The sequence below is a fragment of the Hirundo rustica genome, chromosome 18 (assembly GCF_015227805.2).
Source record: "Hirundo rustica isolate bHirRus1 chromosome 18, bHirRus1.pri.v3, whole genome shotgun sequence".
Lineage (NCBI taxonomy): Eukaryota > Metazoa > Chordata > Aves > Passeriformes > Hirundinidae > Hirundo > Hirundo rustica.
Genome location: NC_053467.1, coordinates 4946004 through 5082641, shown reverse-complemented (window position 1 = coordinate 5082641; position 136638 = coordinate 4946004). Strand labels below are relative to the sequence as shown.

The window sequence follows — 136638 nt, the reverse complement described above, 5'->3', positions numbered from 1 at the left end:
CGTGGATATCCAATACCTGGGGGGCTGATCAGAGAGCCCCCATGCCAGCTGGGAAGCAGCCAGTGCAGCACCCTGGGGGACCTGCCAGACACCTCCGAGTTCCCAGCAGAGATGTCCTATGCCCTGCCTTGGCCTGGGCTGTCACCTCAGGGTCACAGCCTTAGACAGATGTTTGGCTGCAAGGCTTTTGTTATCTTGTATTTTGAGTCAGCCTCTTCCCGAGATTAAGCAGCCCTGAAATTCGTCCCTGAGGCTTAGTAACAGCTATTTTCTAACGCATTTCAGAGACAACACAGTTCGGTTTAATGATGGGGTTAAGCTGCTGTATCTCTGGAGGGTGCCAGCAGCCCTGTTCTGTGTTCACGTCTCATTCCCCAACAGACCTGACCACACAGAGCACTGAAATTTGCAGACACAAGATAAAGCATCACCCATGTGTCTTAATTCTGCTGGGGAAGGAGGAGGAAGGAGAGCGAGTCCCACACATTCACTTTTAACACGCAGTTAATGTAATTCCTGCTGGTGACAACAGCTTTGAGCAAGGCAGATTCCTGCTGATTATTTGATTCTAGAAAAATCACTTGAGATGAACTCACAGCAACCAACAAGTCCTGAATGGACGGCCCAGGGGCAGGCAGCAATGAAGGCAGCAGTACCTACCCCAACCAGAGGCCCAGGAGGACTCTGTGGGCTCTGGGCTGCCCCAAGAAGCCCCCCAACAACACGGCCCTGGCTGAAGCAGGGCCAGGAGCCTACTAAACCGCCCCAGAAGCTGCTGAGAGCCAGGCGGCGCAGAGATGGCGCCCTCGGTGGGCAGGTCCCTGCCCTCCCCCGCGGCCAGATCCCACCCCGGTACCTTGAGGATGTGCTGAGCCGTGTAGAAGCCGGCGGGGCCGCTGCCCACCACGCAGACCCGAGGCGCCAGGGCAGGCGAGGACAGCCACCGCCGCAGACCTGCAGGGGAGAACGACAGGCAGGGCGTGAAGCCAGACGAGCTGCCACCTGCCAGCGGCGGCACGGCCCCTCCCTGGAGCCCGGCACCCACCCAGCGGGGCTCGTCCCCCCGCGCCGGCCATCGCCGCAGCGGAGCAGAGCGGGGCCGGGGTTTATGTACCGCACCCGGGGAGGCGGGAACGCCTCGAGGTCAGGGACAGCGGCCTTGGCGCTTACGGCCGGGCCGAGGCCGGCGGGGCGTCAACTGCTCCAGAGTGCCAGAACCGAGACCCCCAACGACCCCGCGCACGGGGGTCCCGGGGGCCCCGCGCCTCTCACAGCCCCAGGGGCGGAGCACGGGCCTGCGGGGCGCGGCTTTCGCAGCCCGTCGGGCCCGCAGCCCCGGCTTCCCCGGTTATCCCGGTCCTGTCCCGGTGCCCCCCGGACACGTGTGCCCCCCGGGGCCGGGTTCCACTGCCGCCGCCGGGCCCCGCCCCTCACCGGCCCGGCCCCGCCCCTCCTCCTCGCGGGCCAATCGCGAGGCGGGACAGCGCCTTGCTTAGCATAACTCCGCCCACCGCCGCCGCCTGGCCCCGCCCCGCCAGCCAATGGCAGCTCGCCGTTTGCCCCGCGGCTGACCGGAAGCGAGGTGATACCATAGAGAGGAGAGGAAGGAAGAGCCGCCTGGCGGCCCCTTCCCACCGCCGCTCTCTATGGTGAGGCGGCCGTGGTGCCCGGCGCGCTCTCGCTGCATCATCATCGCCGATGCTGCTGATTGCCTGCGCCCCTTCATCGCCCAAAAAGCGACCGGCTGCCGAGGTCTACCCAGGAAAGCGAAGCTCAGGCTGATTTTAACCATGCGCTGCACAGCTACCCTATTCTTGCCCGGAGAAACCCCCAGCATCCTTCAATAAAGGGTAACACATTAACGCCAGAGAGACTGGATAAATGATGCTGACAGAATTGCCCCAGCGTCCCCATGGTCTCTGCTTTATTTCTTCCTTCATCTCCATCACTCAGCACATTTCAAATGCTGGTGCTCACACCTCCCAATGCAGGAGCATCACATCTTCATCTTGGTTCAGCCCCTGCACAACACACTGGCCAGAAAAATCATCTCATAGGGCCTAGCAGACATTTAAAAGTTGGCCTGATGCCAGAGCACGCAGGCGAGTGCTTGACGGGGCTTTTAAAATGCAATTAAGACCATGAGCGGTTTACAGCCAGGAGCCGGTTATAATATGGATCATAAAACCAACACACTTTCTCTCCTGGTCTTGGAAATGAGCTGATGGCTTTCTGCAAAGGCACGCTGAGAATGGCAGCTGGCTCTGTGCCTCCTTCTGCACCCGCTTCTTCCAAGGGTTGTGGCGAGTACCAGGAATTCTGATGGCTCCAAATCCTCATCCTCAGGTCAGCACAGCAATCACCGATTTGATTGATGCAAGGCTGGAGGCTCCAAATATCACCATAGAGGTCATCCATAAAAGCAGTTGGTTTAAATTTGGAAGGTTCCAAGCATAGGTGTCAGAATCCTCCTTTTGTCCCAGAATTCTCCCTTTCCCCCATTAACTTCTGTACCCACCAGTTCTGGCAGAGAATAATCCACCTGTTTCCCAAATCATAGGCCGTCTCCCAGAGGCTGAGCGACCTGCAAACATTTGCTTTCAGATGGCATTGCTTTAAACAACAGCCGTAAAATCCAGCTGGGAAAAGGACTATTGCTCCGACCAATGCTTGGGAACATTTTGAGGCTGATCTCTTTGCAGCAGGAGAGGGCAAAAGAGCATTTTGTGCCCACAGATGGGAACATGTGAGGTTATGATTACCCTGCCTGAACCAAAAGCACCTCTAATGCTCCCTCACCCCTTTGCTGGAGCTAGGAATGCCAATAATTTGTCACATTTATTTTAATTTATCTCTGACGCTCAACTGAGAGATGAATTGGGGTGGGGGGCAGTACCAGGGAGGGTCTTCGACCCCACAGAGCATTTGCTCTGGCCATGCCCCTCCAGCTGCTCCCCTGCCTACAGAGCCAGCCTAACCCCTGCTCAAAGGATGGGAATTTGTCCTTTGGGTGTTTCATAATGTCCTGGATGAATGACCCACATGGGCCTGGATAGAGGTGGCAATGCCACCAGATCAGTGTGTCAGCAGCCCCTGGGCCCCAGCCCAGGATAAATCAATAATTCAACATTTCTGATGCCAAAGGGGTCACACTGGATGGATCCAGGGCCACTCTTCCATGTCCTGAGTCTGGATCAACTGCACAGGGATGCCATGGCCATCCCAGCTCCATCCTCACATCACAGGGACTCTTCTCCAGTGCATCTGAGGATGCTCCTGGACTCAGTGGAGGAGAAGCACCATGGATTTCCTGCTGCAACAGTCATCCTGCCACAGGCCAGGACCAAGGCAGAGCATCCCTGTGCCTTCGGACACAGTGGCCTGTGAAGCCTTATAAATTCACAACGTGGCACTGTGGGGGTCCAGCCCAGATGGGAGGACAACTCAAACCACGGAGCAAAACCTCAGGCTCAGAGCAAAGCCACACTGGTCCCAGTTTGGCCATCTGCCCCTTCTGCTGCCAGCTGCCCACCGTGACACTGGGGTGGACTTTGTCATGGGTCTGGGACAGCAGAGCACCCTGGTAAAGCCAGACACAGCTTCCCAGAGGGGGCTTGACCTGGCCACGTGAGCATCCCATCCCCTGGCAGCAGCAGAGTGGGCACAGTTCACCCTCCCTAAACAGGGAAAGTCTCCCAAGCCCTGGACACCTGCCTCTGGCAGATAATTCCCTTGATAAATTCTTGCCATAGCAATGACCAGGTCTGGGGTCACCTCTGGCACCCCAACACAGCCACCCCCATGGGGTGAGGGTCTTTCCCCCAGTCCTACCCTGGGCATCACAGGATACCAGTTAAGACTTCCTCCAGCAGCAAAACCCAGTGATAAAGGAAATCCACCCAAAAGTGTTAAGGCTGAATTTGCCAAATCTTTGTTTCTAGAAGGGATTGATTTAGCCCTAAGTCAGGCAAAGCACAAGCAGCAGTGACACAACTCCCTTCCCACCATCCACCCGTTCCCTGAGACCCCGACCACACCGCTGCAGCTACATCCTACAGATCCTAGTGCTTCTCAGTTCCAGATGTTCTGCATGTGGTGCCTCAGCCCCCACAGATGGGGGGGGTTTCCTTTCCCCAAGCGTGAAAGCAGAGTGGATAAAACTAAGCCCTGGCTGGGAATAACTGTGGGGGGGACCCCAATATTTCTGTCCCTGCTGTTGCACCACCTGGCTCCCCCCCTGCAGTGGCTCTGTGCACCATTTTCTAGCCAAAAGCAAGACTTCAGGGAGGGATGTTTCCTATACCATGACTTCATGGAGGTGTTGGTCCTGCTAAAACCATCCCTCTGAATGTCCCTGCGGGAAACAGTCCCCCAAGTGCTGCGGCCCCCGCAGTCCTCACTGGATGCCCACCAGCTCCGTTATGGGGGGAGCATGGACCATCAGCTCCTCGTATCTCTGGAGGAAGAGCCTGAGCCTGGAGCTGTAGGTGTCCTCGTTGTAGGGCAGCTTCTTCTGCTTCAGGTACTGGGAGACGATGGGTTTGATCTGCAAAGGCAAAGGTAACATCACCGCTGTGCAGGATGCCCTGGTGTTTGTACAAGATGCCTGAAACGTGCTCAGAAAACCCATCCCACATGCCCAAAGCTGGGCTGGAGCAGGCAGCACCAGCTGTAATATCTTTGCTGTGAATATTAGGACGAGGATGGTTTCCAATTGCAGCATCACAGGGAGTTCACCCTGGCAAAATGCCTTTGTAGAGTTCCAAATTAGGAGAGATGCCCTAATGAGGCTTCTAACAAGAGCCAGCCACAAATGCTCATCGTTCACACCCGTCATAATTCCCATGTGCCCACACAGCCAGCTTGGTGAGGGGACTGGGAGGTTGCCACAGACTTAATTACCTCCTTCCTTGCTACACCTCTTTGGGGGAGGTAGGTCCTGCCAGCCCTGTGAGCTCAAGCAAAGGACACTGAAAACAAGAGCAGAGCACTAAGTGAGTGGTGATTCTGTGCTGAAGGGCAGTGTATGGACGTGCCTTGGGATTCTCTCCAGCCGGGGCAGTGCTCAGAGCCTGCACTTTGAACGCACCCCGCACCTCAGAGCGGCAGGTAAGGGCATGAGCAAAGTGATAGGAGGTTTGTCTGGATGTTGTCTGAACCAAAAATTGGACTCTGCAATGCTGGGGATACTTTCCCAATGAAATAACTGGGAGGATCCTGGACTGCTGGAAGGCTGCTGCAGGCTGGAATTGGGGCCAGGAGAGGAAGCAGAAACCCAGGAGAAACAGGAATGGGATGGCAGGAGGTGGGTTAGGGGCTGTTGCACAGCAGTGAGTGGTTTCCGACGTGGGAAGGGGCAGCACAGACAGGTCTGGCAGTGGGGGTGGGAGGCGGTGGGGAGATGGATGTCTCATCCCCCTGTGGGCTCATCTCACCTTCAGGCACATGTTGTCAGAGAGGCTGGGGAAGAGGTGATGCTCCACGTGGCAGCTGATGAGCGAGTGGCCGAAGGACCAATCGAGGAGGGCGTTGCGGGGCAGGTTGAGGACACCCAGGCTCATGAGGTGGATCCGCTTGGGTTTGCGGTCAGCCGGGAACATGGGGAGGCCGATGTGCTGTGGGAGAGGCAGGGTGGGCACCCTGTGGCACCTGTCACCTCCCCAGTCTCTTCCCAGCAGAGCCAATGGCAGCTCTGCCTGTGTGTGGGCATGAAGATTCACATTTTGGGCTCTCTCTACCAGCCCAGAGCTGGGTTTGTCCCTAAAGTCACTCTATCTTGTGTTTGTCTGTGCATGGATCCACCAAGCAGCTCACAGACTCTGTTCTCCCAACACACCCCAGCTTAGAGGCACCAGCGTCTCCTCACCCCAGGGCCTGTAACACCATCTGAAATACACATCAGCCCTCCCAGTCCTGCCAGCCACTGCAGAGGCCTTCATCCTCACACCCTTTGCATTTCTCTGCCCTGACAATTTCCAAGGGCCACTGCTTTCCACCCAGCACCACGAGCCTGATCCTCCTGGTGACAACATCAGCACGAGGGAGGTGACAACTGAACCCACTCGCCTTAAGATGACACAAGCTCCAGCCAGCAGCATCAGGGCTTTGTCACCAGCACTGGGTGGTGGTTCACCTGTCTCCAGTGCTATTGGGATACCTTGAAGCTTCAGGTCTCTACCTGGAATATGTTGACATGGATGTAGGGATGGGCCAGGAGGGAGCGGGTAAGCAGCATGCAGAGCAGGGCGGACCACGGTGACTGGAAGCCCGAGACGTGGAGCAGAAGCCAGTAATGGCAGTAAAACCCCAGAAACATGCAGCAGAGGGTCCGTAAAGCTGCTTTCCACTCCACGTTCCTCAATAAATCTGTACAGGGAAGAGGAGGCAGTGCATAGGAGAGGTGTTGATGTTTCCATACCACCACTGCTGCTCCAGCAGTCGGGCTGCCCAGTGTGCCAATAGCCCCACAGCCCAGCCCAGCCCATGAACTCACTTTCCCCATCCTCCGGGTTGGCCCAAACCCTCTAGACCTGCTGGTGTGGGGGTCTGAGAGCCACTCCAGAGCAGCAGATCCAGCTGTGCATCATCACTCCCGGGATTTGAATGCACCTTCATTTCTTACAATTTGCCAAGTCATTGTCCATGCATTGGGCACTGCCCAGAGCTGGGTCATGCAGCCTGGAGGGCTTTGCTTCCCCAGCCTCTTTCTGCTTTCTGAGCTCCTCTCGCTGATCGTTTTCTGGCACCATTATTTCCACCTTTCCTGCCCAAGGTCTTTGTGTCTGGCCCCTGCAGTCCCCCAAACCTCCACCCCCTACATTGTTAGCAAACACCCTGTGCGATGCCCTGATCAACCTGAGACCCACATGTGACACCGAACCCCATTATGGCCCAGATCTGAGTTAAAGGAGAAGGGATTTGGGGTGCTTCACGCTCATGATGGCTTTTGCCAGAGATTTCAACATCCAGGAAAAGGTGAAGTGTTTTCTCAGCATCAGCAGAAAGTAGATGCAGCAGATGCCAAGGCTGCTTTTCCTGCAGCCTAGTGCCCCACCAGGGGCTGGTGTAGTTAATGTGATGCCTCCAAACAAAGAAGGACCCTTGGGTGGGGTGAGAGCTGGGCAGTCACAAGCTTCCCGCCCCCAGCGCGCTGTCCCAAGTCTCCTGGGACACGTACCAAGTGCAACCAGAGGGGTTAGGATGGGCACTGCGAGAGGCGCGATGAACATGTAAATGTAGCGGTTCAGGAAAGGAAGTTTCCACGTGCTGGAGTCCCCCAGGCCGATGATGTTGGTGTAGCCGTGGTGGATCTTCACATGGTTGTAGGTGGCCTGCTCAACTGTGAAAGCTGAGCAGAGCTGGGAGGGAAGAGAGAGAAGCTGTGGTGCCAGGGTTGGGCACTGCCTGGCTTGGGCTTGTGTGGGAGGAACCCGGGGAGATACTCTGGAACCATAATGAAGCACCATTGGGTGATGCTCTGCACCCCACAGACCCCAAACCAGTCTGGAAATGGACTTTTAAGAGTTAAGCACTAGAAACCTTTCCCACCATTCCAAACATTCCCTACCACCTCAAGGTGCTGATGGGGCTGTTTTTGGGGGCTGCCCCACTCACCTCAATGAAGAAGATAGCCCACACTTTGCCCCAGGACTTGGACTCAGTCAAGGCATTGTGGCTGGCCAGGTGGCTGCCCTTGACAGTCAGGGTGTGATGCACCACACCAAGGGTGAGGACACCCGCCAGGAAAGGGATGGCCTGAGCTGACCGCAGGCACAGGAACCCTGTGGAGAAACCAGCCAGGCAGGAGCTCGGTGTCCTGCAGCCCTCTGAGCCAGGCTGGAGGTGTTGCTACACCCAAACACGCCACCCACTGCCCTAAACCTGTTCTTCAGCCATAGTTACATGTATTTAAACCATGTAAGTCAGAGTTTGCCTCCTCATCATGACTGCACCAGCCACACTCACCCTTGTGCTGAAGATCTGGCCACTTCCAGCCTCAATGGCAATGAGTGCTGCAGGTGCCTGATCCCACCCTCCAGTTCTGGGATGTGGGATTCCACTGGTGTCATTACTCTGCCAGGATTTCAGCATCCCCAGGAGTTCAACAGCAAGAGAAGGTCCCAGCTTTCCCACCATGCCACCAGAGATCCATGCTCAACTGTTTTCCCCTGCACCCACCACAGCCAGGGCCATTGCCACCAAAACCACCACGGTTTCCCTATCCCACGGTGGGACACGTCACCCACTATCCTGTCCTGTGTACATCTGCCTGGGCACCATCCCCTCAGCCCGGGCTGTACCCAGACACCGCTGTCCCCTCAGCCCAGGCTGTACCCCGGGTGTCATCCTCACCCGCCGTGGGGTCAGAGCGTGCCGAGTCATGGGGGGAAGGAGTTATTGTGGCCCTGTTAAAACCTCGATAGGTGCCAACAGGCTCCCAGCACAAAGCAGTCATGAGGAGGCAGTGGGACCCCTGGGGACCTCCCTGGCCATGGTTTGGGGGGGGCTGAGCCAGATTACCTGCCGGGAGCAGCAGGAAGCTGCAGGCAAGGATGCTGATGTCCACACCGTGCCGTTCCCACCAGCTGCTGCTCTTCACCACCTTCTGCACCAGCTCCGAAAGCTCGGTCATCAGGGCTTCCTCGGGCTTCCCTGCTCGCTGTGGGGCTCCCCCAGGGGTCACGTCCCCGTCACCCAGCGCTGGCCCTGGCTCCCAGCCCTCTGCCATCACGTCTGTCCTGCTGTCACCAGGTGCTCTCGTGCTCCGGAACGACGGGTCCCCCATCCCCCCGAGCCGGAGGATTCCGCTGACCTCACCGTTGACCTGCCGTCCCCTCGGCCTCACCGGGTCCCCATCCTCCAGCGGCATCTCCCTGCTGAGCAGAAGCCAGGCAGGGTGTCACCCCCAGAGGATCAGCCCCAGCACCCCGACCCACCGCGGACGGGCTTGCCGGGCTCCTGCTGCCGCCGAAGGACACGGCAAGGGCAGGGATGGGAAAAAAATAAACAATCCAAGGAGGACGCAGCCAGCGGAGACGGCCGGAGAGCCGCCCAGGCTCCCAGCACAGGGACACCGCAGCCCCCTACTCACGGCAGCCCCGGCTCGCTGGCTGTCCCGGCGCTGCCGTTCCCGGGCAGCCCGCGCCGCTCCGCGCACCGGGGCCGCCGCGATGTGGAGAAGGGAGGAGCGGGGGAGGACTGGGAGGAGGGAGAATGCAGATGAGCGACGGCAATAATCCGCCCCCGTGGCCCATTTAGGGGAGTAGCCGTGGGGAGAATGCCCGGCGAGGGCACAGGGAAGCGGCGGCAGCCGAGGAGGGAAGGAGCGGAAAAAAGACGGAGAGAGGCAATGGAAATGTTGGAGGCGAAGGAGCCAAGCGCCAGGAACACCCCTGAGAAACCCAAGCGGAGCGCTGAGGACAGGTATAAGGTTTCGCTTTTGCCAAGGAGAGAGAGCAAACGCCGCCTGTCCCACGAGGAAGCCGTTTTGGGGAGAAAATCGGCCTTTTCCACAGCGAGGAGCAGGCTGCAGCAAGGAGGGGGTACCTGTGCCTGCCCCCCCAAACTGCTGTTGCCGTGGTGCCGCCCGGCACCCTCCGCTCTGCCGGGGGGCACCGAAGCCAGCAGCACCCACCAGGGACCAGGCTGCCCCAAATCTGTCCCTCGCAGCTCTGGCACACGGCTCTGACCCCTGCAGAGTCTCTCTTTTCTTCTGACCTGATTCTGTATGAATTTCCCCCACTTTCCATCACAGCCTCCTGACTCATCACCCCAGCAGTGGCATCCAAAAGCTTTGAGGATGCCATTGCACAGACCAGGACCTCCAAAGCCCTATTTCTTTATGAAGAAAAGCTAAAATCACATTGTTCCTCTCTGCGGCACTGGATTTCTTCTTGCTTTGTTTTTTCTCCTTGCCAAACCTCAAATTAACTCAACTGATCCACCAAAACCTTAATGAACATTGACATCCCTCAAATCCCTATGGATTTGCAACAAACAAGGCTGGTTTCCTAGACCCATCACTAGGATATCACAGCTCCAAACTGGGATGAGCTTAGTCCCTCCAGTAACATCACATCACTGCTGCAATTTGCAGGGAAGCAAACCTCACACCCAAGTTACACCAAGCCCCTGGGAATTGTCTTCATCCTCTGGGGAAAAAAAAACCGAAAACAAAACAACAACAACAAGAAAAAAACAACAAAACAAAAAACACCACAACCTAGTAACAATTTAAAAAATCCCAGCTACTGCAAAAAAGGCAGAGCTGAGAGTGCATCAGAGACCTGCTGAGGTTTCATTTCCACTGTAAGTGCATGCATTAGGAAAGACCATTTCTAGAGGCAGGGGCACTGAGGAATCGCGGTGGTGTGTGAAGCCCAGCAGGTGATTCATTCTGATGAGCAGAATGGCTTTTGCCACCTGCCCACAGCTGGGAGAGCACCCATGGGTGCTGCCAGGCCAGAGGAGGCAGGTGTCAGACCCAGAGGTACATCAGATGGGGCTGCTCCTGAGAGATACATGCCTTCATTGTCACACCTCGGATGCCACCACAATGGACAGTGGCAGGAGGGTGACAGCCCTGCTCCATGGGTGCTGTTTGGCAGGAGCAAGGGAGAGCTGTGCTGGAACTGCCATTGCACAGCGGGGCAGAACTGGTTATGTGGGGGCAGCTGAAGAGGAGGAGGGGGTGGGGATCAGCCATGCATCCAAGACCAACCATGATCCGTGAGGATCCCACTGCAGCTGGCACAGGGAGAGGCAGGTGCAGCATCACTCAGTTCCATGCTGCCACTAGGACCAGAGACCACCTGGGAGAAGAGAACAAAAAGTGTGTTGAAAACTGCATGGGAGAAGCTGAGTTTTGGTTTCTGAGGAGAAGTGCTGAACCCAAAAGAGGTACACCCAAGATGGGAGTCACGATGCCAACAACAGACCAGAAACTGTAAGAAGAGTCTGCAGAGCCATGAGGACCATCATCAGGTTCAGGATTGTAGCCCTAAATCTGATGCCTTACAGAGTTCCATTTCCACAAGGAACTTTTAAACCCCAAATTACATCTGATTTCCCACCACACACAGGCCGAGTCACACAATTCCACTGACCCAGCTGAGATCTTAGCGATCAAAGCAAACACTGACCTGGCCTTTGCACTGTGGACACAAACACCTCCAATTTAGCAGGGAAAACATGTGTAAGACCCAGAAATCCTTCAGCACACAGCAGGGCAGCTGGCGGGGATCAACGTAATCCCTGAAGCAGCAGGCTCTGGCCAGCAGCTGCTGACCCCGTGGCTGTCCCTTGCCCTAGGCACCACAAGGGTCCCACAAGCAGCCGCCACCCCGAGGGAGTCATGGGACTCCGACCCCACCACTGTCCTCATCTGACCCACTCTGCCTTTAGAACTGAGCCCAGCCCCTAGAAAGGCCAAATCTGGCTCCCAGCAAGCTGCTCCCATGTCCCTGCTCCCCAAAAAGGGGGAAACGGGCCATTTTAGCCTGGCACAAGGATACATGTCAGGCCATCAGGACCCAGCAGCTGCAAGTGCTTCCTTGCTGAGCCCTCCTTCCCAGGGTCCCCCCAGCCCGTGGGACAGCACCTGCTGCAGCTCCAGCAGTGCAGTTTCCAGCCCAAATCCAGGAGTGTGGAAAAGCTGCAGTATTTGCACCCCAGGGTTGTGGTGAGGAGGCAGAGCTCCCTCAGCAGCCCTTCCATCTGTAGAGCCATCCACCTCACACACTCTGCTCCTCTTCTTCCTCCCTGGAGGAGAAAGGCTCAGGCTGCAGGGGCTGGCAGTGGGACACCACCAGATCCCCTGGTTGCCTCAGCCAGACACTCGGAGAACCAGCACCTCCCCTTCCCCTGACATCGCTGAGTCTGCAGACATTCACTTTTATAATACCTGGTTTGGGGCGGCACTTCCTCCCACATTTTTCAGACCAAGCTTTTGGGTAATTAACTTAGTCAGGGATTAATTACCACCATCCCCGGCCAGCAGGGAGACCTTAAGCACCGCCTCTCTTTGTCTTTTGAATCTGGCAGAACTGTGGGGTCCTCAAGGAGAAATTCTCCGGATTCATCCCCTCACTCCACCCCTTTCCCTGAGACCAGCGGCCGAGCGAGGAGCTCCATCTGCAGGCAGAGCTCTGCCTCCATCACCCCGAGAGCAGCTCCCTCCCCCCTAAATTCGGGCCCTGGCCCCGGGGTGTTTGGTACACCCCGAGTTCCACAGCCGAGCAGCTCCCACAGCCGCCGCCAAGGTACGAGATCAGCTCCGGTCCCCACTCACCCATCCACTCCGGGGCACCCCAAACTTCCCTCCCCGTGGAATGAGGAAAGAGAGAAGGACGAGCTCGGGAGCCACGGGGCAGGCACCAGAGGGAGTCAAACCTCCGCGCAGCGACTGCTTGGATTGTCGCTTGGCCAAAAATGCGGGAAATTGAGCTGGTGGGTTCCCAAGGGATGCTTAGCCCTGAGCTCATGGGTTTCCAAAAAGTGAGACCCAGCCTGATCTGTGTGTCAGGGCAACAAGCACTCAGTGGACGCCAGAGCTGGCACAGCCACCAAACCCTCCACCCTGGGGTACAAAGTCCCCTTCCAGGGGCCAAAACTTTGGATGCTGCGGGGACATAGCCACCGAGCCCCATCCCATGGGTTGCTAAGTCCCCTCTTAGGGATCAAGACCTTGGGTGCAGCCACAGCCTCTGTGAGAGCTCCAGTGGTGCCAGGCTGGGACGGGGGCGGCAGGGGGCTGAGATGCCAGATTACCAAGGGCACTTTTTAGTCCACATCCTCCCAGACCCGCGACGCTTGGCAAGGTCATGATTTTAACCTTAAATAAACACTCTTTCTGGGATATCTCACTGTTTGCAGTGGCCCAAATGGCCTCTTCAGGCCACAGAAAACTTCCTGCTCGTGTTCAGCAGTTCCGGGAAGAAGCTGGATCCCAGTGCTGGTTAATCTGGCCGATCTGTTTGCATGGCACGGACCGGACGACGGCGAGACAGGGCGGGCAAAGCCCTGGGTCGTGCACTGGCTGCGGGGGAGGCATTGTGGATAATGCTTGGTCTTATGCAGGCTCTGTGTTGGTCTTATCCAGGCTCTGTGTTGGTCCAGTGCTGCCCTGCACTGCCCCGGTACGTCCACATGGAAGTGGCTGAATGGCAAAACCCCACAAAGGACCTTGTCCAGACAGAAAGGGGTTGGAGGCCCCCCAGCCTTAGTGTCATTGACGCCATCCTTTTCATTGCTGCTATATTTTTCTCATTTATTTGACCCCAAGATGGGTGCTGGAGGCGTTGTAGGTGGGGAATTGCTCTGCCAAACCTCAGTGATGTTCACCCTGGGGTGAGAACAGTTGGGATTTACCTGCCAACAGCAGCCAGCTATGGAGACATCAACCTAACTCCTCACTCCTGCTACATGGCATTGTAGAGCTGAACCCTTCTGGCTCTGGGGTTGGGTCAATGGTCCTCTGGGTCCTGGCTAGGTCAGAGTGCTGCTGTGCTGCAGGGATAGACCAAAAATATCCCTCCACTTGCAGGGTGGGGACAGACCCTTGGGACAGCCTGGCAGAGTGGGAGATTCTTCCCTGCGTGGAGTTAAGCACATGCCTGGTATCAGCTATGCCATGGGTCCAAACACAACCACTTCCCCTCTTCCCTTTCTACTAGCCACCTACAAACACGAGAATCCCAAAGCTCAGGGATAAGCATCAAGTAATTTCTTTACTTCCCAAGGCTTCATGAGACTCACAGCAGTGGCTGGTGAAGGGAGGTTTATTCAAAGCACATGGAAACCAAACCCAACACGAAGCCCTGCCCTGAGCGCTTGGATATCCCAGCCCAGGGCTCAAAACCCACCTTTCCCCATGAGCACCCCTAAAGCCCTTGGGGACGCCTTTTATACCCACCACCAGCATATCCTGATACCGTACTTAGGCTGTGTTTTGAGTTTTATATATCAGCAGTGAATAAAGCAATTGTCATCCACCCCTGCTCCAGCCCAGCTTAAAATCCAAAGCCTGGCTGGAGGTGTCAACTAATCACAGACTTCCTCCACTTAGCAGCTCAGGGCCAAGGTAATCACTGGTTTGGATGCCTCTTGCCCCGACCGAAACTGCTTGCCCCCACCCCTGTGTCCCTGGCGTCACCGCCTGGCCAGGTGTTACCCAACGCGGGCGCGCGGTGCAGATACCGTGGGCTCTGTCCTTCTCTGCTGCCACAATGCTGAGCCTGCCACCAACAGTGCCGCCAAGGGATGGCCAAGTCTTCTCTCTTGCCAGCCTGGCAGCTGTTCTGTAATGCTGAAGTTCTGTGGGGTCCTGTCAAGATCCTGGCAAGGATCAGCCCTGAGTAGGGACCCAGCCGTGGCTGCAGTTCCAGACAGCAGCCAGCAATTGGAATTATGCTCTTGGACACAACTGTTCCCCACTTCCAGTCCTCAAAAATTAAATGTTTCTACTTGTAAACACTGCACTACTCAACACCAGCCTTCCCAGCTCCCAGGTGCCCTACTGGTCACCAGCCAGCGCCACTGGGGCTGACCACACACATGTCCCTGCAGGCAGGCACCCGGGCCAGCAGCTCCCTATCAGACGCCCACACAACATTTTTACCACTTGGTGCAGGCAGTGTAACTCCAGGCTCCATCCTCTGCCCTCTCGAGGACTGAGGGAGATGTTTCCAACCTCCTCAGTGTGCAGAAGGAGGATATAGAGCCCAGGATGGCATCAGCTGGCACTTGCCACCTTGGGCTGATCTGTGACCAAGCAAGGATGGTTTGCCAAGGTGGCTGTCACTACCCACAGCTGCTTTTGGGGGACAGTTCTCCCTGCCAGCTTCCACTGCTGGCTTCACATGCCGGAAGGGAAGGGGCCTGGGAGGGAGTGCAGGGCTCAAGGCTGAGTGCCTCTTCCTTTCTCCCCCAGGAGTTTTTGAACAGGCTCTGCTGGGGCTGTTGCATATGCCGAGTTTCAGAAACCAGAGCTAAGGTGGATACTGACCAGTACCTGTGTCTTTATTCTGTTCCTGTTCTTTGTGGTATCAGGATACCTTGAATTCATGGGAACCAGGAATTCCTGCAAGACAGAGAGCTCCCTGCTCATTAAGAAGACCAAGTGCAGCTTTAATTGGCAAGAGGAGAGATTGCACAATGCAGCCCCTGCACATGAGATGGGCACTGCCCTCCTCTGGGCATGTGTCCATGCTTTTCCCTGGCATGGCAGGTTGGTGCCACCCTGGGTGCAAACAGCAATTAGGTGCCACGGTCCCTGAGCAGGTGCCCAATCCCACGCTGCTCCAGCCACAGGGTAGGCGAGGGCAGCCAGGGCCATGATGTAACTGGCCATGCCTGGGAGGCAGTGCTGGAAGAGAGCAAGCCACCCGGTTGGGCTGGGAATCCAATGTGCTGCATCACTCATTCGGGCTGGAAAGTTGGTTTGTAGCCAAAGGGTTGCCCAAATCCAGCTGGACTCCAAGAATGCATCCCCACCTCGCTGGTCTCGCGTGGCTGTAACCTATTTTCCCACTTTTGGCCGCTGCACAGAGATTATAGTTGAGATGAGGGGATGAGGAGAGGGTCTGTCTCAGCTCCATCTTCCTCCCAGGCCTAGGGACACATCCAGCCAGCACCCAGTGTGTGCACTTTGTCCATTACATCCTTCCCAGTGGGCACGGGCAGCACAACAGAGCCCTGCTGAACTAGGCACTCACCAAGGGCAGGTTTTGTTTCTTCTTCCAAGCAAGTGCCCAATGCTCCCTGCCATCCAGAGGGATAACTCACTTGCTGCCTGGCAGCTATTTCATCAGCACAGCCAGACCCATACAACCAGTTAGCTTGGAAAAACATGATTCTTCTAATGATACCTTTGGAAGAGTGGTGCTCTGGATCGACCAAGGGAATATCTGGAGGAGCCCTGAAGAGGCTGTGGGTCAGCTCTGGCTGGCATATGGCTTCAAAGCCAGCCCTGCCAGCAGCACTGGGTGAAGAAGCTGCCTTCCATCCCCAGTGCCTTAAAAATGGTATTTTTGCAGCCCACTAAGAAAACACCAGGAAAGCTGTTAATCCTCCAACTGGTTTACCCATGAAAGAAAAGTGTCCCTGGCCCCATTCCTCTCGCTTTTCCCCTCCCACCATAAGCTATTGCAGGTAAATCCAATGTGCTGCTCCTTAATCCCAGCCTGGGGAAGCAGGAGCCACCCTGACCCAAGCAACCTCACCTCACTGGTGCATTTTATTACTGACTTCAGCCAGGTTCTGCTGGGATTGGGGTCAGCACAGCTAGAGCTCACTGACAGGAGGGCAAAGTGGGGCACAGCAAAAGAGGGAGGAGGCCCTTGAAAAAAAAAAAAATAGGGCTTAGAATAGAAACCAGGTTAGGGCTAAACTGTGGGTGTAGAAGCTGTTTTGGCAGGTAGAGCTGGCTGCCCTGCCAGCCGAGGGAACCAGACAGCCTGCGAGCCATCCTCAGCATCCTCACCAGATTTCCAGGGTTTTCCATTCTCTGGTTCTGGGAGTTGCTGGGCTGGAGGGCTCAGGGAGAGCAAGACTACAGGGATGAAGCTGGGTGCAAAATGAACAAGAGCTCAGTCCTACAGCCATTGCTTCATCCCACAAGGGCTCTTCTGGTCCATCGGATGGCCACATGCCTCCAGAGGGTTCTTTCTACCCCAGGAGTGTCAGATCTGGACAGTGACACTGGGAATGGAGACTCAGAGAGCAGTTCTGCAGAAAAAGTAGGGGGTTTTTTTTACCTTTCTTCCTGATTGGGAAGAGAACAATCAACAATGAGCCAAGCTTGGCACAAGACGAGATAAGGCTGGCCTCCTGCAGAGCCTACAGTGGCACCATGAGCATCACGGGGCCCTTGGCACAGCCCAGAGGGTTCCTTCAAAACACACATAGGGCTCACAAGGTGCCACCAGCACCACCCTGGCACCTGCCAGCCCAGGAGGCTCAAGGGCAGCTGGATCTGCTGGAAAACGCAGAAGGCATCTCGTAGCCACATCCCTGGCTGGGCCATGGCCAGCTGGATCCAGGCAGGGAGCTGATAGCAGAATTTACCAAGAGAGGCCGGAGGCAGTTCTGGGAATAAATAGCCCTGAGCCAACTTCCAAGAAGGATGTTTTCTTCTGGCATGTGACAAAGGTGATGCCCTCAGAAAACTGGGAAATTTGCTGGAAGAGAGGTGACTAAGACCTGTGTTTTGTTGGAAAAAAGAGGTGAAGCCAGCTTCTTTGAAACTCATGGAAAATCTCAGGTTCACATGGATTGATGGCTTTTCCCAATCCCACGGGACAGCCTGTCACCTAAGAATGCACTCCATCTGCTCCAGAGTGGGAGAAAACCTGCTGTCAGACACAGAAAAAATACCCCTATAAGCTCTGCTTTCCCCTAGCAGCAGGTCTCCCTTTCTCATAGTAAAAAGTCCTCTGGGCAACAAAATCACCTTTCCAAAAGACAACTCCACAGTGATATTGTGAGCGGGTTCCTGTGCCCATTCCCTGTCTCATGGAAGCGCAGGGCACATTGCCCTCAGTCCCTGGGGAAAGCTTTGCTGGTGGCAGGGCTGATGGGGATCCAGGATGGGGAGGACATCTGAGGAGAGAGAGTCAGCTGCCAGCTCCCATTCCTTTACATACATAATAATTTTGGAAAGAAACAGTGTAAAAAAGTATTTCTTCTACCCTTCAGTCCCATCACAGCCTTATCCTGCTGTCAGGGCTGGCACAGGATTGGCATCAACCTGTCCCTGCGGTGGTGAGAAAGCAAGCTTGTGGTAGGCTTCAGAGAAGACACCCATTCCATGTCACCTCCTCCAGCCCCTGGTGTCTGTGGGATGCCTGGGGAGGGCTGGGAACCTGCTCATTCCCCCTGGCATGGAAAGCCACCCAGGAGGCACTGGCTGATCCTCCCTTGGGAAAGGCAGTTTGAGCACGTGGCATCTCTGCCCTGCGGAGCGGAGCAGCCCCGAGCCAGGTGAGTAACACCTTCAGCCGCCTGCCTCGAATACCGGGGGCTGATCTCTCACCTGGTGCCAGCAGGGAGGAGCCATGCTGCTCTGCTGGCACCAGAGAGCCTATCTTAGCACCTCCAAAATGCCTCCTGGGGAGGGTCAAGGAGCCCGCACTGCCACCCCAGGTTTTCGTGAGGGATTCCCAGCACAGAGCAGGGCTGCTCCAGTTCTTGTAGGTGTTAACCTGGAGCCGGAGCAGGGCTCCAGTCGCAGACATGTTGATGCTGCTCCCAGCACCCTGCCTGAACTGCATTGTATAACCTCTTACGTCAGGCAGCGCCGGGCCACGGCTGAGCCAGCTCCGGTCCCAACCCATCCTGGCCCGGCACAGCATCCAGTCCTGGGACACAAAGCTCGGGAGCTCTCTCCCTGGGAATCCCTGCACCTTCTGAGTACCCTGGGGGCCCTCCACCCTGCAGCCTTCCCGCAGGGATGCTGATCCCCACTGTGACCCAAGGATGCTCATCCTCCAGCTCAGGACCTTTTTGGGCACGGTCCTGACAATGCTGTTTCACACGAAGCAGCACTTCTCATTGTTTGTAAAAGCAAGGGGGGGGGGGGGAGGGAAAAAGGCAAAAAAACCCAGCATGTTTTTTATGCTTTTCCAAGGTGAGAGGAGAGGAGAAGGGGCAGGATGTGGCCAGAGCTGCTCCCTGACCAGTAGTGAAGATGAGTCCAGCACATCCCATCAATCTGACAGGTGCCCATAAAGCCTCCACCTCCCCAGCCGTCTCTGGCCTGCTTTCCAAACCCGGGTTTCAGGGGTACTGGGGGGGTGCCAAAGCACCAGGATGGTGGGGTGAAGGCATTCCCTGGCACTAAAGCAGACAGGAAACCATGCCAAGAATAGCACCTGCTGCTCACCTCCCCTCACCTCCCCTTCCCAGCCCCTGAAACACGAGCAAAGCCCCTGGGAGATGCTGTTTGTGGGTGTCAGCGAGTGCCCTCGAGGGCTGTACAGCACCCATGAAACCACAGCCAGGGTCCATTTCCCTGGGCACGGGTGACCGAGCCCGTGCCCCGCCATCGAGCACCTATCGTCGCCCCTCGGGCATCCCTTGAGCGTCCCAGCGCCGCCGGGTTTAGTTTGGACCTGGGAGCTCTTATGTAAAGGAGCGGGAGAGTGGTGGGGATGAGCCGGGCTTTTTAGGTCAGAAAATGGAAGTGCGGGGCAGTTCGGGGATTGGGCTGGGTCAGCCCGTGAGTCAGTGGTTAAAGGAGGGACCGGCGCGGCGGAGGCTTTATTAGCGGATGAGGGGTGGAGCGAGGCTCCGCAGGCTGGCGAGGAGCCGCGCCAAGGTTCGGCATCGACGGAGCGGGGGCTCGTCCTCCCTCCCGCCCGACGCGTCCCCCGCGCCCCGGCCCGCCGGCGATGCGGCCCCAGCCCCGCTCCTCCTCCTCCTTCTCCTCCTCCTCCTCCTCCTCACCGTGCCCCTGAGGGGCCGCCGAGCCGCTCGCCCCCCGCCGCAGCCCCAAACGCCCACGGCGCAGCCAGGAAGGCGGTGATGGAGCAAGGTCAGTGAAACAGGTTTCTCCTCCCGGATCCCTGGAGCAGGCGTCCTTCCTGCGCCGGCTGGGGAGCCGCGGACTTGTTGACAGCGGCTCTCGTTAGCTTGGTTATTGAGCGGGGCCGAGGGCTGGGCTCCCTGCTCCTCCGGAGGTAGCGGCTCCGATGGGTCACGGATGCCCTGTGCAGCGCCCCATCCCTCCCCAAGCGGGCAGCCGTGCTGCTCAGCCTTCGCTGGCCTCGTGGGACCCCAAGGGATCCCCCTGCTCTGGGAAATCTGCTCCAAAGCGCTACTGGGGTCGAGGTGCTGCAATAAGGGGCGTTGGTATGGGAGGTCTGCGGTGCCAGGGATGTGGAAGGGTTTGGGGGTGGCACCCCTGTCTGACTCCGGTGCTATGACCTGCAGCCATCCCGGGTCAGCCGAGCCACAGTGCTGTGCTCAGGGGTTGTTTGTCTGTGGAGAAGGGACAGGCTGTGGGTTTATCGCCGCAGGTGTAAAAGGCAGCACCAGGCTGGCTTCCAGAATCTGCCTTCTGCCCTGTTCAGGCCTTTTGGCATTCTGGAATTCCTGCACGTTCCTCTGTGCTAGTCACCAGCACTGCCCATAGCTGGTGGCACTGCCCTCCAGGGATGGGGATGTGTGAAGTCCGGCCATGCCAGACATGGGTGCATTTCCAAAACACAGCCAAAGAGCCCAGGGCAGTGTCAGGGGGGGATGAGCATGGGTGAGTGTCCCAGGCTCTGCTTGGACATGATCATGCCTGCCCAGTTTTGCTGTTTCCTGGGGTAGAGATAATGGATGGGAACAAAGGGATGTTGTGGCAGACAGATCTGTTGCTGGCGCCTCCTGCGAGGACAGAGCCTGTCCTTGGACCAGAGCAGTGTCGTGCTGAGCCCGCTGCTACCTCTGCCCAGGCAGCGGTGGCTGCAGCCTCAACACAGAGGAGATGGAACCCTTGGGAAGTCCATCCATGTTTGCTTACTGTCTGGGTTTGGGTAGTTTCAGGGCTGGATGCCACCCTGGCAGCCCTGCCCTTGCTGCTCCAGCCAGTGCAGTTCCATGAGGAACTGGGTGGCCCAGCCTTCACCCAGGTGTCTCCTTTGGTCATGGCTGCCCCTGCTCCCACCAGGACTTTCTGGGCTGGGTGTCTTGGCTGGCTGTGTAGAGTGCTGATGTGTTAGAGCTTGGTGTCCTGCAACGGGAAGATATAGTTGTTGTCAAAGTACAGCCTGAAAGGTTAAAGCTGAGAGATTGGGAGCAGCAGGAAGGTTGTCTCTGTCACTCCAAGAAAGTGAGAGATAATGATGGAAACTGGGATCACCACAGCCCTCAGAGCCACCCAGGAGCTCAGGCTCTGTGAGCAGGGATCCCTGGTGCTGCAGGGCAGGCAGTGCCACAGTACATGTAGTGACAGCCATTGGCTGGGTCCCACAGCCCCCACAATGCCTTTGCCCCCCAGATTTCTCCCACCAAAGTGTCCAGAGCAGGGTGTAGAGGCCATCCACAGCATCAATCCTGCAGTGCAGGTGTTTGCCCCAGGCACAGCATGGTCACACCTGTCAGCACTGCTGAGGAGCCACTGTTGGTATTGTCCCAGCTACTGAGGGTTTCCCACTGCCACCACCCCTGGGACCCACGTGTCCCTGCTGAGCTGGTCCGTCACCCCTGGGACCCACGTGTCTCTGCTGAGCTGACCCTTTGTTCATGCAGGGATTGTTGTGGTGCTGAGGCTGTGCCTGACTGCTCAGTGTTCTCCCCCCAGCAAGTGGAGTGGCACAGAGCCAGCTCCACCCCTGGGCTTGAGTCAAGTCCTCCTAAAATAGTTGCCCAGTTTCAATTTCCCTGCAGCAGTGTTTCTGAGAGCCCATCCTCTCTGCTGGTTTCAGGGCTGTGCCAGAGCCCAGGTGTCATAGGGGACCAGGGATGTTCAGCAGCTGGGGGCAAGGATGTCCTGGATGATGACCTGGGATGATCAGGTGGTGCCTGTGCTCCAAGCATACTTTTTCCCAGCAGTACTGTCGGTACCCATTGGGATGGATCCAGAGCAGGCCCAGGGCACTGGTGGTGCCTCACACCTTTCTCTGCCCTGGCTCCCCCATGGGATGCTCAATGCCATCTGCAGGTTTGTGCTCCTTCTTGGGAGCCAGGCAGGATGATGGGTACCAGGACAATGGATACCAGGGAGCTCACTCCAGCCCTGAGAAAACTGGTGTCAGAATCCATGGCATGGCTTGATATTTTGCTAGTACTTATGAATTGCATTAAGTAGAAAATTTTTGAATTGCAAATGTAGAAAATTATTTGCTTTGTTAATATCTGAAGTCAGAATTTAAATAAAATGGCCCTTTAGCTTCTCCCACTTTCCCAGCCCATTCAGCAAGAGTGTCACTGGGAAGACGTGCTGAGCTGTGTCCATGCTCCTGCCTTTCGGGGCACTTTGGTTTTGGGAATAGCCACGGAGACTCTCAAAAGTAGTTGCAAGGCCCCTGTGAGGTGCTGCATCCAGCACGGGCCCTATCAGTGCCACATCCATCCCTGTGCTGGGGATGTCCCCTGCTGCCAGGGGACACCATGCAAGGCACAGCAAAGCCAGAGCATGCTGGGGGTGCTCTGCAACAATCCCCTTGCCCCTTGCCTCCATCCTGGCCATGCACCTCCCTGCTGCCATGCATTACTCAGCTGCTGGGCCAGGAAGTGAAGCCCTGGTGGGATGGGCAGGAAATAGTTAAGCAAGTGGGGTGAAGTGGCCCACGCTGGCCTGGCAGGTCCTGGACCCCAGAGTCACCCTCCGGTGTGGGCACCATGGCTGTCACCAACTCCAGGCGAGCCTGTGTGGGGGAGCACGAGGCAGGGCAGAGGACAAGATGCCCCAGCCCAAGGAAAATGCCTTCCCCCGGTCCTCTCTGCCTGTAGGACCTATTTAGTGTCCTGCGTGTCCTACCTGGTATCCTGTGGTCGATGTCCTTTCTCAGTTCCCATGTCAGCCCCACATGGCAAGGCTGAGCACACGTTCCATCCAAGGGCAGCAGCCAATAACCTGGTGTTGCCAGAAGCCTTTGGAAGCAGCCACGTCCCCATGGGCCAGCAGTGGTACCCAGCAGCCAAGCAAGAATGCTGCAATGGTGCCTGCAAACCCACATCTCCAGCAGCACCACCGCATGACCTCAGTCACCCCCAAAAACCTCCCCTGCTCTCTCCCCACTCCATACTGTAGTCTGGAGCATCTGAGTGCTAATGAGTCCCAATACATCGCCCCTTGCAGCAGCTGCCTGGAGATAAAGGCAGGGCCTGGGAATCAGCATCACTTTTGTGAGCAATGCTCCTTCAGCGGAGGAGCTGGGGCTGTCCAGCTCGAGGATGGAGTGTCTATGCCATGGCTGGACCACTACATGGCCCATTGGCCTTTCTCCATTCCCTACACACCACCTCCTACACCGTCAGGCACAAGTGTCCAAGGTAAACCCAGGGGACAGCTTTTGCTGGGAAGCAGCCCCATTTAACACAGGCCCAGGGCGGTTTGGGATTTGTGACTTGGGGCATTACAGGACAACCATGCCCAGGATCATTGGTTCCCTGATGGGGCCGTGCTGCCATCCACTGCAGGACCTGCCCTGTGTCTGACTGCTCTGGTGCCACGGGCAGGGACAAGGGACGGTGTTTGCTCGTTGGCAGCAGCGGGTCAGGGAAACCTGCTGCCTGGATGGGTTTCTGTTTGGGAGGGTATTTAAGGGTGTTCTCCAGGGTGTGCCATCCCTGGCCTCCACCCTGCTTTCACAAGCGCCCTCTCCGAAAGGAGCTTGTTGTTCTCGGTTGTGGAGTGTAATGAGCACTGTGAGATTTCCCCGTGGAAGCTCCAACGGCCAGAGCAGCCATAGGGCAAGCTGATCTCTGAGACCCTGGGGACAGCCACGTTCCTGTCTCATGCCTCAGGGCAAGAGGAGACTGGCTCCATCATGACCCTGGTGGGATGCAGCAACCCAGCTGCACGGGGGGGTGGGGGCTGGAAACATCTCTTTGGCCAGGGCTTTGGATGTTGTGTCCTGCAAGGGCTGTGGCCCTACATTTGTAGGACAAACCTGGTTGGAAACCATGGATCAAGCCTCAAGACAAGGAACACATATGAGATCTAAATGCAGGTGCTTGTTGTGGGGCTTTTGGTGCCAGTGACAGCCACCCCATATCCACAGACCACCCTCCTCATCCCACAGAGCCCATCTCTTGGGCTCTGCCACACTGCATTGATGCCACAGCTCAGGTTTGGTCCCTCCCTGCATCACGGAGGTGACCACATTGATGTCAGGGCTTGGTGATCCCAAGTGGCATTTCTGGGCTTGGTGTTAGCTATGTAGGGACATGTCCCATGGCACTAGGGTACTGTCATGTGACCAAACCTTTCACTGGCTCTTTGAAGGAAAGACAAGTTGGGAGAAAGGATCTCAGTGGGCATCAGCTCAACATCAGCAACTGCTTAGGTGCTCCTAAGCAAAACAGCAAAATTTAGGGAGTGTGCACACCCCAGGTGCCTAGAGCTCTGAAACAGCCTCCACATCCCAGTGCCTGGCCTGCTAAAGTCTCCAGTGGGTGCCAAGCCAATAGATCCACTTCTCTTTGTCATCTGCTGGGATAAACTTGTTCCCATTGCACTGGAGTGAGCCGTGGCACATCACTCCCCTCCTGCACCCAGCACAGACCCAAAGGCACAGTCCATCCCTGGGGAAATTGGGGCTGGGGACTGGTTCATGGTGGGCATCTGGTGCTCTGGCAGTTATCCAGAGAAGGGGCACAGAGCTTGGATGAGGTTCGCATGTGCATGAGGAAGAGGGTGTATTTTGTGATCACAGCCTCACCTGAAAACTGCCCTGAGGGTGCCAGTCCTGCTGGCAGGAGTGGATCCCAGTGGGCTGTGGGTCCTATCCTGCTCTCCCAGACCCGGTCCCGGCAGAGGGAGCTGTGACATCAGCCAAGCCATCGCTCTTCCTGCTGGGACACCAGCCCTGGGCTTTGGAAAGAGACCAAAGAAAAGAGTGCTGGGGCTGGGGTAGTGCAGCCTCCTTGGAGAACTCACTGACTCAGCACATCTGATTGCTCACCCTTTTGCCTGTTCACTGAGCCAAGAGTTAGTCAGGACTTGTAATTTCAAATATAAATGCACTGTTAGGTCTTAAAAATGCTTAAAAAACCTGAATCAGTTTACACCTGTGCAGAAAGATTTCAGCCCCTCAGTGGAGTGATGGTGTTTAGGTGTGCAGGGCACAAGGCTGGGACCCCCCACTCTCCTGGTGGGGACTCAGCCACTCGGGGAGCAGCAGGGCAGAGGAACACCTCAGTATTTCCAAGTTGCAAAGAGTCATTTTCCTCCCCTACACCCAGGGCAAGCACAGGCAGGGAGCAGCACACCTGCTTCACACCAAAAAAATCCCCATCTTCCAACCAGCATAACCACAGCCTCTGCAGCTCCAAAGGGACTAAGAGTGGTCCAAATCCCAGCCTGGCCTGGGATTAGCACACACAGGTCATTCCTTATCGTCTACATCCCTGAGATACAGTGGATAAGCAATACCAGTAACGTGTGCAGCATTTTTCTGATCTGGCAGTCTGCATCACAGCCTGAACAGGCACTATGCCAACACCCCATGGCACAGGCTGCTGACTCTCCCTCAATATGACATGTCACTGGTGCTGCACCCCAGAAACTCCTGCAAGCCAGGAGCCATTCATAGATCACATGTAAAATGGCGCAGTGGAGCTGGGAGTGCATTGGTCAGTGGGATGGATCTGGAAACACCTGACACTGCACTTCAGAGCTGTGCTTTGGGCACTGATGCATCAGGGATGCTCAGAAGAAGCTCTGGGCTGCAGCCCGGTGCTGTGCGCTGTCCTGGGAAATTACTGGATTTCAGAGACAAGGTCCTTTGCTCACAAACTGCTGACACAGCTCAGTGCCCTGGAGAGATGGGACAGAAACACTGCGTCTGTGAAACAACCATTTGACCACTGAAAGGCAACTACCAACACATTCACAGCATCATCTTCATTCTGGATTTTGCCCTCAAGACAGCATAGACCGGACTCACAGACTTGTTGGGCACCAGCTGGCCAAAGTCAGGGCTGACACATCTCAAACTAAGACCACGGCCATCAGAAGTCCCTTCCAGAATCATAGCACCAGACAAGATGATGCTTCTCACCAAATGAGAACCAAGAGAGAGAGCAGAATTCCAGAACCCTCTGCTCCTCAAGCCCAAACCCCAAAACAACCACTTGCTCAGGGAAGAATGGATTGTAATTATTTATTTTAGATCCCTTTGAAAATATCACGTTATCTCCTTCTGTTCATGGCTTGGTGTGGTCTCACAGCCTGTGACAGCAGTGTCCCAGCCATCTGTGCAGTTCACTGCTTCTTCCAGCAAGTGGGAGACCCCGGTCCCTTGAAGGCTGGCAGGTTGGAGCTGCCTCGTCCAATCTTGGCTGTTGTCCCTCCATGCCAGGAACTGCCTGGGAGCATTGCACAGACAGGGAGCAGAGCGAGGGAGAAGTCCCATGGGACTGGTGGGGATGGCTGTAGCTTTCAGCTGCCCCAGGAATAGACAGACAGACTAGTGTCTCTGGCTTGTGTTTTCTGGCAACTTAGAACTGGGTTTGTTTCTTGAGCATTAAAAAAAAAAAAAAAATGATGCTGCTATCTGCAAAGGGAAAGAGAAAAATCTATCAGCACCCTGAGGATCCAAGAACAAGCTGTCCTGAAAGGCTGTAAAATCAGCACATAGATATCTGAAGGCTGAGAAGCCCAAACAACACAGTGAATTGGGGTGTCAGAGCATGTGGCCTTCCCTTCCCTGGCCTCTCTGACAGGTACACAGTCCTTTAACCCTACCAACCGAACTGTGGAAACATCATAAAACAGCAACAACTCCAACCCAGATATTCAATCTCCAGAGGCCTGAGTAAGATCTCAAGCATTTGGGGAAGGATTCCCAATGCCACTGGGCACTGCCGTCAGCCTGCTCCCACTGGGAATTGCGGTTGATTTCCTAATGTCTTCAAAAGGTGAAGAGTCAAGACAAGCCTGAGTGTGGTTGAAAATCTCAGCTACATGGACTGAGAAGCATCAGACCACAGAGCAGTCTGCATTCAAGTGGGTTATGAAATGAAACAAGGGCTTCACGTCCTGCCCAGTTACATTAAGGTTGTTGAGTAATGAACTAACGCTATTGCTACCTCTCCAAACTCTCATCCTTTCCACACGAGCAGGAATTTGCCCACACACCGAAGTGCTGGGGTTACCTGGACTCGTACTCTTCCAAAGCAGGTGGAAAACAAGACCTTACATTATCCACATCTCCATCTGCTGCAGGGTTTAACCTCTCAGACACCCCATCTCCTACTTACAGTTCAGTGTCTACAATGACATCTGGCTTCTCCAGCGTTTGTCGTCTCCTCTGGATGGCATCCACGATCTTTTTCCTGGGGCCCAATGGGATATTGATGCTCTTCAGATCATTGTCTGAACACAGCATGAGGGCTTCCAAGTCAATCTTTTCCTTCTTCAGGATGGAGATGAACTCAAACATGTGCAGGGAAGCCAGAAAAGTTTCCAAGGGGCTGGTGTCTGGTTCATCATCATCGTCTAAGCCCAGCTCCACCTCATCCCAGGGCAGCTCCTCCGCGTTCCTCTCCTGCAGGCTGTTGGCACTGCCAATGCTGTCGTTGAGACTTGGCGAGCGCTGCAGGCGGCTCCGCAGTTTGACGCCCATCCCATCGGCGCTGTCCTCCCCCAGCGCGCCCCCGTCCTCCCGGCCGATCCCGAAGAGCCCGCTGCTGACATAGTTGCGCCGGAACACCATGGTGCCCAGCCCGGGGCGGTTGAACAAGGAGTCGTGTCCGGAGTCAGTGCTGACCTCCGAGTGGGCCGAGTCCATGTGCAAACCCGGGTCGCTTATGGCACGGGAGACAGTGTCGTCATCCGTGAGGAACATGTCTCGGATATTGCGGCGAGTCCACTCCTTGGGGCTGGCGTACGTGCCCTGCTTCACAAACATGACGTCATTGCCTAGCTGCAGGCCAGATAGAGACCGCACGCTTTTCCTCCCATCCTCATAGATCTTGAATGTCCCGTCCACCTGCTTCTTCTTCTCTAATTTCTTTTGTATTTTCGTCTTTCCCTTGGCTGTGCCATGGATGGTGGCTTGTGAGTATGGCAAGGAAGTCACCATAGACATGTGCTGGAACTTCTTGCTTAAGGTGCTGCTTGAATAGCTGGAAAAGCTCATGGTATCCGAATTATCTGACATCTCCTTTCTGTACCGCTTCTCCATCCTTTCGTGGTGCTTCTTCTGCAGCTTCACGCAGTCCTTAATCCTCCGCTCCGCATCCCGAAAGGCCTTGTCCTTCAGTTTGCTCACCAGCTTGGGGTTGAGGCTGCTCTGCTTGGCAGCAATCGAGTCCAGGTACCGCACACACTCCATGTGCCCCTTCATGGCTGCCATGTCCAGTGGGGTGTGGTAGTCATTGTCCAGGCACCAGATGTTGGCCCCAAAGGAGATGAGGAAGGAGAGGCAGTTCAGGTGGCCGTTGGCTGCTGCCAGGTGGAGGGGGGTGTTCCCCCAGATGTCACATTTGTCTGGATCACCCCTAGGCAGCAAGAAAAACAACTAGTTAGCATGCAGGGATTGATGACAGACTCCACTGAGAAATTCCCAGCTGTGCAGGGACAAATCAGTGCCATGAACTGTTAAGTCCTTGAAATATCAAGCTATGCACCTCTGGTTCCTGCAACTGAATTTTAAAGGGGTCTTCTGGAGGGGTGTACTACTGATGTGGAATCACGTGGCCCACATGCAGGTCTGAGGAAATGTGACTTGAATTTAGGTCTCAAGAAAAATGTGTTCCCACATCAAACCAACTTCTGGAGAAAGGAAAGCCAGGTTCTGAACAGCCCAGAACAGAGATACAGGTCTGATTCCAGCTCAGAACTTAAGCTTGTTATAAAATTTCAAATATCAAATATTTCATTAAATTCTAGTCAGATTCTACCTTCAGATCTTGGCTTCATTCAGACTCGGGGGGGGGGGGCGGGGGGGCATGCCAAAATGCCTCTCTGTATCCTGGGTTGGACACCTTGGGATCCCACCATGAAACATCCATCCTCAGCAATGATTCTGAAACCCCCCAGCTGCCTGTTCCTTGGCACCTGGGGAAATCTGCTGTACAAAGGGGAATGTTGGCAGGAGAGAGTAAGAGTGATGCTGTCACTGGCCTTGGCATTGGGGTTTTGTGGGGGATTTTGCTCTACTGTGCTTGGTCTCAATAGCACGGCTGGAAGCACATTGGTATTAGCACATCCTGAGAATCCAGTTTCAGAGAAACTGGAGATAAGGTTTCTGCACTCCTCAAGAGCTGGACACTGCCAGTAGCATCTCCATTTGCACCAGGCAGGACACAACTACCTGCCCGCATCTCGTGCCTACTGTGCCAGGACAAGCACAAAGGTGGTCAAAGGAGGTCTGTCCTCCTGACATTCCTCTGTATTTGTGCTCAGGTGAAACAAGAGAGAGTTCACACCCCTGCTGGCACCAGCCCTCTCCTGAGCGCGTGTGCTAATAATATTCAGCCAGCTGCAGTATCTGTCAACAGGGTGCTCTCCCTCCATGCACATGGATATGGCAAAGCCTTTTATTAAGGCTGGGTAGCTCCACCACCCTCAGGAGCAACTCCTCGTGGGCAGCAGGGCTCTGGCAGAGCTCTGGCTCAGCACAAGTCCTGCCTGTTCCCACACCACCCTTTCAGTGAGCTGCAGAGGAACCCAGCACTGTTCTTCCTCCACACAGACCTCAGCTCCAATCCATGGTGACCCCAAGGAGTGCAGAAAGCAAATCACAGAATATAGAGAGTTGAAACTGACCCATCAAAGATCATCAGGTCCAACTCCTTAAGTGCACACTTGAGACCTTCAGCAAGGGTTACTTAACTCCTTGCTGCTTTAGGGTCTGTGTTGACAAGAGCTGGGAGCAGCAGAGCCCATAACCCTATCCCACATTCCATGTGCTCTGAGCTATGGCTTCTCTGACTTCAAAGAGTCCAAAAACTTCTCCAGGGAAAGAGCAGGAGATCACAGGTGCAGAGGGACTTTGCCCTGCTGCTTGGCACCTTCATCACTTTGTGCCTATGCACAAACCCCAGAAACAGCCTCATCCAGCACATTCATCCCCACATAGGGACCCCACTGCCTGCTTGGAACACTGTCCAAGGGGCAGCGGAGACAGAGGGTATAGTCACTATAATGCCAAATTTGCAATCCTTAGGTTTTAAAGAAGCAGTAAAGCCTGTCCAGAGGTTAAGCTGGAGATTATTCGCACCCAGAGCATGAACTAAATAACTTCACTCCCTGAAAGCTGCTGTGAAGTGCACTCAGGTTTCTCTGTGGGAGCATGAACAGCAACTCCATCATAAACATGTTTTCACTAAATTGACAGAAACATAGTAAGTACAACCTTGAGCTCATTGGCACATTCAGCAAGTTAATCAAAAAGTCTGAAACTCTGTAAGGCCAAAAAAACCCCATGAACACTTCAGGACTTTTCAGCCAAAGCCTTTGATATCTCTCATAGAAGGAGAAAAAGGTTTCAAAAATGAGTGTTGAGGAGGGGGAAGGCAGGAGATCACAGGGTTGGGGAGCCACGAAGCCAAGAGAAGGAGAGAAGGGTTCTGGCAATGCTGAGTTTCCAGGAGCAGTAACTCCCCAGCCCTTGCCTCTACCCTCATAGTGACATGTCCAGGCTGGGAAATGCATGGGGAGAATAAATATTTGATGAATTGCAAGAGAGGAGTAAATTATTGATGGAGCTGGATTTAAAGAGCCAGTGAACCTGTTCCACATGGAATTGCTGGTGCTGCTGGAGAGACTCTGGTGCATGAAGGGCTGTTGTCTGAAAGGGCAGTTGTGTGCCTGGCATGTGTGGGCAGGTGAGCCAGGGCATCCTGAGGGTCCCAATGTGTATGGGGACTCATGATGTGGACAGTGACTGAGAAGTGGACTCACTGGAAACAGTCTTGCTCCCTAAACCAAGTGTGTGGCTGCTCAGTCCATCAAGTACCTTTTGGAGCCTGTTCTCAGGTCTGTCTGGTTCAGGGAGCAGAGGGCAAAGCCAGGGAGGTCTTGGGGGTTTCATGTGTGAAGGTCTACTTTCCTCAGAGAGTGAGGGGAAAGAACACCAAAACCAGCTTTCCCTGGTCATTTCCACTGTCTAGAAACAAGAGTATTAGAGCAAAATTAGATATCTCAGGCCCTCTGCCCTATAAATGTCTGCCGCAGGCACTAAAAATGCATCAGAAGGAAAAAAGAACAGTGACTTGCAAAGTAGAGATGCTTGATTCAACACAGATAATAAACATGAGGTCCTCCCTCTGGCAGGTGTCTGTCTGAGCAAAACTTCACCTCCGGGGTGCTGCACATGAGGAGATGCTGACTGCAGGGTCCACTAAGTGGGAATATATTTTAATGACAGGTGTAAAGTGCAGCACTTCTCAGCTTCAAAGCGTTTTTGAGCACTTAGTAACTCCTGTAATAATCATTATTAAAACACTGTTAATTGGGCCCCTTAGGTGGACATGTGCATCTCTTGAGTCACTGCGTTTGCACCATGACATGCACGCTCACTCCCTTCCTGCTGGCTTTTCCCCTCTGCTTCTCCCGTGGGATTCTAATTAGCTGGGAAATCCAGTGGCACTTACATATGTTCTTCCCTGGCTGCATGTGTGAAGTTCCTCCGATAGCAAAGGGCTGGCTCATCCTTGGCTCATGGGTGTGTGTGAGAAATCGGGCCCTCAGACCAGGAGCCAGCTGGGTGCAGAGTGTCTCTGCTCCCATAAAATGGTTCTGGATAGAGGAAGAGTGAAAAAAAAAAAAATGCGGCTTGAGGAACAATCCTCACTACCTTCAGCATAGTCAGCAGGGCAATGGCCCAAGAAAAGCCTAGAAAAGAGCAGAAAAGATGAGGTTTGGGGCTCAGAGCAGAGCTTTGGGTCCTGTATACCAAGTTTTCCCCAGGTGGTGGTAGCCCAAGGATTCAGCTGTCCTCCAGGTTCAAATCCCCAAAAATCCAGCAGAGATGCCGTAGATGAGACTCATATGAGGGCTTCTGTCTCTTGTCCCAGCAGAAAGCAGAAAGCTGGGCTGGCAGTTCCTGTGCCAGGTGACTGTTCATGCTGGGGCAGTGCCCGGGGCCATGTCTCCTGGTTCAGCACCTCACCGTGTCCAGGGTTCACCCTCATTCCCAGCAAACAGCTCAGGTGCCGGAAGCCATGAAGCTGCAACAGTGCCCCACCCTGTTCCTTCACCTTCCCAGCAGGTCATCACCCAGGGAAGGTCCCCACCAACACGGCCAGGCTGCCCCAGCTCCCACGTGGCCTCCAGCCCTGTGGCGTGCAGAGGATGCACATCACCTTCACGTGCCTTTGCTGCAACCTCTGCTGCAACCCTGCCTTGTCTGGGCTGATGGGATGCCCTTGGGCAGCCTGGCTGATGTCAGGAGCCACCGTCACCCCCAAACCACGGCTGAGCCACTTGTCCCTTCCGTCACTGACATCCAAAGTATCTGGGCCCCCTGTTTTAGTAAGGAGGGAAAATGAGGACCAGCTCTGCTGGGTGACAAAGCTGAGTGAGGACTGCAGACGCATCCTCACTTCTGCTGTCTGCTCTAAGGAAGTCCTGGCTGATCCCAGCCAAGGCCCCCAGACCTGCCTATTACTGGAGCTGGACTGGTGCCCACCACTGCCACAGCGGTGCCTAACGAACCGCACTGAAGAATTACTGTGTCTGAAAAGCTGCAATGCTAAATGCCAGCTTGCCTGCCTCTTCCCAGCCATCACGTTAATTGAGTTTGTTTTCCTCACTGGAGCCCAGCCAGGAGAAAGAAAGAGGCTTTTTGTGTGGCAAACAAGAAGGATGAGCCACTGCTGATCCCTCCATCCCAAACCCTCTCTCCGTCCTTTGCAAAGGGGGCACAGGAGCACAGACACATCACCAGCTGGTAAGGGCAGCACAATAAGCCTGCTTCGTTACGCCTCCCATGTCGGTTCGGGCAACAAGCTTCCCTCAAGGATCTCCAAAGGATTTCTTTTCCCCTTCTTGTTTCAGCCTGACACCACAATCTGCTGAACACATATGGATGAGGCTCCTTCACTGATGACAGAGCCTAGATGTGTCCATCAGCCTGGCACAACCATTAGAGCCATGATTTTGGCCCCCGGGGGCCCCCTCCCACAGCCCTGCTCTCTCAGGGTTCCTCTGGCCACCGTCACTAGGGCATTTCATAACAGCCTGGCCCTAGCACTCAATGTCCTGGTTTGTTTGGGCACTGGTGCCACTGCCCAGCACTGGCAAGGAGATTCTGGCATTTCTTCCTGCCCCAGGACTCTCCTCTCACCCTCTGTGCTTTGACATCCCCGTGCAACCCAGATGGAGGCTCACCAGCCCCCTCAGAGCCTGAAGATGCCTCCCACCTCATCCCTGCATGGAGCCAGCCCAGCCCCAAAGCCTCTCCTCCCCCAGACACTGCTCCATGCCATAGCCCCACACTCCCCTGTCTCGTAGTTCAGGGCTCTCTGAACCAAAGGAGGAGTATTTTGGCAGCAGAGCCCAGAGAACAATTCCCTGACATTCTGGAATACTCAGGGGTCCTCCCTCGTGCCTCACAGTGGTTATAGTGCAGGTGTAATAGTAACATTATATAACACAGCATTAAGTTTCATCTCTGAACAAGGCTTAAATACTGTGGCACATCATCCTGGGCACTGGCAGAAAATTACATGGTCTGCCCTCAGGCTCTCCTGGGTCTTGCACAATTCCACCTCTCTGGCACCCTTGTCCCCAGGCTGGGGCTTTCCTGCCTCTCACAGACCCAAAGCCACCTCCAAGGAGCAGGGATGTGCCTGCCTCCATGCCAAGCACTTTGCTGGTCTCTCTGTGGCCCTGGGCAAGGATCTGACACATAGAGATGAATGCACAAATGCAAACACATCCTGCAGTCTCACAGCCACGCACTTTGCTCCACCATCCATCATGTAAAGGGCACTGGGCTTTTGCCAAGCTATTTTCCTTGTCAGGAACAAATGTATATTAGGTTGTTAATTAAACAGCAGCCAAGTTGCACTCGAACACGATTTGAGCACACAAGGACCTTTTGATCCGATGTGAGTTTATAAAAGCAGCCTTGGGCTTTGTGGAAAGGCAGAAACTGCTGGTTTGGATGGGGGTTGGCACGGCAGGCAGTGGTGCTGCAGAGAGCCCTGTGATGGAGATGAGCAATATGAGGAGATACAGTGATATAAAGAGATTATAAAGTCAGTCCAAAAAGGCTTTGCCTTTCTGGAGGGGCATCCATCCCCTACTTGGGCCTTCCAGATTGACTTTTTGGCCATCAAAGAGTCTTTGGAACCATTTTTAACTTCAGGGTCTCATCCCCTGAACATTCCTCCCATGTCTCTCTGGCCCTAGCTAGCAATTCCTGTCCTGACAGGAGTTCTGGGCAGATTTTTGCCAGGCACAATCTTTCCTGGGAGGTGCACAGGGAGTCACAGAATCCCACCCAGGGAAGCATCACAGGGCTCTCAGCCCAGGACCTCAGGATGCTCCACTCGGAGCACTGTTTTGCTCTCTCCCTTCCAGACTCAGAACACACTCCTACTGCATCAGGTGCTCAAGGACTTCTCAAAGCCACTCTATACACAGCCTTCAGTTGAGTATCTGAAAGGAAATGATTTACAAGGAAAGGACAACAATGGATGGAGGAGCTCTGCCTGTTAGCACAGCTGAGGCTGAATGTTTTGCACAAGCAAACCAGAGTATCAGGAGATGGCAAGAGCACAGGAACAGGTGCAGTGGAGATGTGGCTGGTCAGGAACGAGAGCTGCTAACACAGCCCAGGGTGGATGAAAAATCCCTGCATGGGAGCTGACAGGACCACCAAGCCCAACATGGAGGAGTAAAGCCCTTCCAAGGAGGTGTGATGCCCATCCAGGCTGCTGACCTCAGTACCATCCCTCAATATTAGAAAGACAAATCAAAATCAGCACCCCCAATCTCTCAACACAAGACAGAAGCCATTCCAGCTTGGATGGCTTTAGATGAGGTGCTCAGAAGAGCTACTGGAGCAGAAGGAAGCACTGGGATGTGTCCTTGGGGGCTTAGTAAGAACTGGAGAGTTACAGACTGTCCCAGGGGGGAATGGCAGATCTTGCTTTAGCACAGACCTTGTGTGGTTCCCCCAACAGCAAGGGGTAAATCCCTCCAGTCTAACAAGTCCCCTTAATCCCACTCCCACCTCTTCACCACATCCACATTTAGGGGGCCATAAACTCTTAAGATTTGGCAACCCAGGGTGGGGTACAGAGAGACAGACCAGTATGGAGCAGGCCCCAGGAGGCCTAGGGAGGAGACTGGGCTTAAAGTAATCTGCTCTTGGAAAACCTGAATTTCCCAAGCTCCAAGTATACAACAAGCTGCCCAGGGATCACATAGTGAGACTTTGCTTTGGGTAAAACAGACAAGTGCCACCCACTGCCAGCTGGCACTGGACATATCTCTCTGTGAGCATTCTTGGGACAGGGGAGCAGTTGTTTTCTCTGCCCCCCCCCTCACTTAAAAGAGCTTTTTTTCATGTCAACAACATAACGTGTTTATCTTTACAGGACCTGTGAAAGATCACAAAGCACTTGGAAAGGGGAGCTCATCCCTACCCAGGGTGCTGCAAGCAGGCTGGGGGCAGGACCACTTATAGGGTCAGAGGAGCTGGGAAAACACAGAGCAGTTATCAGGAGTGTTGGACTTGATTCCAAGTACCACAAGCGAAAAAAAAAGTAACAGCAGGGAGGACAGGAGTAGAGGGTCTTATGGACAGAAGCCATAATTCTGTGGGGCACGCTGACCTGCGAACAGGGAAGGGGGGAGAAGGGGATCCCAGCGACTCTGTTCTGCAGATCAGCAGCGTGCCCTGGCCAACACTCACCCTCTGCTGACAATGAGGCGCAGGGCGTCCAGGTTGCCGTGGTAGGCGGCCCATAGGGTCGGGGTCATGCCATCCTCATCCGGCGAATTCAGGTCCTTCTTGGTGGCTTCCTTCAGCAGGTCCAGGTAGCCGTCCCGGGCGGCTCGGTGGTACTGGTCATTCATGGTGCAAGGGGGTCCCCGGGCCGGCACATGGGTGCCCAGGCAGTCCAGAGCATGGGCACGGACGTGGGGCCGGGGCAGCTGCCAGAAGGGCCCCGCTCGCCTCGCACAGCTCCGTGTACCAGGACACCTGAGAAGTCCTGGCCGGGGAGGCAGGAGTCGTTCCAAGCCCAGCCAGCCAGGCTCCACAGCGCTTCCCCTGGGTCCTAAACATCCTCCGGCCCCGGCGGCTCCTCGTAACACGCACCAGATCCACGGCGCATTAAAAGCTCTAATTAAGCGGCATCGCTCTGTTGGGCTCAGCACAGGGTCACACAGCAACAATTCACCGGGTTTACGTGTCCCAGAGCAGAGCAGGCTGTCAGAAGGGCTGCTGGGTTGTATCCTGCCCAATATGCCCCTATTCCGTAGCTACCCCATCTCAAGCAAGGGGCAGCAGTAGCCGGAGGAGGAAGAGTGTGTCAGTGGAGCCGAAGCCCCCATGGGCTCCTCTCACAGCCCTGTCAGAGCTGGGACCTGGATGGATAATCCTGCTCAGTGTGGAGTTGGCTGAGAGTAGTTTGGTGACTGATTTCAAAGTAATACCAGGAGTGTTCACAGCTCAGCTTTTGCTCACTAAAAAACCCCTCCACAATTATTTATTTATTCATTCATTCATTCATTTATATCTCTCGTGTCACTAGGAAGACAACAGCAGACCCAGTCACCATCCCTGTCCCCCATCTACCCTGCCTATGTATACCCACAAAATTCTGCTTTCCAAGGAATTGCACAACAAACTGTGCAATGGGCATCTGATAAACCAAGGAAACACATAAAGGCTGGAAACATCCCCTTCCTCACCTCTTCTCCCTCTCTGGAGACTAGAAAAACCCCAAACCCTGTGTGTGACTCGGTGCTTCACTGCGATGTGCAGTGTCCGGCCTCTGGTGTCTTTTATGCTGACACAGAATTCCCGGCTGGGTGGGACCTTCGGGGAGCTGGGCAGCCCCAGGCAATGTCTCCAGCACGGCGTTCCCGGTTCCCGGGCACCCTCTGCTGTCGGAAAGATTGAGCCAAGCCTGGATGTTGACCGAAGCACGAAGCTGTCCCAATACATTACACCTAAGGGCGAATGGTGGCGTTGGATCGTATCCCCTGGGACATACTGACACGGAGGAGGAATTTCCTGCTCCTCTCTTGTTCATTTTACCTCTAATGTCCTGACTCTGGGAATGGAGATCTCTAGGGCCAGATTCTGGTGTGTCACCATGGCCCTGGGACAGGCACAGGGTTTGGAGAGGGTGAAGACAGAGCCGTCAGATGGGTGAGAAATGGGAGAGTGGAAAAATGGGGAAAGACTGTAAGACAGCATCAGAGGGGCTTGGAAGGCAATGAGCAGAGAGGAACTAAAACGGTGAGAAGGGCAGCTTATTTTTGTAAGGAAAAAAAAATGCCCCAAGACAGGAGGGTGGCCCGAAAGCAGTGTCAGGTTCACCCACGCAAACTTCAGTGATTAATCCCTGTGTGAGTGACACGGCGTCAGCGTCCGGGCTGCCCGGGGACACCGGGAAGTGCATCAGAGGCAGGGTCTGCTCCCTGCGGGGTTTGCTTACCTCAACAGGTTCGTTTGCACTAGCTCTGCCTCCCTGGGCAAGTCCTGATGGGATGTAGTAGCCACTGAGGTTTTTGTTGCTGGGATCCTCGCAGGTGAAAAGCAGCGGAGTAACGTCTGCAATTCATTACCGACGTTATTTAATGATTCTTGTGTTGTTACTAATTAAATCTGTTGCGCCGTACGGTGGCTGCCGGGGGGATTGGGAGCATTGCCCGAGGCAGTAAACACTCTTTCCTCTATTGCTGGCTGGTAAGGACAAAAGAGGCAGCGTAAAGCAGCGCGTTTAGCCCGAAGGGCCTCTGAACCTCTGGCCTCTGTAAAACATCATTATCAGCTCGGATTTTCTTCTGGGAGTCCTGGGCTACCCCTGGGAATGGCTGCAGAGTGAGGAGATATCAACCACTCACCCCCTAAGGAATCCCTACGGCTCAGCAGAGGCCAGGCACGGCGGAGCTGGGCAGCTGGTGGCAGCACGGGAGGGACGCACGGAGCTCTCCCTGGGCTGGACAGTGGATCCTGAGCTCATCCCGCACAGTTCAGTTGGGTGCTGTCCCTGCAGCGCGACAAGGACACAAGCGGGCAGGCATGGCACTGAGAGAACGCACAGCACATAGCCCCAGCTCTGTGCTTGCCCAGAAGGGGGAAAGCGGCAGAAACGTCTCCAAAGGAGGCATTTCAAGGACTAAAACTTGTCTCATCCACTCAGAACTGCCGTGGGACTCATAGGTCCCCCAAAAAACATAGGTGGGGGAAACAGGCCTTGAGCAGAAACTGTCCCCTTACCAGACAAACGTTTAAATCGTATCTGCCCTGTGGTTTGTGACGTGGTTACTCCTTGGAAGGAGAGGAGTTAAGGTCCTGAGGTCCAGAGAAAGATGATCCCACCCTGAAAAATCAAAGGCAGTGCGTCAGCAAAGGAGAACACAAATTCCGGTCCTTAAATCCTGCCCTTCTCTAGCGCTAAATTTTCCTCGTTGATGACACCATGGGTGGGAAAGGATTGAGTTACACATGGCACTGAACTGGTACAAATGCAAATTTCTTCCTTTTCCTCAAGAGCCTTGGAGGCATGGAATGGACTGATTTGAATAGCACAGGGTGGGGCACAACGTTTATTGTGCTCCAATAAGCAGAAAGCCAAGCACAAAATCATCGCCAAAAATAAGTTCATCACCTAAGCCATCGCCTCTCAAGGGAAGAGACCTCATGCATGTAGGGAGATTGATTTGGTGGGGTGGCCTTGCTCCGTGGTGACCATGACCCTGTGACTGAGCAGTCCATGCCACGCTTAGCAGTGTTGTCAACTCATGCTCTTGCTAGGTAAATAACCCTTATCTCCTCATCTCTTTCCAGTTTCCCCAAAATCAGCTATTGCACAAAATGAATCACATGAGTTTCTCTGAGAAGCCCACAAAGCCCTGCTGTCAGCTCCAGACATGGTATAAATTACAGAGACGTCCCAACTGGTATAAATTCTTCAACTGATCAAGCTGCAGCAACAGGGAAACTTCTCAGCCTGGCAGAAGCAGAGATTTGGAACCCAGGCAGGAGAACAGGTTGGTGAAATGGCTTTGTTTGGATGGTTAATTCACATTGTTTCAGGCTTTTCACTGAGAATCACTGAAATGCCAAACTTGGCACAGGCAAGGGGCTTTAGAGGGTGTGACAGCTCAGGTAGTTCACACCCTTCCTGCAGGAACTGCTGCAAATTATGATGTGATGGTCCAAAGATTCCCGGGGGTTTCGTACCTTTCAGTGGCCTGTTCTTCAGCAAGGAAATATAACAATTTCTCAGAATGTTTAGTGTTTGACATTTAGAATTTAAACCACACTGGCTGTTTGCCCCAGGATATTTGATCCCATGAGTGCTTTTTGGTGTTTTTCCAAGTCTTGCATCAATAAACACATAAATGTTGTGCGACCAATTAGACACACTTCATTAAACTGACCTGGGATCTCCCTGAGCAAGAGCATCTTAAGTAAAAAAACCCTTCAAGGAACCAGGAAAGGAAAGTTTGAAAATGAGCTCATCCTTCTTCTTGCGCTCCCTGTCTCAGCCCTCCCTGTTCTGTGATATATCCCATCCTCCTCATCACGTGTCGTGCTTTGGCCCAGTCCTGGGCTGTTCCAAATGCACCTCTCACTCATGGTCCTCTCTTCCCAGCAGCACTCACCCTCAGGCAGAGCCTTGTTTGAACCATGACCGAGGAGCCCGGGCGGAAGGACAGCGAGCTCGGACACCCCCACTCCAGCATGGGCTGCGGACACAAGGACGACAAAGCCAGCCTGGCTTCGAGCCAGATAGCACCTTTCAGCCACCAGCCCCCCTCCACTCCTGCCTCCAAGGAAGTGTGGAAAAAGGGCGGCCGCATGTTCTCCATCCTGCTGGCTGTGCACTTGGCCCTGCTGGCCTGCACGCTGGTGAGCAGCGGGGCTTTTGAGAAGATCGCCGTGCACGACTACGACGTCTTCTTCCTGCTGACAGTCATGATGCTGATTGTCATCATCTGGATCATCTTCTACCTCGCCGGCACCTCCCGGTGCCCAGGTGCCATCCTTGGCAAGGACTCCCACGCCGGGCCCATCTGGCTGAGAGGTAGGTGCTGGGGCTGGAGGGGAGACGCAGGATGGGAGCATCAGTTATTACAAGGGAAGTAGCAAAGAACTGGGCACGGCCTCTTCCTGCTGATGGACTGGGGCATGGCAGCATGCCCTGCTTCAGGTCAAAATGTGGTCCCTGCACTGGAATCACTGCCAGGTCTCCCTGAACCCACAAAGGCTCCTAGTAACTTACACCAGTATCTCTCCTGCTGCTTTTGCAAGAGCTGTTAGCCCCAGCATACCAGGCTGATATAAAAATCACTTCCCGCCAAAATTATTGTATGATTCTGTTGCTGCCAAGATAATTTGGATGCTGGGAGAGGAAAAACATCAGTAGAAGCAAAACCTCTTCATGACGTTTCCTCTTCTTCCTCTCATCCATCTGCATTAGCCCATGTGTGCACACATCTGTCCAATCACAGATATTTTTGTTTTCCCCAACAGGAGGCCTGATCCTATTTGCCATTTTCAGCCTTGTCATGGATGTGTTCAAAATAGGATATTACTCGAGCTTCTACAGCTGCCTGTCTGCAATCAAAATCATATACCCCATTGTGCAGGCAATATTTGTGGTTGTCCAGGTGAGATGGTTGTGCTCTGTCTTGGGGAGTGGTAGAGAGACACAGGCACCAGTGGAAGAAGCTCTGATCTCCTGTATTTAGTTCGACTGCCCCCACAGCAAATGCAAGGGCTTAACTCGACCCCCACCCAGTCCATATCTTCTCTCTCCAACCACGACAGCTTCCATCTATGGCAGCTCAACTCACTCTAAGGCAGTGATTTAAACTTGTTACCTCCCGTGACATTTTTTTCACAAACTCTGAGCAGTCCCCAGCCAGCCAGGCCTCCTTTACCATGAAGAACAGTCAAGGCAGGAGATACTTTGCAGCTTGAGGGCCCACAGAGAGGACTCCCTGCTTGGGAACAATGCCAAGGAAGGAAGAGATCAGAGAGGGACAATTTAGACAGAACAAGGAGTGGCCATGGGCAGAGCAATGGCAGTAGGAGCAATGAAGGAACATCCAGCAGAGGGCCAGCATTATGAACTAGGCTGAGCCCAGATGGGCCCAAGCAAAAGAGGCTCCAGCTTGCCCTGTGCCCTGCAGGAAGATCCCTCCTTCAGAGGGATGTTCTTTGCTTTCTTGTTTTGCTGGAAATAACAACTAATTTTCTTTCCCCTGCAGACATATTTCCTGTGGGTCTCTGCCAAAGACTGCATCCACGTGCACCTGAATGTTACCAGGTGAGCACTGCTGCTCCTTGAATCCTGCTGGCCCAGCAGACCTGGGCCCCCACAAGCACTCTCTACTGTCTCACACAGCTAAAATGTAACCAGGGGATATCCCCTTAATGCTGTCCAAAACGAAACCTGCTCAATCTCCAGCTAAACTTAGATCCGAGCTCAAGCAGCTGTGGTTAATGACCTGTGGATCTAACAGGGTTGGGATTCAATTCAAGAATACAAGCATTACTCAAAGCAAATAGTATTAAATAAATAATTATCATTAAATAATGATTCATAGCTGACTTCTTGTTCCCTGGGGGAGATAACTATGCAGTGGGCAAGACTCAGGCTAAAGTAAGATCTTGTCCACTTTTGCAAGACTGGATCTACTGGAAACCAATTCAGATCTATGAATTTATTCACTGTCGAGAAGCTCTTTCAAAAGCAACAATGGGAATCAAGCTGATTCTCATGAGCATGGACTAAAAATAGGAAGAGAGTGAGGACAGCAAAGAAAGGATCAAGATTTCTAGCCGGGGCCACTGGAGTCCTCGCACCACTTTGGGCAGATGCCACAGTCCCTCTGAGCACATGTAAACCATGGATGGGAGAAACATGGCCTAGAGCCACTGCTTTAATGTCACAAACCTTCTCCTCCTCCTGCAGGTGTGGCTTGATGCTAACGCTAACTACAAACCTGGCAGTGTGGATGTCAGCAGTGACAGACGAGTCTGTCCACAAGGCACATTCAAAGCTGAAGAAAAACATGACAGAGGAAATCTTCAGGTGGCTCCTGAAAGGTAATCTGCCTCTTTGCAAAGCCATCTGGTCGAGGGAGATATCCCATCAGGTAGAAATTGTTCCCCAGCAAGTCAGATTTTATCCCTTTTCCGAAGGCCTGTTTATAGCCAGAGGTACCTTTGTCAGGGCTGGTTTGTTAAAAGCCAAGTTTGGATGTTCATGTCCTAACCTCTGTCAGAGAGGAGTCAGAGAGGTGCAAGACTCTGTACAAATGGAAGCAGGGAAGGAGAAAGAAAGATTTAACCTGATAGTTAAGTTTTAAAGAAAACCTGGACACAAGAAAGCTGAGGGTGAAACATCCTTGTTTTCAAAGTGGTCATATATTCTTTTGTTCTTTGTCTTGATTTTCACTGACCTCAAATATCCAGTTTTTCAGGGAGAAGTGTTGGCTCCTTGTTTTAATACCATGGCATTTGTCTGATTTTGTTTCAGTGGGAATGAGAAGCAGCTCAGTTGAAGAATGCAATTGCAACAGCCAAATCTGCCAGATCTTCAAAAATGGCTACTTTTGGCTATACCCCTTTAACATTGAGTACAGTCTCTTTGCCTCTGCCATGGTCTATGTCATGTGGAAGAACGTTGGACGCTTCATAGACCACCACTCCCACCACATTCAGCGCCTGAAGTTCAGGCTCTTCCGAAGGACCTTCTTTGTAGGCATCATGTTGGGCCTCATCATCCTCGTGAGTGGTTTGGGAGTCCTCATCCTCTATGAGGTGCAGGTAAATTCCAGCACTGAATCCAGCAAGAAGAGCCAAGCGCTCACCATGTACTACATCTTCAACATTGTTTGTCTGAGCCTGATGTCTCTTGTCTGCATTGGTGGCTCCGTCATCTACCGGTTTGACAAGAGGGACATGGACCGCCACAAGAACCCCACCAGGACCCTGGACGTGGCCCTGCTGATGGGGGCAGCCTTGGGGCAATATGCCATTTCCTACTACTCTATTGTGGCCATTGTGGCCAGCACGCCAAGGGACACTATCAGTGCACTCAACCTCACCTACGCCCTCCTAATGATTGCTCAGCACACCTTCCAGAACGTCTTCATCATCGAGGGCCTCCACCGGCAGCCCCCCAAGGAGGACTACAAGCATGAGTCTCACCAGAAGGACCTCTACGGGCTCACCTTTGTGAACATCAACGCAGTGTCCCTGCGGGTGCCCGACACTGCCAGCGCCTTGGCCGCTGGCGCGGCATCCGGCACGGAAGCCACGCATGCTTCTGACCTTGTGAGGTCTCTCACTGCCCCCAAGAAGATGAACTGGAGGAGGAAGTTCTTGAGGGAGATCTCTATGTTCCTGCTGCTGAGCAATATCATAGTGAGTACATGCAGGGAGAAGAGTTTGTGTGGGAAGGAGAGGGCTACACGCACAAGGGAGAAGAGTCTGTGAAGGAAAGGGTGTGGCCTATGGAAAAACAGTCCTTTCGGTGCCTCTGCTGTACCGAAAGTACATTAGTTGTATTTATAAATGCAGAATTCTGATTCCCTTGTCCCCTAAAAAAACCCCAAACCAGCAACTGCCCTGAAGTTAAGACATTTCAGGCTACGTCAACAGACTTATCACCAGAATATCAGACACAAGAGGGGGGTACAAGAGAATAACCAGTTTCAGCATTCAGTATTTTTATCGTGTATTAGTGGGTGTGTGGGATAGCTTATTAAAAGCAATAAATTACATTAAACCATTCCTTTCACCCCCCAAAGACAGGACGTAAAGTGACAAATATCTGGGTTCAAGTCTGGCTTTTCTTGAGAAATGGCAGCACATCTCTTCTCAAAACCTATGGCCTAGGAGGTTGCTCCTTTCCTGGGCAGCTATGGCTGCAGGTCCCTGATGTACCACACACCTTCCTCACTGCAGTGTTGTTCTCCCATTTCCTCCCACAGCTCTGGATCATGCCAGCATTTGGTGCCCGGCCCCAGTTTGACAATGACACAGAACTGAACTTCTATGGTGATTCCATGTGGCCAGCCATCGTGGACATTTGCTTGCCCTTTGGGATCTTCTACCGAATGCACGCTGTGGCCAGTTTGCTGGAGGTCTACATCATGTCCTAAAGAGCTCCCTTGCAAGAAAGATGAGCTCCTCCTCAAGCAGTCCACCTTCCTCTGCCCCAGGGCTGGGAAGCTGCCCAAATGTCCCCAGGGGTCTCCAGCACTGCCTGAATCATGTCCCCTTGCAGTGTTGGGGTGTTTATGAACTGTCAGTGAAGATCATCCAAACATAGTCCAGATTTTATTTTTGCTACTTGTGTGTGGATGTGCCTGTGTGTGTCTGAAGTTCTTAAAGCTTAGAAGAGAACAGATGAAAAAAAGGAAGGTATCTAGGGTGGGATTATGGTGATTGCCCTTGGTTTATGCAGAGACTTACCTTCCTTGTAAAACCTGTTCACTCCGTGCCACTGATGGACTTTCCAGAGTGTTCTCAGCGCCCTTGGGCAGTCAGAGCCTCCCTGCACACGGAGAGCTGGGAGAGAGTGCAAGGGGCTGACACAAGCCTGGAAGGACAGAAAAGGAAACCACTTCACCTCCTGGTATGGCCAGTCGGAAATCACTCCCCTGCAGAGATGTGAAAAACAAACTGGTGACCACCAAAGGCTTTGGGAAACATTTTAATCCTTCCTCTCTGTGTTGCTCATGTGTGTGGGCCCTCTCAACCCTTCCCTGTGCCAGCCCCTGCCTTCCTCTCCAGGGAAGTATCACTGCAGCCTCCTCTTCCCAAGGAGGGAGAGCTGTGCATGTGGTCCTGGGCTAGCCCTGATATGGGATTGCTCTAGCACACTTTTTTCTCAGATTTCCTGAATCAGGGCTCAAGAATCATAAAGATGATGTGGGCAATACAGTGTGGGGGATAATAAAGAGGTCTTTCTTTTTTCTGTTTTTAAATACGTAATGATTTTTTTTAATATATGAACATTTTTGTACACAAAGTTATTTATTGATTTTTACTGTAACTAAACTCCTGAAGGGACCCTATGACACAGAAATCAATGCAATGCCATGGCCGATTTGATCTCCAGCGCCCTGAAGAGATGCTGCTGCTGCACCCTCAAGCCCATGCGTGCTTTGAGGCTTAGAACACTGCCCTGCACTCACACCCTAGGGCCCTGACTCAGGTTTCTGGGTGCCTGCAGCTCTCCATGAACCACTAAATGATTGAGGGGGCTTTCAGAGCAGGAGTCTGCAGGAGGTAGAAATGGGCCCCTCTGCTGTACCCAGCATCCAAGCAAAGCCACAGAAAGCCCTCCCTGCCAGAACAGAAGGGCGCACGTCAAACTGGCACAGCTGAGCTCTGTTTGCATGCTGAGAAATCAGGATTTAACTGTTCTAATAAAGGCTTTATTGTTCCATCAGGGTTTATCGTTCCAATAAAAAACACCGCAGAGGTGGCAGAAAACATCAAGCCTTTTCCTACGTACACGTGCGCATCCACCAAAGAAAAAAATAAATGGAAATCATGGTACTTGAAATGGAGTGATGCAATTTTCCACCCCACAGCCCCGGCTGACGTATTTCCAACCACCTTCTCCTCCAAGCGCAGATCACCAAACCAGCAGGGACCAGAGTCTCTGGCTGCTCTGACCCTAGTGTTCCTGTCTGCCCGCAGCCTTTCTCTGTACTGGGTAGAGCCTGTGGGAAACCCCAATTTCCCCTGCCCTCGGAGAGCTGCACTGATCCAGCATCTCCACTCGGGTAAACCCCCTCACCAGCCTGGGAATCTTTCCAAGCCCAACTGACCCAGCGAAGGCCTGGTTCTATTTTTACCATTGGTCTGGTAAAGATAAAATCTTTCTCTAGAAACCTTACCTTTCCTAAAACAAAAGCCTCATTATTCTGAGGCTCCTGCAGTTGAAATTAAGTCAAAAAAGACGCAAACTGTGCAGACGTCAGTCCTACTTACATCTCCACACATTGTTTCAGCCCAAGCTGCTGAGCACACATGGGCAGAAAACACTTTTAATCACCCAATCTGTTCCCAGGGGGCACACTAGGTTTCCTCCTACGTGCTCTTGCTGGTTCCTGCTCCCAGGTTCCCAGGAATGGGTGCACTGGGTCAAGCAGGGCACACTTTGGACTGCTCTTTTCTTCTTGACAGCTATTGTAGGGGGACTTCTGGGGCCAACAGATTGACGATGGATGTCAGGAGAACCCCCCAACAACTCAAGCAGCTCTGATACAGGCAATAATCCCAAATCAACCACTCCAGGGTGGTGGGTCAGCTGGAACCACAACATCCAACCACAGTCCCGTTGTCATAAACCAAAATGCTCTGGGGGTGGCAGAGGCTCCACAAGGATACCTGGCTAGGCTGAGGTATCTCCAGGCTGCAAGCGCAGGGATGACAGGGGTTTCCAGCCAAGGACTGAATTTCTCTTCTGCCCTCCAGCCACAAACACATATCTTGGGAGAAGCAATAGATTGGGGAAGAACTGGTGAACCCCAGCTACATACAAATACAAGGGGTATATAAATATAGAGGAGTATATATATAGCCAGAGGGAAAGTGAGCACAAATGCAAAAAAAGAGAAAAAAAAAGAAGCCTAAAAATCCAAACCATAAGAAAACTCCATGTAAACCCTCTTGTGTGCTCAAGGATACTAAAAGGTATCAGCTAATGCTCATTTACTATGCAAAGAGGTGTACTCCAAGGCTGATGAAGAATCATCCAAATGTTCCTGGGCAACTCCTTGGCATATCCAGTCTCCCAGGCGTGTCACCCAAACCCAGTCACACTCCTGGAAAAGGCACTGCCACATCCTAAGTGCACAAATCCATGCTTTTCCCTGAGATTCCCCTCTGGCAGGTGATACAGCTGACTGCTGCTCGCTGCTACATCACTGCCCCTTTCCCCTCGGATCTGGGAGACAGCTCCTCACAGCCCAGTTAAAGAGCAGGATACATCTTCTTGATGGAGGGTTTGGTGGATGGGGAGGACACCACAAACACAGGGTACCCAAGTTACATGAAGGGATCATGCTTGGTCCTTTTTATACACATCCTCTTGTCAGATCCCTGCAGAAAAGCACTGGTGGTAGCTCCATCTTCTGTGCCTGGAAGGAGGGAAACTGAGGCAAGGGAGCTGGGTGAACAGAGAGCCTGTCAGAACAGAGAACAAGGCTGGGCCTCAAGGCCACCAGCAACATCTTGCTGACTGCTCCTGCCAGAGCATCCTTATGGAGCAGAGATCCCATCCCCATTAAGGGACTGGGAATCAGGACAGAGATATGCTCAGGGTTACTGTTTAAATGGCAGTCTTCTTAATCATCTGTTATTTGAGGGATAGATTTGTTTTATTAGGGAAACAAAACAAAACAAAAAACAAACAAACAAAAAAACAAACAAACAAAAAACCCAAACCAAACCAACCAAAAAAAAAAAAAAAAAACACTACAGTAAACCAAAACACCACTTACACCACTTATCTGGGTGATTTGCTCTGAGGTGTGTCCGAGACAGGAGGAATCCAAGTTAATTATTATCTGTCAGTGCAGTAGATGGAAAGTGGATGGATGGAGAAGGTCACAAGGCTGGCCATGAGGGATGGGATTGCAGCACAAGGTGCTTGTGAGAAGAATTGGCTCCAGCAGTGTGCTGAGAACCTGGTCAGGAGGTGGTGGCAGAGGAGGCATTTCCCAGTGGTCCTTAGCAGTGAGGAGGAACTCAGTGCTGGCAGGAGGTCAGAAGAACCTGTACCAAGAGTCAGCAGGGAAAATAGAGACACACTCACAAGTGGAGCCAGGCCATAGCCCCAGAAGCCATCAGAGGGCTTGGAGGGACAGAGCTGGGCAGTGCAGCACAGCTCACCCTCACCCACACTGGATGAAGCTGCTCGTTGCAGTCACACCAGAAGTCTCTCACTCCCAGCCCCAAGGAGACGTCATGGCTGTGGTTATCAGTGCCAAAGGAAGGGTGTGGGCTGGTCGGGGAGATGTGAGGAGCCCCGTGTTCCTCAGGTGGCCTTTGGTCAAACACAGAGGCTGGACACGGAGCTCATTCCTCCTGGGCCCTGTTTACAGATTGGCTGGGCCCGGCCTGGCTGTTATCACTGCTAAGTGCACAGATAGCACCATTAATAAAGTACACTGCTGATAGCGGAGGGGCAAACATCACTCCTAACGTTTACCAGCTTTCTCCCAGCCTCTGACTAAAGGCAGCTTCTCCAGGGCAGTGATTTCTATGATCGATCCAGTGAGTTGGATTCACCTTCTCCTTTCCCGCCCCTCTCCTGCACGCTTGCTTACCTAGTGACTTAGTTAAACTTGTATCAATACATTCCAGTACAATAGCTGCTGTTCTTCAAATTAAGGACCAAATAAGGAGGATTAACCCATCTCCCAGGGCTTTAAAACTCCTCTGGGTTAAATTTCAGCTCCAAAGCCAAGATAGAGCAACTCAGGCTAGGAAAGATGCCTTATCTTTGCAACACAGATGCCCGGTCGCATTGACAAAACTACTAAAGCACAGCAGGTACCAGCATTTTATTTCAGACCCATCTTTGAAGGAAAAACCTCCAATTTCAGCCATTCAGACTCATGGCCTCCATTTCCCACTTCTGTATGGCCACCCCAATTTAGGACCATAGCACTGAAAAAGAGCAGGTTTGTTAATGCCTTGCAGAGAAATAGTTGGTTTTGGCCAACAAAGAGGCCACCAAATGGCTCTTGGGATAGCCCAGTACCCTGCTGATCTCTGGAAGAGTCTGGAAAAGAGCCAAGCCCGTGCAAGAGCTCAATTGCACTCAGGGGATCTCAAAACATGAAAGCGAGGATGTCCAGAGAGGCTGGAGATGCTGATGCTTTGGGGGAAGGTAGAACAAATCCAACCATGGGTATTCATGAACACCTGCCCAGACTGGAGCACCTGGGCTCCACCACAGCAGTGCAAGGGGTTGGTCAGAGATTAAACATGACCTTTTTGCTGGCAGACATCAAACAATGGCTGCACCAGCACACACTGGGTATTCTCACCCAGGAGAAATGGGCCCCTTTCAGTCTTGTTTTCCATCCCTTTCGTCACATCCCCACACAAGATAACCTGTGCTCCCCCACCCACTCCTACCCCTAATCAGTTTCTTGGGAATTATTTCATAGCTCTGAACTCCCAGCTCATGTGTTTGCCAGCTGTAAGGACCTCAGGGCTTGGGGGTTCATCCTGGGACACACAAATAAGTCCTCTCCTTCCAAGGAGAGGTCCATCCTCTCCGGATGGACTCTCTAAACTCACCAACTCAGAAATGCTGAATCCCTCCTGCCAGCCACAAAACCCGGGGCATGAGCTCACCACAGAGTCCCAAGCCAGAATCTGTTTGCCCTGCAAAAGGTAAGGGATAAAGAACAGCACAGCTTGGACCTAAGGCATCGCTGACCACACATGGCCAAGATTGTGGGACTGGCACATATGGGTCTCGCTCTGAAGTCAGCATTAGTAGGTTGTAGTTATCACCCTCAAAAGCAGCACCTTTCTGCCAGAAAGGCATCAAACTGGTGTCATTCCTGCACCAGTGCAGGGGTGGACTGCAAGCTTTACCTTTTGGGTAAGATTTGTGCCCCGGATACAAGCAAAAGGAAATGGTACCTGTGAGAAAAAAAAAAAAAAATCTTAGGATCTACCTAAAAACAAGGGAGTGGGGAATTCAAGTGGATTTTGGCCAAGGCAGTGTGGGTAAGCACTCCCAGCACAAACCTGTGCCAGGAGATTAGCTCTACACCTGCCTGAGCCATGGCACAAATTAGTCACCACCGTTTGTGGTTTTACCAGTTGGCACATCGTGCGCCGAGCCCGTTGGTGTGAGGCAACCCAGCAGGTGCATAAAGGAGCTGTTCCCCATTGGCTGCCTGTGGCAGATCTGAGAGCTTCCCACTGAGTAATTAATGTAATGACAATAATAGACACAAAGTAAACAAGGTGGAAGGAAAATAAATCAATGGGCAGAGAGCAGAGGCTGCATTTAGTGAGGAGGAGCCCTGACGGCTCCTGTCTGCACCTTGGGCTGTCAGAGTCTCCCGTGCATCCTGGTGACATTTCAGCCACTGGTTTGAGATCGGCTGCATCCGAGGCTGTGCCGGCTCCTCAAGAAGCAGGAGGCTGCAGGCAGGTAAGGGCTGTGTTTGGCTGCTCCCCACAGCACAGCTACGGGGTCAAGGGCTTGGGTCCCTCTGTGTGCAGCCCTTTCTGGGCACTTGGGTACCTCCTGCTGCAGACTGAATGGGCTTCCTGCTGATTTTATGGCCTCTAAGCTCCCTTTGGAGCAGAGTAGTTACGACCCTAGAAGAGAGGAGGGAGTTTGCCCCTCTGCTACCAAGTTAGGAGAATTTTGGAGAAAAAGGGGGAAGATTTTAGGATCAATCTCTACCAAGAGAAGTGCCAAGGAACTCAGGGCTTGGGAGCTCATCCTGGGATACATGAATTAATCTTCTCCTTCCATGGAGAGATTCATCCTCTCCTAATGGACCCTCTAAACTCACCAACTTAGAGAGAAATGCTGAGTCCCTTCTGCCAGCCACAAAACCCAGGGCATCAGCTCACCCCAGAGTCCCAGGGGCAGGGGCAGATAGAGCACCTCTGTGTACATACAAAAGAAAAGGGAAACACTAAATTTAAGTCCCTCCTCAAACAATTTCTCCCCAGGACTACCTATCACAGAATGTTGAAGGTTCCTTCCATTCTCAAACACATCTCAGGGGGCTTTTTTTTCACTCCAGCCACTCTTCACTACAACCAGAGCCACACCCTGGAATGAAAGCATCTTTCCATGTACCAAATCTATAGAGAGGCTGACCTTGCCTGCTTGCTTTATGTGAGCAAAAATTCCCTCTCAAAAGCAATACAGTCCTACCAAGATTTTACCAAAAAATGGATAAAAAAGCTCCCAGACTCTAAATGTCTACCCGGGCCAATCCCTCCAGCTCCTCTGTGTCAGTGTCCTCACAGCCTCCTCACATGAGGAAAAAGAAAGAAAAACAGGTACTAATTGTTTCCCAGTCTCAGCCCACCTGGGTGGGAGTTTAGATCTTCTCCCAGAAGCTTATTCCAAACTTTACAGACCCTTTGTTTATTCTCTCCAACTCTGCCACAATTTGTGTGATCATTCAAGGAGCCTGTAACTCTCAGAGCCCAAAAACAAAAGGAAGAGGTTGGACCCATCAACGGAAAATTAAACAGCTCTGAATTTCAGGGCGGGTCAGAGCTTGCTCTTCATTTCCACCTAATCCTTATGGCAACAAAGGGAAAGGAGAAAAACTGAACCCAGGGCTGGAGAAGCTGTGAAAGGTGAGGGCGGGAATGGTTTGAGCACCTCTGGTCCCAGCAGCTCCTAGTACTGGTGTGGCAGGGTAGAGACACCAAACACCCACTTTAACGCTGGTGTCTCTAGACAGGCTTTGGCAGAAGGGCCTCTCCCCAGTGCCCTGCAATGACTCTGTCCACTGGGAAATTTTTAATGCCTAACCTGGGCTAAAAACCAATTTCCTTTACCCCTTCATCCAGCTTCTGGAGAAGGAAGGAGAAGCTGCAAAGCAAGGGAGGGAGATCACCACACAAGTGGCCTTCACAGCAGAGCATACACTCCTCCCTCAGCACATCCCCCCTTTAAACCTCCCCTCTTTTCAATGCAGCAAGTGACCCCCAGGCAGATGAGCCATGTCTGACAAGAAAGTCTCCAGGCCCTGCCATCACTGCAAGAGCGGGTCAGCCCAAACAGACACCTCCAAGATCCACTATGAGAAGTTCTGGCTGTACCGTCACTGCTCTTCAGTGCAGCAGAGGGACCGGCAAGCTCAGAAGGCTGGGCAGCTCTTCTCAGGGCTGCTGGCCATGAATGTGGTATTTCTGGGCAGTGCCTTCATCAGCAGCATGATCTTCAACAAGGTGGCCATCACTCTAGCAGATGTCTGGATCCTGCTCTCCATCCTCAAGGTCTTGTGCCTGTTCTGGATTATTTACTACCTGCTGGGCACCAGCCGGCAGCCACACGCGGTGCTCTACCGGGACTCCCACGCTGGAGCCATCTGGATTAGGGGTAAGTTCTGCTTTTATTTCTTCCCTCATGCCTTCTTCCAAAGACTTGGAAGGCAAAGAAATTCTTCCCCAGTTACTACAAGAGCTGGATGCCATAGGATATGCAGTTAGGGCATTGGGAATCTCCCAGTTCCTGTCAGACTGATGGGCACAGTGGGTGCCACGAAGTGGAACCAGAGCAGCCAGGAAACCCTGAAACTCAGCTTCCCTTCAGCCTCCAGTCAAACTTCACTCTCTGATCCCTTCACAAAGAGCAATCCAGGCATAACTCCTTCCCAGGACAGCAACTGAGCACTGTGGGAAAACCATAGGAAAAGTTTTAGGCAGGAGCACTTTGAAAATTGAGAGGAGAATCACTATGTTTATGCTTCAAGAGCACCAGTGGCCTATGTCACTGTAAACCTCGTTTAACGTCTATGCAGCCTTGTTGCCAGGGAAGGATTCTTACCCATTGAGTCACATCCCAGTGGCACCCAGGCTTTCCTGGGAGATTTTCCCTTCAGTATTTGCCCCACTTTGAGAAATTACCCTTCTCCCAGCAGGCCTTTCTCTGGTCTGTCATGGAGTTTTTAATTAGGCACTGTCTTGTTAACTAAGCATGGAGAATCAACTGAAGGAAGCTGCAAGGTACTTGAGTACCTAAAGTGCAGGGACACGTACAAGGCAAAAAGGAGAAACAATCAAAGGGTCCCAACTCCTGCGGATGGGGCTGCTACAAGCCTTTGCAGACCTGTGGTCATCTCAGGTTTCCTCCACAAGGCAGAAACCATCACCCACCATTAACTTATCCCTGTCATTCCAGATTGTACGGAAAAGCCCAAAAACCCCATCTTGTATCCAAGCACAAGAAAATATCTTGCATTTTCCTAACACCTTTAACCAGTCAAAGCACACAGTCAGGTTCAGGAATAAGGCTCTCCTTTGTTCTCTTCTCCTAAAATGAGAATTTCAGGAGAAAGATTGCCAGCTCCACACAAATTGAAGAAGCACAAGGCCTCCTTGTCCCCAGCCAAGCTCAGATGCTCCAAAGACATGTCTGTGTTTATTTACTGGTCCTTTGATGTTTGTCCAGGGTCAGTGCTGCTGTTTGGCAGTTGCAGCATCCTCCTGAATGTGTTTCAGATTGGCTACAGCACAATCCTCGTCCACTGCAAATCCAGGGTGGAAATTGTGTTCCCCAGCATTGGAATCCTTTTTATTTGCACCCAGGTACTGCACATTACCCTTCTGGAAGCTTGTTTATTCTCTCTGTCCCATTCCTAGGAGCCCCAGGGTTGGAGGGAAACTGGGAGACACAGGAAAATGAATTAACATGGGGCACTGAAAGCATTAAAGCATCACACACCACTCCAAGTGCTACCTGCACTCTCCATGTGCCATGTTGAGACAGAGAGGAGAAAGATTCAAAAATTATCCTACCCTGGCATACCATAGGGTCCAGAGGAATTTGCATTGAAGCAAAGTAAGGAGAGAGGAGAGGAAATTTCAGGTTTTGCCAGATGTCTTTGCACCAGTCTGAGCCTCAGCCCCTCTTTGTATTTGCCAATCCATCTGCCCAACAAAATCCTATGCACACAAAGATATCTCTCACCATTTTCACCTTGTTATTCAACATCAGCCCTCTTCTTTACAGACCCAAAGCCATATTTGAAAAGTAAACTTATTCTCCTCAGCAAATACCCACATGGACAGGACAGAGGAACACAGAGTTCCAGGATGTGCATTCAGTGGAGTCACACCTAAATGGTGCCCTTACCCAAGGATGCCAGCACCTGCCTCAGCACAGGGGTGCAGGTACACACATGTCCCTGCACCCTTGCAGAGAGGCAGGTTTGCTCCTGCTTGGACCTGTACCTTCTTGTCTACCTGTCCCTTTCCACCATGTGTGCAGCCAGCTGCCAACTTCACCCTGCTCACATTGTTATTGTTCTCCACTTGCAGGCTTACTTTCTGTGGCATCACTCTAAGGACTGCATTCAAGTCCAGCACAACTTCACCAGGTAAAGAACACAGATAAAAAATGCCTTCTACTGCTCTAAAGGAACTTTTCCTTTCTGCCTGTGATGTCCATTATGATTCCTGCTAGAACTGTGTTCATCTGATCCTAAACAGATCCTAATATTTTGGGTCACACAAGAACCAAACTATGCCTTGTTCAGACCCATCCTCCCTCCACTGACCTGGGCTCACCAGCTCCCTTCAGTTTTCTGTTATGCCTTGGAGCGCTGCAAATCTTGTTCCTTCCTCCCAAACGTCTCCCTGCTGCCTGTTTCAGGGACCAGCTCACAGACTGGAGGATGGGGGAGAGTGGCCTCCCCATTCCTATCACTGGGAGAAGTCTCAGCTTAGGCCAGTTTCACCAGGCACTGCCTGCCCTTGCTGCTTTTGGCAGAGTGAGAATGTACTCAGCTGTGTTTGTGCAAAGCCACACCCCATGGGCTTATGCAGAGCAGGGACCAACACCCCGTGTGTGCTCAAATCTGTGCATGGGCCAGCGAGAGGGGAAACACACACTGGCCATGAACCATCTCCAAACATTGTACAAGTCCTGTATCTCCTCCCAGGTGTGGGCTGATGCTGACCATAGCCACCAACCTTCTTCTCTGGCTCCTGGCCGTGACCAACGACACCCTGCACGTGGAGATCGAGTCTCAGCTGCGTGAGGTGGAGCGGCGATTCGCAGGCAAGGCTCCTGATTCACACCCCCATTGGTGTTAGGCTGACTTCTAGGGAAACAACATTTCACAGAACCACAGAGCATGCTGAGTTGGAAGGGACCCACAAGGATCATCAAGCCCAATTCTTGGCCCTGTACAAGACCATCTCCAAGTATTCCACCATGTGCCCCAGAGTATTGTCCAAACACTTCCTGAATTCTGTCAGGCTTGGTGCTGTTGCACTCCTCTGGGGAGCCTCTGGGTCACAGTGATTCAGGTATCTCCAGTTTCCCCAGATGCTGCAACTTCCCTGTTATTGGAGGTCATCTCAAGGAAATGGGCTGCAAGGGGAAATGATCATCACCTGGAGGGAAGGGATCTGCTATGAAACCCTGAAACTGAGGGCTAGGAAAGGAAAAGCCCACCATAAATTACCATTTTTGCTAATTAAAAATAAAAAATGCATAAAATGTGCTAAAGCATTTTTTCTATTAACTGCAAGCACAAGATTGCCAGACTAGAAGAGGCTCATGTAATTGCTGTGGTCTTCTTTCTAAGGATACAGAGGGACAAAGGGGAATCTAATATTCCAGGGATATAAATAGAGAAGGCTTTGTTGTGAAGGAAGAGGAGTCTCTCATCCAGTACCTATGGTGTTGACCATGAGTAGGAAAAGACTAGCTAAACTATGTTACTCTGAATCCTCACATCCTTTAGGACTGAGCAGTAGTCATTTAACTTCCCGCTGATCCCTGTTTCTGAGGCACAGACACACACATTGTGCCTGCACACAAGAAACTCCCAAAGACAGCCGTGACATTCAGGCCATCTCCCTCTTAATTGTCACCTTCCTTTTCTCACGCTCCAGGCAACGAGACTACCTTGTGCACGTGTCCAAACACGACCATCTGCAAAGTCTTCCAGAAGGGCTACATCCTGCTCTACCCCTTCAACACAGAGTACTGCTTGGTCTGCTGCTCCGTGCTCTACGTCATGTGGAAGAACGTAGGGAGACGCATCAGCCACCACCACATCCCACACACCAAGCCCAAATTCAAGCTCCAGGGGGTGGTCTTTGGGCCACTGTTGGGCACCAGTGCTGTAATCATCGGGGCCTGTGTCTTCATGATGTATCAGATCCAGGCTACCAGCTTGGTCCCCAGCCGGCAGGTCTTTGTGATCTATTATTCCTACTACATTGTGCTCCTGCCCCTGATGAGTGTGGGCGCTGTGATTGGGACAATGATCCATGCCTTGGAAAAAAAGGAGCTGGACACATTGAAGAACCCAACCCGCAGCCTGGATGTGGTCCTACTGATGGGGGCAGCCCTTGGCCAAATCGGCATGTCTTACTTCTCCATTGTGGCCCTGGTGGCCACTGACCCCAGGGACCTGTTGAACAGCCTCGCCCTGTCCTACTCTGTCCTCCTCATCTTTCAGAACATCACCCAAAATGTTTTTGTCATCGACGGGCTCCACCGGCAGCGCGCTGTAGCAGCAACCGAGGCCAAACATGCCGGGCAGCACACGGTGGCTGCAGAGCTTCCTCGGGAAGAGGAGACCACGCTGAGCAGAAAGCAGGAGCATAGCCAGACACCTCCTGGCAAGGAGGAAGACACTAAAGAAGAGCAGAATCGTGAGGCCTACAGCCAGAGACGAGTGAGCGTGCTGGAACTGGGACAGGAGATCCGGAAAGCTTCCTTGTCCTACATCCAGACCTACTCTCACCTGAGCTGGAAGAGAAGAGTATTGAGGGAGATCTCATTCTTCTTGGTTTTGTGCAACATCATAGTAAGTATTGTGCTCTCTGCTCCGTCACAGCTCCAGCTGAGCCACGGTGACCTGTGACACAGACGTGATCTCTTGTCTTTCTCTTGTATTCCAGACAAAAAACCTTTGCCCACCAAGTTTCAACCTACTGGTGAGGCGAGTCAAGACCGGTTTTGCTGTTAATACCCCACCCTCGTAATTAGAAAGTCTCTCTTTTACCCTTAGAGTCAAGTATTACTGGATTTCATGGATGCAGGGAGGAGACAGCTAATAAATCCTTACTTGCCAAGATTTTAGCCTCTAAAAAAAAATCCGTTAGACTCATTAAGGGTGTTTAATGAAAGAAAATGTGAGGCACCAGCATTAAATCTCTGTAAACATGAGTCTCCAGGCTTGAAACTCTTCCAGTAAAGTACAGTATGGTCTGGGATCTTGAATCAATGCTGCAGCCTTAATCCAGTGAAAACACATTGCCCAGGGAAACAGTGAAACCCTGTAGAAAGATGAAGCAGGCTGGGGCAGAATGGGACTTTCATTATGTTTCCAGGGATTCAACAGGATTTGAATTACAGCAAAGAGTCAACAGCCTAACTGTGGGATTTTCCTTCTCCTCCCTGGCAAGGAGACTACTGTGATACTCCTGAAATTCTTCTACAACCACTTGAGCCAGTGCTGAGATTAGGGTGCAAGTAGTGGACAGTTTGTCAATCCTCTGACTTTTGTTTCTTTTCCTCATATCTCTCCAGCTGTGGGTCATGCCCACATTTGGGGCTCACCCCATCTTCGAGAATGGAATGGAAAGGTCATTTTATGGTTACTCCACCTGGTTTGTGATCGTGAACTTCGGACTCCCCTTGGGTGTGTTTTACCGCATGCACTCCGTCGGGGGCCTCCTGGAGGTCTATGTGACAGCCTGAGCCAAGCTGGACCCCGACCCCAGGGGCTGGGGAGAATCAGTGATGCTGAACAAAGATGCAGTAAACAAGTATCAGATTATGCTCCCTCCAAGCATAATATGATGCAAGATATGCACATGGAACCTTCTAAGATTTTTTTCCTCCAGCTTCTGCTTGGACTTCTCCGTGCACAACATCACCGTGAGTTTCAGAAGAGGTTCTTTCATATTATCCTTTTCCACCATAAAAAATAGACTCAAAGCCCATAAACAAACTCTCACTGCTCTCAGGAATCATGCATGCAGTCAGCAGTCTGCCAGCAGATGCTGTTTGGCAGCAAGTGGGACTTTACCAACTCCTATTAAGATCTTCCAGATAGAAGAACGCAAGGGCAGTCTTCAGCAAAAGCCACAAAGACTGGCCTACACCAATTCGAAAATCAAAAGCAATCAAAAAATAAAAGCTATAACATGGCCTTACTGAGAATAAACACTTCTCCCTACAAGCATTCCCAGAGCCTCAAGTGGCAATCACTAGGGAAGCACTGTGGGTGATCTTTACTCACCACAGATGATGTTATCACTGGTGTGGACTAGCCAAGGTCCCATCCTTGAACACAGAGCTAGTTCAGGAGCAAGCCACTGCCACATCCACTGTGAATCTCTACCCACGCCGGCACTTTGATCCTTGTTGCTGCCTTTCACATCCACAAACCTTTCTCGAGGTCACCATGCACAAAGGAAGGCAGCTGCAGTGAGTGCAGAGAGGTGCCTGCAAAGACCCATCAGGACGTGTGTTCCATGGGCATGCCTGCTTTGAAAGCATGTGGGAGAGTAAGGGGCTTGTGACTATGGGTCCCAAATCCAGAGTCTGATAAATGGAAATAAAGAGATTGAATTTTCATGCATGTCTTGTGAAATCTCTGGCTCTGCTCTGCACTCAGTGGGCTCAAAGTCAACTCACTTAAATCGCTCTTGCATTCAGAGGTTGTACAGGGCTCTGAGCAACCTGCCCTGGAGGAAGGAATTCCTGCCCAGGACAGATGAGCTTTATGGTCCCTTCCAACTCAAAACCATTCTGAGATTCTACAACATTTAAGAGCAGGCCTGCTCTATAATGAATCAAAATCTGTCATGACCCTTACACCCAAGCAAGGCACAAAAGGCATTCTCATTATTGCTTCTGTTCCTCTGTAAATCAATCCCAGGATCAGTGTGGGTTTAGGATTAGAGCCTGTGGAGTTTTTTTGAATTCCCTAGTAAAGCAAACTCTCCCAAAACAGTAACAGTGAGGATTCAGCGTTCAGGTGGTGATAGCACCTTTATGTAAAACTCCAAGTGAGACTGATTGCATGAGCATGAACTTTGCCCAATAAGTGTTTGTATTTGGGCCCATGTCAACAGAAATATGTAATGAGAAATAACAGCTGGATGAATTAGGCTCCAATAAAGTTAATTATTATTCTCATGTCAGTGTTTGTACCACAGCATCCACAGGACATATATGCTAAGGTCTGACATCAAACCTCCTTTGTAGTGACTGACAGCTTGGGGACAAGGAAGGATGGCACTTCATGGGCAAACCATGACCTGGATTTTATCCAATTTAATGGATAAAACACTGGTTTAAATTACTGAGCTTTCACAAGAGCAGGTGACTTTGGAATGAACACTGAATACATGACTGAAGACATGAACAGCATGGACAGGAATGAAGCCCACCAGCTCCAACTCTCACCTACATCTGATCCACCGCAGATCAGATAAACAGTCAAGGCCCTCCATGTTCTTTCCTAACAACCCCCAGGGCCAGGGTGCCTGTTTTACAGGTCTCAACTGCACAAAGGTTCTAGCACATGGTTCACTAACTCAGGAGACTTGATCCTGTTTGATCTTTGATGATGCTATAAACACAGAAATGGCCAAACCCACGCAATTCAGGCTCATTTTCCAGAGTCAAATCTTAATTTTTGATTATTAAAAAAAATTAACACTGCAGAAGAAGCCAGACCATGGTCCCTTAGTGGCACAAAACACCTCAACATAAGACAAACAAGATTATAAACAACTCTTTGGGGGAAAATAAAAAAAGCACCCAAGTGCATGTTTCAGTTTATCTTTATCTTTGTCTCCATAAGTAAGCAAAGAGTTTACAGTGCAAGTTGATTTCCACAGAACAAGGATCAGACTCCAAACACCAAGAAACAAACAAAAAGGCTTCCAGAGGAACTCACAAAGAAACAAAGCAGAAAAGAGAGGACGGAAGAGATCATGAGAACCAGCAGATCCATGGGAGGGAAGAGGCAAAGCACATGGGACACAGGAGGCCCCGTTCCAGCTGTGAGGTGCGAGTGCCATACAATCAGAGTCTGGCCCCACCAAATCACATTCTTAAACATGAGATTCTCCAAGTGAAACAGAGCCCTCACCCTGTTTACACCTGAACAGATGTGGGGTCAGGATGGGAATAGTGCTGGGTGGCAAAGTGGGTTGGAGATGGGAGGTAGGTGGGGGAATAATCTCTTTTTCACATATTCCTTATCCTTCAGAAAACAGTTTCAGTTTTATTTCACTTTCTACTGGCCTGGGACTCCATCCTCTTTCAGTGTCCAGAGGAAGAAACCACCTGACTACAGGCCAGTGGGAGCCAGCAGCATACTGGAGCAGCTCTCTGGGGGAGGATGGTCATGCTGTTAACCACTGCAGCTGCAAAGCTTAGGCCAGGCTTACAAGTCACAGGGCGTTTATCACACCATCCCTGTACTTAATGTGACAGACCTGTTTCCAGGCAGCGATGCCACTGTGTCTAACCTGTAGCAAACAGCTCATGGCCAGCAATCCTCCCAAGAGCCTGAATAAAAGAGCACCAAGGACTGTGGTTTGATGGAGAAAGAAAAGTCTCAGTTCATGACAGGATCCCTTATATTTCATTGTCTAAAGACCACGTGGATCTAAGATAGAAGCCTCTCCAAAGAGAACAAAAAATTTGATTGAAACCCCAGTGTGTCTCCACTCACCAATGTGTAACCCCACAATGCTGAACCAAGCCAGCAACAGCAGAACTCCCACCAATCCCCATCCTGGCTTCGCAAAATTCACACATGCTTGGGACCCAATACATTCAAGATCCAATAACTAGGTCAATAAGCAAAATGTCCTGAAAACTTAAACTTTGCCTCAGCACTCTCCACTCCCCTACTGACATGGAGATGCTTTTCCTCCTACAACTTCCAAATTCCTCCTACAACTTCCCTGAGTGCCTCCCTCAAACCCTTGCCTTAAAAGTAGTGTGCAAAAGACCCTTCTGCTCCCTGCAATGCATCAGCCCGCCAAGCAAAGATGGAAGGATATGGTTCCTTTCAAAATCCCCGTGACAATGTCCTTTCAGCCAGTGGGAGAAGACTTAAAAGAGTTTAACAGTCAGGTCTCTTCTCCTTGCTCTCACTGAACCAGTCCCTTCCTCCCTGTGTGCTCAAATGGATCAAACAGGGCTTTCAAAATTAAGACAGGCTCCTTTGCAACAGCCCACCACAAAGGACATGCTGCTGGTCCTGGAAGCCAAGGAAAAACTTCTGAGCCACACCAACAAAATTTCTCAAGCAGCTTTCGAGGAAAAGACTAGAGAGATTCAGAACCAAGACACAAAGTTTTCCTTCAACATCTTCTCCTTTTGTTTAAGTGGGAAAGACTTCCCTATATGCAACTAAGACACCAGGGAGACACCTGCAGCCAAAAGGGATGCCCTGGAAACTTTATGGAGCTCCATGGAAGTAACTGCAGTTTCCAAACCCTGTCTCCTGCAGGAATAGCAGCTTCTCCCTTTGCACCCAATTTACAGCTAGTCTTTTTCAGTTAAATGCTGACTCTGACCAGCGCAAGGACAGGGTCAGATTGGTTTCCAAACCACATCCAGAAGCAAAAGAGTAATAGAGGAGCTAAGAACAGTCTGATTTCTAGTGCAACCACAACAATGGACAATCCCTTAGATATCTTTAACTCAAGGTTTGTGGCGAAGGGTGAGGGAAGAGAAGTGAGCTGGGGGGAGGGATGTCCAAGCAGGTCCCGATTAAAGCTTTAAATGACAGGGAGGTAAATGAAGTGATTGTCCTTTTGGTCTCTCAGCTGGACGTGAAATGCAGGAATAGCTGTGATGAAGCAGCACGCCGCAGTCCTTAGATCCAGTGTATTTCTCTCAGTAGAGGTAAGTGCTCTCTTTAGACCCGTTGAATTTCAAACAGCTTAACATCTGTGTCATACCAGATCGGGGGATCCACATTCCTGAGAGAGAAAGACAAGAGCCACTTTATTCCCTGTGGCCAGTTATACAGAATTCAAATCTCACAGCCATGATTATAGGAGCTGGCTGCACAGCTTGCCTTCAGCTTTGCATAAAAGGAAATCACTGGTTGAGAGACAATGCACCTTACAGGGATGACAGTATCTACAACATTCCACAAAGCCAGAGCTTTGCATAAAATCTCTGCACCAGACCCTCTGGGCAGCTTTTCTAGTCCCTGCTGCTGCCAGTTTCCAAAAAAGCAGCACTCCCAGAATAACCCCCTTCATGTCACCCACTCAAAGTTTTGGAGCAGTTGATTCACCCCAGTCTCTTCTGAAGGAACAACATTTTCTATCTTGTAAATATGAGATAATCCAGGACTGGCTGCATGCGTACAATTCTCTCTGTAGGCCTCCCAAAAGTCTGGAAAAGACCAAGCCAGCCTGCACCCAGCTGGTTTACCTCAAATAAATAACTCCCCACATGTAGGTGCGGAACCACATGGCAGTGCCTGAGTTTGCCTGGTACTTGCGGATGAGGATGGGGTGAGGCACTGGCAGCAGCCCCACCAAGGTGCCATGCTGCAGGAACTTGAGGATCTCCGACTCATCCGTGAGACCCCTGCCAAGATACAGACCGGGAACATCTTTAGTGCATCTCATAGACACCTCCAAAACTGCTGCAGCACGAAGGATAAGCCTAAACACATACTGAGCCGTGGCCAAGGAGAACACACCCCCTCGCCTCTGTAAACAGAGTGGAGAAGGGATCAGACAAACAAGATGTTTGGCAAGGAAAGTAACAACTCTGCTGAGCCCAGGATGCTTTCAATTAAACTTTATAAGGTTTCCCTTAGAGGCCTCCAAATTCAAAGTCTGCCAACCTCATATTGCTCCTTAAACACCACAGACCCCTTCCTCTCCAAAAATATCCTTACTTGTCAATGCAGATCTTCTCCACCTGAGGGACCAGCACCTGTAAGAGCCGCATGATTGTCTGCAGAGGAAGCTTTGACTTCCAAGACATCACCTGTAGGTAGGAAAACAGCAGGGAAATCAGTGTGCTGCATTAGCAGGTTTTTACAGCTGTCTCCACAATCCCTGCAACAAATGAAGCTTACAATAATCTCAAAGCTGGTGGGTGAATTGGGTGCACAGGAGCAATACAATAAATCCTGGAGCACTAGAATTATGAGGCATCCAATGAGACCAGCGGGGCATTGGTTTAAAACAGGTAAATAAAATATTTGTTTGCAGATGTCAGTTCTGGATTAAAGGTCTGGAGCTTTGACTTCAAGTGCCTGTGAGGAAACGCTGCTCTGGGAGAGCTACTGATGGCAGGGAAGCAGCAGGGAGTGTGGGGCATTTCTGCCACAACTCTGTCCATTATTTATTTCCCCTGTCCAGATGCCCTTACCCAGTCAGGAGTTGGAGTCCACTGTCCACTGGAGGATGCACTAGAGAGACGCCTTCGATCCCGCCGGGAATGTGATGCATCCTATCAATAAATATTATTTTTAACAAATAAAAACAAACAAATGCAAATCACACTTAAGAATAAGAAATACAATCCATTTTTTGCTGATATTGTCCCCAGATTTTCTACTACTAGGAAAGACAGCTCAGCCTGTCCCTAGAAGATGTCAAACCCACTCGACCTTCATTCACCAAACCCATGAGCTCTGACCCACAGAGTGGCAATATTAGATGAAGTTGGAGGACCCTGTGGAAGGTCGCGGCTCCAATCACCATTATTGACACTCTGCTGGAACAATCCACTGTGGCAGAGTTAAAACAGGACTGACAAGACACTGTTCAGGCATGCTTCTTTCTTTTGGCATGGAGATTAAATAGCTAAATAGCCACAGGTTTTTCAGCCCCTGTCTACTGAGCGTCTCCGGGATTCTTTTGTGTCCATTCTGGAACATATTAAAGAGCATTTTTCCAAGGGTAGGCTCCCATCAACTCCTACCTAATAACTCTTGTCTCTTGAGAAATGACACACTCAACCTGGCTCTCCATATTCATGGTGAGAAGGAGGGAAGGAAATAACCCTCTAAAATCACTGTCGATCTCTGCACAAGGTGAAAACAGAGGTTTTTTCCTTTAGCAATGCTTCCTTGACCATTCACTGCTACAGCCTAGAGCTGACTTTTCTACAAAACAAATGGGCACAGCACTTCCTTCCAACAGCCATCCTGCACCTCCATTCACTTGTCACCTTCACAACCAGAAACAGCCAGCTTGGAGTGGAAGAGTTCCAGTACTTTTCCAGCTGAGGAACAGTTCGAGCCTGCTGCTGGACATGGATGGAAAAACCCATGATTATGTTTCATGGGCTGCTGGAAGGAGAAAACCCTCCACAAGTTCTCAGTCAAGATCTTATTTAATGACAACGTAATTCATTGTGTGATTAAGATGTCTCACTGGCCACGGGCCTTCACCTGGTACCAGGCAAAGCCAGTAAGGATAAGTGACATTGGTCCTGGGGTATTTGGGAATTGTGTACATCCCAATTTATTCAAGGCCACTCTGAGGGCAGCACCTCAGCCCAGCCTTCATGGGAACACATTGTTGACAGCACCAGCTAGCTAAAAGATTTCTCCATCCCAAGGGATAGCAAAAAGAAGCAGCAGTAAGAATCTGAGTTGAAAACATCAGGATCAGGAGGTTTCATGGACATCCTCTGGCAATTCTGCACTCACTGCTCTGTCATAGTCTTCATATTGGAGAAAGCTCACTCAAGTGCCCCAGCTCTTGTGTCACAGTGCAAACATGAAACACCCAAGATGATGCAACAACCCTTCCGAACCACGTTGTGTCCCAGCATGCTGCATGTGTGCACACTGCCTTTAGTGCGATGCCTTTCTTCAATGGGCCAACAGACCTCTTCTTCTAACCCCTCATTTTTGTTCACTTCACACCTAGACCTTCCCTGCACACCAGTGCCTGGCCTTACCCCACTCCAGGGCTCCCCGTCACTCAAGGCTGCAGCTGGGTTTTCCTCCAGTGACAGCTGGGTAGCCTCAGGCTCCAGTGAACGCATGGTCCCATCCTCTGATACCTGGGACTTCTCTGTGAGCTTGTCAATCCCTGTGTTCAAAAGAGGAAAAGCTCAGAAACACAAGTTAATTAAATATGTTTAAAAGCAGAGGGCTCTTCTCTGCCCCACTATGAACAGACACCCTGTGTCTCTGCTGATATTGGAAAAGCCCCCCCTTCAATGGGGAAGCAAGGTTGAGCTTTGATTTCACAACCCCAAAGGAGTTCTTCCTCTACAAAAATGCTCCCTGAGGAGGAGGAACACAGGTTCACATGGATGGAGTTAACCTGAGGCAACAGGTCAAGATTAGGACAAATAGTCATGTGGACACTAAGTCTGAGAGGACAGAAACTCAAAGCAGTTTGTTTGAGATCAGCTTGGGCCAACTGATCTGAAACTCAGACTGAAAGGCAGTCAAGCTATTCACAAATGTAAACTCTTAATCTCTCCACACCCAGTGAAAGGGTGAGTTCACACTGTATCTCACAGAGAAAACAAACTTCTCTCCTGTCCCAAAGGTAAACTAAACCTCACCTGGAGTAGCCACCAGACTGGTTTTCAGGGTCCCTGGTTCAGCAGGGGCAGCAGGACGTGACCCTTCCATGGAGACCCCATCCTGGGAGTTGGTGCGAGAAATGGGTTCAGGGCTTTTCTTCTTGCGCTGCAGCCCCTTCTGGATGGACTGGGAGTCTGTCGGCAGGTTGGCCAGCTGGTGAAAGACATTTCGCTTGCGGATAACAGCATAGACCAAATTGGAGTTCCCTGAGAATCACAGCAACAAAACGAACAGAGAAGTAAGGCTCAAAGAGCTCTGCCAACCCAGCACAGCTCGCTGGGTACATGAAGCCTAACTGCTCCCACCCACAAAGGCAGTGACACAGGGAAGAAAGAGCAGAGCTCAACGTCCTCTTATCCGTTACAAAGGAGTACAGAAAATTCAGTGAAATCCTTCCTCCCTTAGAAAGCTGACAAGAAATGGCTTGGTGAGGGATATTCAAACAGCTGAGAAGAAAAAGGACAGTTTAATCCACGTATTAGCATCTATTTTGGAAGAAAAGGTTACTAGCCAAGGTTCAACATTTTTCCTCCTTCAAAACAACTCACAAAACAAATCAGGGAATTTAATCTGGGGAGACATAGGCTTGAAATAGCAAAGCCAAAAGGCCAGAATTCTTACTGCCTGCAAAATGGCACAGAACAGAATGAAACCATCCTCTAATATAAAACAAAAATTACACCCACAAATTGCAGCCATGGTTTTGAATGTGGCAATTGCCACATGCAAGACTCCCATCAGGGACGAATGGCCATTCTTGATTTGCAAGTTTAAAGCAAAACACTAAAATTTGACCACATCTAGGGACCTTACTTTATTAGGCAAAAGACAGTCATGCTATTAAGAGGAAAAGTTATTTCCTGGAAAGTAGCAAATATCAGAACTTTCTTTGGATGAAGCAGTTTGGTCTTCAGCCCCCAGAGACCTGCCAAAGCAGAACTGAGAGGCACTTGAAAGTTGTTTTGTCCTATCACCTACATTGCTGAGCAACATGAGCAGTTTCACAGCAACATCCAGCCAGTCACAACTTACGTGTTACACACTCACTTTATGTTTCTTCTCCTCTCTGTGCATGTCACCTTCTGCAGGAGGACTAAGGTATTCATGCTCATAATTAGATGCCATCTAATTTTGCTCTAACCAAATTTTCCTGGGCCAGGACCCAATGCTCATTATCTACTAACCCAGCTTTTCAGTCCTATGTAAGTGATTTCTACTCTTCTCACCTCCTCTCATCTCCTTGGACTTCCATCTGACATTCTCATAGACTAAACTAGCACAAACCCACTAAATAAAGCCGTCTATTACCATCAAACTGGTACTGAATGATGTTGTTGAAAACTTCCAGCAAGAAGAAAACAAGATGGTGGTTCTGGACAGCAGAGAATAGGAACCAGGTGGTGGAAAAAGCCTCCAAGAGATGCAGTAACTTGTTAGCAGCCACCATGGAGAGAGACTTCAGGTATGGAGACACTGTGGAAGGCAAACAAATGAAAACTAGAGAAAGAACGTGTATTTATTCTCAAAAACACACCACTAAAAATGTTGCTTCTATGACCTTCCCACCCTTGCAGTTCTAAGAAAGCCTCATGAAATAGGTGAGTTGAACGGTTCCAGAGAAATACTTCCAAATACAAAGCAAATGAAACTGAGATATTACTTAGTAAAAAGAAGCATTGCTGCTTTTAGAGGGTTTTGTTTAGCCTTACACTAATAGCAGCACCTCTGCTGTGCCTCCTGAAAAGCTTCACAACTGTAGCCACCTGGGCACTCACTAAGTCAAAGGAAAGCACCACCACAATGAGGAGGTGGCACTCCCTGCTGGACAAGGACAGCACTGCTAACTACCCTCACCAGGCCTGCCAGCAAATTCCTGTTGCCACCCCAGGGGAGCTCCAGGACTCTGCTGTCCCTCCCTCTGTCCCAGCTGACCATGCAGGCAGTGCACTGGCCCCTCCAGCACAGGCTGAAAGGGATAAGTTTCCAGCAGCAGGCATTGGCCAGCATTAGGGAACAAAGGTAGGGGCAGAGGGAGAGGGGAGTGAGAGCACTGTGGGCTGTGGTTTCTCCCCACACAGTGCTCACCGTTCACAACGATGGTGAGCAGGCAGTCGAAGAGGGGCTGCAGCCGCTGGTGCCCACTGGTGATGATCTTGTGAAAGACCTGTGGAAGGAAGGAGCTCTTGAGCAAGGCAGCACCTTACTGGAAGCACCCTCTCAACCAAAACCAGCACCACCCCCACATTAATCGCTTCCTGACACCATTCCTTCCTAGGCAGGGCCCTGCACACTCTACAATTACACAGGTGGGGAAGGCTGCTCTCACTGCAGACTCGCACTCCAGGAGTACAAGCTTTCATTCACAAGGAATCCTTTGGGAACGTGATTAGGGCCCTATAACATCGCAAACAGAAACTGACTGTGAACTGTTCCACAATGTTCAGGCAGGCTGGGACAAAACGAAACCACCAGGAAGTAAGAGATCCCTTCACCCCAAATAGACCTCAACTCTGAACCCTTACGATAGCTGCTTGAAATGTCACAGAACTAATTATTTCACATTTGATTATAGTGCAAACTTCTAACTCAATTCTATTTTTAACTATATCCTCAGACATGGAAAGATTCAAGTGCCTTGTAACCAGTTCAAACATTCACAATCTCGGCCTTCCCACCTTTAGCTGGCATGTCTGTAGAGAAGTCCTAAGCATAATTAAAACAAAGAGATTATCTGAGATTAACAGAATGCAAGAGCAAAACACATAGCATCAAGAGCAGTTATGGTGGGCAGGTTTCTTCCTACTCCTTTTAATAAGAATCTCCTCTTGGAGATTTATCAGAAGCTGCTGAGAGATTCTTCTCTGGCAAATGAGAACATGACAGAAGGGAAGCACCTCAGGCTCATATTGCAAAGCACCCAGCTGCTCCTAGTGTTATGGGCAGACTGAAAGTTCAATGAAACATGCAGCAACCCAAAGCTGTAGGACTGAGCTTGGTATCACTGTTGTCCCCATTGACAGATGTGCTCCACACACCTCTGGTTGCCTGGGACAGAGCCAGATCTCCTGCCTTCCCTACCAGCAATCAAGTCTAGTAGGGGGCATGCACCCACCCCCTCATGACAGCAGCACAGTGCCATGAGGAGTCACGTTCTTTGGCATCATATTGTGCAGATGGAAATGCACCTCATGCATATGCACCCTGGCATAAAAAAGGAAAAAAAAAAAAAAAAAAAAAAAAAAAAAAAAAAAAAAAAAAAAAAAAAAGTCAGGGACTTTTCACTTACATGCTCCTAATTCAAGTCAGTGACCCTGGCAGACGCATCACCTCAGGTCAAGAGTGTGCATCTCACACACTTCCTAGCTATTCAGCAGGCTGCCAGTCTAGGGAGGGCAAGTATATTGAAGGAGGACAATTATTTGTGGGGCTAGGAGAGTCCAAGAAGTGCTGGAGCTATACTCACTATGATGAGCAGATCTGCATGTGTCCCTGTGAAGACAGGGATGTCCATAGGCACTCGTACAGAATACGGCTTGTTCAGTCGCACCCCAAAGTTACGCTCCCCACTGAGGAGCAGGAGGATAAAGACCCCAATGTGCATCAAGCCCACTCGTGCTGCAAGGAGAGAAAAAAACAACAGAAAAACATGTCACAGTGAGGCCAGTGGAATTCTATGAGGGGCAGTGAGGAGATAGGAGAAACACTATGGGACTGATAAAAAACTGCACAGACTAAACCATCCTGATAAGGGACATCCCACACAGCGCTCCCTCCAATGTCAATACCAGTGTCCTTCCCAAGCACATCTGTGTTAAGTCTTATCAGTGCTAAGTCTTGGATGCTTTTCTTCATTGTATTCTTAATGTACACCCATCATTATAGTAGGGAAGATCTGACTACAAAAGAAGATTTCTCCACTACACAATAATGGAGCTATGTCTGATTTACTCCCATGGCAAGAGCAGATTGCTCATTTTTCCCTCTTCACTGGATCAGGGACAATTTTCAACATAAGGACTCAAAATCATACTAAGTTAACACATCCTAAGGAAGGATCTCCCTTCCCTGAATTGCAGGGTAGATTAAAACCCAATTAACTGGACAAGTCCACTCCATGTCTGTAGAAGGTCAGGAACACGCACTCAAGATGTTGTCAAGCAGTAGGGAGGAAGCATCTCAAAAACATTATAGCTCAACTGTCAACCCCAAATCACCCCAAATATTGAAAATAAGCAACTTACACTGGTCTGCTCTGGCATCATTGAGAAAATACAAGATTGGGACAAGAATGTCCAGAACATCACTGCTCTTCAGCACAAAGAAGAGGAATTTCTGGAAGAAAGGGGAGGATTTCAGACAATCATAAATATATACTCTGCACCATCCACACGACTTGGGACATGCAGTCTCAAGCTAATCAGTCTCTCAAGAACATTAGAAAGGCTCATGTATGCACTACGTCATCAACTCCAGTGTTATTTGTAGAGTTATTATAATACCTGCTGCAGAACCTGCTTCCAGCATAGACCTTCAGGAGCTGCAGCTCCTCTTGCAGGCTGTCCCTACAGCCAGACCCCCAGCCCCTGCATCAGTGGGGCTGAGGACCACAGCACCCCAGACCCACTGTCAACTACCCACCACAGCCCTTCACCAGGGCTTGCTCCAGCCAGAGCCACAGCAGCCAAGCTGGGGTGAAGCCCAGCAAGAAGCAGATCCACACCTTGTTGAAGTCACAGAGTTTCCAGAAGAGGACAAGGAGTTCCTGATGGAATTGTATCTTCTTGGCAGAGTTTGGCAGGTAAGTCTGGACCAGCGGGTTTGATAACAAGCGAGCCACTCCTTTCAGGATGAACTGGAAATCCTGCCAACAGATCAGGAAACAGACTGTGGTGGGCCCAGGGATAATGCAATCAGCATGAAATCAGACAGGGCACAGTGCAGGATGGGAACATGTTACCTCTTCCCGGTGTATCCTTGAGAGGTAATTCACAAACAGATTGTCAGGTCCGGGAGGCTGCATTCAAAGAAAAGAACGGAAATGCTTACTGGCAACAAGGTGTATTCAGGAAGTTGAAGTATGACCACCAAGGTCTCTCACTTCAGCTTTCTGCTCTGAATGATCCAGCTTTAAATGCAATGAGACAGAACACTGCATGAAATAATAAAGTCAGGGACTTTTCACTTACATGCTCCTAATTCAAGTCAGTGACCAAAATCTAGTATTTTGGCCATGTATAGGTCTCTAGTGACTACAGGACTGAAGCAGGATTGGAATAGAGAGCAGACTGCAAGGGGAGTAACAGTGCTGGGCCCTACAGCTTAATATTCAATACAAGCTGGTGTGAGAGAACCCCAGTGAGTTCAGGTGAGCAGCAAATACAGATTCCAGTATCACTCACATCCACATCATCCATGGCTGTGCCAGTGGTTGTGCCATCCACAGTGGGACTTGAACTGGTGGAGCTGTCATAGTCCAAGGTGACGATCAGCACCTGGGCCGCCTCCTCCACCAGCGGCTCACGGTAGTCAGAGAAAAGCAGGTGATTGTAAGGAATCCCATAACCCACGGGGTCATAGGCACAGACAACGTTCAGGAGCGAAGTGAAGAGTGGGAGTGCATGCCTGAGGAGGAGAAAATGCTCTCAGAAGGCAGCAGAAGGAAATAAAAGGCACTACCTTGGTGAGGGACAGGCATATCTCTCCCCAAGAGTCTGGGCCATGAAAAAACACAATCATCTTCTCTAACTTGTGACAGCAGTCGATGACTGAGCAGCCCAGACCCCAGAGCCAACACTCCAGCTCCTAGCTGGGCTCCAGCTGAGAGGGGAGGTGAAAAAGGCCACGTGAGCTCCCAGAGAAATCTTGTGCAAAATGTGAATACAGGAAAGGACCTCAAAGCTCTCTAGCCTCTGGAAAGACAAGACTCTATCTCTTCAGCCTCCAGCCAGGTTTGTGCTCCCCTATGGTGAGCGTCACCTAAGGAGCGGGAAGTCCCGGAGGTACAATGTCACTAGAGGGCGGCATTCATCTGCCACAAGCACCACATCCCCTTCCCAAGGGAACAGCGTCTACAGCAGGGAATGGACTTGCCATTTCCCTCACGGCAGGGATCAACCCTGCAGCAACCTCCAGTGGGCACCGTGCTCAGACTCCTTTTGCTGCTGAGGAACACTTCTCACTAAGCAGAAATACTAATGGAGTGTGCATGAGGCAGGGACAAAGTAAAAGAACAGCTCCTGGATGTTGGAGGTAACAAGTCCTATGGCTCCCCATTACCAAAATACTCCATGGAACAGGTTTGAACAGATTATTTCTCCCCTGGCACCCAGGCCCTCACCCTCTACCCTCACCTGTTCTCCGTAGAGCAGAAGAACTGTACCCAGGGGTTGGTGTTGCTGCTGTCTGAGGAGGGAGGCAGATACATGGCCTCAGAGAAACAGGTCAGCAGCAGCTTCAGCAGCTCTGTCCTGGAAAGAGAAGTAAAGGCCTGGAGCCATTCAGGAGCAGGGACTCGGCATAGGAGGCACAACCACCACAACAACACGTAAGAAAGGCTCAGTCCCATCTAGAAAGTCCATCTGAGAGAGAGCTAAGCCCATTTCATTTCCTAAGCCGTACTGCTATCCCTGGCACAAAGCTCAGCAGAATTGCTGCCTCACAAAAAAGAAATCCAGTACAGAGCTCCATGGCATTTCCAGAACAGCCGTGTTTACCCAGTTCCTGCTGCAGACAGTCCGATTCCCATCTTACATTATGAAAAGCTCTTCAAAAGGTCAGCTGGGTTTTTTTCTGTATTGCCAGTCCTGTTATCTCGGAAAGGAGCAAGCAGAAAGCTCCTTGGGAATCATGGATACTCGAGGAGGCAAAGAGCTCATCTTCCCCAGATCTCCCTCTCCTGTGTTTCTTTCCGTTCTGCCTTAGAAGAAGCTCTTACCTATTCAAGTCATGGATATAGTTGGGCTGTGGAGAATGTGCAAAGCCCACTCCGGCCTCCCAGATGTACTCACAGCTGTCAATGGAATGGATATCTTCTGCTGTGTCCTGTGGGAAAAATAAGAGGTTGAATCACAGAAAGCAGGAGCCAGAATTGGCAGCAATGGTGGTATATCCAAGGCAGTTCAACCCCTCTCTCTGGGAAGTAACAGCAGAGAAGCATCCAGACAGTTGAACTGTACAGAAGCTCCCCTCTACGCCTGAAAAAGCAGGTGCTGATATCTTGAAAAAGCTCAGCCTTTGCAAGCAAGGGATAAAACAGAGAGATACAAGTGCTGTGCATGATGGAAGGAGCCCACATTTCCACCCATAATTTTAGGGCTAACTTCAGTAGGAATATGGGTCAGTCCTGTGCCTCCTTTGCCCATTCTCTCACAGTTCTTCCTCTTTACTCAGCGGTACTTCAGCCAACATCCACCACGACCTGTATCTCTGGGGTCGCATGCTGCTCTGCCATGAACATGAGGAGGTGGTACCCGTCTCTCTGCTCTTAAGCTACAGTTAGACCAAGCCCAGAGAGGGAAAGTCAGCTCAGCAAAGACTCAGAGGCTGCAGGAAGCAGACGGGCAGCCAGCAGCAAGGAACGTAAATCATTCACAATCTCAGTGTCTAATTCCAGTTGCCCAGAACCCTGAAAAACCAGTCTGGCTGCTGCCAAGGGAAAAATCACAGGTGCAGGTGGTGGGGGGAGGCTTTCCCAGGAAAACCCGTTGTCACCCTGACTTGTGCAATCCACCCCAGGTGACAGCAAGTCCACTTATTCATAGCACATGGGTAGCTCTGATCCAGCCTTGCCCCTTCAGCCCCAGGTGACAGACTTCAACTCTCTTTCTAATACTCAGAAACCCTAATCAATCAATTCAGTACTCAGATTTGTCAAGGAACTTTGCAGCCATCAATCACACCATGATTTAGCATGCTCGTTTTTAGTCTGTGTCAGACCTATGCCAAAAAGAAGCACTGTTTTTTTTGTTTATAGACTGAACCTACAGAAAACTCAAGAGTCACTGGCAGGGAGAAAGAAGGTGGGAAATGCACCACAATCTGTTCTCTGCTCTTAGAACACCTTGTAGGAGATCCGTTCTTCAAGAAATTCCTCTGAAGTACTGACAGTCATCATAAGGATCAGAACCTATTTAAATGTCTTTGCCGTTATGATACAAAGAGGGAAAAGAGGTGGAAAGACACAACAGAGGCCATCTATTCATTTAGATCACAGCACAAGTGAGCAGGCAAACACCTGCTTCCGGCCCCAGACTGCGCCAAACTGCCAGAGAAAGGAACAAGGTGCTAAAGGTCTCTGCTCTGCTGGCAACGACAGAAGACCAACTGTTTGCCAGCACAACCACATTTTCCTAAGGGGTGAGGTGTAGTGTGGGGGTAGTTGCCAACCACTCCATTTGAGACTCATCCCCAAAACATTTGTTTTAGAAGGCACAAACACCATACCATGAAACCAAAATGATGAGCAATGTTACTCAGCAAATCCATATTTTCCTCCCTGCAGGCTTGCAGAAAGCTGCTGGGGTCTCCCACGTCCCCCACACCATGCAGGTAATCTGCCTCTATGCAGATAATCTCACGATTCAACTTTCAACTCACCACTGTGCTCCTCCGGTGGCTCTGCACAGTGAAGTCGGGACAGAAGAGCAGATCTGTGACAGCGAGGAGCAATGACTCGGCCAGTGGCCGGGCATTTTCATCATCTTCATCTCCCTGAAGTGACAAACAGAAGAGCATTGTCAGTTCAGGGTGAGCGAAGAGCACACAGTAACACCAGTATGCCACAGCACAAGAAGATACACTCCCCAAAAACACACAGGGAGGCAAGACATTACACAGGAACAGGAGGGAACAAAAGGAACAAAGGAACAAAAACCCAGACAGTACAGAAAAGAAATTTCCCCCTGGATGGTGATGACTAAACAGGAACAAGCTCTTTAATGACAGCAACTGAGCAGACAAAGGCCCAGAGTTGTGAGGGAAAGAGAGTAGCACTGGGTACACCTTGTCACATGGCTTGGCTTCTTGAAGACAAAGGGAAAGGGAAGCATTGACAGAGAAGAGGCTTTTACATTCGTGAAGGTGATTTGGATGGTGCACAGAGACAGCAATAAGGAGAAGCCAACCCGCAGCAATAAGGTGTAAAACCCCTCAAAATTCATTCTGCATGGGCTGCCCAGAACTGGAGGTGACAGAACAGGGTGAGGCTGTGTGCATTAGGCAAGGAGCTGCCCCAGCCTGCCACAGCAGAGCAAGCACGACAGCACAGGGGATCGTGCCATCTCCAGCATTCAAAGAAATCTCTCTGAGCACGCATGGCTGCTCCTCTGTAGCCGTTGCCACGGGAAACCTTGCCAGATCCTGCCTGTCAAAGAGCATCCTGCTTGGGAGGCCTTCCCACCACACACCGGTGCTGGAGGGAAAGGCAGAGAGCAGGAATGGCAGGAGCTTATCTACCTCAGCCAGGCTTCTGTCAGCCTGAGCACAACACATAGCTCTTCAATCACAGCAGGCAGCTATGGAGATAATGGTCTGTGTGGCTCTGAATCTGTCTCAGTGACAGCAGGGAGGATACCACAAACAGAGCCCGGATGATGTAAGAACAAACACAGAGAGAACCGATGGAGCCAGCAAAGATGCTTCGACTTGTGCTCGCAGTCACGAGCACAAGAGGTGAAATTACAACCAATAGGGTCCGAGGGGATTTCTTTTCCAAGAGTGATTTTTGCTAAGAGTATCTCGACTGCCAGAAAAAAATGTCCCTGCAGGCTGCAGGTACCATCACATCCAAAATGGTGACACACAACAAACCAGTAGATCTCAACACAATACAGACCCCCACAGAGGAGGGAGGAGCCATGGCTCCAAGGAGCTCTGCCATTCATCACTTCATCATAAAGCAGGTGAAGGATAATCACAGAGATATTTACTAAGAGTCCAGGAATACCATCATCTTCAGTTTGAAAACAGAAATCAGCCACCAGACAGCAAAGCTGTTGCCCCAAATTATATGTGATCCTAGTTTCCCTAGCATCTCAGGGTTGTATTTGTTAACCCAGCCTTACAGGTTAAATGCACTTGGTTAAATAACTGAGCACACTGAACCACAACAGCTCCACCCACACTTAGGAGGGTTCCCCAACACAGCACACGTGGACTTGGCTTGATCAGCTTGGGGTGACCCTACCACTCTGAGGCTGAGAAACTCTCTTCTAGGTGCTGAACAAAGTGGAAAAACAGGAGTAACAGCAGTCTGGCTGGATCAGAGCACCAGGCACCCCTGCAAGTTCCTTCCCAAAACAAGTTCCTCCATTGTTAAGCCTCTCCATCACTCCCTGGCCTCTGCAGGGATGAAAGGATGGACAACCACCGCACTCCCAATCACACAAATCACAAAGCAGGACTAGCAGACTTCCCTTTCCACTCAGAACTTTCTTTTGACATGCCCTCAGAAAAAAGCAGACTAGAGGTGACAGGCAGAGACAGCAAGAGATGCCTGTTTACACTGTACCAACCACTGCCAATCCTTCATAACTGTCCCCAAAGACACTGCACTGCACTTAGACTCAGGAGAAACACATTCTTCAGTACAGCCACATTGACCTGCAGATCAGAAACTCATAGTGGAGGGCTCTCTATGCACAGAACAGCTGCTGAGTGAGCAAATAGGCAAATACATACTCCTAGTATAACTCAGCTGTGCTCTCAGTGCTGCTATTCCTCCTATTTGCAGAAGATCCTAAAGCACTTTCACTCTGTTCCTCTGAGATGCAAAAGCACACTATTGTGCTTGCTCTCCAGACAGGGAAAAGTGGGGAGGCTGAGATACTCCCCAGGGTAACGCACGTCACTGACAGAGCCAGAAACAGAAGCACGCTTTAACTGCTCTTGCTCACTTGTGGGATTCATCTCCCAGGTTAGGCCCCCGGCTAAAACTGTATCAGCCAGTTCATAAGCAGGGTACTGAGACATGATGCCAAGAGCTTCTCTGGCACTGTTCACTCAAAATGTGACACTGTAAAAGTAATGCAAACAACACCCTGTTGCATTTTGATTTGAAACTTAAATCAACTGTAATTAATGGAACAAGGAGATTTCAGTCTAAGAAAGTCATACAGCCTTCAGTACAGCTCTCATATTCATTAAGAGTCATACCTCCAGTTGTACTGGAGAAGCCCTTCCCCACATATCAGTGCTCATCTACACCTACACAAACAAGAGAAACATACAGAAGATGCAGCAAGAACCAAAAGAAGGGAAAGAATTTAGAAAGCGACATCTAATTTCTGACCGCATAGAAATAACTGGAATAAAATTGCCCCCAAATACACATAGTGTCTCCTCACTGCAGCTTCCCCATCACCCTCCAGAAAGAAGAATAAGTGACAAGAGACAGACCCCTCCTCGGCCAGCCCCAGGGACAGTTGACCAGAAGAAACCTCTCCAGTCCGGGTCCTCAAAGATGTAAGGCAGGATACGGGTGAGGAGCCGACAGCAGTTCAACACAATTTGTCTCTCCTTCTCTGTGTGGCAGCCACTCTCAGCTCCCTGCACCAGCTTCTCCACAGCCTGAAGGAAACAAAACCAAGGAAGGCAGCATTAGCCTGGGCACAAGTTAGCAAGAGCTAGGCAGGTCTGTCCTGCTAGTGATACCCTCACACAGACTTATAAGCAGTTCTTGGGAGTCCATTTTCTCTCTGTTTAATGATACCGTTGCTGCTTGAAACTCTGTAAAAAAAGAGTTAATGATTTTAAACAGACCTTCTCGAATTTCTGCTGTTCCACTGCCAGAGACCTCAAATGCCAGGGCTAATCCATGCAGCACACATGTGGTGCCACATGAGACAGCCAGCCAAAGCACCAGAAGCCTCCTTCCAGCACTGCTCCATGACACCACACACTGAAAAGGGCAGGTGAGATTAATCAGCCACAGCAAGTACCTGAGATCCAGGCAGGAAGGACCAAGGCAGCAGCACTGTGCTGCACCGTGTGAGGTGCTGGCAGGGGATGATCACACAGAAACACAGTCTGACAGTTCTGTCTGAGTGATTACAGCAGGGATCTCTCCTGACTCAGGAGGTGGGAGCGAAGTTGCTGCCTGTGTTAGGCATAGGGATACAGCTTCCAGCAACATCTGCCAAAGTCCTGCTGCAGAAGAGGGTGGTAGCCCAGGCTTCCCCACTGCCCCTGCAAACAGGACAGCTGCTCTGGAAAGAGCTTCTGGGCTGAGACACTGCAGCCCATCCAGTGGCTGCTGCAACTACCACTGGAGGGTCACTGGGCTTTTCAGAATAGATGACGGTCTCACAAGGCAGCAACCACAGCCACAGGAGGCAGTGACAGGAGGTTTTACCACAGACAGAAAAAAGCATTCTCTTCCCTCCATGGCTGTACCCACTTGCTCTTACTCTCTGATCCCAAGGGGAAACAGAGGATAAATGAAAGCCAAAACATTTAGCAAGGATACACCTTGCTGCTTTTTAATTCATGAAGTCATGTGCCCCTGCTTATTTTCATGGCAGACTGCCTGGGTCACTGACTCTGCCAGCCTGCGTCACTGCATTAATGGGTATTAAGTGCTGTTTGTCCCCAGCCTGTCACACACTAACTGAGCTGAACATTTTTTTCAGGCACACTTATGACTGTACAGCCTGAATCTCCAGCCATGACTGTATATGACATTTCTCCACAAACACACAGCATTGTTAAGTCCAGTAGCACATTGCACATGGCACAAGTCAGGGCCCTCAGTCTCTCAAAAGCACTGCTGGAGCCTTGTGGGCTCCTATGACACTGATATCCCAAGGTCTACAGCTCATGGATAAACAGTCCTGCAGTCACAAGGCCTCCCAACACACCTGTTTCCAGTAGAGAGACGAGACCATATTTTAGTCTTGGTTTTGAAAGAAAGAAGACACAGAGTCAATGGGATTACAGACCTTCTAAGACCTTCTCTACTCCTGAATCACTCATTGCCAGAAGCCAATACCAGGGATAAAACACTGCAGTTTTCCTCATGTCCATACTTCTTCTCAAGTATCCACTATAGGCATCTGTCTACAATTCACAGTCAGAGGTACCTTCACAATGATTCAGTAAGTTTCATTCACATACTGTAGAGGAGGAAAGAAAACCAGGATGGCAGCAACTATTTAAAACTAGAAAAAAGCCATTCCAAATGTTTCAACTACAAATTCAAAGCTACTCTTGGCATGGCTCAAATCAGGAGCATTGTTAACACCTGCACTTTCCCAGGCAGAGTAAGTCTCAGGCTGTTACTCATCAGCCTGACAATTTGCCAAACCTGGCAGGGTAGGAAATGCTGTTCAACGTCCCTGTGCCCCATACAAGGATGTTACAACACCAGAAGCAGCATCAGGAGCATTCTGTTATCACAGCAGAAGGAAGGAAAGTCTTAAGATCTTCCTCAAACTTTATCCAGGCATTTGTGCACTGACAGTCTGCACATCCCTCTGGGATCTCTCAGCTAGAAGCCAGACTGATGCATGGTGAGGTACAATTAGGTACAGACAAGAAACAGGATGCTTCAACCTCACCACAAATGTGCAGCCTTGCTACAAAGTCCCCTGAGAAAGAAACAGTTTATAGAGCAGGCAAGACCCAAGAGGACAGGGTGAAACACAGGAAAGGGACAAAAGGAACAAAGCTCCAAACTGATCAAACACCAGCTATGGTTTGTGCTAACTATGAGAGGAAGGGTTGAGAATTACCCTCAGGAGGAGACAGGGACAAGCAAGCACATTGTGTGGTACAAGGTACCTATTATCCCTTGGAAACCACAGTGCTGTTGATGCAGGGACACCCCTGCTAGCACAGCTCAAAGGAATGAAACAGCACCAAACTTACCTTGTAACACAAAGTTGCCAAATTTGAAGGTGATTCTTCTCTCACAGCTCGGATCTCTGCAGCTGGAACAAGGGCAAAGACATCCTGCACTGAAGTGGCTGTGTCTGCCCAAAACTGGTCCCAAAAGGCATCATCTGTGGCCTCCACAGGCTGTGGAGAAACAAATGTGTTTACAGATGTAGAACTACCATTCCATAAGATCCAATCATCAGCAATTATGAATGGCTTAGGGATCGGATGAGGCATGAAGAGGTTCAATAAAACATACTAGCACTGATTTTATATGTCAGCCTCTGTTTCCAGCGCTTTGGATGATTTATCTCCCAAAACAAACATTCCTTCAGACATACAGGAGGCTTCATGTTTATCTTCAACTGCTGCAAGTAATCCAAGATCTTCACCAGTGCACATGGGCCAGGCTGTACTTGTGTACTCTGCCACCCTCAGAGCAAGTCAAGGAAGCCCTGAGTGTGCACTGGAATTACTTCTGTTGCAACCAACATCTCATTAGGGCATGAACAGACCCACGGAACTGACAGACCCACCTCAAAGCACTCACAGATAAAATACAATTGATCTTTTGGAATCAAATATTTATAGAGAACTGGACTCAGTGCAGCCAGTCGCTGCCAAGGCTTTGTTCTTAAAAAGCACTATGTGTGCCATTCAAAGAGAAGTTGGAAGAAGGAGACCAAAGAAAAGAATCCATTTCAAACCTGTGGTCTCAAGAAGCTCAGCCCTCCAACCCAGCCCTGGGAACACACCTCTTTCCACTACATTTTCTGCTGATACTTGCCAAGAGATAGACACTGCCCAAACACAGCTGGGAGCGCTCATCCCTCCCTGGAGTCCAGCTACAGAGTTTTACAGGTTTACAGCCTGTTTACGACAAGCAGTGTGAAAGAGATGGATCCATGACTGCAGTCAGAAGAGGAAAATGTGAGCTTTCCCACGAGTTTCAACCAGCCGTTGTGTGGGCACACTTAGCAGGTCAGAAGAGTTGCTCACCTGAGCACCCCCAGCACTTGGCTTGGGGCAAGGAGGAGCCTCCCGCCACCACCAGCTCCAAAGCAAACAGCAGTGCTCACCTTAATGATATATAATCAGCACTATTGGGTGGGTCTTGCATGTCAGATACGAAAGGGGCAAAAATATGACTGTGTGTTTAATTGAAACAACTCCTGCCCACTCCCAGATCTGCTGTTGAAAGCAAAAAACTTGCCCAGCTCTATGCTGTGTCCAAATGCAGCTCAGATGCCACTCAAGAACAGGTCATTCACGACCCTAACACACAGAAGTGCTGCGTTGCCCCATTTACTGTCACCTCCTGAACAGCCCCAGCCCACGGGCACGTGATGTGTCACCACCACCAAAGGCCAAAAAGTGAGAGGGGCCAGCTACCCCAGACTGGTACAGCAGGTTATTGCCCTGCAGCTCTTTGCCTTAATGCTTCAGTGCAGCTGGTCCTAGTCCTTCCAGTCATGCAATGAACCAGCCCAAGCAACTCCCCAGTCTTTAAAAACAGAATCAGAAAAAACCCCACGTGTGCTCAGACGTTTTATTAAACTCAGCCCTACTGTTGAAAACCTAATTTTATCACCTGGACACTAAAGCAAGATCCCACCAAACCTCTTCCCAACGGAAGAAGAACTTTTCCCAAATGGTTCAAGATCACAGTTCCTCAGAGGGGATCTGTAGGAACAATCCAACCCAATATTCACAGCCTGACTTTCAGCTGAGCACGTGAAGGATCTGAGCTCTTTGTAACCTGGACGTGTAACGCTTAAATGGAAGGAAAGCTATTTTGCACATCTCATCTCTAATTGTACTCCCCAAAAATAGCCAAGTATTTGGAAACCTGATCTATGTAATGCATGAAATACCCTACAAATCCTACACCCCATTTTAAACCACACACCACAACCTCATATAGAACTACAACATGTACATCCTGGCTGCCTGCCACAGCCACTCCCACTGACAACAGTAAGCAGCAATTGCTGCTAATTGGGCATTATGCATAAATAATGCCTTCACTCTCCTCTAGAGGGGAAGCAGAAAACCATTTCCCTCCAGTACACACTGATCCCTTTACCTCCCACTAGCCTGAGGCCTCCTCAGAGGTTGAACACAGCTGCTGTTTTACAGATGGCAGCACAACATGGACTGAGGAACTCTGACTGCAGTCCCTTGGAGTAGGGAAACACAGGAGTGATTCCTTGAGCTGCAATGTTGGCTGCAGAGCAGCATTCATGTCTCAGCTATCATCTTGGCAACCAGATTATGCTAAAACATTGGTACCTTGCATTTTTAATAGCTGCAGCAAGTCAGCTCTTCATCAACAGATGGTATCCCATGTACAATCCTGGGACATGGATTCAGTACTGAGTCACTCACATCCCCACTTCCCCCCTGTTTTAATTACCAGCCTGGCATCATGAAGCTACTCAATCCACATAATATTCATCTCCTTGACAGAACATTACTGTCTGTTTTTAAGCTGTTTGTATGCCGCATGCAGCATCTCTGGCAATCTAAATATCCATTTCCTCAGCCAAGTTCACCCAACAGAATGCATCCAGCCCCATAGAGGGGAGAAATACAGAGATCTAGATCAGCCTTGTTCGTCAGCCAGGAATATCTTCATTTGGAAATGTCAAGATTTAGGTACAAGTGTTGGTACAGCACACACTGCAGTCACAAATCCCAGAGCACCACTAGCCTTGACAGAGCTTCAGCCAGAGACCTCACAAGGAGCTGAATCCTCAGCAAAGGTAAGAAAGAGCCTAATGTTCCTCCAGCACAGTGAAGATAACCAGCTTTGCACCAGTAGAGCAATGAGAATAAGAACTGAGGGATCAGTAGCTTGACTCTACTCTGGAAACACAACTGGCATATCTAGAGAGCAAAGGAACCTCCTGACCCACATACATTTCATGGCAGAGGCTGCTGAAGGTAAAGAGCTGACTGGCAGAGAGAGACTGATGTCCAAACCAAGCTACACACCAAAGGGGTGAGGTAACTGTAGAGCAAGAGTGTTGCTGAGGACACAGCAGGCAGATCCAAGGTCATGTGACAGAGCGAACAAGGAGGGAGACTTTTGCCTCCAGTAAAGACCTCCCACCTGCACACTGGCAAAACAAAGGTAAAACCAGTCACTCTGGACACCTCCATTCTTTGTTTTCTACTAGTTGTAAATGTTGTGTGTCAGGCACACCACACACATGCTTCAGGAGTTAGGAAAGGAAGACACTCCATTTGCAAGCCTCATGCCAGTTACTGAGCAGAGAATCACAGCCTGAGCAGGCAATCCCAGACAAACAGGATACCTCACAGGAAACAGGAAAACAGAGAGGGCCTGACCACGTCCTAAAAACAGGAAAAGCTCCCAATGCACAGTCTCCCCTATTTGTTACTGTCCTCAGCCTGACACCAGCACCACATTCACTTTCTCTTTCAGAGATAGTTCTTCACAAACTTTGGCAGTGTGTGTGTGTGTTTGTATCTCCTTCCAACCAAGAGCTCTCTGCACTTATAACTTAAATCAAATGTCCATTCCTAACAATTCCTCCAACAGCCCCTACTGGAGAGCTGTCCTAAAACTAACTCTAAGGTTGCTGCAGACCATCAGCAGAGAATGAAGGGACAACCAACCACTAGCTTTGCTCAGTGTGTTCTCTTCTTGCTTCTTGCCAACATGCCAGCTAAGCATCCCACCAGTCAAGGCAGCAATCCTTTGGAGCAAGGGCTCTCCTTTTTCTGGGGCTCAACAGCAGAGCAAGCCCCCTGTCCCTGTCCCATACTGCACAAGCTCAGGTGATATGTTACAGCAGTTGCTCCTTTCACCCCAAATGTGGAAGAACTGTGGTGTGTAATGACCATTTACACAGCACCTGACTGAGCTTTATATCCCTGGGCCCTGCAGGGCCAGGGATTAGTTTGAGGCAGTTCACACATCTTTGTACCACCTGTTTGTGAGCCACTGTGCAAAAGGAAAGCCTGAGGACAGACTTATTCAAAACATAAATAACTAGTAAGATTTTATCCCTCCTGCCAAGGACAGCACCTCTACACAGGCTTCAGAGCAATAACAATTTTCTTCTATAGGATCTTTGCAGTCAGCAGTGCAGAATCAATGAGAGACTTCAAGTCTACCACCAGTTCTCTGCTCTCACAGCAGAGACAGTGTTGCAAAGCAAACTGGAAAATGGGATTTGTAGAAGTATGGCAGGGAAAGCCCAGGACAAAAGTCAGCTGTGTGAAGTGTTAGTTACAGCTTTGCTTTTGATCAGCCTGAGACTCTTGGACAGCTGAGTCAGGCTTGAACACTGTAAGAAATGGTCTGCCAGGGACCAACCCTTCTCCAAGCACAAGATGTGCTTTTATCAGACTCAAGCTAACAGCCCATTGTACTCCTGGATTTCCACATCAGGGAAGAGGAAAGGACTGGGGTTTGTCCCTCATGTTTGATTCTTCCCGTCTCTTTAAAAGCAGAGGCATAGCTCCCATTATACTCTAACAAGCTGGTAGACAAGATCAAAATTTCTCATCTTCTGGGTGGTTGCTGACAGAAACCCCAGCTGATTGGGAAAAGCAAAGGTGGTTCCTCAGCAGTTAAAGCTCCTAGACCAGTTCCCTGCAACTGACCAGCCATGAATAAACTGTCATATCCACAATCCATGTTTCCCTTCATCTGTTAAATAGGCTCCACTTTTATGGGCAATTTGGGAGGGCTCACACATTCTCTATTATGAAGCACATCTGTTTTATTATCAAAGGGATGGGCCTTACCAGTATAATGTGTGCAGTGTAATGCAATATATACACATCATATATAAATCCTAAAGACCATTCCTCCATGTGTGACTATAAATACACATCTGTGGCATAAGTTAATTTCTTCCTTCTGGTAATACTGCCTTTTTTAATCACTGAAATAATTCTGAAGTGATTTTTCTTTTTTAATACTCTTACACCTTTAGAGTTTCTCTTTGGCACTTAAAAAAAATCAATTAAGTAAATTCCATTTGCATCCAGACTTGGTTCCACTTTCAAGTTCTGGGCTCCACGTGTGCTGTAAGCATTCAAGTGTTATGTTCCTTACAGATTTTTTTTTTTTTAATGCTCACATGGGAACACTAATTTTTTAATTAAGAAAAGCCTGGAGATTATAAAAACTTATTTTTAAGAAAAAATTAACTTCTGTGCCAACTCTAAACCTTCACCAATGAATAAACAGTGACTTCTGCTCAACCACTTCTTTCCCACCAGAGCCTTAGGAACACCTCACAGTGCATTCTGAGCTCAGAGTTTCAATAGCTTGGAAGGATTTGGCTCTGTTCATTATTGCAGCCTGGTTTTGGATCCAGGATCTGGTGAACCAGGAGGTTTTGCTGCTGGTAAGAGATCAGAAGCCTCCAGGAGAGCCCAGTCACGCGTTCTGCACAAGCAAACAGTGGTGCCCTTCTACAGAATGTAAATATGGGAGCGCCAGCACCCCACCCTTTTCTACACATAGTCAGTCTCACCTAGACCACAGACACGTGAAATGAATCCAGCCAAGAATGAAGCTTTTGCTTCTTCCTTTTTATTCCAGGTCCCAGTGAACCTTCTTCCCTTACATGGGTCGATAAACCAGGGGAGGGGAGTGCTCTCGCCTGGGCTTCTGATCCAAGGGATTGCCTCATACAGGATTTTCTTTGTGAACAGCAGATGGGGCAGAGCCCTATAAGCCTGATTTACTACCCCCCAATCTCACTTTATAAGCACGTCTCCCCATGAAGGAAGGACAGCCCAAAGCTGAGGATAGTCTGAACTATTTGGCACGCAGAAGTGACTTTGGAAGAATCCCTTAAAACATTAATTCCCCCACTTCTCTCTTTACCTGCATTCGCAGCTAGTGGTTTTTAAGAATATATTCACAAAAGCCATTCTTTAACAATGCAGATAAACGTGATACTGCTTTAGAAAGTATAAAACATGTTTTTTCCAGGCTCTTCCAACAGCCTTACCCATCTATAATTCAATTCCCAGTGGCAGCCTCAGTCTCTTGAGTTTTTGCTGATTTTCTCCCACCACCCTTTACCCCTTTGCATCCATTATCCTTTTCTTGTGAATTCATTCCCCATCATTAACTATCTTTCTGCCATTACCCCACGTTTTCTCAGCAGCTGTTATTGCCTTACTTCTAAAGGTGGATCATAACAGCTGTTCTCCACTGTAGCTCAGAAGAACCCAAGATGTGACTTCTCAATAGAGAAAAATCCCTCAGCTCCTTAGACAGAAGGACAGGCTACTAATTCTTCTGCCAGTGGGCTGCTGCTACTGGGCACTCCACTTAAAACAAAAATTAAGCAAGCTCCCAGGACAGGCACAACATATGTTAGACCTCTAGGCAGCGACTCTCCATTCACACAGCCCTGACTTTCATTTAACTCCTTCTCCTCCTCAGCCTGCAGAAATAAAGCATCATTTCACAGGTCACAGATGGAAACCTCTGCTGCAAACAGCACAGCTGCCCAAAAGCCCTTTCCATCAGCTATTACCTAAAAACAAGGCAAGGTTCTCCACCCACTATGCACAGGGGTGGGGGAGAGGATACAGAAAAGGGAGCACTGGCAAACCGTGTGATGTAAACCCGCAAGCTGAATACATTAGGAGCTGTGGACATCCCTTATGACAGCAACGTCTGCTCTGTTAGCACAAGACGCTGTTCAGCAAGGCACAAGATGTCACCAGAGGCGGTGACAGGGCCCGGCCAGGTCTGACGGCTGCCCTGGGGACTGCCCTGGGGACTGGCCGGAGCCCCTCCACAGACCGGTGACACGGTGATGGGCGCAGCCTGCCCTGAGCCCCACCGGCCTTCGGGCACGGCCTCGCTGGGAGAGCCTGGCCAGGGCCGGCCGTGACTGCAGCCGCAGCCCCGGTCCTACATACAGGGACCCGCTCGGGGACCGCGCACAGGAGCGCCGGGGGTGTCTCGGGCTGGGCCGGGAGCGAGCGGCCCCTCAGGGCGGCGGTTCCCGAAATGGCGCGGCCCCCCTCGCCCCCCGCCCGAGATGGCGGCTCTCACCTGCGTCTTGGTGGTGAGCTGGATCACCGCCTTCCTGAAGTTGAGCTTGGAGTCGGCGCTGCCCATGGTGCGGCCCGGCTGCGGGCAGGGCCGGGCAGGGCTATCCCCTCACGCCGCCGCTCCTTGGGCCGCCGCTGACGCCATCCCTGTCCCCGAGCCCGCGGCTCCCGCTGCCTCCCTCCCTCCTCCTGTCAAACTGGGGCTCGCCGGTCCCGGCCCTCCCCGCCCTCCGCCCGCATCCCTCCCTCTCTCCTCCCGCGGCTCCTCCTCCGCCAGCTCTCCATCCGTACATCCCGCCCGCCGCCTCCCTTCTTTTCCCACCGCCGCCTGTCATCCGCCCGCCGCTCCGCTCTTTCCTTCTCGCCCTCCTCCTCGCAGCCCCTTCCCTCCGTTCCCTTCCCTCCCACACTTTGCTCCCCACAGACCCTGCCTCATCTCCACTCACGGCAGAGCACGGCTTTTCTCCTTTCTCCCTTCTCGCTATCCCCTCCTGCCTACGCTCCCTCCGCCTTCTCTGCCCTGTGCTTTCCTTCACAGCCCTTCTTTTCTGCTCCATCCTTTGCCTTATCCCTGCATCAAGTTCCTCTGCTCCCATTTCACCGCTTCTCCCTTTTTCTTGCCCCTTTTCCCACTCCTCTGCCCGCAGCCTTTGTCCCCTGAAGCTCCTTTGCCAGGCTTGGGCACAAGCCCATGACTGCTCTGTCAAGCCATCACCAGCCGCTCTTGGAGCCTGGTCCCAAGCCCAGATGGTCCAGAGGTGCAAGCAGGATGCCAGGACAACAGCCAGCCCCAGCCTGTCCCTAGCCCTGGGCTGAAAGGAGCCAGGAACAAGCATGCCTCTAACACAGACCCTGCTGGAGCACCTTATGAGGAGCTCATTGCATGCGGTGGCCCATTAACCCTAATGAAATTCCACCCACACACAAGAAGAGGATGTTTTATAACCCTGGGTGCTGGGAATTCAGGATTTGACACTCACTGAACACCTCAAAGCAGCTGTTTGAGGGCATTGAGTATTGCCTTTGAAGCCATAGTGGTGGTTTTCAGCTCCGAGCATCTCTGTGAACTGCAAGCAGGTCTTTTTGGTGTCCCTGAGTTTCACATGTTCAGCTCTGCAAACCTCCTTTCTTCAGAGGAAGTGAGGTAATTCCAATCGTTCTGCAAAAGAAAGCAGTGTTCTGACTCTCCAGCTGGGGCAGTCTGCGGGAATTCTCATTTGTTGGCATATAACCTGTACAGGAGTGATGTTTGATTTGTTTGAGCGACATATCAGACCTGAGACATTCTAGTAAAACCTACAGGAAAAAATATTTTCACAAAATCATGTGATTTTTCATATTTCCACAAAATTTTCAATATTTTCACAAAATCATGGCAGCCTTTTGCTGCCAAACAGCCTAGAGCTCTGTATCCAAGTACTCAATATGGCTACAATATACAGATAAATTATAAGAATTTATTGTTAGGAACAGAATACTTTTCAAATGCAATTACTTTTCACAAATAATAGAAGAGCTCTAGTCCAACTACCTGGCCACTTCAGGGCTGACCAAAAGCTGAAGCATGTCATTAAAGGCATTGTCCACATGACTCTTCAATAGGTGTGAGAAAGTTAAGATTTTCACATTTCTGTATTAAAATTGCTCAGAAAAATATCTAAGACCTAGAGATGACTTTCTCCCAGATACACCAGAAGTGCTTGATTATGTCTGCTGAGTTATAAATGCCAAGTTAAAGAGCCTCCTTGATTCTGGTCTGTGACTGTACAAAGGCAGATGAATTTCCAGCCACTGAATTTTCAGAATGTGTATATGTGATGGAGAGGTCTATGAGGAGAAAAGGGGAGAGGAATAGTCTGTAATTCCTCCCTTATCCTCATCTTTATCCCCCTCCTCTGCTGCTGTACACAAGAGCTGAGTAGTAGTCCTTGCTTTAATCATCCAGGGGCTCCCAGCTGCCTTCACTGCTGGATTGGATAGAGTTTTCTGACACAAATCCCATCTATTTTGGATGCACAGTCTGCTGCTCTTGCACAGACACTTTTATATTTTTTATTTTGCCTTCTCTGTAGGCACCACTGCAAGGTAATGCAATCAAGTATAAATCCGTGGAGTTGCATCACACAGAAGGAAAAAACAAAGCAAAACAAAACAAAACAAAAAAACCAACAAAACCCCCCACCACCACCAACAAAAAACCATTATCTAAACCCACTATTACTGTCACAGAAGTTGATTTGGATCCTAGAATCTCTGATAGATTCCAAGGCTGACAAGTACAAAAAAAATTCTTTTGGGCCAAACTCCAGCTAGGAGAAAAATGACCACCTCTAACCCTTATCCCATTAAGGTGGAAAACAAGCACCAAAATCCCAAGATTTTTTCTGAATTTACTTATATGTAACAAACACATTTCCTCCTCGGAACTCTATAAATCCTAATTTCCCTGAATTTTAAGCTCACTCCATCTTTCATAAAGATAAAAATGAAAGAGGAATCCACATCATAGGCACTGATTTCCCATCAGAGTGCAAAACAACATAGGGTTGGAGGAAGACACCACACTGAGGAAAGGTTGTGGGGACGTTTGTATGATGTGACCCCTTTTGCAGCCCCAGATAAGGTAGAACGGATGATATTCTTGAAGAACAACCCACACAAACCCAGCAAGGCAGAGAAGGCACTGAAGCCCCCACTGAAAGGTCCTGATAATTACCCAGAATCACCGTGAAGCCCACGCCAAGGCCAGGGCACGGCATTCCAACCGCAAGCCCTGCTCCTGGCAGACCTCTAGGCGCGAGGGACAGAGCAGGGGGACCGCGGGCCAGCTCCCCTTCCTCGCCGCCCGGGTGAACCCCGCTCCGGTACCCCACGCCCCGCAGCCCCGCGCCCGCCCCGCTGTCCGCGGCAGGGCTGGGCGGAGAGGAGGAGGCGGAGAAGAAGGAGGCGAAGGAGGACGGTCTCGCCTCGCCTCCCCCTTCTCTCTCGCCGGTTTTCCTTGCAGCATTTCCATGCTAGAGGTCCCCACCGAGCTGCGGAGCGAGGATCTGCCTGGCTGCGCCGGGCCCTCTTCCTTCCTTTGTGCATCCCCCAGCCCTGTGCAAGCCGTGCCCCACGGCCCCGGTCGCCACGTCCCCGCTGCATCCCCCCTCCAGAGCCCCGCTCCGGCCTTGGAGGCAGGAGGAAGCCGCCCCTCCGGGCACGCAGAGCCGGGACAGAGGCCAGGCACCGGCTGCCACGTCGTGCCACCTCCTCCTTCTCGGCGCGGCCGGGGCACCGAGGCCGCATCCCAGCCCGCATCCCTGCCCGCATCCCCGCATCCATCCCGCTCCGCGGTTCGGAGGCGCCGGGCCCCCCTTCGGCGGATGCTGCGCGTCTCCCCGGGCCGCTGGTGCTAAATGCTGAGCGCCGACAGGATGGAGGAGTTTCAGAGCGAGGAAGAGGAGCCCTGGTACGATCAGCAGGACCTAGAGCAGGGTAAGGATGGAGGCACGCCGCAAGCTGCCAGGGATGGTGAGCCAGGGGATGTGCGGGCAAGAAAACGGGCAAACCCCGGGGACGGGAGGGTGGGTTACTTTCTCTCTGGACTGCTATTTGCTTGGCAAAGCCAGCGCCTCATCCTGCAGCGGCAAATCTCGGCTCCGCTGCTCCAAACCACTGTCCTGCCCGAGGAAAGTTTAAAGCCGATGGATAGAGGCAGGGAGCCCAGAGATGTGCTAGGCACCCGGGCAGTAAATGATTTGTTGTGTTACATCTTCAAGGAGGCTGGCTCCCCAAAAAAACTTGCTACAGGCAGAATCAAACAGGGGTAGTTATGACACTGCTTTTATTTCAGAGTAGTCCAAAGTAGAGTTACCAGGCACATTAGTTGGAAATTAATACACGGAAAATAATTTATTGCTAAGGATGCTGAAAGTCTTTCTCAAAAGCTTTTGCTGTCCAAGCCCAAATCCAAGGGGATCTTCAGCTTCTTAGTCACCTAATTACTTCTGGAGATTTTTCCAGTCAGCCATAAGACCAGGAGAAATATGGGAGGAGAAGAAAAAAAAAGTCAAGGCCAAGTTTCAAACAGCAAAAGAAGCTTTGTTAGAAGATAAATGTTCACTTCTGCAGTTTGCTTTGAAGTAACTGTACCTAGTTCAATGGAATGTTTATCCTAAGGCTGGACAGTTAGTGCCTGTGAGTATTTGGGTCTTTTTTTTTTTTTCTTTTTTTTTTTTCTTTTTTTTTTTTTGTTTTTTTTTTTTGCTTATCTTAATATTTTGAGTCAATACACAGTAAGTAAATAACGGGAAGAAGTCCCATTTCAGGCCAGCGGCTCAGGAATGAACAGAACTCATTTGCCAATGCATAGCAAAAAATCATTCCTACCTAAACACAGTTCCCCTCTGGCACGTTGCGCTGTAGGTAGTTTTATATTTGTTTTCCCAGCTGACTGTCAGCAGGGATGTGCAGTCCAGCTGCACTGCCTCAGCCCACCATCACTCCAGTCCATTATGTCACGATCTGAAGTTTATACAACTTCAGCTGCAGGACAGGGGCCTAGCAAGGAATGATAACCAGCCCCCCAGGGGTTGTCCCAGCTGGGCTTTAACCCCAATTTCTCAATTAACAGGAAGCAGTGGGATACTGGGCCCTGTTCTTTGAAACACAACACTCAAACAAAGCCAAGAGCACAGAGATGAAGCTATCAGCTGGATAAACACTGCAGCCTTTGAATGCTCAGAAATTCACATTTCTGGGTGACGTCTTCCCATGGCTCACAAGAGGCCTGGGCACTGGTCCAGGAGCAGGATGCAGGCTGAGGAACAGCAGAACTAGGGATGAATATAGGGAGTGTTGAACAACGTGGGACCGATTGATTTTTAACTTAACGCTGTCCCTGGTGTCAGGTTCATGAGTCAGCACTGGCACTGTACAACTGGCTCACAACAATAAAAGCACCTTCCCACTGCAGGCCAGGTTCCCAGCTCTGTCCCAGCAGCCTAAAAACAGAACGACTGTCGCCAGATGATGGATTGATGCTGGGCACAGGCTCCACTTTTGAGCACGTACAGAACTGGAGGAAAACACAAACCCAAAACAAAGCCCAGCTGTGGGTTTGCAGCCTCCTGTGTATGAACAGGGACTGCATAGGCTTGCACAGACTCAAGGAGAAATGCGGGAAGGCTTTAACTGGAATCAACCAAATGGAAAGGTCCTACGGGGTAATTACAACCGTAATTAATTTGCATGATGCACAAAGCATCACAAAGGACAGTGCTAGACTTTGTCCACATACACTGTGCCTTTGCATGACACCCAGAGGTCTTTGGTGGTGGCACAGTCATGGAGCTGTTGCTTTGGGGATGGGGGGTGGATGTGCAGCACAAGACATCCAGCGTGGCACGATTAGAGGCGTTACTAAGAGGATTGGCATGCCAAGAGCCCAGGGTCGCACAGAAACCCACGCCTGGCAGCAGCACCGGGAGGGCAGAGGACAAAAACAGAGGCTTAAAGACCGTTCCTTAGAAGCAAGGGGTGGGAGAAACAGGAAACAATCCAAGCTAGGAGAGGAGAGAAGGTTCTTCTGTGAACCAGTTGGTTGGTGGGCCTTTATCGTCATTTCACAGCATCATCAAATATTTATTACATTTACATCCAAAACTGTTTGCTAAGCAACAGATGGCTTAACTGGGAGCTCTGTGATGATTATGTTAATTAACCATTTTAGCACCAGAGTGGAAATCATGCCTCCAGCTCCACACCAAGCACCTGTTACTTTCTTTGTCCTCCTCCATGAGCTTCACTTTACCAAAGTAACCATTTTTTTTTTCAAAATAATAAATCCCGATCACGCTTTCCCCTGAAATGTCCACAGCAACTGGGTTCATCCACCACATGCTTTGGAAGCAGCAAGATCTGGTCCCCAGCCTTGAGGCTCTTCCAGCCTTGTTCAGATTAAGCCAATGCCTTTCAGATGCCTTTACCTGTTTCCTGCACACTGTAACACTCTGTGGCTCAAGGCATTGTACCAAGATGCCTTAGCACATAGAAGCAGAGACTCAAATCCCAGCCAGGACCCTCAGCAATGACCTGGTAACAGCAGTGGTGTCTTGGTGTCCTGTGAGGTTTCCTTTGCAATGATGTTCCCTCTGGGAAGGCTTTCTGATTTGAGGAAAATTGAAAAAATGGAGCTGCAATTCCCTCATACCATGACTTAGCTTATTGCTTTGTAAGCATGAAGAGATATCAGTGCTGCTTTGGTCCAGCCACCTTCCATGGGCCAGGGAGTCTGTGCCACTAAGTGTTAAAACCGGGATAAAATACTGGTGAGCATTTTTCCAGCCGTTGAGAACTGATGATGTGGCTACAGTTGCATCACACCCTGCGCAGAGGGCCTACGTGCAGCCAGGCCCCAAGAGAATGAATGAGCTAAAATTAGAGAGTCTGAGCTGCGGATAAGTGGGGGCACCTTTCCTGTTCATCAGGAGCGTTTGTGTTTGGGAGGGCTGCGTGCCAACTCAACTGCATCTGGATCCAAACAGACCCAGCAGTTCCGCCAGCCACTTCCAGCCTTCATCTCCCCCGCAGCAATATCACAAAATGAATCCTCCTTGCAGTCATCCCACTGCATTTCCTGATCTTACCAGCATCCCTATTCCTCTGCCAGCATTCAGGTCTCAGAGCAGAGTCCAACCCAAGAGGAAGCCTCTCAAAGCCAGCCTTCTGATCCCTGGACCTAACAATAGCCAAAGGCACATGGGGGATTCTTGGGTATCCTGCATGGGACCAGGAGTTGGACCTGATGATCCTGATGGGTCCCTTCCAACTCAGCATATTCTCGGATTCTCTAAGTGTGGGATGATTCCTCCCATGTCAATAAACAGCCTCTCACTACTCTGAGATAGGCAGCAGCATCAGAGGGAGTGCAAGAACCAGAACATCCCATTATTGCCACTGAGAGACCATTGTCCTCCTAGGCAGCCACAGAAACATTTGGGCCAAACTATCTGCAATGCAGGCTTAGGACATTACAGCTGTAACCTCTAAAGGTCTCCAGATTTCCAGACTTAAAGATCTTTTTAAATTCCTCCTCCTCTTGCCAAGCATCTGATTTCTTGAGTACTAAGAAGGAAAATGACACAAGGTGCTGAGCTTGCACCACCCCTAAGTCATCTGGGTAAAGTCACAAGGTCACCAGTGCTCCAGTGACCAGATCCTGGCATCGGGGTGAGCCCAGAGGACCCATGCTGGCACCCACTAGCACCCATACCTGCACCACCCAGGTGGTCCAGAGCCCTGCAGTTTATTATCAGCTTTCCCAAAGCATTCACTGCACAGGGGAGCTGGTGAAATTCCATATTCTGCCCCTCATGAGGCAGTTTTCCTTGCAGTCCAGGGACAAGGCACACACCTTGCCTGTCCTCCAGGAGCACAGCAGTTACCTCCCCTCCCTCCCTCCCTCCCTCCCCAGAGGCAAGCCAGAAGGACGGAGCTTTGCCTGCTGTAGCTGAGCCACTTATTTATTTAGCAGTGCAGTACAGCAGGTAGCTTATGGAAGTGGAAAGTTTTCAGTGACTAATTGCTGAGCTGCTTAGGAATGACAAGAGGGACTAGAAAAGTCACAGAAGACAAGGAAAGAAGACAGGTTAGTCTAAGGAACTAATGACAGGCTCCAAGTACAGGGGGGGTGGGGAGGGGGGGAAGGAATATATATAGATGTATTTTCCTAGAGAGAAAATTCCCTTGTTACATGAAGGCAGCAAGAAAAAAGGGCACAAGAAAGCCCCACACAACAACTTTCAGTGACAGACCAGAAGCTCCTCCACATCTGCTGAGCCCAGGCACATAGCTTCAGCTGTGGGAAGGAGCTGAATTTGAGGAACTAATGGAAAGGGAAAAGGGAAACAAAACAAAACAAAACAAAACAAAACAAAACAAAACAAAACAAAACAAAACAAAAAAAAAAAAAGGAGAGGGAAATAAAAATCAGACTTTTCCATATCTCCCATCCTGAAACAATCAGCTAACAGTGGCAATTCTCCTTGGCAAGGCCACGCACAAAGGATTTATGGTCTGAATCCTGAAGGACGTTTTCCCCCAGTGGCTCTGAGCCTGAGGGACTGGCAGCCAAGGCACTGGTCACTAACTCCCTGCATGTGGAGTATGTTCTCCCACCCCAACATTTTCCAATCCTCTTTCTTTGCTCCTGTACCAGCCAGTGCTGGCTGGTGACAGGGTGGATGCACTGACTCAGTGTGACAGGCAGGAACCACTTAGAGCAGTGACAGCACCAGGGTCCCATCCTGCTGAAAGCAGTGCCAGCACTCGGGATAACACACTGCTCACTCACTCCCACACTCTGTCTCCTCTCCCAAAAGGCTTTCCCAGAGCAGCACAGTGCGGAATTCCTACCTCATCTCACTCCAACAGATCTGTGTGCTCACACCAAACACACCTTCAGGGTTTCCAAAGCTTCTACTTAATCTGCCCAAAAACAGGCATGTGGGCCAAGAATTTAGAAAAATATCTCCAATACAAAATACCCCAAAGGAAGGAGGCCAGATGCTACACAGTGCTGCATTTTGCACAGCTGGGAATTTCAAAGGGATTTTATGTTACAGTTTGTTTTTTGGGTTTTTTCCATATGTATTTAACAAACAGTTATAAACCATCTCTCCAAAAAGCAACAGTTCCAATCGTTTAGCTAGACCGCTCCTCTGAAGCTTTCTGGAAAGTCACTGTAGTCTATCCCATGTGTTGTGCAGCTGCCCTGGCCCCACTCAGTTAATCTACCTTCTCCCTGAAGAATTCAGACCTTCAAGTGTGTAATATCCAGGTCCATGCTGGCCTCTTCTAAATATGCAGCTGCAGCACCAGCAGTTGGAGCAAGGATGTGATCATGCCACCCTCCAAGTTTTCTTGGTCTACAAGGAAGTGTTGAGTCCTGGGAAGGCACCTGAACTGGGAGGTGGTGGCCAAGCACTGGTGTCTGCAGGAGGAGGCAGAGCAAGGAGCAGCACAGCATACCCCACAAGCATCAGTCTTTGCAGCAGAACTGTCAGGGACACTGGTTTTGGTGTTGGGCCCCCAAAAGAAATACTGCTCTGCATCCTATTCAGGACTAGCGGTGGACATAACATCATTTTGAGAGTACATCAGTATTTCATCACTCCGTTTCCCTGCAAACTCAGACTGGAAGGTTACAGCCCTGTGCTCCTCCTGTGCAGCTGCACAAACAGCAGTGATCACTCAGCTGAGGTCAGGATCTCTTCCCACATGGGCAGTATCTCCTGCCTGTGCCAATAGCCGGGCACAAGGCAGCTGGGCTGTGAGCTGAGCACCTGGAGGAACAGGGCTTCCTAAACTCCCAAGCAGCAGATGGGAAGGGAACAGTACTTGGGCAGCACCCTGCAAGATGATCCACTTTCCTTCAAAGTCAAGAAAAAGGGCTGCTAGAGAAGAGGTGGGCAGGTTCTTGGTGTTGCTGCAGAGGGTCAGGCTGTTTCTGCATTTAGCTGTAATACGTGGAAGAAAGGTCTCTGTACCTATATGCCTCTAGACATAAGAGGTAGCAGACAGAAGTAACCAGCTGTGGCAGTGCTGGCAGGGGTCTTGGGGGCTGCTACAGCTGCAAAGTGACAGTTGTGCTGGAATGGTTGCTCCCCGAATGTCCAAATCACTCAGTATCAGTGGTTCCACCTGCCTCCCCCCAGCAAGAGGGGAGCAAGGACATCCAAGTTGGCTGGGAATAGCTCAGAGTAGGGGAATATATTGTGTGAGCAGGAGCAGGGCAGGAGAACTGACACAGTTGTGGCAGCCCAGCGCTGTGGGCACTATCCCCTGCCATGTGAGCACAGTGACCTGTCCTTCGCAGGGCACCTTTGCTCAGGGCTCTGCACGTGCACAGCACTGTGCTGAGCACCCTGGTGCTCATCCTCCTTGTCCATCCTGGGTCACTTACAACCTCCTGCCCCCAAAACACACAGGGGAGAGGAGTTCTGCCACGTGGCAGCCATCCACATGTCTGTGTCTTTAGCTTTAAAAGACTAGAAGCCTTTATTCATGGTTTCCTGCAACCCAACATAATTAATTAGTTGGAGATTTGGTGCCTGGGGGAGGAGCGCACACAGGAAAGCTCTGGCTGCCTTTCTCCCTCCTCTTTCGTTGCTCCCTCTCTTCGACAGCCCCACTTGTATGTATTTATTTAGGACATTCTGATCCAGGTGCACTATCAGAGCCTCGGAGCCACCAGTCACCAAGCTCTTTCAAAACATTTTAGCCTATAAGGCAAACACAGGCACCGAGGCTATTTAGATAAGAGAACAGCAGGAAAAGATGCAGATGGGGCCTCAGCCATGGTCTAATAACATCCTCTGTGTTCTCATGCGCTCAGCTTGGCAAAAGGCACAGCAATTGCTGTGGGCACAGCGATGGGACTGCTCTGTGTGTGTTTCTAGAGACATCACTCATAAGCAGAGGTGACCATCTTGGGTCTCAAGCATTAATATACAGGGGAGAATTTTGGGTGCAGGATGATAAGAGGGAAAAAAGAAAAGCTATAAATTAAATCTAAAAAGTCTGGTGAGCATCTGAGAAGAATAAAGGAGAGCTGACAGAGGAAATATCGAGTAGAACTGAAAAATATAGAAGGCAAGGAAGGGAGCAGCAGGGGCTGAGAGAGCTGAAGGGCTTCTGTGCAGCACAGCACAGTACAGACAGTGTGTCCCTGAGTCCCTTGTCAGGGATTTCCACTCCTTGGTGGTACCACTTTTGCTCAGGGGGCTCAAGATAGCATGGAAGGAGCTGTTCTCAGTGCACTGGGCTTGCCTTGACCCCCTGCCACTACCTGAGCACTCCCCACCAGGGACATTTGCACAGCCAAAGGCAGCACAGGAGCATGAAACAGATTACACAAGAGAAAGAAAAGGAGGAAAAAAAAAAAACCCAAGCAGGAAATCCACCAAATCTCATTAGGGTAACAAAAATGCCAGTGTCACCAATACCAGCTCAGCCCAGCAAGAGCCACAGTTTGAAAGGAGGAGAAGGAAGAGGAGGAGGTGGCTGTGCTGCCTGGGGCTTAGGCACCCTGTTTGTTCTCACCCAGCCCTGATAAAGGCTTTTCCCAACCTGCTTCATTGGGGCTGATTTACAAAGAAAGCCCTGCCTTTGTGGAACACCCCACCACACCAAAATATCAGATCCTCCTAAAAAACACACAGAACACCAAGTGCAAAACTGAACTGAGCAGCAATGTCTGAGTTACGCCAATGTAAAAAGCGTTGGGGAATCCACATCTGAGCAGCAACGCTGGTGACTCTCTGGAAGCTCTGGCTGGCCTTGGGAAACACTATCTTCTGTGGAATGGGCATGTTGGAAAGGCTTTTCCAGGTTGTTTTTGAGATGCTGCCAGATGGCATTTGCTTCCCTGCACCCCAGCAAGTTCCATTGCAATGCCTTATACAGGCCAAGTACAGAGATTGTTTCCATCACCTGCCACGGAGCAGCAGTAAGTGATAGACAAAAGCTGATCTTTCTTGTAGGATACCCAGACAGCACAATCCCTTGCAACGATGAAGGAAGAGAAATGAGTAGCAAGTATACCCCGTGCCAGGGTAAACCAGCTTAGCATCATTCATTTAGGCTTTGAAAGGAATAATTGCACCCACCCTTGACTTTAAGTACCCATGTGTAATGGAGCAGACAGCAAATGCCATTAAACATCAGTTCTTAACTCTCAATGTACCCCATCCATCAGCTCACAAGCACCCTGAGCTTCCTCCAGAGACCACCTCACCCTCCTCCCCACCACCCTGCTCTTCATCAGATGCATTCACCATGTGCAGCACAGGACAGGAGCAGCCCTTTCTACAGCCCCACATTTAGGAAGGAGCCACAAGTAATTCCTTTATACATGCTCAGCTGAAAAGGACCTGCAAATCCATAAACCCTTACTCATCTGTGCCACACAGCAAAGGGCTCCTGTGTCCCCTGCAAGCTGCTGGCTTTGCAGGATATGGACAGGGATGGTTTATTAAAGGTGAGGAGCCAAGTGCAGCATTCCCAGTGTGTTCTCTCACAGCCTAAACATAAGAAACCCTCACTGCAAGAGAGATGACAGCGGAAAGTCCAAAGCAGCTGCACCAGATGGTGGCTTCCTGCAGAAAGCTGCATTTATGAGGGGCATCTGAACAGCTACCGGGTCATTGTCGTGCCAAGAGCAGCCAAAACCTGCCCAACACCAGGCTTATGCTCTCCCAAAATCACAACCAGGAGATGCTGGAGGGAAAAAACCCCTCCAGAGGGCTGTGGCAGAGTGCTCTGCTCAAACAAATGCAGGCCAGCACTGGGAAGACAGAAATAACTCCAAATTCACTTTGAGCCTCGTTGCAAGGTTTGGGAAGCACCAGATCTGCTGTAGCCCCACACAGGGAACATCTGCCTGCGCCAGCACTGCCACAGGATGCTGCCATGAGGGAATACCCTGCAGTTTATCCCTCAGCCTCTTTCGATCAAAGGCAACCTGCTACAGCTTTTGGATCAGGATGGGTTTTTTTCAAGTTTCCTCAGTGGCACAGAGGTAGCAGAATTATTGCTGGGCTCCTGCTGCTGATCTCTGCAACTCCAGGACAGTGCCTCCTTGATGTTCTGCCCAGCCCTGCTCCCCTGTATCAAGCACTGCTTGGATTTAGCTCCTGTTCCCTTCCCACCATAAGGTCTCTCTTCTCATCTCCACCCTCCGTGTTCAGAGGCATTTCCCATGGAAGCTTTCAGAGAAATGCAGCCTCCATCCCTCCCTTCCCTGCTCCACAGGCACAGCCCTTTGTTTGGGGACACAGTGTGTTTCCTTGGCTGGTGTTAATTAGAAGGGTCACGTCAGTGCTTGCAGTACAGGGAGCCGGAGGGCACCAGGCTGGTGCTGCCTGGAACAGTCTGCATCCACAGTTCTCTCCTGATAGGACTTGGCAGCATCAAGACCCCTTTTTTGAAGCTGAACATTGGCCATTTCGGAGTGAGGCCTTCAGCACAGGCAGGATGTGGAGGGATGGGCACATCGAGTGGACACGCAGCACTTTATTTCTCCTCCTGCATCCAGAGGGGAGGGGGAAGGGAGCCATCAGTGTATCTGCTAAATTAGGGCAAGTCCTTCTGCACCGGCTGGCTGATCTGACAGTGGAGAAGCAAAGAGGAATACAAAAAACTGTGGGAAAATCATAGTACTATGTAGAAAGGATTCCTGAATTCCTGAACAGTTCTTTTTCTCCCCCAAACAACTTGGTGAGATTTCACATTCAGCCTCGGGTTTCCAAAGTCTCTGTGGAGAGGAGCTGTGTGCTCCCTCAGCCCATGCAGAGCCACAGTTGGTACAAAGATCAAGAGGGATGTGGTCTAAAGATGACATTACAGCACTTCCACAGCATCCCCTCCCTCCCCCCAATCCCACAAGCTGGGGGGACCAACAGGTGGGGAAGAGGACTCAGGCAAAAGGGGGTGGGTGAGACAAGATTACCACGGATGTTTTGGCTGGCAGCCAGAGAGTGAGAGAGTGTGTGTGACAATGGCTGAGGCAATTAAAAGACACTAAAAGAACCAATTCCCCCATGTCCTTCAAGCCTGGAATCTCCCAGGCCCTTATGCTCAAAATGGAAACGAAGACTCAATTTTCTCCTCAGAGCCAAGCCCCATTCTTTCCTCTTTCTCACTCATCCCCAAACACTGACCATTTCCCCCATTAAATTATTGCTGACAGAGCCCTTTAAATTACAATGCAGGATCTTGCACTGCCTAATCCACTTAACTCAACCCCAGCTGATTAAATTGGATGCCATATGGTGGGAGAGCACTGGTGTAATCCACAGGGACAGGGACACACTTGACTCATTACCTGGAGCACAGCACGGAGCCCTCTCACTACACACCTCCACATCGGGGCCCTGCTTGCTGTCAGGGATGTGATTTCCAAGGTGCCACTCTCCAGCAGCAACACTGGCTCTGACAAGGTGGTGCTGACATTAAACACAGCCCCAAGCAGCTTAAAGACAGAAATTATCCTTCATCTCTGCTGGCATCTGGCTGTTCCCCCAGCCCCAGCTGGTGCAGCAAACACTCAGGTCTCCCAAGGGCACTTTATAAACTAGGGAAATTTGGTGCTTGAAAAAACCAAATAGGTGGAGGAGGGTCTGTCCATGGGGAAACGTGGCAGTAACTTGATTGCAGGGGGAGCCGCAACTGCAGCTCTCAGACTGGGTCACTGTGCAAAGAAGAGGATTATAATTAAAAAGGTCACAGCCCTTTTAATAATAACACCCTGCAATGCAGGGCACAGCTGGAGAGCACATTCCCATGGAAAGGGGAGATTCGAGGACATACTGAGCAGCTGTTGGCAGCACCACATCTGGGGAGCCAGCAGAGAGAAACACAGGCAACACACAAACTAGTAACATATCAGCACATCCCACAGCACAGCATTATCCATCAGGAAATCATCCCAGGCACTGACAGCACTGTAGCTCACCCCCTGGCAAGCACTCGTGTCCAAGGTCAGCATGAGCCTCATTTTGTGATGTGTGAGAGGTCAGGGCTTCCCCAGGCTCAGAATACATCCCAGAAATCCTGGTTCCCCTTCTTGTCTTAGTGACCAACTATCCCTCTTTTCCAATCAACTGCACGGCCAAATGAACCACTGGAGAAAATTATCCTACTCTGAGCCCTGGCAAAGCCTTTGCAAAACAAATCATTAGATGCAGACTAGAGGGGAGCATTACAACAAGCTAAGAAAATGCCAGGGCAGGAGACCCAGGTCCCCTCATACCCTCCAAGACTGTCACTCCTTAAGTACCTACAGTTACATGATAACCACACCGGAGAAAGAAAAAGTAATAATACACACCACGACCTGTTTCCTTACCTTTTGGAAGGATTAAGGCCAAATGTTCATTCTGCCATCCCGAGAGCTGTTACCTCTAGAAGCACCAAGAAAAATGAAACCCACCTGCTCATAGTCAGGTTTTAAGAAGACAACCAACTCCTGTGAAAGTGAAGGGCTGTTGTCAGAGCCAGCTGTGTTGTCCCAGCCTCACAAAGAGCACCATTTATGTGCTTAAGCTTTAGCCAACATAGGATTCACAGGGCCTGGAGGCTTTTTCTTTTCCTAGTAGCAAAACCAGCATTTTAAACTGACCACACTGTCAACTTCTACCTTTCCCTGCATTTCTCCTGAAGTCCAAGTATTGTTAGTAGCTTCCTAAGGGCATTTAGAGGTGGCAGAGAGTGAACCCAAAGTGGTTTGTCCTTCCCCTGGAGCTGCCCCAAGGAAAGAGCCTTGGATTCAACCACTGCATTGCTGCCAGGGTGGCACATCTGGGAGGTGCCTCCAGCACCCTCAGGCCACGTGGGGTTTTATTACTCCTGTCAGTCTATTAGTGGGTGATGGATGGAGGCTGACAGGGAAGGCAAGGCACTCCCTTCGTTAGAGATAATAATGCAATTTAGAGAGCATCCCTGAGGCCCTGCAGGGCTTTACCAACCCTTCTGAACGGGTGCTGAGCCCTTCTCAGCAATAAGGGATGGATGTGCTGAGCACCTGCCACAGCCCAGATCCTGGGCTGATCCTGGTTACAGTGTGCAGGGAGTGCAGGAGGGTTTTGCAGCCAGCAAAGCACCAAATCATCATTGCATTGAGGGGCTGCAGAGTCCTGAGCTCGGCCTCCCTTTGCTCATGCAGCCCAGCAAGACAAGAGGCTCAATCCTGTATGTTCTGTGAGCATGCATCCAGGTTCAAAACGTGCCACTGAAACCAGCACCATGAAAAATGTGCTGCTGTGCTTGGTGTGGGGTCATTTTGGGGGGGGTGGGGGCGGGCAGGTGGGGGGATCCCACCACACCAAGCCATGGAGCTGTGGGAACTGCAGCAACTTGGTCCCTCTGCTTTTCAGACTTGCACTTGGCTGCAGAGCTAGGGAAGACACTGCTGGAACGAAACAAAGAGCTGGAGGACTCCCTGCAGCAGATGTATGCCACCAACGAGGAGCAAGTGCAGGAGATTGAGGTAGAGATGCAGTCGGGACAGGGGTGGGGACAGGGGCTGCTTGGCCACCGCTATCACCTAAGGGAAAAGGTGGGAAAGGGACACTTCCACCAGTGCCAGCAGCTGAGGTGCCAGCAGAAAGGCAGGGATGTGCTGTGGGGCACAGAAGGTGAAGTATCTTCTGTGAGTGCCTGAAGCAGGACAGATTAAAGTCTGAGTTTTAAAGTCTGTTGATGAATTAAAGCTCAGCCCTGGGGAGGGTCTCATTCCCCCATTAACTGGCATTTGCCCTTTTCTCAGATCCTCACTCCCTGCCCAGATGTGCACACCAGATTTTGGCACCAGATTTTAGCACCAGCCTGCATCTGGGTCACGTTTGGCCTTCCCCTGCAAATCTGTCAGCCTTCATTTCTCTCTGCTCTGCTGCAGCTTTCCCTTGATTCCAGAGATTCAGAATTGTGTTTGTTCCCAGCTGGCCCCTCAGCACCCCTAAAACACAGCCCCCTTTGTTAGAGGCATAAAATAGCTCTTTCTCCAAGAGCTGAAATCTAAACCCCCATTTCAAGCATCCTGTGCGGTCAGGGCAGTATTTCTAAGAGCTCACAGAACTGATCTTAGAGGCTTAATCCTGCTGTGCCTGGGAGGGTTTTCATCCACTGGAAACCTTCTAGGGATCTGTGAGTTAAAAAAGATTGGACACTCCTTGATTTGAAAGGACACAGGGCAGAGGAGGGCTGCCAGTTCACAAGAACAGCAGATGATTCTGTAGGGATCAGACAGCTGATGTTTGAGGGAATCAGTGGATGTACTTAGCCATCTCCTGCCCCTCAGCAGCCCATCAGGAGCACGTCCACCATAGGATCTGGAATCTGGCTCCAGCTGAGAGTGAGCATCTGAGTAGATGTCCTCTCCTAGTCTTCTGAGGATATGATTTTGCAATGACAGACTTACAGAAAAGGGTGTGCAAATCCACAGCAACCACAGGTCTCCTCATATTTCACGGACTCAGAGTTTTAGCCTGAATTCCCAGGGAAACACAGCTTCTGCAATCGATCTGTCAGATGATCCAGTAACCAAGTGGCCGATTTCAGTCAAATTTTGGTCCCAGGGATATCAACTTTCTTTGGTACTGGGAATAAAAAAGCTGCTGAATAGAGAGAGATAGAGGTTAGTGCCCTTCACAGAGGGCAGGGGAAGTTCAATCGTATTTTAGACACAAAAATATGTACAGTGGTCGGGGGGATGAATATTTCATCTGTGGAAGAGGCTTCAACCAGGTAGAGCCACAGAACACATTGTCAGAGGAAGCAAAGCCTGTAGGAATTTCTGCTTGTGAAAGAAACTAATTTTTGGATGTGGAGTGCTCATGCTTCAGTTTTCCTTGCAGTACCTGACCAAGCAACTGGAGATGCTGCGGCAGATGAATGAACAGCATGCGAAAGTCTACGAGCAGCTGGATCTGACAGCGCGGGACCTGGAGCTGGCTAACCAGAAGCTTGTGCTGGAAAGCAAGACTTCCCAACAGAAGATCCAGTGGTACGGCCTCCCCTGGATCTTCAAGATCCAAGAGTCTTCAGCTCACCTTTCCTCTGCCCCAAAGTACACCCTGTTGTTGCTATTTGAGCCGTTCTCTTTTGTATCAGCCCAGTTTTGCAGCTATTTAGAACACAAGTGTGTTGCAGTAATGCTGGCTAGCAGGGGTCAGCCACAGCACAGACACCCCTGGGATGAGGGCTGGATAAAGGAGTGTCTGAAGCTACCTGGAGAGAGGGACAGCAGCCTCTCCTCAGATGTGTTTCCTTGGAGAAAAGGTACATAATCCTATCAGGGAGATCCCCAGCACACAGCCCGGAAGAAACACCAGGCACAGATCCAGCAGCTCATGAACCCTGGCTAGCCCATGCTGAAACACCAGTTTATCAATAATATTTATTTCCTAAAACAAGCCCATGATCAAGGTCATCCCTACAAACAACTGCCAAAGCCATGTCCTTGTAATGCAACATCGTTTGCAAACAACTGTGTGGAGAAGGAATTTCTGAGCAGAGTGTTTTTACAAACTATCTGCAGACAGAACAAAACAAAATTTCTGCCCAGTCTCTGTGTTTCTCTACAAGATAAACAAAAGGAATAGATGCTTGTTTTAAGTGCAGACATATTCCAGGATAGTGCTTATGTCCCAGAGGCGACTCTTTCAGCGAACTGATTTGAGGACAGAAGGATTCAAATCAATGCTCCTGGCCCTTTTTTATAGCCAACCCCATTCAAGAGTGACCACACAGAGAGAGACCAACAAAAAACAAGTGCTGTCATGATCCCAGGGCACACACTAGAAACTGGAAGCACATTCTCTAGACTGGATTTCTCTATAGGAAAACAACACCTTTTAGGAACCTGTAGTGCCTGACTACTCACCTGTGCTCCCTCCTCTCTCTGCAGCTTGACAGAAACAATCGAGGGGCTGCAGAACCAGGTGGAGGAGCTGCAGAAGCAGGTGGAGGAAATGCGGAGCTTGGAGCAGCTCCGCATCCGGAGGGAGAAGAGGGAGCGGCGCCGAACCATCCACACCTTCCCCTGCCTTAAGGAGCTGTGCTCCAGCCCCAGGTATGGAGCCTTGGCATCCCCTGAGCCCCTCTGGGGGTGCACAGAAACCCCTCAGACACAGAGGTTGGGCATCAGAGCCTGAAACCCACGGCTGAAGCTGAAGGGGAGATGTTCCTCTCACCAACCCACCTGCCTAAGGTGGTGTTGGTGAAGCAGAGCCTTCACGATCCCAGTGATACCTCCCTTCCCAAAGCAGCACAGCCCATTTTCCCTTTCCAGCTGCCTTCCAGCACAGCACCAGCACCTTGGGCTCACTGAAACCAGTTGAGTTGGTGCATTTTGTGCTGTGTGACTCCAGCACGTCCCAGGAGCACCAGTCACACACCCAGATACACCACGAGCTGCCAAGTGCTGTACAAACACCTACAGCACTACTGCAGCCTTAATTCTCCTCAAAACCCAGCCACTGCGTTAATTCACTGACCTCATGAGAGCATTTCTTGCTCAGCTTTGTCCACAAAAGAGGGTTCTTTAAATAGATAAGCAATCGATAAACTTTGTTACTGAAAGTATCCTCTGCCAGAGGATACGAACCAAAAACATTTTTCACTGCAGCAGCAATGGGGATGTTAATCAGGCCATAATATGACCCCCAGCAAAATCCATTTCATGCCTCTGTGGTTCTTTTTCCCCCAGTCCCCCAAACCCACTCTCACCCTATACCACAGGACCTTGGGTTCCCCTGCAGCTCCACAATTGGCTCTGAAGGTCAGGCTGCCCTTCAGTGCCTTGAAATCTGTTCAATACCCCCACCACATCCATGCCTCCCAGGGGAAGCCATGGAGGTTGCACTTTTCCAATCTGCTCTAAACAAACCAGATGCAACTGAGGAGGAAAACCCAAATTCCTGAATGGAAGGGTGAAGTGCTTGTTATCACTTTCCAGGCAATGAAGAAGGGGCACCTCTATCGAAAATCTGTCTGCCTTGCTGCATAAATCTTCCCTCACTCCCTCCAGAGCACCTCCCAAATACAGGGCTACACAGGCAGCAGCACATGTGCTTCAGGGTTTTGGCTGGGTGGGTCTGGGGTTGTTGCCATATGCAGTGGGTAGATAGTGAACTCAATGGTGCAGAGAGCAGCTGATGGACTCTCCCAGGAAAAACCCAAAGGCACCTACTTTCAGCTCAGACTGGCAGCACTTGAACACTCATGCTTGTTTTGCTGCAATGCTGGTGGCTTGTCTGTTAACCAGATGTGTCTTTTACCTTTTAGGATCTCATTTCCCTCTTTTCTTTAATTACTGCTGCCCAATAAAACTGCAAGTCCTGTGGGACAGAGATTTGTCTCTCTGTCCAGAAGAGCTACACCTTTTGGTCTCCTGGCACACGGAGAAGGCACATCTCACTCCATGAGCTCATGTCCTTTTTGGACATCAGTGGAACTACTTACATAACAATAAAACACAAATCCGTCATAGGAGCATTGCTTGGTCAGACTCTCTCAAGCATCTTTCTCCTCTTTCAGGTATGAGGACGCATTCCAGATCCACAGCTCTTCCACAGAATTCAACCAGAAGCCGCTGGAAAGGGAGAACGAGCGTCTCCAAGCCATGGTGAACTCGCTGAGATCCCAGGTGAACCAGGAGAAGCAGCGGAAGGAGAGGGTGGAGCGCGAGTACACCTCGGTTATTCAGGAGTACTCGGACCTGGAGCAGCGAGTGTGTGAGATGGAGAACTGCAAACTGCGCATCAAAGAGCTGGAGGCAGAGCTCCTGGAGCTGCAGCAGATGAAACAGGTCAAGAAGTACCTGCTCAGCAGAGAGGACAACCTGTCTGAAGCCCTCCTCGAGCCGCTGAACAATGCCCCAGAAGCGGATTACATCGACCTGTCCGAGGAGGAGGGAGGGAAAAGCCACGGGACATCCATGACCCCTTCCCCAAACCACCCGGTGCGGAAAAGCTGCAGCGACACGGCCCTGAATGCTATCGTGACCAAGGACGCCGTGAGCCGGCACGAGGGCAATTACACCCTGCACGCCAACAACGTGCGCAAGCGGGGCATGTCCATCCTGCGCGAGGTGGACGAGCAGTACCACGCCCTGCTGGAGAAGTACGAGGAGCTCCTCAGCAAGTGCCGGCAGCACAAGGACAGCGTGCGCCACACGGGGGTCCAGACCTCCCGGCCCATCTCCCGTGACAGCTCCTTCAGGGACTTCCGAGGAGAGGGGCATGAGCTGGAAGAGCGGAAAACCATGGAGAAGACCATCAGCAAACACGTGGAGGCCGTGGACAAGCGGCTGGAACAGAGCCAGCCGGAGTACAAGGCTCTTTTTAAGGAGATCTTCTCCCGCATCCAGAAAACAAAAGCGGACATCAATGCCACAAAGGTGAAAAACAAGAGCAGCAAATGAGGCCTGGCTCTCTGCAGCTCCCACGTGCAATTGCAGTGGCCACGTCTTCTTTGGAGCCCCAGGAAATGCCACGTGGCCCCTCTGCTTTGAAGGTTCGAGAGGTCTGCAAGCAAGAGAATGTCACAGGGACCCAACTCACTTTTTTAAGCTTAGGCTCTGGAGAACCCGTTGGGACAATTGTACATTGTAGTTAGAGGATTTCAGAAACCACATGATGGATCTCTGCATGAGTTACTGCCGCTGCCAGACAACACAACAGCAATGTAAACCCCACTATGAAAGAAAATAAAGCAATCTCCCCCTCCACCCTTTTTCAGCTTGTCCTACAGCCCGATTATCTGCAAGCAAAAGCCTGGATGTACTCCAGCATCCTGCCACAGCTGGAGTACAGCATCTCAAAGTAAAACAATAAGCCATCAGGACTTTAGGGGCTGCCCCAGCACAGCAGCCCAGCGCTCCAGTCAGGTTTTATGGCTGAGAATCTACGCTTGAACTCAAGAAACTTCTATCTCTGCCTTCCCCAAAGGGTGGTATGGTCTTGCTATTTAAGCCATTCTGTAATCAGTCAGGTTTTTCAGCTCTTTACAATGCAAGCTCATTGCAACTGGAAAAACTTGAAGAGAAACATAAAACTGATTGTTCCATCTCCATCAGCATTGCTCAGTGTTTCAGTCCACGCTCTCCAGACCTTGCAGACATATGGGATTTACTCACTTTAAGTCTGCCCTGGTATTCCAACCCAGGTAAAGCACTGTGCCTGGTAGGAACTTGGTGCCCAGGGCTTTCCCATAGCAAGACAAGAAGTGCTATTACACACTATTATCTCATGGTCTGGGTACCAGCTCTCTGTGCTGTGCTCTTCAAGAGGTCATTGTCCCATCATAGCAAATGGCTTAAAAACAGCTTGCATGGGCTCACAAAACTGACTCCCAGAGACTCGCACACAAGCCAGGGGATGCAGCATCTCCCAGGTCAGGAGTCTGGCCCTGGCAGTAGCATGGATCACGCATCACCCCTCACTCCTGCTCCAATCACCTCCCCAGCCACAAGGACAGATTTCATCTTCCTGCTGAAAATAATCCTTCTTGGCTGAGATACTGTTGCCTCTCATGTTCCAGTTCCCTTTCCAGCACTGAAATCTCCTCACTTTGGCTTCCACAGACATGCAAACATGCAGCCAAAACACCACTGCAGTCTCAGGAATCACCAGTTTCCAGTTTCCATGAACTAGATGATGACCTTGTACAGTCAGACACATTTTAGGCAGAGAAGCAGCATCTCATAACAGCTTAGGCAACACCCTGAGCATTGAGCCACAAAACTCAGCAATTCAGCATAAGCAACTTACTCTGTACCCACATGGAGCAACCATCAACTACATCTGGATTCTCTTTTCACCGGCTTACATCCCAAAATCTTGGGTCAACAGCTGGAAACTTTGCAACATTGAGATAAAGAAATGTGAACATGGTTTCATAAGGAGAAGACTGTGGAATTATCCCCCATGTCCAGGGCTTTGATGCTAAGAGGAGCAACCTTTCTTTCACTCCATGCGGAATTAATGCAGAAAAAAACCCAAAAACAAAACCAAAATCACCCTGTTTTGTTAAGCTGAGTACCACAGAGGTAAGTTAGCAGGAGTGTGATGCACAAACCACCCCTGCTCCAGAGAGCTCTTCCTCAAAACCACCAACTGCTCTGCTCTTCCACACTCTGCATTTCCAGGTGCCCCACAGCCCCCGAGACATCAGGAACCACACGCACGACTGTGGCTACCAGCTCTGTAACAGTATGGAGAACCTTCATGCCTTATTTATTTATAATGGAAAGCAGTTGTCTAATAAAATAAAATAAATAAAAATGAACAACAACAGCAGGAGAAGTGTTGTTGGTTTCCTGGGAGTGTTCACCACCCATTGACTTGGCACTTGCAGCAGTGTTGGTTTAAGCCAGGCAGTGTTTGCCCTGCAGCCAGTTGATGCTGCAAAGGTGTTGGCATGGAATCACCCTCACTTTGTTTTAAACAATCCCATGTGGATCAGCATCACAGTTAAGTGCACAACACATTAAATATATTTTTAAATGCTCTATTCTCCTCTCAAATACAAAGAAACACCGATTTTCTCACAACTCATACAGTTCTTTTTACTTTTAAGAACAGCACAAGAGTTAATTTTTTGATTTTCGTGTACAATTTGGGTCAAGAAAGTGCTTCGGGCACCCTTGCAGAAAGGAAAGAGAATATGCTGAACTATTCTGCTGCATTATTTATATAACACTCATTTTAGCACACTTGGACTGCCAACACTGCTGTGCAATAAAACCCCTTTTTTGTCAGCTCAGAAGTCTCTGTAAAACCACACAATTTCTAAGCTCCCAATTCAAATCTTATTTTTCTTTTGGCCTTTTTTGCAAACCACAAATCCAAAAATGACTGATGTAAGTAACATGATATTAGTACTTGGCTTAACAAAGGCACAGCTGCCGTGTATCAGTGGCATGTTCAACAAAGTGCTGAGGGCAATTTTTTTCTGCATCCAAAAATATTAGTGGCCATTTATACACATCCTGATTGACTATGTGAGTCAGAGTCACTTGATTCCTGCCTTGAGGCTTCCAGTGATCAGAGGAGGAGAAAATAAGCATCTTCTGGCCTTCTGTGACACCTTTGATCTAAACTTTTCTAACTGCTTTTGGAACACCAAGGAAAGCTACACAACTCCATTGAGACGGAACAAGAGAGTGCTGAGCAACCACTCTGCCAGAGAAACTGGTGTAACAGAGAGCAGCAGCTACTTAACAGCACACCCCCATGGTTCATGACAGAAAGGAAAATTGCTGCATGCAATTAAAATGGATGAGGAAAAGTACAGTGTCACAGGAAATAATTCTTCATTTCAGAATTTGGCAAAATCAGTGACCCTATTCAGCTCACAGCATTAAGATCAGTTAAAGGCACAGCTTGTCAACCATCTGGTTTCATGCTGAATTTGAAAGCTGGCATTTAGACACATGCAGTTCCATTAGATCTGGCCTGGCTTCTCACTGTACCACCAGATAGAATAACCCTTCAGAAGGGCACTGTTGTTATAAACAGGGAGGGGCCACTTGAAGTACAAATTCAAGGGATTTACAGAGCTCGAGCTCCCACAGGAAGGATTCAGCAACTTCCCTCTCTTACAGTAACTGAGACCTTCTGGAAGGCCCCTCAAAGCCCTGAGGGACCCTGCTCCTACATTAACAGCCTGTACACTCACTCACACGGAGTGACAGGATCCTTGAACTCCTCAGCCTTTTCCCTCAGGTTTCTGGGATGGCTTTTGACATCCCAGAAACCTGGGGCTGAGGTGGCTGAGGTGGCTTCCTCAGCCAGGACCAGTGACAAAGCAGTTCATTTTTCCAGCTGGAATGCCAAAGGTTTGGCTCTCCTGGTTCATACCAAAGTCAGGCCTTGCCATCCCAAGCCCGGTCTGACAGGAAGAGCAGTTTCCAACCATCCAAGCAGAGAGCACCTGGCTTTTTACCAAGGCTCTGTGGACCAACACAGTGTGGGAATGAAGCAAAACCAGACAAATATCCTTTTAGACTGATCTGGCTTCACCTGTGTGACCTTCCAGCTCCTTTCCCAGCCCCTCTGCAGCACTGTCCTTGGAGAGTGTTCCTGCCAGACACGTTTGACAACAGCTGGTAAATGAGTCATCCTGCCTTGAGTATTTTACCCATCCCTCTGGCTACAAATCACAAACATTTACCTGTTCCCTGTTAGAAATTAAGGTCACCAGATGGCACGGTTTGCCTCTGACAGCTCTGGTTCTTCTCCTTAAAGCATTTTGTTTGCAGCTGAGTTTGGACAAGGGCAGTGGAGCAGAACTCCAGGACTCAGAAGTTCGATTAAGCAAAGTGAGGAGCCCTCTGTGGCCCTGAGGTGCTCAGCTGCAGCCAGGGCAGAGAACCAACCATGTTCAGGACTTGCTCCCTCTCGAGGACTGAGTTCCTTGACTTTAATGGATTACCTGGGTGGGACTCAGCTCAGACCAGTCACACAGTCTGTATTGGCTTCTGAACACCCATTTTGGCTTCATCCACAATTTTAAATAAGAGACTGTCAGCTCCTGTCAAAACACCAGAGCAAATGACAACCCATCCCTGCCTGTGCATTTTCCTGCTGCCAGGAATAGCAATCCCTGCCCCTCTGGAATGCACACCCTTCTTGTCAAGCCAATCTGACAGCTCCAACAAGAGTAAAAGCTGAAGGATTTCCACAACTGCCTCACTCCCCTGCATCCTACATCCACCACTACTATATCAGCATTAAAAGAAATAATTGTATATATATGTGTGTGTGTGTGTGTGTGTGTTTGTATGTAACTCTTTAGTGCTCTTGAGAGGATAAAAATGTGTAAACTGAAGCACTCTAGGTGCAAAAACTACAGAATACATTTTAAAAGCTGGGTGTATTTTCATTTTCAGCACTGGCCACCACGCAGGTCTGGGGAGCACAGACACCATAACCACCGCTGACCTCCCTCATCCGCCCGCGGTGCCCCACAAGGCCCCATGTGCCCCCAGGACGCCCCACATACCCCTCTCTCGGCACCTCCCATTAGCGCTGCAGACACCTCCCCGCCACACACACCCCCAGCGCGGACATCACACGCTCCAGATGCATCCCCAGAGCCCCAAAAGAGCCCCTTTATCCCTCTAAATCGCTCCCTTGCCGCCTCCGCCCCGCCCCGGAACGCGGCGCGAGGTCGCCGTTTCCGCGGGGACGCCTGGCGGAAGCGCACCGCGGACGCCCAACATGGCGGCGCACGCGCTGCGGGGCCTGTGCTGGCCGCGGCCGGGACCGGCGCGTCTGTGCGCCCGGTTCTCGCAGCGGGCCGGCACCGAATACCGGAGCTCCCACAGCCTAGACAAGCTGTACCCTCCGCGGCAGGACGGAACCGCCGCCCGCACCACGGTCAGGGGGGCGGGGGGGGAAAGAGGAAGAACGGCGAGGGACGGCGGCTGGGCGGGGTTTATGCGATTGATTGACAGTCGGGGCGGGGCTTATCTCACCGAATTGATAGGGGGTGGGCAGGGTCATAGTAAGGGGCGGTGCCCATCGGGTGGGCGGGGCCACGGGGCGGGGCGGGCGCGGCGCTGCCTTGGCTGTGGTGGGGGCGGGGCCCAGCGGGCCGTGTCCGAGCCCGCCTCCCCGGGATCCCCAAAACCCCAGGGACACCGCTGACACCGCACCCGATGTGTCTTCCAGGAGGAGCCGCAGCCGCCCGTCCTCGACATCCCCATGGGTGAGCCCCCCCGCCCAGTACAGCCGTGCCGGGAGCCGGGCAGCGGCCCTGGGCAGCGAGTCCGTGCTCCGAGCTCGGCCCCTTCCCGGCTCAGCCCCTGCCCCTCTCTTCCAGCTCGCCTGACCGTGTCCTACAGCCGGAGCAGCGGCCCCGGCGGGCAGAACGTTAATAAAGGTGAGTAACAGCTTCTCCCTTGGAAAAAAACACCATTTTTGGTTGTTGTTCTGTACGATGTGGCAAAATATCGAGAACTTGAAGTTAAACAGCATCTTCATGCTGCTAGACACTTATTTGTCGTTGTCATCACCCTGCATTTTAACACAACTTCTGAGTCTTCATCGTGCTGGAGACCAGTGGTAACATGTTTGATGCTCCTAGGAACACTTACAGGGATCATTCCTGCTACAGGTGTCACAAGGAACACTGCCTCTATCCATAGATCAAATATAATAGAGCCAGCTGAATTCTGAAAGTTCACTGTGCAATAAATTAATTCAAATAAACTTAAAATACTGCCTGTTCTGCCATTAAAAATGAGGTAGGCAGTGGTTGGCAATAAATTCTGTAGTGTCCAGAAAGGCAAATACCATGACAGGTACAAGTTTGTCTTGTAGAGTGGTGTGTAAAAATGCAGCGAGAAAAGAATTGTGACCTTCCAGGAAATTCATCATGGAAGCATCCCATGTTGAGAGGCAGCAGAGATCAGACTGAATTATCTCATAAATCTGAGGAAGGCAGGCTGTGACATGGAAACAAAGACCTTCTTTTTCCCCCCAGTGAATTCCAAGGCGGAGGTTCGGTTCCACCTGGCATCGGCCGACTGGATTCCCGAAGCTGTGAGACAAAAAATGGCTCTGATGGTACCAACCCTCCCCTTCCAACCATGGTTTCAATGTCTCAGTGTCAGAACAAGACAGTTCCAACAAGGTTTCAGTGGTCACATCACGTTTTCCCCTCCCTTCAGCACAGGAATAAGATAAACCGGGCTGGTGAGTTGATTGTGACCTCAGAGGAGAGTCGCTACCAAATGAGGAATCTGGCGATTTGCCTGGAAAAAATCCGGACCCTGGTCACGGAGGCGACCGAGAAACCCAAGGTGGTGTCTAAGGAGACAACACAGAAACTCATTGAGAGGTATCTTCATTAAAATGGTCTTTATTTGAGTCCAGGCTATCATGTTACAGAATTTCATTTGCAGCATTTTTAAACAATTTTGTTCATATTCCTTTATATTTACTTTTTTAAGGAATATCAGTGATCCGTTAGATTTTAACTTCTTTGCTGAGTAATATCCCCAGAACAGGGACTGTTTTCTGGGGTTTTTTTTATCTGAGGGTGTTTGTTGGTTCATCAGATCTCAAAAGTTCAATATTTAAATGTTTTCTTTGTGCACTGAGGGATCTTTTGATTTTGTTTTAGGGTGGAAAAAATGAACCGTGAACGGCTACGACAGAAAAAAATACACTCAACTATAAAACAGAGCAGGAAGGCAGATTTCGACTGAGAACAGCAGAGATCCAAGCCCTTGGTATTCCATCTTCTTAAAGAAGTGACGTTGGCAGCTGTCGATAATGCTAAACTCATGAGCTATATTGAATAAAAATAGCCTGAAAGTGTAAATAAAAATATTTAACATCTTCTTTTGTAGCCATTGGTACACTGTGATGGCCTGTCAGTCATTTTTCAGAATAATTATTGTTCACATTTGTGAGGAACTAAAAATCCTTATTTTTGTCAGCCACTCTTTTTTTTAATGTTGTGCTCTTCAAGCAGCCTGTGCTCTATCAGAGCACCCTCTTCTGCTGAACACAAAGCTACAGTAGATTTTTGGGGAAAGGGAAGAGTAAAAGCAATCTCAACAAGATGTCTAAGTAAAAAATAGAATCTTAAAGTATTCAATTTGGAAAAGACCAAGAGGATCATTAAGTCTGTCCCTTAGAGTATCCACTGTTTCTTTCCTTCTATTTCTTCTTTTCAGCTTTATTCCTTTTGTTGATTTTTATCTAACCAAACAAAGCACATCATTTGGCTAAGCTAAAGCCACATGAGGAATTTGGCAGAAATCTCAGCACTTGGAGACAGAACTCACCCTCTGAGTGCAGGAGGCTTCCAGCCTTTGAAGAGGGACACCAAAATCCTTTGGATGAATCCTCCAGGCTTGTTAGTGGACCCTGTTTAAGGAGAATAAAGCTCTGTAGTGTGATGTGTTTCACCACTGTCAAGTGGGATTGCTGGGAGGCTCAAAGAAACCAAAATTACCCTTTTTGGATATTTGACAGGGCCCCAGTGGCCTAATGGATAAGGCACTGGCTGCCTAAGTCAGGGATTGTGGGTTCATGTCCCACCTGGGGTGGGGAGAGGTGATTCTGTTTTAGGAAAAGCCCAAATAAGAGAGGGAGGTCATCGCTGGGGTTTATTTGGGGCACACAGAAGTATCAGGGCTCTGCTGCTTCCCCTTTGGAAGGGGAGCTTTGAGCTCTCCCCTGACAGAATGTTTGCATCTGCAAAAACACCGCTCAAAGCCCAGATCCTTCCCAAAACTGAGTGCTGGGGAGTTGAGGAGCATTCCCAGTGCATCCTGACATCCTAGAAAGCCCTACTCTGGCCTCTGAATTTCTGCTCAGCACCAGGAGCAGACACCTGGTGATTCGGGGTGATTCAAAGAATTCAGGGTGGAAAAAACCTCCAAGATTTATCAAGTCCAACCCAGCACTGCCATGTTCACCATCAAACCATTTCTCCAAGTGCCACATGCACACATGTTTTGTACACTTCCAGGGATGGTGAATCCCCTTCTTCCCTGGGCATGAGGGGGAGGTCCCTGCCAGCATCCCTCTCACAGGTACAGGTGTGTCTGTAGCTCTGTGCTGTGCCCTGGCCTTTAAAAACAACGGGATGTCGCTGCTTCTGATGTTTTTGTGACACTAAACGTCCTCCCTCCATCACCATCCAGGACAGCAAGAGCCTCAGCCGAGCCACCCCATCCCCAGGAGACCTCGCTGTCAGCATCACCCGCTGCTCGGGGCTCCTTTACCTCTGGTCTGAAAAACTTTGGTTCAAGCAAAAGCGTTAAAGCCTTGGATGAGCCCGTGACACCGAGGCGCGGAGGAGCTGGGAACTTCAGGGACTAAAAACACACCGCGAGATGGAGAGCAGGGGAGCCGCCCGGGGCTGCAGGAACGGGCGCATCGCGCTCCCCGCCGCAGCGAACCGAACGATCCGATCCGATCCGCACCTTGCGCGGGGACGCCCCGGCACCCGCCGCGGATCCTCGGCACGGAAAAGAGTCACCCCAGATGGGACTCGAACCCACAATCCCTGGCTTAGGAGGCCAATGCCTTATCCATTAGGCCACTGGGGCCGCACAATCACGTCCTCTAGGCACCGTCACTTAACTCTCTACTGGCCAGACGGGAATGCGACCGAGGGGGGAATGGGGCGGGGAGGTCCCGTTCGGTATCTCCGGTATCACCCCCCTCTGAACTGTCCCCAGAGCGCGGCCCCGCTCCCCTCCCCCTCCATCTCCCACTCCTCCCGGGGCAGCTCGGAAACGCCAGCGCGAGGTGGGGATGTGTGGGGTGAAATGGGGATCCCCGCGCAGACCCCTTTCCCCCTTGGCCCCATCGGGAGCTGGCGGTGCCGGTTTGGGGTGCAATGAAGCCCCGAACCGTCCCTGGAACGGGACGCTCGCTCCAGACCCCGCGGAGGCAGCGCCGGGGGGGCCGGGGCGCGGGGTAGCTGCGGGCCCGCTGGCGGAGCGGACAAAGCACGGGGCCCCTAAAAGAGGACGCATCGGGTCGAGCCCCACTTGGCGTTTCAGAGCCTTGAACACCCCCTACTCCGGCTGGATCCAGCAGCGCCTCGCACACAGAAGGAGCAGTGAGTTGGTATTTCCCACCGAAACACAGCAAACTAAACCTCAGCCCAGCCCCTCGTTAACTCACCCGGCACTCCTGGCAGTAGGGGAAATCTCTGCCTACTTTGTCCCCGCCCATTCCTTTCCCCAGGAACTGGCCCCAGCTGGGGCTCAGACCCCGCCCGCCGCCGGTTCACCCGCCCCCGAGCGCTGCCCCGCTGTGGGCTCTGAATTGCCCCTCATTGGCAGGGACCCCCGGCGCCCATCCCACCCTAAATCAGCTGAATCTGCCCCCCAGCACGGGCACGTTCCCTGCAGCTTTGCCCCGCTGAATCCCCACCCCCGGGGAGCTCTCACCCCGCAGGATCATCCGCCTACTGCGGGCGCGGGGAAACTGAATGCCTCGAATGCCTCTTGTGGCTTTAAAACAGCCACGAAGGGACTCAAACCCTGAATCTTCTGATTCGAAATCAGACGCCATATCCATTAGGCCACATGGTCACCCACAGAAGTACCCTCAGCAGTGTCACACACTGGGGGCTCCCCGGGTGTCCCCTGACATTCCCCGGGTATCCCCCACATTCACTCCAAGGCATCCCCCACTCTCCATCCCTCCTGGAAGCGTGGCTGCCTTTCCCGACCCAGCCCTGGGGATGGAGGTTCCGCCCTCCCCCGTGTGCCACTAGGTCACTGTAGATGTGACCATCCCAGTGTCACCGTGCCACCAGTGACAGGCACCGCTACAGCAGAACGCTGCAACACTACTGGAAAAACACCACGGGCCTCATTAACCTCTTGTTTGTTCTCCTCCTGCTGCAGCCGCTCGCCCCAAAAACCATGTTTGTCATCTAATCCCAAAAAAAGATTCCTGAAGCCCACCACAGGAAGGTATTTTAATCAGTGGTCTAGTGCTCAGGGCTTGGGCAGGTTCGTTGCTTTCCAGGCAGCAGAGCCTCCCACAACTAAGAGAGAAAAACTACTTAAAAAGAAACTTCACTTTGTGTTTTACTGGTGTGGCATTACCCTGACCACAGCTGCCTTTAAAATCCATTAACTCTGCAGGAAAAGACCCTCCAGGCAGCTTTTTAATGCAACAAATCTGAGAGGGCGTTATCCCAAAGGCACTTATGGGGAAGACTTTGGTTCCAGGGCAGCACAGCCAAACTCTGTGACCCCACTGACCAGCCCCTCATGGAGATGTGGTTTCTGGTGGAGTAAAGCTTCCCGACCATGCCAGCTTGTCCTGTTCCAGGAAGAGGTCCTCCATGCAAGGCGGACATGAACCAGCATCAGGGGGTTTCTTGTTGAGTCTCTGGTACAGCTGATAATACAGTGAGCCCCTGGAAGGAGAGAAAAATGCAGCTGAAATTCCTGGATTCAAGAAAAACCCAGCTCTGCCCAGACAAAGGTAATTAAACAACTGCATCTGCTCTGCTTTGGCACCTTCTGGGACACCTTGAAGGGTGTCCATGGCCTGGCCAGAGCCATCCTTTCACTAGCATCCCTCCAAAGATCAGCCTTTCATTAACACCTCTCCTCTCATCCACAGGTCCCAAAGAAAAGCTGGTTGTTATCCCCTGGGATCACAACCTCACCTGAGCTCTGAGACCACACAACTCGCTGGACAAAACGTTCATCTTTGCACCCAAACCTGAGGCAGTTTGTAGTTGCTCCTCGTTGTTTCCCTTTTCCATGAATACTAAACAGGGACTACTGGCTGGGAGCGGACAGTCACATCATCCCATCAGCTGCAGCTCCTGGCACGTGGAGAGAGCCTGGAGCTACTATGGGGACCTCACTGTCCCAAAACACATCATGGACCACCCCAACCTCCCTCTTTGGTGTTTCCCTGCATTAGGCTCGGTGACCAGCACCGTGCTTGGACAGGGGGCTGGTCTATTCACACCTCTGGGTTCTCCCGGCGCATCAACCTCCTCACCTGGCATCTCCCACCGGGATGGGGAATGTCTTCCCACCTAGCAGCCACGGCCAGCGGCCGTAGGGGCAGGAGGAGGAGGAGGAGGCCCGCCGGCGCTGAAACGGGGAGAAAGCGCATGGAAACGGGGCTGGCGGAGGCAAAACGGAGAGCTCACCCCAGATGGGACTCGAACCCACAATCCCTGGCTTAGGAGGCCAGTGCCTTATCCATTAGGCCACTGGGGCTGCGCAGGGCGCGCGCCCCGGCCCGCGAGAACGCCCCCGACCCCGCGCTGTGGGGGCGCCCCGGGGCCAGCGGCGGGACCGGGCCTCCCCCGGGGCCGGGCCGGGCCGGGGCCGCACCGGGAGCGCCGCTGCCCGGCCTGGGCTCGCCTATTCCCTCCACCCCCGGAGGGGCAGAGATGCGAGGGGAGAAACGGGAAAAGATGATTTAAAAGTGGGGGAAAGGGGGGAAAAAAGGCCGACCACGAAGGGACTCGAACCCTCAATCTTCTGATCCGAAGTCAGACGCCTTATCCATTAGGCCACGCGGTCGCTGTTCGGCAGCCCCCCAGTGATGGTGCCAACCGCCGGCATCACCCCCACGCCCCTCCCGGGCACCTCCGGAGCCCCGAGCAGCGGCCGCGCCGGGGACACGGGAACACGGGGGGCCGTGAGGAACAGGGGGGCTGCGGGGGACGCAGAGGTCTATGGGGAACACGGGGGTCCGTGGGGGACATGAACGGATGGCAGGACACACGGGGGTCCATGAGGAACAGGGGCAGTCGTGGGGGATGTGGAATTCCGCGGGGGACAGGAGTCATGGCAATAGGGCATGGGAGTCCGTGGGGGACAGGGGGGATGGCAGGGGACATGGCTGGGGAAGGACCACCCGCTGCCATGGGGAATTCTGCTGCCAGAAGGGGAATCAAGTGTGGGACTCGCTGACTGCAATTGCTGCCCTGGAGCCATTCATAGAACGATGGAATATCCTGGTGTAGAAGGGACCCACAAGGATCACTGGGATGACAGCAGGAAAAAAAAAAGGCAGAGGAGGACAACAGAGGAAAACACAAACTGATAAAAACCCAGAAGTCTCTGAGCCTTTCATCTTAACTGTGAGGATTCAGAAAAGAACATAAGGAGCATGGGAGACCAGCAAGGAGGCAGAACCAGAAAATAAGTGGCTGCATGGAAGGCTCAGTGGGAAATGAGGACACGGTGTGGTCTGCTGGGTAGCAGGATGGAGCTCAAAGGAGAGCAGCCCTCAGTCACACAGGCACAACTCCTCATCCATTTCGGTGGTGTTGCAGCAGACTCTCAGCGCTGTAAATGACACTAAATTTGCTACTGAGTAGCTCTGGCTCTTTGCCTTTTCTTTGTGGGGATGGGCTCCTTCTTTTCCTCTCCCTCAAATTGTTGGATTTTTAAAAATGACCTTATTTTTCCTTGACCACAACTAAAGGCTGCTCCCAAGAGCCAGCTGAGTGCATCAAACCATTAGCAAATTCTTCCTTCTAACAGACAAAATGTCTGTTTACAAAAATCCATCCCTCATTAATATCAAATCAACTTCCTCGTAAAAAATGACGTGTTCTGAACCAGTTCATAAGACACACGGTACCATTCTCCTCCTTATTTGGAAGCAGGAGATGATGCAGGGAGTTTTTGTAGCCATCCTCACCTTTTCTCTTGGGACAGGTAAGCGCAAGGGGGATAGAAAACCTTTGAGGAATTCTGTTCTCATCTATGTGAGAAGGGATTTTTCTGTGTTAACAATGTTTTTCACATCCACAGCTCCACAACCTTTCTCTTTTGATGCATCTCTCACAGGCTGAGGTCTTGCCTGATGATTTTGTGTTTCAAGTGGAATTCTCTTTCCAGCAGGGGCTGCTCCAAAGTACCTCTGCACCTACTATGACATTGTTGACTACCTGAACATCTCCTCTCACGACAAGCTGCACACGTACATTCTGCCCAAGATAAACCTGAAGGAGCCTGTGGAAGTGAAGATGGATTTCTTTTTGGTGGCGATTCTCTCTGTGGTAAGAACCCGAAATGAGTCTTTACAACAGGGAACTGGGATATTAGTAGTCCATGGTTTGAGTCTTCTGACAGCAAGTCCACAGGGGTGAGAATTAGCCCCTTCCACTTCAGCTTTCTGCTGTTGGAAACCACTTTTAGAAGATCTGGAGTATTTTTTCCCGTTCCTTCCAGAAGTCACATCCAGATGAGCAGGCTGCTTTGTAGGAGGCTCCAAAAACCCTTCAGAGTGCCTGAACTAGGCAGTGCATTTGCAGGACACTGCCATGGAAATGTTAGCAGTAATCTATTATTTTTCCTAACCATTGGATTGTGTGTTCCCATTCTTCAGCCATAAGATTAAGAGCCATGAGCTCCCTTCCCAAGCCCAGTTACTGCAGTCTGTGCTCAGGGAAGAGCTTCTGCATTGGATATTTCTAAGAAAATCAGCTAAATATCTTTGTTTCTCCAGGTGGAAAAGCTCCAGACAGTCAGTTTTTACTTCGTCCTGAACCTGGTAGGTCCCTCAAGAGCATTTCTCTCCTGATGCCCAACACAAAGTCTGGTGCCCAGCCCAGAGCTCATCACTCTCCTGCAACTTCTTCCCTCAGGAATGGCAAAACCCTTTCGCAACCTGGGACCCACGGGATTTCTGTAACATTTCTGAAATTGTTCTGCCCATGGATACATATTGGTCGCCCCCTGTCTTCATCTTAGAGAGGTAGGTTCGCCTTTCATTTTTATCCACTGGCTTAACAGAAATACAACGGCTGCAAACTGTTGGTTATATTATAGGAAATGGGGTAAACTCAGATGGCTAAAAGTCGTTCCCTTGAGCTCTCCGTAACCGAGAGCCTCCTAATTTAGATTAATGGTGACCACAGTTTATACAAAGCACTTTGTGGCTCTGTAACACTGTAACAGCTCCTGAAATATCCTATCTGGGTTGTAGCTAAAGCCAAGGAAGCAGCAGAAACCAGCACTGCTGCGGAATAAAGTGACCTTTGGTAGTGTGTGGAAAAATACAGGGCAGAGCACTGAGGGTCTGACAGAGGGAGGGGCACCTCCACCAGCTCTCTAGAGGGAGAAAGGAGTGAGAGGCAGAGCCAGGAATGAGCCCCTACCCTGGTGAGGGCAGAAAGCAGAGGGCAGAGAGGCAGAAGGTGCTCAGGAGGTGCGGAGCTACAGCAAACCTTGGTCCCAAAGGGCTCATGAACCCTTCTCCCAGCCCTGGTTTCTTCTCCTCCTGCTGTGTCCTGTAGCTGGCTGGTGGCTGAGCCGCCCAGCGGGGTGTTCACAGCCTGGCTGATTGGGACTGAGGCACAGGCAGCATCTCACGCTCAGTTACTCTCCTTGTCTGTTCCCTCCAGAGTGAGTGGGCAAAACCCAGAGCTGAATTACATGGTCCTCATGCACAACGGCAGCTTCAACTCCACCCGGCCCTTCCAGGTCACCCTGACGTGCAGTTTGATAATCCTCAAGTTCCCCTTCGACACCCAGATGTGCAACTTGAGCATAGCTTCATTCCTCTACCCAGGTACAGCTGCAAGCTGAGCTTTACCACCTCTGGGCTGAGTTTGGAGAAGGACTAGATGAGATAGGCTCTGGTAACTCCTGGGCTCCTAAGCAGCACCACATGCTCACAGTGGGGTTGAGGTCATATGAGACCAGGGAAAATGAGTTAAAATGCTGCCATTCTGTCCTGGCACATTTCCCAGCAACATCTCTGGAATGATCTAGATGTTTTGTGGCAACCCCTCCCATGACTGGTTTCTACAAACCAAGGAACCCGAGACTAGGAGGCTTCCTGCAAAACTGCTACTAATTCATATAGAATTTTGCAGCACTGATCTTTAAATACACCTGAAAGCCGTGGAAATGGGAGAAAATTGATCATAGAATCCTAAGGCTGGAAAAGATTTCCAAGGGCATCAAATCCAACATTAAACGGACAGTTTCAGGGATTCAAACTGCAGTTAGAGTTCATCCCAACAGGAAAGGCTGAAATATAAGCAGAGGTGACACAAAATCTTCCTGGTCCCATCCACAACTGCCCTAATTCGCCAGATGTTTCCCCTCTGATCCACATTCCCAGAGGTCCAGCCAAGCCTATTCACAGAGAGCTTTTTAAGTTCTCCCTCACAGGCTGAGAAACCCAAGCAGTGCATGAAACCTTCCCCATCCCTGTCTGCACACACCCTCAGTTGGGTGGGAAAGGGAGAATAACTGACCTTTAATAAATTCCTAAATTCTCCAACTTCCCTCCCCCCTTTGCCTCCTGCCCAAGCAGTAACAGACTTTGTCATGAAGACGAGACGGACACCAGCTGAGATCATGAAAGACAGCCAGAGTTTCTTCCTAACTGATGGAGAATGGAAGTTCACCAACCTGAACATCATCGAATACACGGAACAGATGGATGACAAAGGATTTTCTGTGGTCACCTATGTGGTATGATGGCACTTCCATATTACATTGCACTGTTTTGGCACCAAAAAAACCCAGTATAAAACAAGACAATTTTTTACATTAGGGGAACCAGCATTTGCCAACACATTGGGTCATCTCCTGCTCATCAAATTTTGCCCATCTTCCTCAACAGATTTCCATGGAGAGACGACCCACTCTCTACGTTCTGAATCTGATCCTCCCAACGTGTGCCCTGTACTTGCTGGACATGGCTGTGTTGTTTGGACCCAGTTCTCTTGAGGAGAAAATCAACTTCCAGATTGCCATCATCCTCGGCAGCTCCATGCTGGCTGTGATCCTCAACAACAGCCTCCCAACTTCTTCCAACAAACCACCCATAATAGGTACCCACCTTTATTGAATAAACCCTGATTTTCACCCAAGTGCCAGCCCTAAGGAAGGTCTTTGGGTGTTTATAGACATGTTCACGATTGCTGAAGTCATGAACAGCTAAGCTTGGTTAGCTTGCTGGAGCTACTTTCCCTGTTCCCCACCAGGCAATGGAAAGTAAGAAAATGCCAGTTAGCCAGAGCTTTCTGTTTTCCTGTTGTTCTGCAGTGGTGTTTTTCCTGGGCACCTTCCTGCTCATGATCATGGCTGTGTTAGACACCTTCTTCCTGTTGTACCAGCAGCGCAAATCCCTGCGCTTGGACAAGGTCCTCAGAAGTTTCCAGCAAGGTAAAACAACCCATACCACCTTTAACAGAGGAGGTTTGGGGCATTTTCCTGCACATTTGTTGTCACCAGGGTGCGTTTCCTCAGGGCAAGCAGCGCCCCAGGCAGTGTGAGCCGTGGTGGCCCTGCTGTGCTGACACTGCCCTTTGCTCCCTGCAGACCCACACAAGCTGCCCAAGAGACCCCCGGGCAACCCAGAAAAGGGGGGTCCCCAACTGCTACACCCTCCCAAGAAGGCTCAGGGACAAGGGCAGCCAAGCAAGCGCCTCTGGCAGCTGCAGGAGCTGGACCAGTTTCTGCCAGTTCTGGAGAAAGTGCTTCTCTACAGCCACCTCTTCCTGTCCGTGTTCTTTTTTACTATGATTTCTGTAAAATGGAGCAGCTGAAGATCAGCTCTGCCCAGTGCCAGCTCAGTTGCTCTCTGCTGTGTTGCTTCTGACCCCCTGCTGTAATTTGCTCCTGCTCAATTCACAGAGCCGCAGTTCGGTTGCCTGAATAAAATAAAATTAAATTAAAATCCAAAGCCACAGGACCAGAGATCTTCATGCATAGTGCTTTGTACTCTGGTTCAGTAGAACTACAGATGTTCTTGAAGTATTCAGTGGGCTACTAAGGTATTTGAATAAAATAGCTGTAAAATCTGGGGATAACACCTTCATTCTACCTATCTAATTCTGACCCCAAACATGACCAAGAGGAAAGGGAGTTGATTGCCTTCTCTTAGAGGAGTTTCTATCTTGAGGGAAGGTGTTTAAGAATTCCACCTCAGATTATTAAATAAAACAATGCAAGTCTTTGCTATTGTTTCAGTGAGTTCCAGTGAGATTGGCAGCATTCAGAAATCCAGGGCAAAGAGAAAAGGAGCACCAGGATTAAGTGTTTCTTAAAAATAACTAAAAAAGAAACTTTTCTTATGTGCATCTCAACACTCCCTCAACTCCTTTTGCAATTGGCTTCTCCTAAACAATCACAATCAGCCCAGAACACAGCCCCAGACTTGTACAAGTCCTGAGATACACCAGACACAAATAAATCACTGCCAAATGCACTCCAGCACGTCAAAGGGCTACACATATTAAACTTCTAGCAAGTGTCTGCTGCAAGGGCAGGAGAACTCCATTCCCTCCACCTCATGATTACAGAGAGGGACAGGAGGTTTATTTGCATTTCACAGGGCTCAGTTTGATCAACAGGATAGGGTCCTTTTTACCAAAACAAGCTAGAAAAAAACACAAAATCCAGGAAAAGTGGAATGTTTGCAAGTTACTGTATTGCTCCACGTTTCTCAAAACTCATATCTAAGATCTAAGCCACAGATAGAGAAAGCTCTTTATTTGTAAGATCATGGAGTCTGACAGTCATTAAACTGTTCCCTGACCAGTTTACAGATCAGCAATTGGCTTGTGGGGCCAGTATGGATATTTCTCCTTGTTCAGTTTGGTTTCAGGGAAGGTTTCACTCAAGTCTTCAAACGTCATCTGTTCAAAGGGAATCATGTTCTTGAGCTTCTGGAGCTGTGGAAGCAGGGACAGACACATCACAAGTCAGTGGTGAGCGGGAAGGAGCAAAGCACACCCAGGGGAGCAAGGGTGTGCCAGCGTGGGCTGCAGAGAATATTCCCTAAGCAAAGTCCAGCCTCACCTGCTGCTCGTACTGGGCGATTCGGGCTTTGGAAGCCTGGATGTACTCAGCAGTGCTCTTGGCCTGGGGAGAACAGAGGATGTGGGCAATGTGGTGATGATAAAGACACTGACCCAGAGCGAACCAGCACACACACACCGCCCACCATGCTTTCAGCTGGCATTAAAATCCATCATTACACTGAGTAACTGATGGAATCTCCAGCAGATCCCAAACAGCCAAACCCCTCCCTGTGCAGGGTTCCCCCTGCTAAGAAAGCCAGGGACATGTGCAGAGCTGTGCTCAGGCTGCCCAGCCCATGCAGGGGCACATCCCTTCCCTCTCACCCCTTCCCATCCCCACAGAAGGCAGGAACAACCCCAGCAGTAGGGAATGGTTCACTTACAGCTTCCTTCTCCTGGGCATCAATCTTGGCAGTTTGTGTATCCACTGGCTCAGGAACCTTCAGTGCACTGAACTGTAAATTGAAAGACACATTTTTGTAAGGTTTGTTTGACTGAAACAATATCTCAGATCAAGGTCATCTTCCCTAGCAGCAGGGAAGCATTCCCTCCTTTCTTCCTAGGACTTGCTCACAAGCATGTAAGTTAACGAGCTAAAAGTGATCAGTGCAACTGTTCCCTGTCCCTCCCAAGTGGCACTTGCTCACCCAGGAGCTTCCAGCCATTTCCTCTGTCCTGCCCACCACCCCCAGGACACACAACACCACTCATTTCTCACAGCACTGTAAGGAAGCTGGAAGGTCCAACACCACAGAGTTATTGCCCCCGCCACAAAGCTCCCAGACCCATCTGAGCTCAGCAGGTGCCTAAAGTCTCAGGAGGCAAATTTTCATAGTGACACAACCAACCTCCTCTGCAAATCCTGGTGTCTTCCTCTCAATTCCCCAATTAAACTCCAAAGAGTAATACCCAGCTGGCAAGGAGACTGACCTTCTTCTCGAATTCATCCACCATTCCAGCTTTGGCAATATTAGCTTTGTAGAAAGCCCAGTCGATGGCTGGGGGCTTCTCTGGCAGCGCGGCCAGCCTGAAGGGTGGGAGCACAGCAGACATGAGCAGCAACCTGAGCATCAGCACAGCCTGCTGTGTTTAGTTTAGGTGCTTTCAGATTTGCAACAAGCCATTTCTGCAAATCCCTCTGCCTCTGGAACAGGCTCCTCTGGACAGAAAGGCAGAGCTCAGCCTGCAGCTCTGTCCCTCTTCATTCAGCCCCTCAGGGTGCAGCCCTTAAGGAGGGCGAGGCTGTTTCAAAACGCTGAGCCAGAGGCAATCAGCAACATTCCCTGCAACAGCCAGCACTTGTATCAGACAAAGGATGCTAAAGGATTTGAGACCCGCACATGAATTTGTAGAGCATTTAATAGTGACAAACTTGCGCCATAGCAAAGCGCGTTCACAGAACTGCAGCTATGGGTTTACTCTGGGGAAGATTAACTAAAGGTGATTTGCCAAAAAAAGCCACCAGCTGCCTCAAGGTGACCTGCTTTAATACCTGCGAGAACACTCCTGCGGGACCACAGACAGTGACAGCCACCAGCACTCACAGCTGGGTGGTTGGGCAAGGGCTGAGCGGGTCCTGCAGGAGCGGGGCGCGCACTCACCGAGCCGTCAGGGCATCGTTGCGGGTCTTCAACGCGTTGAACATGGCTCGCTGGTTCAGGGGCACTCGCTCGGCGAAGGCCGCCCAGTCCACGGCCTTAAGGGCAGCTCTGCGTCCCGCCATGGCGCCGCCTGGCCCGGAAGACACCGGTGGGTCACAGCGCCGGCGGGGACAGGGGCTGGGGAGGGCGGCTCCGGTCGGGAACGCGGCACCGAGGGGGGGAATGGGGCGAGACGCGGGGGACGAGGACACGGAAGGGGTCGGGTCACGGAACGGGGACACTGGGAGATCGGGACACGGAGTGAATGCGGACACTGGGGTCGCTCCCGAGCCCCGCCGCGACCTCACGCTGGTCTCCCTCACTCTCCCACCACTCTCCCAACACCGGGGACGTCCCCAGCCTGTTCTATCCTCCAGCCTCGGGATTCCAGATCCCCGTCCTTGGGACTTCTTTCCCAGAGCCCCTACCGCCCCCCGGCCCCACTCCCCGGCCCCGGCCCCGCTCTCACCTTCACTGACCGACACTGCCGTCCCCGCCGCCGGAAGTACCACCCGCTCGGCGCCCGTCGTCCAATCAGAACGTGGATTTTACCGGAAGTCGTCATCCCCGGAAACTGCACCGGCCGGAAGCGGCGCGGGCGGCGATGGCGGCGGGCGGGCGCTGAGGCTCCGCTATGGCCGAGGGGCCGCCGAGGGGCCGCACACCCAGCCCGGGCCCCGGGGGGGCACCGGGGCCGCCCAGCCCCCGGGTGGCAGGAGCGGCGGCAGGGTCCTCCGGGACACTGTCCCCGCCCGCCGCCGCCTCCAAGTGGGTGCGGTTGAACGTGGGCGGCACGTACTTCGTGAGCACCCGACAGACGCTGTGCCGGGAGCCCAAGTCCTTCCTGTGCCGTCTGTGCTGCCAGGACGGGCCCGAGCTCGGCTCCGACAAGGTGAGGCGGCGGCGGAGCCGGGACCCCCCCCAACGCGCACACCAGGACAGCCCCTCCCCGAGCCGCCGCGGCAGCCGGTGTCACCAGGGTACCCAGACTTGTCCCGCGGGCGGGGGGAACACCCGAGCCGCTGGCCCTGAGCCTCCTGTGCGGCCCCTGGCCCCCGGCTGTGGACGGGCCGATCTCCCACGGTTCTGGGGCACGTCACCCTGACACATCATCGGCTTGACCCTCGTGTCCCACGGTCAGGGAGGTGGTGGCATCCCCAGGAACGGGATTTGGTTCTGCCCTCGTACCTGTGACACCCAGATGCCACAGGTTCTGATCCCTCCACCTCCCACGGACTCCGCTCAAGGAGCTACCCACCTTCCCACAGTAGTTACAGCAGGAAAGGAAACTCCTAGAAATAGGAATGCTAAAATTTCTCTCCCTGAGCATGTTCGTTGTTGCTTTGTTTTTTTTCATATATTTCACTTCACTCTCATAAAAGATCATGGTGCACATTCCTTGTGTGGTTGGACAGTTTTGAAGTCACTGCAGTTTATTGTAAAGATTTTGCAAACGATTATTCCTGTAATTGCAGATTTTCCATAGCATCAGCTGCACAAGGTGCTGTAAATGTATTGTCAGTGGGTCAGCCAGAATTAGTCATGTCTATTGCTGCTCCATTCAGAGTTTAATGACAAGATAAATCCTGGTTCTGATCCAAATATCAGCCAGCAGCATCAGTCAGGAGAGGAGATATTTCAGAGCGGGTTTGCAGTTTCTTAGTGCTTCAGAGTAGATTGGCAGGAGAAACAATGCTTTAAAGTCATTAAGAGATTGATGTGAGAGTTCTGCGGAGGGCTTGTCAATGCTTCAGAGCTGCTCAAGGGATGCGTTTGGATGTCAGTTGTTGGTTATTTAATGCCAATAGTTGGATTGCTGGAAACATGGCTGGAGCATTGCAATGTATGTTTGCAGTAGAGGAAAGAGAAAAAAAAAAATGAACTGCTTTGGCTGTCAGGTTTCCTTAGCTAGAACTGGAGATCCCGTTTTCCTTCAGAGCCTCCTAGTTAAACTAGTCTGGAGAACAGGCTTAGCCAGAACACAACTGCCAGGTTTTGGTTCTTACTGCAGTGAAAAAACCCTCCTAAGCCCAGCTTTTTTCTCCAGGTCCATAAACTGTGTGTATAAGTGCTTCATGTAAGGCATCTGCCAGCATTACTGGCCTGCAACATTTCTACATCAGATACTGAAAAAGGTTTAAATGTAGCATCATTTGTACACCTCCCACAGGCAAATGAATCCAGGTTCTCAACAGAAACTGTTCAATTTTTTGTGTTAGATTGGAATTATTTTCTCCTGGTACCACTGAGCCATCCCTGTTTTGTTCTCAGGATGAGACAGGGGCCTATCTCATTGACAGAGACCCCACGTACTTTGGTCCGATACTGAACTACCTCCGGCACGGGAAGCTCATCATAAACAAGGAGCTTGCAGAGGAAGGTGAGAGAAAAATACCAGGCAAGGCTGGAAGTGCTGTTTGATAGCACATCCTGGAGCCCTCACCAAAGACTGGTGTGAGGGTGTGAGCAAGTTTCCCAGGAGTGCTGTTAGTACTGTTAATTGCTCATTAGCGGGGTTTCAGTCATCAGATTTTGCATCTTCCCAAAAGCAGAGGCTGCAGCTCACAGCACATCCCGTCACCGTTCTGCTGAGCCCAAGGTCTGTTACAGCCCATCTGCCCCTCACAGACCATGGTTCTCCCCAAACAGGCGGCTCTGAAGGCTTTCCCTTGATGGGTTGAAGAAATACCGTGAGATTTCTGATAATCCCAGGGACAGGGGAACAATCTTCCTTAAAGATCCTCTTAAGTCACAAAAGGAGGTGACAGCTAGTCAGGCATTTTCTCCTAGCCTGGGAGCAGGAGGTGGGTGTCACATTTGGGATTCTGACATTTGGGCTAGATTTGGAGTCAGGAGCAGGTGTTGCATCCTTGTGACAGAGTCATCTTCATTCTGTCCTCTGCAAAGTAACAGAATTTGTGCTTTCAGGGGTGCTGGAAGAGGCTGAGTTTTACAACATCGCGTCCCTTGTGCGGCTGGTGAAGGAGCGGATACGGGACAACGAGAACAGAACCTCTCAAGTAATGGCACCTCTGGGTTATGGAGACAGTTCTGTGGCACAGGAGGACAAGCATGGCTGCAGGCCCTTGCAGTAAAAGTTCTTTGATTCAACAGTGACAGGGGAATAAATGCTGTTAGGTGGCTGCTGTTAGGGCATGGCTAGGAAAGAGCCTCCAGTGTGGCTTTATAAAGCACAGACCACTGAGTCATCTCAGCACTGTAGGGAAAGGCGAGGGACACTTACAGGAGAGGGGCCACGAGCAGAAATGGGTGGTTATAAAGCAAAACATACTGCTGTGATAAAGAACAGCTCAAACTCTTCCTTCTCTAAACTATTTCTTCCCGTTGTCTCTCTGTGACATTTTTCCCCTTGATGCTCGTCTGATATCAGCACACCCAGTAGACTGAATTTCAGAAACGTTTTCAAAAAGCAGCAAATGGCTGTGAAAGCTGAAGAAGTTTTGCTTTCACTGTAGCTTAGACATGTAGAAAGCTTTTAAGAGAGGAGTGCTAGGCATATGGTTCTCTTTTGGAATAAGTGGGATAAAAAAGCCTGTGGGGCTCTGACCTCCTAAGACAAGTGCAGGAGCTTTATTAATTTTCTAGAGTGATACTAGTAAAGCAATTACTAAACGACAACAATTGTTCTCTGTGCTCCAGGGACCCGTGAAACACGTGTACAGAGTGCTGCAGTGCCAAGAGGAAGAGCTCACACAGATGGTGTCCACCATGTCCGATGGATGGAAATTTGAACAGGTACTATCACCAAAGAACAGCAGAATTCCTTTGAAAACTGGACATGCAATAAGCAGAGTTGTCTGTTGAGTTGCACTTCACACTGCTCTGCTCTTCTGAATAAGCAGCCTGACCTGAGCAGCAATCCACTTGTGTCCAGTTACTGACAGGGGAGAGCAGAAGTCAGTCAAGTTGCCAGAGAGATTTCCTTTTCTCTCAGGACTTCTTGTCCCCTTGTCAAATCCCAGAGCCGTTCTTCCCTTGTCATGCACTTGATTGCGTACACCAAGTTACAGTGTAACAATTCTATTCAGGGAAATTACCAGAGCCACGAAAAAACACAGCACAACTTTTTTGGAACCTCAAAGCCATGACTGCTGCATTTTCTAAAGAGGCACTGAGTGACATGAGAACTTCTGCAGATGGCTTTTGCAATGCAGCTGCTTCCAGGTCTGAGTGTCACTGCAGTTGCATATGGCAGGTTTAGTTTCTGGAATCAAACACAGTTCTCTTATTTCTGAGGAGGAAGAACTGGAGCCAGGTGACCTGTGTGTTATGTTATATTAAGAAACTACAGAATAGGCTCTGTGGATTACAGCAGTGTCTTCCCATTTAGCCCAGCTTCAGTACAAGTGGATGCTGTGGGAAATGTGCTGACATGAAGTGAAGCAGAGGATTAGCAACAGCACTTCCCATCAGTTGTTCCTATGAATCTGTTCTGTAATGTCTAAAAACTCTTTCTGAGTGGAAAGGTGGCCAAAAACCTGCCCCTTTGAGGAAACAGTGAAATCTTGTGACCAAGAACCACTCACTTCTCCATGGAAATGCAGTTCTCCAACACCCAGGTTTTGCTGTCCAACGATTTATAGAATCTGCCTTTCATAGGAACCTGCACCCTTAGATCTTTCCTAATCTTACTTTTCAAATATATAATCTATAAATATGGAGCTGGCTCTTCTAAAATATATTAGGATATGGAAGTTGAGGTTCATGCTGCACATTAAAGTTTCCTGGATAACCACAGCTGGTAAGAGTCACAATGCTTTCTTCAGATCACTTGGATTTATTTTCTGGAAAGCAGAACTGAGTTGTAAGTGACAAATTAGCTCTGCATTCCAGGATGTCCTTTTAATGTAATAATGATGAATGAGACAGATGGGATTTCTTGGATTGAGTCCAGACCCCCTCAACACAACAGTAAGAGAATATAATCCCGTTTACATAGACACCAGACTCCATATTGGCAGCATCCACATAAAGGATGGTGCCTGTTTTGCCACATGTCCCCAGCTAATCCAACATCTGCCTGGGGGAAAGAATTCCCATTTCCACATCAGTCACAAGGCAGGTTGAGAGCGGAGCTCAGCAAGGACCAGGCAATTTGCAATGCCTGCCCACGTCTGAGTGAACTGGATATTATATATTGCACAATCTGTTTTCCCTTTTTCCACCCTCAGAAACTGGGCTATATTCCGCTGTGTTCAGTTTTAGCTTCCAGCTGGAATTCCTTCCTGGGGCTCCAGGTGCCATTAGAGAGCTGTGGAGCTCTGATGTGTCCCTGCCTTACACACACACAGGAGGCTGCAGGGGACACTTCGTCCAGAACAGATCTCCCGGGACACTCGTCTCTCACAGCAAGTGTAGGAGTAAAATCAAGACTTGTTGGTAGTTACCTTGGCTGTCTCCTGTTGCACAGCTGATCAGCATTGGATCTTCCTACAACTACGGAAACGAAGACCAGGCAGAATTCCTCTGTGTGGTGTCCAGGGAGCTCAACAATTCTACCAATGGCATTGTCAAGGAGCCAAGCGAGAAGGCCAAGGTAAGACACCTCAGATGTATCAGTTTGAATTTCCCTAGAAAGAAAAACCTTTTCTGCACCAAGCTGCAGCAGTAGTTCTGTGGATCAGCTTTCCCACTGTCTTCTCTATCATCCCCTCTTGGAAGATTTCATGATTTACTGTAGGACAAGAACTAAGGTTCTGTGCGCACTTCAAATTAAGACCAAAATACTGAAGGAAAGAGTAACCCAAAGAGGGAGAAGAGAGTAGCAAGGACCTTTGAGGCTAGTCAAGTCTTGTGGTTGAAGGATGTTGCAGGAAGAAACAAGATTTTTGTTCTCTTTCAGTCCTCCCCATCCCTGGAAGTGTTCAGTGCCAGGTTGGATGGGACTCTGAGCAGCCTGGTCTAGTGGAAGGTGTCCTTGCCCATGGGAGAGGGATTGAAGAAGATAAGCTATAAGGTCCCTTCCAAACCAAACCATTCTATGAGTCCATTTTTTTTTTCCCAGAATAGAAACAAAAGGCAACATATTTACCTCCTGGCAAGCAAGGAGGTAAGCATCCCTAAGCAGGATTTTTAGAGAAGAGGCTCCCTCAGGCTTAACCAGCCTGTCAGTTGTTGTGGTGGTGTAAAAGCCTGCAAGCTGCTCTCACATTCGTCCATGTTTCCTTTCTCTGCAAAATCCAAGGACTCTGAACAGGAACTTTTGCATTTAAACTTGTCTGAAGTTTTCATAGAAGGTCTCTTCTGTTTCAGATTCTTCAGGAGCGAGGATCCCGGATGTAATTCAAGTGTCCACTCCATTAAACTCCCAGATGTCACAGGGCAGTCCAGCTGGGCAGAGCATCTCTCCGCAGAGCGACCCAGCCCTTGTACAATAACCAAGCTAATGCAAAGCAAAGCCAAGCCTGTCCTGCCAATGGCAAATAATTCTGGTCATAACCAAAGGCTTCTCTCTTACCCTGGAAACTGAGGAAGGAGAAGACTCTTCAGTTGGATAGTCCTTTCCACAAGTATTTGTTTTATTTTCTTGGCCAGCGCTGTATTGAATTTTTCCGACAATGGCTGGGCTGGATTCCCAGTCGGAGCCTTTGTGGAGGTTGCTCAGGTCCTCAGGCCTTTGTAATCAATCCCACCTTCCACAGGCTGCTGTGGGTGGGAAGGCCCATATTTGAGCTGTGCCATTTCTTGCACCCAGGTCTGCCACCAGAAAAGTGCAGGGACCTTGTGGTGCTCCCCCCTTCTCCCCCAAATCTGAAGAACAGGGCTTTAAAAGGAGGAACAAAACAACCACTCCTAAAAAACCAACACAAACTTTTCCATCCTTGCTTTGTATTTGTTGTTCAATTCCTAAGAGCTGAGTTTAGATCTATGGGGAGGGGAGCTGTGTGTCCATCTGACACAGGTCTTACTGGTAACACTATTACACATGGGCTCCTGGTGTTTTCCGAAGCCCATTACTTTGCATGCATAAACAAAGAGGCCTGTGTCCACCCAAAATAGTGATAGAGTGATAGTCCTGTCCTTTACACTTCTCCACGGAGGAAGAGTGGTGACATCTTCCCCTCCATCTACCCTTCCATGGCCATATCTTAGCCTGGTGCAAAGTCACAAGGTTTAGGGACTTGCTGCTGCCAAGTTCAGCTTTGCCTTGTTTGTCTCCAGCAGTGTGGGCTCGGTCTCCTTCCCTCTCATCAGGGAGGGCTTCAGGCAGAATTTCTTTTGTACTGTACCAAGCAGGTAGATTTGTCTGACTCCATGAGATCCTGTGGGGAGGAGATCCCCTATTTACAAGCAGTGATTTACCTGCAGCCCTCTCATGTCCCCTCCTTTAAGAGATCACCTCAAATTACAGAGGGACATCACAGAGCTGGGGTGGGGGGGTTTGGTGAAAAGTTGCCAAACTATTGTAATGTTTCTTGTCCAAAGTGATGTGTCAACTTTTGTGACTTTTCTTTCCTTCTTTTATTTTATTTTTTTTTTTTTTTGGAATGCCTTGGATGGATGTGCAAAATGTTTGTGCCTCTCTTGAATTCTAATCTTAGCCAAACTGCAGTCACTGGTTCCCCTCTGTTATTCTGTGCCACCCCTATCCAAGGGCATGTCCCTCCTAGTCTGGTAAATGGAATTTCATAGGAATTTGCTGCATGTTTTTCCCCTTTCATCCTGGCTTTGTTCTTTGTAGCCCAAGTGTCCCAGCACTTGGGTCATTTTCAGTCAAGTCCCAAACTGACATTACAGCAAAGCTTCAGAGATGCTGGAATTCAGACATTGACAAGCTCAGAGCAGATGTTTCCCAATAAGCTACCAGAAAATTCCTCACCTGGACTGAAGGGTTGGGCTCCTTTCTGGAGGGTTTCAGTTACTCATGTTCTCCTGAAAGTTTTGGCACAGAATTAGGCAGGTGTTCCATCTTAACCACTTGTTGCTGAGAGGGTCCTACCAACAGTCCAGCAACCAAGATGTGCAGCAAAGACACTGAGTGGCACTGCTGTGCTCTGCCTCTCTCCAGTCCTTCTGCACGTCCTCTTGCCTGTCCTCCATCCTGCTTTGCCAGTGTACCTCCTCCGGTGGAGCCTTTGCCTCATTCTCAAGACAGACCGGTTAATTGTCTGTGCTAGATTAGTCCTGGTAACAACAGACTGTGCCAAATGTCTTTGAATTCACATTGTGTCAGTGACAGGCTCTTGAATCACAGCTGGCTTTCCATCACACTGAAAAACCCAGCTCTGCTTCCCTCCATCTGCCCTCTTGATAACGTGGTGAGCTGGTGTTGGTGTGATCAGACTACACACCTTGGCTGGGCCTGAACAACACTGTGATGTGTACAGACCTCCCTCCTCTGACCGTATCCTACAGCCTCAGCCACTGTCTGTGCTCACAGCTAAGAAATCAAGAAGCACACGTATGCAAGCCTGAAAAGCCCTTTAACACTCTAGTTTGTCTTATTCCCCTTCCTCAGAGGAGGGAGTTTTTGGGAAATGGCAAGAAATACCAAACTAAAGGCAACAGGAACTGGTCAGGCTGTGTTTGTCACATGGATGCCAGCTGAGCACCTTGTTAAACCATGGAGCTCAAAGCAACATTGGCTGTAGAGGGAGACTGTCTGTCAGTACAGCTGAAGTAGATAAGAATAACAAACACTACCCTGGCTTTTTTGTGTCACCAAAAATGCCACATGTGGTGAAGCCCACTGGAGGGTTGCTGGATGCAGTGGTGCCATCAGTCTCCCTTATGGGCCACAGAGAGCCTAAAAGTGACCATTAGCAGATGAATGGCACAGCTGCTTAACTGATGAGCACAAGAAAGATCAGAGTTCCACCTTGGTTTTCCCTTTCGTGCTGCTTTTGGCAGTGATGAGGTGCATGGGGACCACGGACTCTGGGTTCCATTGCAGGGTCCTTTGAAGTTCAGCAGAACAAATTTATGGTAGAAAACCAATCATTGGTACTGGAAGCTCAAGTTTTTGGGTGATATTTAGGCCCAGGCATGAAGTCCATCCAGAGCAGGTACATTCCCAGTGAAGGATTTCTCCTTCCCTGACTGTGCTAGGTCACCTTTTACCCTGAGACAGTCTCAGCATTATGCACCAGTTGCATCCCTTCTGTGCTCCAACAGGGCTTTTCCTTCCATTGCCTTTCACTCAGTCACAACTATATCAAAATTAGTGCTGAATTAGGATGAAATTTGTGCCATTCACTCTAAAAAAGTGTAGCATGTTGTGGTGAGTAGAGTCGGAGAGCAGGGGTAGATCTACTGGCTGTCCAAGAGTGCTTATGCCTCTTGGGAAGGTTCACTTTAAAGCATTAATCCTGGGAATGGAACGTATGACACTTTGGTTTTTTTAAAAAATTTTCCCAGTGGCCTAAATTGTTCCATTATGGCAAGACTGGAAATAACCTCTTGAAGTGTCTTTGTTTCTGCACATTTTTAAAAACTGATTTTTCTCAGGGGTGACTGAGTGGGCTGAGGCAAAGGGGGCCTGGTTGGCTGCAGGGCAGGGGCCGGAGCAGCCGGGCCATGGGCTTCTTCCCGGAGGTTTTGTACAGTTTGTCACGTGTCAGTGCCCTTTGCTACTGTTTCTCTTTGTTTATTAAATGTGTTTGAATAACAGGAGATGCTGTGATTATTTTTTTTCCTCAATAAAAATTCTGAAATGGGTTTCAGAAGTTTGGAGAGCAGTCTGCAGCCTGCTGCTTTGCCTGCACCACACAGATCCTGCATTAAGGGGGAAGAAATGTGCAGATTTGACACTTGCTTCTCGCTTCAATTCACTTCAACAATCATTTGCCAAAAGGAGAATCTAATGAGATTCTGAAGTCTTCCTAGGCTGCTTTCAGGGATAAAGGTACAACTGAAGCTTCTTTCTGATGTTTTCATTTATAAAATAATCTCAAATTCCACATTTATCCTAACAATTTCCACTGATAACCACGAGCAAGTAGAACATTAATATAACCACTAAATGTGAGTTACTAAAACAGGAAGAGGATTTTTTTTTTTTCCCAGCTGTCAGTTGCTAAACACCTACTCAATACTGGACAACATGGAGGAAGGGTCTGACTGTTTCAGCTT

At 50.7% G+C, this 136638-nt stretch overlaps 11 protein-coding genes and 3 non-coding genes across 18 annotated transcripts in view; 6 read left to right on the top strand and 8 right to left on the bottom strand.

Moving 5' to 3' along the window:
• The window catches only part of FDXR (ferredoxin reductase), a 9973-nt gene extending 8571 nt beyond the window's left edge, over positions 1–1402 (bottom strand). The window contains exons 1-2 of the mRNA XM_040081941.1: positions 1046–1402; positions 857–954 (exon numbers count right to left, since the gene is read on the bottom strand). Of these exons, the coding sequence (XP_039937875.1) occupies positions 857–954; positions 1046–1076 (129 nt within the window). The 5' untranslated portion in view covers positions 1077–1402. The remainder of the gene's footprint in view (positions 1–856; positions 955–1045) is intronic.
• A 529-nt stretch (positions 1403–1931) lies between these two features.
• FADS6 (fatty acid desaturase 6) lies at positions 1932–9175 on the bottom strand. Of its 2 annotated transcripts, none has more exons than XM_040081951.2 (7): positions 9092–9157; positions 8521–8876; positions 7615–7781; positions 7178–7358; positions 6179–6366; positions 5436–5615; positions 1932–4546 (listed from the first exon to the last, which is right to left on the bottom strand). In XM_040081951.2, the coding sequence occupies exons 2-7, from the start codon at positions 8867–8869 to the stop codon at positions 4397–4399; spliced, it is 1215 nt and encodes a 404-aa protein (XP_039937885.1). In that variant the 5' UTR covers positions 8870–8876; positions 9092–9157; the 3' UTR covers positions 1932–4396. The 2 variants fall into 2 exon arrangements, with proteins under 2 accessions (XP_039937885.1, XP_039937886.1); XM_040081952.2 differs by having other exon boundaries at positions 1933–4546; positions 8521–8873; positions 9092–9175.
• A 16658-nt stretch (positions 9176–25833) lies between these two features.
• Positions 25834–35956, bottom strand: USH1G (USH1 protein network component sans). Of its 2 annotated transcripts, XM_040081834.1 has the most exons (3): positions 35529–35956; positions 26914–28155; positions 25834–26207 (listed from the first exon to the last, which is right to left on the bottom strand). In XM_040081834.1, exons 1-3 carry the CDS (start codon positions 35690–35692, stop codon positions 26204–26206), a joined length of 1410 nt encoding a protein of 469 aa, XP_039937768.1. In that variant the 5' UTR covers positions 35693–35956; the 3' UTR covers positions 25834–26203. The 2 variants fall into 2 exon arrangements, with proteins under 2 accessions (XP_039937768.1, XP_039937769.1); XM_040081835.1 differs by lacking the exon at positions 25834–26207 and having other exon boundaries at positions 26910–28155.
• Positions 35957–37235: 1279 nt separating this feature from the next.
• OTOP2 (otopetrin 2) lies at positions 37236–44434 on the top strand. Its single transcript, XM_040081836.2, has 8 exons — positions 37236–37292; positions 38640–38842; positions 39454–39882; positions 40332–40468; positions 41072–41130; positions 41779–41912; positions 42346–43235; positions 43805–44434. The coding sequence occupies exons 3-8, from the start codon at positions 39486–39488 to the stop codon at positions 43973–43975; spliced, it is 1788 nt and encodes a 595-aa protein (XP_039937770.1). The 5' UTR covers positions 37236–37292; positions 38640–38842; positions 39454–39485; the 3' UTR covers positions 43976–44434.
• A 7123-nt stretch (positions 44435–51557) lies between these two features.
• OTOP3 (otopetrin 3) lies at positions 51558–57279 on the top strand. The gene is made up of 6 exons (XM_040081854.1): positions 51558–51936; positions 53008–53144; positions 53877–53935; positions 54500–54618; positions 55461–56383; positions 57109–57279. The coding sequence occupies exons 1-6, from the start codon at positions 51558–51560 to the stop codon at positions 57277–57279; spliced, it is 1788 nt and encodes a 595-aa protein (XP_039937788.1).
• Positions 57280–59359: 2080 nt separating this feature from the next.
• On the bottom strand, positions 59360–87227 carry HID1 (HID1 domain containing). 2 transcript variants are annotated; one of them, XM_040081874.2, is made up of 19 exons: positions 87049–87227; positions 78998–79147; positions 76529–76699; positions 73730–73843; positions 72069–72175; positions 71485–71601; positions 70534–70756; positions 70092–70148; positions 69855–69995; positions 69376–69466; positions 68598–68749; positions 67220–67298; positions 66443–66607; positions 65113–65340; positions 64495–64628; positions 62953–63033; positions 62474–62565; positions 61999–62157; positions 59360–61535 (listed from the first exon to the last, which is right to left on the bottom strand). In XM_040081874.2, the coding sequence occupies exons 1-19, from the start codon at positions 87124–87126 to the stop codon at positions 61472–61474; spliced, it is 2403 nt and encodes an 800-aa protein (XP_039937808.1). In that variant the 5' UTR covers positions 87127–87227; the 3' UTR covers positions 59360–61471. The 2 variants fall into 2 exon arrangements, with proteins under 2 accessions (XP_039937808.1, XP_039937809.1); XM_040081875.2 differs by lacking the exon at positions 87049–87227 and adding an exon at positions 86070–86231.
• A 1800-nt stretch (positions 87228–89027) lies between these two features.
• Positions 89028–108901, top strand: CDR2L (cerebellar degeneration related protein 2 like). 2 transcript variants are annotated; one of them, XM_040081947.2, is made up of 5 exons: positions 89028–89545; positions 101986–102098; positions 103465–103613; positions 104517–104681; positions 106148–108901. In XM_040081947.2, exons 1-5 carry the CDS (start codon positions 89467–89469, stop codon positions 107031–107033), a joined length of 1392 nt encoding a protein of 463 aa, XP_039937881.1. In that variant the 5' UTR covers positions 89028–89466; the 3' UTR covers positions 107034–108901. The 2 variants fall into 2 exon arrangements, with proteins under 2 accessions (XP_039937881.1, XP_039937882.1); XM_040081948.2 differs by lacking the exon at positions 89028–89545 and adding an exon at positions 101660–101800.
• A 2921-nt stretch (positions 108902–111822) lies between these two features.
• MRPL58 (mitochondrial ribosomal protein L58) lies at positions 111823–113964 on the top strand. Its single transcript, XM_040081774.2, has 6 exons — positions 111823–111993; positions 112288–112324; positions 112439–112498; positions 113102–113184; positions 113289–113458; positions 113744–113964. The coding sequence occupies exons 1-6, from the start codon at positions 111835–111837 to the stop codon at positions 113826–113828; spliced, it is 594 nt and encodes a 197-aa protein (XP_039937708.1). The 5' UTR covers positions 111823–111834; the 3' UTR covers positions 113829–113964.
• Positions 113965–115612: 1648 nt separating this feature from the next.
• On the bottom strand, positions 115613–115685 carry TRNAR-CCU (transfer RNA arginine (anticodon CCU)). The gene has a single exon. It is a non-coding gene; the product is annotated as a tRNA-Arg (tRNA).
• A 2585-nt stretch (positions 115686–118270) lies between these two features.
• Positions 118271–118343, bottom strand: TRNAR-CCU (transfer RNA arginine (anticodon CCU)). Its single transcript has one exon. It is a non-coding gene; the product is annotated as a tRNA-Arg (tRNA).
• A 236-nt stretch (positions 118344–118579) lies between these two features.
• Positions 118580–118652, bottom strand: TRNAR-UCG (transfer RNA arginine (anticodon UCG)). Its single transcript has one exon. It is a non-coding gene; the product is annotated as a tRNA-Arg (tRNA).
• A 1097-nt stretch (positions 118653–119749) lies between these two features.
• On the top strand, positions 119750–123649 carry LOC120761126 (5-hydroxytryptamine receptor 3A-like). The gene is made up of 9 exons (XM_040082035.1): positions 119750–119798; positions 119982–120142; positions 120592–120636; positions 120731–120840; positions 121490–121656; positions 122410–122570; positions 122722–122932; positions 123147–123266; positions 123423–123649. The coding sequence occupies exons 1-9, from the start codon at positions 119750–119752 to the stop codon at positions 123647–123649; spliced, it is 1251 nt and encodes a 416-aa protein (XP_039937969.1).
• Positions 123650–124569: 920 nt separating this feature from the next.
• ATP5PD (ATP synthase peripheral stalk subunit d) lies at positions 124570–127124 on the bottom strand. Its single transcript, XM_040081366.2, has 6 exons — positions 127016–127124; positions 126508–126637; positions 125837–125933; positions 125290–125361; positions 124905–124967; positions 124570–124777 (listed from the first exon to the last, which is right to left on the bottom strand). Exons 2-6 carry the CDS (start codon positions 126627–126629, stop codon positions 124646–124648), a joined length of 486 nt encoding a protein of 161 aa, XP_039937300.1. The 5' UTR covers positions 126630–126637; positions 127016–127124; the 3' UTR covers positions 124570–124645.
• An 11-nt stretch (positions 127125–127135) lies between these two features.
• Positions 127136–136176, top strand: KCTD2 (potassium channel tetramerization domain containing 2). Its single transcript, XM_040081365.2, has 6 exons — positions 127136–127438; positions 128818–128926; positions 129475–129566; positions 130207–130302; positions 131978–132103; positions 132820–136176. Exons 1-6 carry the CDS (start codon positions 127181–127183, stop codon positions 132847–132849), a joined length of 711 nt encoding a protein of 236 aa, XP_039937299.1. The 5' UTR covers positions 127136–127180; the 3' UTR covers positions 132850–136176.
• The last annotated feature ends 462 nt before the right edge of the window (positions 136177–136638 follow it).

What these genes read in the sequence shown, in the direction of transcription:
- FADS6 (XM_040081952.2), bottom strand. Translation starts at nt 8,869, where the DNA reads ATGCCGCTGGAGGATGGGGACCCGGTGAGGCCGAGGGGACGGCAGGTC. An exon ending in CTTCCTGCTGCTCCCGGCAG is followed by an intron (nt 7,782 to 8,520) that starts GTAATCTGGCTC and finishes GTTTCTCCACAG; the next exon opens with GGTTCCTGTGCCTGCGGTCA. An exon ending in TCCATGTCAACATATTCCAG is followed by an intron (nt 5,616 to 6,178) that starts GTAGAGACCTGA and finishes CCTCTCCCACAG; the next exon opens with CACATCGGCCTCCCCATGTT.
- USH1G (XM_040081834.1), bottom strand. Translation starts at nt 35,692, where the DNA reads ATGAATGACCAGTACCACCGAGCCGCCCGGGACGGCTACCTGGACCTG. An exon ending in CGCCTCATTGTCAGCAGAGG is followed by an intron (nt 28,156 to 35,528) that starts GTGAGTGTTGGC and finishes CTTGCTGCCTAG; the next exon opens with GGGTGATCCAGACAAATGTG.
- OTOP2 (XM_040081836.2), top strand. Translation starts at nt 39,486, where the DNA reads ATGACCGAGGAGCCCGGGCGGAAGGACAGCGAGCTCGGACACCCCCAC. An exon ending in CGGGCCCATCTGGCTGAGAG is followed by an intron (nt 39,883 to 40,331) that starts GTAGGTGCTGGG and finishes TTTCCCCAACAG; the next exon opens with GAGGCCTGATCCTATTTGCC. An exon ending in GTGCACCTGAATGTTACCAG is followed by an intron (nt 41,131 to 41,778) that starts GTGAGCACTGCT and finishes CTCCTCCTGCAG; the next exon opens with GTGTGGCTTGATGCTAACGC.
- OTOP3 (XM_040081854.1), top strand. Translation starts at nt 51,558, where the DNA reads ATGTCTGACAAGAAAGTCTCCAGGCCCTGCCATCACTGCAAGAGCGGG. An exon ending in GGTGGAGCGGCGATTCGCAG is followed by an intron (nt 54,619 to 55,460) that starts GCAAGGCTCCTG and finishes CTCACGCTCCAG; the next exon opens with GCAACGAGACTACCTTGTGC. An exon ending in TGGTTTTGTGCAACATCATA is followed by an intron (nt 56,384 to 57,108) that starts GTAAGTATTGTG and finishes ATATCTCTCCAG; the next exon opens with CTGTGGGTCATGCCCACATT.
- HID1 (XM_040081874.2), bottom strand. Translation starts at nt 87,126, where the DNA reads ATGCTCGGAGCTGAAAACCACCACTATGGCTTCAAAGGCAATACTCAA. An exon ending in TGATGCCAGAGCAGACCAGT is followed by an intron (nt 68,750 to 69,375) that starts GTAAGTTGCTTA and finishes CTCTCCTTGCAG; the next exon opens with CACGAGTGGGCTTGATGCAC. An exon ending in ATGCAGATCTGCTCATCATA is followed by an intron (nt 67,299 to 68,597) that starts GTGAGTATAGCT and finishes TTCCTTCCACAG; the next exon opens with GTCTTTCACAAGATCATCAC.
- CDR2L (XM_040081947.2), top strand. Translation starts at nt 89,467, where the DNA reads ATGCTGAGCGCCGACAGGATGGAGGAGTTTCAGAGCGAGGAAGAGGAG. An exon ending in TCAGCAGGACCTAGAGCAGG is followed by an intron (nt 89,546 to 101,985) that starts GTAAGGATGGAG and finishes TCTGCTTTTCAG; the next exon opens with ACTTGCACTTGGCTGCAGAG. An exon ending in GAGCTGTGCTCCAGCCCCAG is followed by an intron (nt 104,682 to 106,147) that starts GTATGGAGCCTT and finishes CTCCTCTTTCAG; the next exon opens with GTATGAGGACGCATTCCAGA.
- MRPL58 (XM_040081774.2), top strand. Translation starts at nt 111,835, where the DNA reads ATGGCGGCGCACGCGCTGCGGGGCCTGTGCTGGCCGCGGCCGGGACCG. An exon ending in CGGGCAGAACGTTAATAAAG is followed by an intron (nt 112,499 to 113,101) that starts GTGAGTAACAGC and finishes TTTTCCCCCCAG; the next exon opens with TGAATTCCAAGGCGGAGGTT. An exon ending in ACACAGAAACTCATTGAGAG is followed by an intron (nt 113,459 to 113,743) that starts GTATCTTCATTA and finishes ATTTTGTTTTAG; the next exon opens with GGTGGAAAAAATGAACCGTG.
- LOC120761126 (XM_040082035.1), top strand. Translation starts at nt 119,750, where the DNA reads ATGATGCAGGGAGTTTTTGTAGCCATCCTCACCTTTTCTCTTGGGACA. An exon ending in TGGTGGCGATTCTCTCTGTG is followed by an intron (nt 120,143 to 120,591) that starts GTAAGAACCCGA and finishes TTGTTTCTCCAG; the next exon opens with GTGGAAAAGCTCCAGACAGT. An exon ending in CCTGTCTTCATCTTAGAGAG is followed by an intron (nt 120,841 to 121,489) that starts GTAGGTTCGCCT and finishes TGTTCCCTCCAG; the next exon opens with AGTGAGTGGGCAAAACCCAG.
- ATP5PD (XM_040081366.2), bottom strand. Translation starts at nt 126,629, where the DNA reads ATGGCGGGACGCAGAGCTGCCCTTAAGGCCGTGGACTGGGCGGCCTTC. An exon ending in AACGATGCCCTGACGGCTCG is followed by an intron (nt 125,934 to 126,507) that starts GTGAGTGCGCGC and finishes CCCACCCTTCAG; the next exon opens with GCTGGCCGCGCTGCCAGAGA. An exon ending in TGGATGAATTCGAGAAGAAG is followed by an intron (nt 125,362 to 125,836) that starts GTCAGTCTCCTT and finishes TTCAATTTACAG; the next exon opens with TTCAGTGCACTGAAGGTTCC.
- KCTD2 (XM_040081365.2), top strand. Translation starts at nt 127,181, where the DNA reads ATGGCCGAGGGGCCGCCGAGGGGCCGCACACCCAGCCCGGGCCCCGGG. An exon ending in ACGAGAACAGAACCTCTCAA is followed by an intron (nt 129,567 to 130,206) that starts GTAATGGCACCT and finishes TCTGTGCTCCAG; the next exon opens with GGACCCGTGAAACACGTGTA. An exon ending in ATGGATGGAAATTTGAACAG is followed by an intron (nt 130,303 to 131,977) that starts GTACTATCACCA and finishes CCTGTTGCACAG; the next exon opens with CTGATCAGCATTGGATCTTC.